Raw genomic sequence first — 107,230 nt, forward strand, 5'->3', positions numbered from 1 at the left:
CTATAAATTATCTCTTGCCCTAGGGACCCAGATGGCGCTGTGGTTAAACCACTGAGCCTAGGGCTTGCTGATCAGAAGGTCGGCAGTTCGAATCCCTGTGACGGGGTGAGCTCCTGTTGCTTGGTCCCAGCTCCTGCCAACCTAGCAGTTCGAAAGCATGTCAAAATGCAAGTAGATAACTGGTAAATAGGAACCGCTACAGCGGGAAGGTAAACGGCGTTTCCATGTGCTCCTCTGGTTTGCCAGAAGTGGCTTTGTCATGCTGGCCACATGACCTGGAAGCTATATGCCGGCTCCCTCGGCCAATAATGCGAGATGAGCGCGCAACCCCAGAGCCGGTCACGACTGGACCTAATGCTCAGGAGTCCCTTTACCTTTACCTTATCTCTTGCCCTAAACTTTGTACTGCAATGGTTGCTGAGTTGTCCACTTTACAAATCCACATATTGACACACAAATCCTCATCCTGCCTGGCACAGAGGAAAACAGATGGATAAGAGAAAAACTAGCACTGAGCTAGTTATGGGCTTGGGGACAGAGTAACAAAGAGGGAGCAAATTAAGTTGCAATGCTTTGGAAGTTGCCTGGGCGAATCAGCTGCAATACAAATGCTAGCTTTGTTTTTCATGTGAATATAGCATAACCAGTTTGCCCTAGTTAACAACAGTAGGACAGCAGAGAGCTCGTAGTATCTTGCAACACAACATTACACCCTTGCCTTGCCATGCTAGGTAGGTTTTTAAAGAAATAGTGAAACAACCCATGAATGCAAGAGGAAGTGTTAAGAACTTTCACCTTGAAGTTCATATTTATTAATGAAGTCTCCAAAATGGCCTTTCTCTTAAATATATCTGAAATCACAGATGAAGGTGAATTATATCTTACTGGAATCTGTCACAGAAGGACTGCTGGCCCTCATGCACGATTAAGCAACTGAACAAGCACTTCTGCTATTTTTCTGAAGTCTCCACAGAGGCACAGAGAGATGATCCATTGCTTGACATGTCTTGAATCAAGATGGGGATGAGACTAAAATCAGGGTGAAAATTCCTGTTTTTCTGCCAGTTCTCAGATCGTCATATGCACTCATACATACAGTACTTGGGTTTTTAGTTTTCTTCCAGACAGTTGTAACGTATCGTTTTAGGTAATTACTTTACTGCTGGAGTTTCATATATCATAGCTTTTTTTTTCTTTCTAGCAGGGAAATTCCTTATAATTTAACTAAATGGTGAAAAGAAATGTATCTACACGTAATTTGTTGCAGGGTGGTTGCAGGTTAGGGTGTGTGTTGTTTTTTGCTCTTTGAAATTTTTTTAAAAATTCAAATCTTTATTCAGTTGTTTTTTAAAAAAACATACATAACAAAGAAATAAACAAAAAATATATACTACAAATCATAGAGAATGAATCAGAAAAATACAAAGTAAAATTTAAAGAACAAAGGAATACAATAACAAAAAACAAATCAGGATAAAAAGAAAAGGACAAAAAAAATCACTTCCTGTTATTTACAGTACGCGTTCCTTTGCTCGTTCTCTCTTTCTCGCTGTTCCTCTTACTCCACTCCATTTCAACTTTTCTCTTTAGCTTTTTGTTTTGTTTTCTCCTTTTAAATTTCTATTCTAAGCATTTCGCTAAATTAACTTCTATGTCTTCTTTTTCCAAGTAGTCTTGGACATATTTCCATTCGCCTATTATCTTTTGCTTCGGAACGTGCCTAATTATTGCCGTTAATTTTGCCAAATGGCAAAATGGCAAAATTGTTTTTTGCTCTTTGAACATACCCTTTTGATTAAAGAACAGAAATGCAAAGCCTCCGTAAGCAACATTGCAAATATGGCCATATGTGCATCACTTATCTCTTTTTTTCCCTCAAGGAGGGTATTTCCAGGAAAGGACGGGTGGTGTGGGAAAAACCTGGCTTTTCTAGTTGTTTATAACAAAGTTAAAAACACTTTGCATGATAGGTGATGGACTTATTTGTCTGAAATTTGGCAGATTTCATACCCAGGGACATCTTCCTCTTGACCCCAGTTTTTAAACTGATTGCACCACTAGAGGAGGGGGTATTATTTTTATTTTTTCTTGCAGGGGAAGCACTGCACCCATCTTTGGGAATTTTAGCAGGTTTCATCTCCCCAGAAGGGGCAAGCATACCTGCAGTTTCCAACCAAATCTGGCAGAAGATAAAAAAAGTTAGAGAATATATACAGTATATATATATATATATATATATATATATAAACTTTAAAGGTTACCTACACAAAAACCTTTGTACAGATCTGCCTGAAATTTCTCAGGTTTAATTCACTCCAGGGGTAGGGTGGCTCTTTTTTCTGCAAATTATGTTCACTTATGTGAGAAAAAAAAAATTAGTACAGTGGTACCTTGGTTTATGAACACAATTGGTTCCGGAAGTCTGTTCATAAACTGAAGCGTTCATAGACTGAAGTGAACTTTCCCATTGAAAGTAATGGAAAGTGGATTAATCTGTTCCAGACGGTCCGCGGAGTACTTAAACTGAAGCGTTCATAAACTGAAGCGAACTTTCCCATTGAAAGTAATGGAAAGTGGATTAATCCGTTCCAGACGGGTCCGCGGAGTACTCAACCTGAAGTGTACTTAACCCGAAGCATGGGTGTAATTGCTTCCGGAAGTCTGTTCATAAACTGATGTGTTCATAAGCTGAAGCGAACTTTCCCATTGAAAGTAATGGAAAGTGAATTAATCCATTCCAGATGGGTCCGCGGCGTTCATAAACCGAAAATTCGTAAACCGAGGTGTTCATAAACCGAGGTTCCACTGTATAGCCATTTTTTGAGGGGTGTGTGTTAAAATAAAACTTCAGACTTAACAGATCAGTTTTATACCTGAATAACAAGTTGAAACAGAACAGCGCAGAGCAGATCCGAAATGGATCGGGTTGTTTCAAAACACTGTGGACACAGATACAAGGCAAATATTGTGACTGTACACCCCTACCGCATCTTTACTATTTTGCAAATTATGGGATGCTATTACAGATCCCTTAAGATAATTTGGAATATCATTTCATTGATCATGGTTATTCTAGAGGTGGGAACCTGTGTTCGTGGTAGTTCACACATATTTTTATGCAATCAGGAATTTGAAAACATAGCAGTCCATTTTGTTATTATTGTTATTTACGAGTGAAATACCCAGCATTATACTATGGGTCAAGTATGACTCTGTATATCATAAAGACCTCTGAGGTGGATTCCATGCATTTCTTTGCACTCTGTACATACATAAACTTTGCAGCATCAGCGTCATACCCTGCTCAACAGAAGCCTGGCTGTCCAGTGGACCAGTAGTGAATGGTTTTGTGTCCTTGGAATCATTACTTCCAAATGAAGAGCTTTATTTTCCCAAAGGACAGATTATTAGTACAGTTTGAGGTACCTCAAACTCGGAAGTGAGTGTTCCAGTTTGCAAACATTCTTTGGAACCTGAACATCCAATGGGGCTTCCGCGGCTTTTGATTGGCTGCAGGAGCTTCCTGCAGCCAATCAGAGGTTGCACTTTGATTTCTGAACGTTTTGGAAGTCAAACTGACTTCCAGAATGGATTCTGTTTGACTTCCAAGGTACGACTGTAATTCAGTAATGTGGAGATGGGAAAGGAATACAGGCAACTACCCATTTGCATGGGAGTTGTGTTTTGACGAACCACATGCATCGGTTTGGTGTGTGTAAGCCCACTCCATTTCGGGGTCCAAAACAGTGGACATGCCAGTAGTTTTGCATGTGCTGAGCACACACAAATAAAGAGTTGCCTGTACAGTAAGAGGCTAAATCTGTTCTTTGTCCCAAGGATTCTCAGTTTCAAGATGACAGCCAGTCTTTTGCAAAACTCTAAACACTGACACTAATCATGTTAGGTCCCACATGACTGGCTATTCTTCCATAATAAAAATAGAAAACGAGAATACTTCGCATATTCTATATGTGTTCATGAGGGTCTGAACTGGTATCGAGTGACCAGGAATGAGACCTTGGGGGTCAGAGTGAATTGCTCAAAGGTGTGCAGTGGAAAGGGGATTGGAAAGGAAGCTGCCAATATCATAGTGCCATCATACAAATTGGCTGTGTGACCACACTTGGAGTACTGTGTACAGTTCTTGTTGCCTCACCTCAGAAAGGATATTGTAGAGCTGGAGAAGATTCCCCCAAAGGACAACCAAAATGATGGAGGGGTTGAAGCAACTCTTCTATGGGGAAAGTTTAGAGAAAGGTTTAGTGAAAATGTGAGTAAAAGGGCTCATGCGAGAAGGGTATAAAAATTAGGAGTGGTGTGGAGAAAGTGAATAGAGAAACGTTTCTCTAATAATGCAAGAACACGGACATCCAATGAAGCTGATTGTTGGAAGATTGGGGACAGACAAGAGTCAGTATTTACACATTCCAGAGTAGAACTGTGGAATTTGCTCCCACAAAATATAGTGATGGCTACCAACAGTGTCAAATCAGGATTAGGTAAATTTATGGAGGGTAAGGCTATCAATGGTTACTTAATCACAATAGCTATGTAACCTCCAGCACCAGAGACAGTCTGCCTCTCTGGGAATTATTACTATTATTATTTAATTGCTATACCACTTACCGTAATATATAAAAATATATATCTAAGAGGTGTACAAAAAACTGAAGCAACAATGGACAACAAAAAAAACCAAATACAAATACACAATTACATATACAAATTACACTAATGCAATGTTACTAATCGATATAAATCAATATCATTTTTTCTTTTTTTCTGATTCATTATAAATCATTTCCCAATATTTTTTTACTACTCTGCATTCCCACCACATATGGTAAAAAGTCCCTTCTTTTTCTTTACATTTCCAAAAATGTTTAAAATGACTTTTGTTAAAAATCCGGAGGCATTCTTTTTAGGGATTTTAGGTCAAGATCTGCCAAAGAAGATAAAGAACTTATTTATGTACGCCACAACTGCGACAAGAGTTTTGCTAGCACAAAGATTGAAGAAGGAAGAAATACCAACAATGGAACAGTGGCAAGAAAAAATGATGAACTATGCGGAACTGGCAAAAAAAAAAAGGACAATCGGGACTTTAAGGAAGAATGGGAATTATTTACAAACTATTTGATAAGACAGCAAAGAGACTTAGATTCATTGGCAGGTTTTGAATAAACATACACAACTTTTTATTAGTAGAATATGAATTATAGGGAATTGATAGAGGAGGGGGGAAGAGGGAAATGTAATTGGTTGTAGTGTTGACAAATTTTACTGATTTAAACTTCTCTTAATAAAAAATTATTTAAAAAAGAAAGATATAAATCAATATCACTTTCCTTCTGACCTACCCTCTCCACCTCCAGGATCTTTCTCCAGGCTCCAAACAAACTCTCAGCTCACCCATAAAAGTCTCACAACAAGAAGAGTTCCTCAAAACATCACCCTGTTCTCTCACTCTAGACTTGCTTTGTATGGTTTCTCTCCCGTATGGATTTTTTTTGTACATGAAGTCAGACTGGTCTTATGATTGAAGCTTGTTCCACATTCTAAGCATTCAAATGGTTTTTCAACCCTGTGTGAATTATTTCATGTGGGGTGAGATGTGCCTTGCTAATGAAGCTCTTTCCACAATCCGAGCTCTGATATGATTTCTCCCCTGCCTGAGCAGATCATGAAGCCTGGACTGAAACTGAACCATATGTGGGGCGAGTGTTGTTGCTCTGAGGTCCACCTTGCAGGCTTACCACAGACATCTAGTTGGCTCCTGTGAGAAGATGCTACTGGACTAGTTGAGCTGTTGGTCTCACCTAGGGTGCTTACATTCTAAGGAAACTTTCTCTGTTTCAAGGGGAGACTGACCTCTAGCGGCTGATACTGAGGACAGAAAATGAAGATGGAAGGAAAGGTTCACTGGCCCAGCTGAAATCTCCTTAAGGGCTGTGCTCCTCAAACAATTAAGCTCGAAAGGCTCTCTGTGTGTACTACCTGGGCTTGGAATCAGCTTCTACTCACCACAGAACAGAAGGGGCTTCAATCTGCTGGAGATTTTGGCAACCGGATTTGGAGGAAGAAGACTATTTTAGTCAATTCCCTCATTCCTATAAAATCCTCCGTTCCAACTCCCCTAGCCCTGCTGAGCAGATTTTTAGGTGGCTGCCACAAGAAAGGGAAACATGTGAAAATCACCTCTCCATTTCGTTTGTGCCCTCCCCAATGATAGATATTTACAGACAAACAGAAGTGTGTGATTTTATTCCATTTTACTGTTCAGAGTTTCCTTAGGTCATGATTCTTCATCGTTCGGTGGTGGACAATTGTGGTTGTCATTGTTTCTTGGCTTATTTGTACAATACCTTCACCCCTTGGCCAGGCATATAAGCAAGCAGAGATTGATGAATGAGGCAGGTCAAGGGTAGAAAGCTGTGGAAACACCTGGAGGACCTGGCTGAAAGGAAATGCTTCCCCTTTCAGTTTGAGGATGGTTATTTGCTTGAGCACATCATATTAGATAAAGTGTTGCTTGGCAACATGAAACATCAGAGAGACACTCAGCTCATATTTGGTAATATATTTCAATCACTTAATCTGCATAGGAGAGTCAAGTGCTGGTGAAAAGAATGGATGATAAAAATAGGTGTAAAGATGCTCTGCTTCCACCCCACTCTTAAATTATCTCCCTCAAGCGAGCTCCACTTATTCCAGATAGCAAGGCCTAAGGCAGGTAGGATTTCTTTTTCAAACAGCACAGAAATGAAAAATGCCACTGTAAGAATAACTGGGGTGAGCATTCACCATGAATTCAGATTATACAGCACCTAGCTATACTACATGAAAAACAGGTCACAAACCTGTCCATTCAACTTGTTGATAACTTTATAAATGTGATCAGATAGTAGGTGGAGATGGGATACAATGTACAGAAGACCTTACCTTGAGAAAGGGAATCTTGCAAAAATGGAATGGGACAGATCATTCACATTTAAAGTTAATCCTACAAGAATCAAAGCCACCATCGGGTGCTGCTGTTGAAATTTAGAAAAACTTTAAATGAAAGAGCAGTATCTAGCAATGAAATCTGGAGTGCTGTGCTGTTGCTTGATGTACAATAAATACACAGCAACTGAAGCCCCAAATGAATTACCGGTAGATCTCTAGTTATGGGTCATATTGATAATTTTCCTGATATCTGAGAGGATCGGGCAATTCTTTTCCTAGTTCCAAATATCAGTGGCAAGTTTCTTTGTTTCCCATTGCTGGACACTGGCTTATTCTAAAATATGTGATCATAGCAGTTACCCTGTGTTTTCTATAGTCAATTGTCTATTAAACATTCCAAAGGGAAACTTGTCGTTTCTATAAGTTTGGAGACTGGTTCGAACACAGTGTTTTTTCCACCATGAGAATGATTTACTGGCCTTCTGCATTGATGGAGGCAGCTCCCATGACAGCGGGAGATCGTTGGTGAAGGAAAAACAAGGATGATTGAGGGTAATTATCCTTGCAAATTCCTCCTAGGGACAGTTTGCCTTGGTACCTGGCTCTCACTCTGGCATGGAATAGGGGCAGGAAGCACTGAGTGCAAAAGCACTTTGCCTGCAGAAAACCCTCCTACAATGCCATTAAGAAGCAGATATTCTCCTGTTAATTAGAGCTTAATTGGACTAAAGTACAAGTGCAAACAAGGGACACGGGTGGCACTGTGGGTTAAACCTAGGACTAGAGCCTAGGGCTTGCCAATCAGAAGATCGGCAGTTTAAATCCCCATGACGGGGTGAGCTCCCGTTGCTCGGTCCCAGCTCCTGCCAACCTAGCAATTAGAAAGCATGTCAAAATGCAAGTAGATAAATAGGTACCACTACCTTTACCTTACAAGTGCATACTAGAAAAGATGAGATCACGAACTGCGGAACAGAACCAACTGCAAGGTCGTTAAGGTTTGAACTTCAAAGAAGACTTCATTCGGTGTAAAAGACGGTGGGGGGAGGGGAGCCTATGGTTTCTTTATATAAAGTTTTCTTCTCTACATTTATGATTCGGCAACCCTCCTCTGAATGTTAGTTCAAATTACAGTCATACCTCGGTTTAAGTACGCTTCGGTTTGAGTACTTTCAGTGTAAGTACTCCGTGGACCTGTCTGGAATGGATTAATCCACTTTCCATTACTTTCAATGGGAAAGTTCGCTTCAGGTTAAGTACGCTTCAGGTTAAGTATGGACTTCCAGAACCAATTACACTCATACTTCAGGTTAAGTACGCTTCAGGTTGAGTACTCCGCGGACCCGTCTGGAACGGATTAATCCACTTTCCATTACTTTCAATTGGAAAGTTCGCTTCAGGTTAAGTACAGACTTTTGGAACCAATTGTGTACTTACTTAAACCGAGGTACCACTGTATATCTGTACAAGTGAGGACAGAAGAAGAAGGATTATAGATATGGAATATAACATTAAACAGAACTATCTGTGTAAAAAAAAATGGAAAAGGGGAGGGAAGCTCTTTTTTGTAAAAGATTTATGATGGAAACTTTGAGCTCTGTTATTTACAGAGTGAACTGAATAACGCTAAAAGGACTTGGAATTTAATTTAATTGGAAGTATAATTGTTCATTAATCTTCAGTTGGACGGAAGGATGAAAGGAGTCTGTGAATTTGCTAAGGAACTGATAAGGTTCATTACTGAGTCATCTGCAGTTCGACAGACCACTCTTCTTCCCTGCCTGAGAGTAAAAATGGCGAAAACAGGTTATTTATTGGGACAGAGTGACTTTTGCAGCTGTTGTTAAAGTTGCAAAACAATGAAGCATGGAACAGAGTGAGGGAGAAATTTCTGGAACAACAAGGCATGATGGATAACTGCACCAACCGGGGAAAAGATAAACACAATATTTTACAAGGATAGGAAGAAACACCATGGACAGAATAATTGCCACACACAGGAAGAACAAGGTTATAGTTTGAGTGCCTCACTTGTAGCTTTATAAATCATTTAATGTGTCAACACAAATAGAAGAATAGAAGTTATTAATATTGCAGTTGTTGTATAATAGGATTATTATTATGACCAGAATTTAATTGAAATTAGTATGATTTTGGAACGCAGAAATACAGTCATACCTCGGTTTACGTCTGCTGTGGTTTGAGTACTTTCGGTCTGAGTACTCCACGGACCCGGAAGTGTTTATTCTGGGTTTGCAGCGCGCGCATGTGCAGAAGTGATCTGCATGGTCCATGCATGCGCAGAAGAGCTGTATTGGCACTGCGCACACGGAAGCGCCACTCGGTTTAAGTACTTTTCAGGGAGCAAATGGCTCCCTGGAACCAATTGAGTACTTAAACCGAGGTGCCACTGTAAAGAAAACCATCAACCATCAACTCTAGCATGCGGGGGGGGGGCACTTTATCTAAATTATATAATTCGGTAGTTGAACGATTGGCATTAGTAATTGTATTATAAATTGGTATTGTTATAATGAGGCTATTATTGGATTGTATTTGAAAACTAATTAAAAATATTAAAAAATAAGAAAGAGAATGATGTTCTGTGGCAGAATATACATTAAAATATATCAAAATGAAAATTCACTTAGATCCTGAGTAGTATTCTCATTTTCTCATTCTCTCTCTCTGTCTCTCTCTCGTGTGTGTGTTTGTGTATTCCTACAAACCTATAAATATTTTCTGCCAAATCCACATCAATTTTAAATCTGACATAACCATAGAAAGTTGGTGGAACAAACATGGTGTGTTTAGAATGTGGTTTTCACGTTATAGATGAGGAATGAGGAAATAATGTTAGACCTTGGATTAGCCTCTACTCATCACCATTTATGAATGCTTTTCTGGGCTGTGTATACTTTTAAAGAATATTCAAAGCACGTTCTTTCCCTCAAAGAATTCTGGGCACTGTAGTTTCCACTCATAGAGTTCCAATTCCCAGCAACACTTAACAAACTACAGTGCCCAGAATTCTTTGAGGGGGGAATGCACTTTAAATGTGCTCATTCCCTGTCACCTGCAGACCAATCGAATAGACTCTGGAGTAGGGCTGTAGCTCACTGATAAAGTCCCTGCTTTGCATTCAGAAGGTCCCAAGTTCAAACTCAGGTACAGTATCTCTAGGGAGGGCTAGGAAAGCCCCCTGTCTTCAGGGCACTTCCAGACTGTCACTTTTTTGCATGGGGTTCAGTCACACACCGGCAAATTCAGATTGTGAGATTATAGTCGATTGAGATGTTTTGCGTAACAAACCTGTTTCCCCCAAAAGCTGGACTTTTTGCAATAAAGGAAATGCCAGGAAAATGCACTGGAAATGCATTGTGGGGTGACACCTGCTTTGATGCAACATCATCTAACATCCCCACAAACAAATCAGAATGAACACTCATCAAAGAGCCAGTGTTACTTAAGTGCCCTGCAAATCAATCAGGATGAATGCTCATGAAACAGGTTATCTGGTAGTGCCCTAAAGCAACTGCTAGTTGGTGTCAGCATTGCTGAACTAGATGCACCAGTGGTCTGATTTGGTAGGCTCCTACCGTAGTTCAGCACATACGTTAACAATGAAAATGCCAGATCAATCTCCCTAAAGAGGGATTTCCCAGAGACAGGGTGCCACCACAGGGACTTCCTGTTCTCTAGCAGACAGGAGACCAGAGAACCCAGAGAAGGGAACTGTGATTGAATCTTACAGCAAAGTTTTGTTTTAAAAATGAAAAGAATAATTAAATGAAGAGAAATCAATTGAGTAAAGGTCCTTGAGCTTCTGCATTTGGTCCTTACTCAGTTTGCTGAAGTAGTTCTGAGTGATATTGTTGTCGGTCCGTTTCTCTGTACCGTACTCCTTAAAATCTGGATACTGGAGATCGTCTGGTGCTCCAATTCTCCTGAGAACATGGTCAGCGTCTTCTCCCAGTGTCTCGTACTTCCCCAAAATGTCATAATGAATGTTGCAAGGATCACAGAGCATAAACATTGGCTTCCAGTGTATGTCCATATCCTTGGGGGCCTGTGTCAAAACAAATTTTACAAATTCCTGGAAAGTCACTTGCTCGGTGGAATTTGGGTTTCCCCTGAACAAGGTCTTGATCTTTTTTGCCACAAAGACGTAATAAGGCTCGAAGTGCAAGAGCTTGTCTCTGTAAGCAGAAACCAATCTCTCCAGAGGATGCCTGGTGAACATCACTTTAATGCTGCTGTTCAGAAGTTTCTCTTGCTGATCAGAAGGGTAAGAACTCAACCTCCTTAAGAGATGTGTTGTGTGGACTCTACCATGATCTACTTCTAAGGAATCCCTGCTCAGGTTGAGTGTGAGGAGGAGAATAATTTTTTTCCAGTTGGAACAGCCCACCTTTGGCACTTCACAGTAGATAAAGTTGTGACTCTCGTCCACAAAGAGCTGCTCCATAACTTGAGGGTTTGGTTTTCCTTTTGAGAAAGTATCTTTCAGGCAGATGGAGTCCAAAGAGGCTTTGCGATCTCGATGCCTTCTCAGCCAATCTTTTTCAGGATCTATATAATGGAAATGTGACCTTTGACACCATGACCAGGAAGTGAAAATCAGTAATTCAAGGAGGGCCTCAAGGAAGTTAAACTGGCCTCAACCAGGGCCAAGGTCTTTTCGGCTTTGGCCCCAGCCTGGTGGAAATTCCAAGAGACCAGGGCCCTGCAGGACTTGACATCCTTACGCAGGGCCTGCAAGATGGAGCTGTTCCACCTGGCCTTTGGTCTGGGCCCAGTTTGAGCTCCCCTCTATGAGACCCTGTAAGTTACCTCTGTGGCCATTTTATTGGCTCATGCGGGACCAACATGGACAGCTGGCCCTGATGAATACTTGAGGTTCCCAACCCCTATGGTTGTAATTCTTGAGCAGTCATTAAATTTTATCCTGAGTCTAATTTTTAAGCTGTATTTTAATCAATTGTTTGATTGTGTTTTAATGTATTTGATATCTGATGTTAGCTGCACTGAGCCCGGTTTTGGCTGGGGAGAGCGGGATATAAATAAAAATTTACTTACTCACTTACTTATTTCCTTACCGGTACTTACTTAAAGGTAAAGGGACCCCTGACCATTAGGACCAATCGTGACCGACTCTGGCGTTGCGGCACTCATCTCGCATTATTGGCTGAGGGAGCCAGCGTACAGCTTCCAGGTCATGTGGCCAGCATGACAAAGCCATTTCTGGCGAACCAGAGCAGCACACGGAAACGCCGTTTACCTTCCCCTATTTATCTACTGCCACTTTGACGTGCTTTTGAACTGCTAGGTTGGCAGGAGCTGGGACCGAGCAACGGGAGCTCACCCCGTCGCAGGGATTCGAACCGCCAACCTTCTGATCAGCAAGCCCTTGGCTCTGTGATTTAACCCACAGCGCCGCCTGCGTCCCTTACTTACTTACTATTAAGAGTTTTGATCCATTTTCAACATTGTTATCCTGCCTTTCTATAGGAAAATTTAAACCATGTAATAGAAAATCAGAACAACAAAGCTAAGCATAACCATCCAATATTCTGCTGTTTAAATATCTGGCAATCCTCACTCTTACCTCTTATTTCTGTCTGCCAACTATGGAACGGCTGAAGAAGAAAAGCACAAAGCAGACTACTGAGGAAGAGAATGAACAACTTTTCAAGTAGGTTCTTCATAATGTTTTCCCAACAAGCCAACGGCTGTAGCCTTTATGATGAACTCTAGGCAAACATAAATAGCAAACATTGTTACCGTTCGTTGAACCAAGAAATTAGCAACTGTTATAAAACACTTGCATTTTCCTACATTAACCAAGGTTCGTCCCTAAGAGATACTGCTGTATCTTTAGAGCAGGCATCCCCAAACTCGGCCCTCCAGATGTTTTGGGACTACAATTCCCACCATCCCTGACCACTGGTCCTGTTAGCTTGGAAATTGTAGTCCCCAAACATCTGGAGGGCTGAGTTTGGGGGTGCCTGCTTTAGAGGGTCTAGGCTGCGGACGATACAACCAAGGAGTTTGCTTCAACTTTGGGTCCTCAGATGTTGTTGGACTACAATTCCCATCATCCTTGACCATTGGCTAACCTGCCTTATGACCGAGCCATAGAATCAGCCAGTTGAAAGGGATTCCAAGGATCATCTAGTGCAACTCCCTGTAATTCAGGAATCTTTTTTCCTCAGCTTGAGGCTCGAACCCATGAACCTGAGTTCATGGCAGATGGCTCTGCCGACTCGAACTATCCCAGCCAGACCTGGCAGGGAATGATGGGAGTTGTTGTGTGACATCTGGGAGTGCAAGGTTGACAAACACTGGTTTACAGCTTACTTCTTTACAGGAGATCAGGGATGTAAGATTCAGCCATCCCTTAGGGCCACTACCTTGCCCATATCAACAGAGAATTTTGGTTGGAAATTTGCAAGTTATATTTGCCCCGAGCAGGCAAGCTTCTCTGTTATCTTACCTTCCTAGGCAAAACATAACCTTTTGGAGCCAAAGTGCATGGAAGCACATGAAATGGTGATAGAACTTTCCTCTCTGGCAACAGGGGTTGAGTGCAATCTGTGCATTCTTACTTTCCCCTTCATGCATTTGGGACCTTGAAGAAATGCTCCCTTCTCCAGGAGACATAGATGACCACAGTGTTGATAGGGTTCTGCCACTAGGTGAAAACTTGTTTTCTCCAGGAGCTTATCCACACTTCCATTTGCCTCACTACTTTCCTCTGGGAAAACCTGCTTGATTGGAACAAATGGCAATTGGGTTTCCATGGATTGTCATTTGTTCCAATTTAGCACTTAAGAGCAGACTTTATGGGGGGGGGGCAGCAGTGCGGCAAGGGTAAAACTGATAAACAATGGAACCAGAGAAGGGAGTAGGGGGAAGCCAGCTCTACTTTTTCTATGTTTGAATATGTATTGTTGCTTTTATTGTTTGTTGTTTTTGGAAAATTAATAAAATAGCATTAAAAAAAGAGAGATTGTGTTAATAATATTGCTGAAATAAGCACCATCTCAGCCAGAAATTAATTAATCCTGAATTAATATAAGAACTTGCAGTGAGACATAGCAGGGCTGGAACATTAATGGCCTGATACAGTGCTTTTTTCTGGGGGTACGCAGGGGTACGCATACCCCTAAACATTTTGTGAATCTTTGTACTTTTGTCCATTTACTGTATTTATTTTTCCTGATTTGAACTATAAAATGGTGAATTTCTTGAGTCAAAAAGAGAGTACCCCTAAACATTATTTTAGAAAAAAAAGCAAGCTCTGGCCTGATACTACCGGTATGCATGTTTACTTGGAAGTAGGTTTGTACCACCAATTCTGCATTGTCAGTGATTACTGTACATAGGAGTGCTATGGTAGCGCAGGTAGGAAAACTTTGACCTGAGTCCTTGTCTTTTGCTATTCCTTGACTGTTCCTGTGTCACTTCTAGAGGGCTGTTCCCAAGAGTATCCTGTAGGCTACGCAGAATATATTCAAATGCTTTCTAATTTATACCAGTAACTCTTTATAAAAAAGAGGTAACTTTACAGCTGCCATCCTGTATCTCCTTACAATAGCCACATTATATTACCTGCAATGTTTTTAATGTGCAACAAACGAGAAAAAAAGTTTGTAATAAGTGTATACAAATCAAAAGCACAAAATTTGTTTGCCTGGAATACAGAATATAACACATAAGACAGTTCCAGGTCCCTGCCGGTCTCTGACTCCATCTCCACCACTACTCACCTTGCCCAGTTAAAGAACAAGCTCCTTCCTTTCATCAGATCCTCCACTCAGCTTTCTGTAACATCAGTCAAACAGGCACCAAGGTCTCAGAGGGTTTCTTATTCCAGCTCACTTGGGGACAAGTCGCCACAAGCTCTTCCAGAACAACACAGAGCAAATGAATTTATTGTATGCTGTCGTTCTATGGTTCTTCAGTTGCTACAAATATTGCACAAGACGTTCCTTCCTACAAAAGGAGGGCCACTTAAATGCGGCACTGTATGCAATGTTTTTCTGTCTCTCTCTCTCATACCCACACCCAGTGCAAAGACCTGAAGCTCCACGCCTCTTGCTGAATTTTCGAGTTTGTAGGGCTTCAGTGCTACTCTCTGACAGGTTCATATTTACACAAGAGCGGTGTCCCTAGCATGATGGAACTTGAGGTGTGGAAGTCTTTTTAACCCCCCCCCCCAAAAAAATCAGCATCTCTTGCTACGAACAAAAACAGCAACCAAGTCCCAAGCAACAGAAGCGACTGAAAGAAGTAGCACACAGTAAAGGGTAATTCAATATATTATTGCATTGCCCAGCCACAAAGGTAATATTCAGGCTACCTTAGGAGGAGAAAAGCATGCAATAGCCCCAAAGAATTAATATAGTCAGTGTTTGGTTAGTGCAATTGTGATTGGAGAAGAAGGTACTGAAAAGCACTGCCGCAGTGCCGCATGGACCTATGATACACCTGAGGTCCAACATAGAAGATCCGCAGCTCAGGCCCCTCTGGGCCACCCTCAAACAATGCCCTCTGACAAGGAGGAGAAAATATAGAGAGCAAAGTTAATGCATAGACTGCAGAGTGAATATCCACGTGGATATTTGTCTAATCCTCTTGTAAAGCCATCTAGCCGCCCATAGTGGCTGGGGCGATCATCATAATTTAGGTTGGTGATCATCACTGCCTCCTGTGGAAGCAAATTCAATACTTCAACTATGTGTGAAGAAGGACTTTCTTTTATCCATTCTGATTACATTCAACTTCATTGGATGTCCATGAGTTCCAGTGTTAGGAGGCAGGGGAGATTCCCCCCCCTCTATCCGCTTTCGGCCCAATTGGCCTCCCAATCCGGCCCGCGACGACCCCTGCCGCCCGCTGCCGCCGCCCGCTCTTACAGCGCGCGGCGCGGCGACGATCTTCAAAATCTGCAAAAAATTGCCGAAAATCCTTTGTGCGCATGCGTATGGGCTTCTCCCGACCCAGAAGAGGTCATTTCCGATGCACTTCCGGGTCGGGGGAGGCCCATACGCATGCGCACAAGCGATTTTCGGCGATTTTTTCCCGACCGTGTGCGTGTGCGCATGGGCACGGGCGCGCACTCCCCCGCCCTCCGGCCCGCTGCGCGGTAAGTCTGGGGACCCCTGCTCTACACCATGAATAGTTTTATAAACTTGCATCATTTACATCTTACTCACTTTTTTTCTAAATTAAAAAAGTCCCAAATCCTGTAACCTTTCATCAGAGGGGAATTGCGCCATCCTCTTGATCAGGGCTTTTGTTCAGCTGGAACCTGCCAGAACTCTCAGGTGGGGGCCATTGCCATTCTAAGAGAACAAGGGAGGTGCTCACAGTGAGTTCCAGCACCCTTTTCTCCCCTAGAAAAATAGCACTGCCCTTTTCATTGCCCTTTTCTGGATCTTTTCCAGCTGTACAATATCTATTTCGAGGTGAGGCAACCAGAACTGTACCTAATCTTTGAAATGTGGTTGCACCATAGATTTGTATACATATTATGATATCGGCAGTTTTCGGTTTCCTTCATTATGGTTCGCAACATGGAATTTCCCCCTTTTTTATAGCTGCCACACAATGGGTCAACATCTTCATCAAGCTATCTACTATGACCCCAAGCAGGGCCGGACTTTAGTCTTTCAAATTTCAGCATTGCCCTGTCCAAGGCCAATTTCTTTTGCCCCCCTGCCAGTTGCCTCCCGTTCCGCTCAATTCACTACGTCATGGTTGCAATGCCCTGCGGAACCCCCTTGGCTTAGAGTCCAGTGCAGCGGAAACCGGTTAAAGGTAAAGGTAAAGGGAAAGGGACCCCTGACCATTAGGTCCAGTCACGGACAACTCTGGAGTTGCAGTGCTCATCTTGCTTTATTGGCCCAGGGAGCCGGTGTACAGCTTCTGGGTCATGTGGCGAACCAGAGCAGCGCATGGAAACACCGTTTACCTTCCCGCCGGAGCAGTACCTATTTATCTACTTGCACTTTGATGTGTGTCACAGTGGCCGGAGTAGGCTACTTCAGAGTAACGACGCTACGCAGCTCTGCATTTTATTCTTTTATTGGTGCTGCGTATTTACAGTGCTGAAGTCATTGCTATTTACACGGAGTGATGTGGTCAGTCGGTATCAGAACCTCCGAATGACTTTTGGCGCGTCTTTCCCCAACACAAAAGCCTTGGAAGCCCCATCCTCTTTCCCCTCCTCTTTCTGCGTAATTCCGGAGTTGGGGGGATGGGTCTTCCCCCCTTACTTGCCCCTTCCTGTCCCACCTGGGACCCTGGCTCCGCTACCTTGCCTGAGCCTCGGACCCGACTTCCTGCTTCCCCACTGGAATCGGAGCTCCCTCTGCTTTCCCCTGTGGTCGGTGATGGGCTTGAACTCAGGAGGGGAGGGACTTCGCGATATCCCCTGTCCCTCACATCCACCCCCCTCCCAAGCTCCCCTTCTCCCCTCCTCAGGTCCCCCCCCCCCGTTGTCGGTGACGACTGGAAGCCTAAGAACTCAGTGCTTTCCGAGCCCGTTGGTGTGAACACCTCCCCCCAGTCCTTCGAGCCCCCCCCCTTCCGCCTGGGAGGACTGGAATCCCAAAAAGTCCGTGGCGTCCGAGCTGGTGGGGGTAAAGATGTGCTGCCAATCTGCTTCTGCCTCTGACTGGGTGGATCTCGGTGACACCCATACCTCGTCTCCCAATTCCTCAAACTCCGCTTCCCAGCGCCATGGGGAGCTGCTCTCCTGTGCCTCCTCCTCCTCCCCCTCCCTTTCCATGTGCCAGGGCTTGGGTCTGTGGGGAAAGAGGGCGTGAAATTCTTCCACCAAGAATTCCTCCTGTATCTGAGTGGCTGGGACCCATTCATTCTGGGACGGTGGAGCGTCCTCCCATGCCATGAGGTACTCCAGGCCCCCCACCCCTCTCCGTGAATCAAGGATGGCCGTGGCTTCATTTAGTTGCTCCCTGCCTCCCCTCTCCCCCCCTCCCTCGGGGGTTTGTTTGCTGTCTCGGAGCCTGCTGCTTTCCCTGTACGGCGACAGCAGCGATCTATGAAACACTGGATGCACCCTCATGTCCTCTGGCAGTGCCAGCCTGTATGCCACCGGGTTGACCTGTTGCGTGACCGTGAAGGGGCCCAGCCGTCTGGGTGCCAGCTTTTTGCACCTCCCTCTGGTGGGAAGGCCCTCCGAGGACAACCAAACCTTGTCCCCCACCCTGATGACCTCCCCTTGTCGCCTGTGGCGATCTGCCCCCTTTTTGTACGCTTCCTTGGCCCTCTCCAAGTGTTCTCTGAGCTGCTGGTGCACCGTCTCCAGTTCCTCTGCCCAATCCTCAGCCTGTGGGCCCTCCTCCTCCTCCTCCCCCTCCCTCTCTGGGAAAGATCTGAGGTCGCGCCCGTAATTGGCCTTAAAGGGCGACACCCCTGTGGAGACGTGCACCGCATTGTTGTAGGCAAATTCTGCCAGTGGCAGGCGATCCACCCAGTCTGTTTGCCGCTGGCTGACGTAGCATCTCAGGTACTGCTGCAGAATGGCGTTGACCCTCTCCGCCTGTCCGTTGGTCTGCGGGTGTCTAGCCGTCGACAAGCTGACCTCCACCTGCAGGAGGTTCATGAGCCGCCGCCAGAACCTGGAAACAAATTGGCGGCCACGATCCGAAATAACCCTTAAAGGTAATCCATGCAGTCGGAATACGTGGTCAACAAACAGTTTGGCTGTCTCTTCTGCCGAGACCGCCCTGGCACACGGTATAAAGTGGCACATTTTGGACATGAGGTCCACCACCACCAACACTGCGGTCTTGCCCCTGGAAGAAGGCAGATCTGTGATGAAGTCCATGGACACCACTTCCCATGGCCTGTGTGGTGTGGCTAAGGGCTCCAGCAATCCTGGTGGCGCTGCTCTGACCACCTTTGCCCGCTGGCAGGTGTCACAGCCCCGTACATAGTCTCGAACATCTTCCCGCACCCCTGGCCACCAGAAGTGTCTCATGACTAGGTGAGCGGTTTTGTCCCTTCCAAAATGACCCGCCGTTGGGTTGTCGTGCATCTGCTTGAGGACCGTACGTCTAAGCTGGGTGGTGGGCAGGTACAGTGCACCCTTGTAGAAAAGCAGCCCCCTGCGTTCTGCAAAGTCTTTTGCCTGCTCCCTCCCCCCTCTCAGTTCTCTGAAGATGCGGTTGGCAAATTCATCCGCTGCCGTCAGTGCTGTGAGTTCTGCCTCGCTCACCACTGCTGCTCCGCAGGACCATGCTGACGGGGGGAAAATGTGCCTGGGTGCTGGTGGCGCCTCCTCCTCCATGTACTCTGGCTTGCGGGAGAGGGCATCCGCCCTGACATTCTGCTCTCCCGGGATGTAGTGGATGGAGAAGTTGAAGTTCGAGAAGAACTCTGCCCACCGTATCTGCCGCTGGTTTAGCACCCTGGCAGTTCTCCAGAACTCCAGGTTCTTGTGGTCTGTGCACACCTGGATGGGGTGCTTGGCGCCCACCAGGAAGTGTCTCCAATGCTTGAACGCCGCGTGGATCGCAAGAAGTTCTTTATCAAACACTGTGTATTTGCGTTCTGGCTGGGTCAACTTCCTGGAGAAGAAGGCACAGGGTCTCCACTCCCTGTTGGTGTCCAGTTGCAACAAAATGGCGCCCACAGCTTTTTCAGAAGCATCTGTCTCAACGCGTAGGGGCGCGTCCTGAACCACGTGGAACAGGTTCTGGTCTGAGGCGAACACCCTCTTGAGGCTTTCGAACGCTGCTTGTGCCTCTGGTGTCCACCTGAACTTCTGCTTGCCTCTCAGGCAGTCAGTGATGGGAGCCGTAACGCGAGAGAAATTCTTGATGAACTTCCTGTAGAAGTTGGCGAAGCCTAGTAGGCGTTGGGCATCTTTGCTCGTCCTGGGGCTGTGCCAGTCCAGGATGGCCTGCACCTTGTCCTTGTCCATCGCCAGCCCCTTGTCTGACAGCTTGTAGCCCAGGAAGTCCACCTCTTTGGTGTGAAACTTGCACTTCTCCAGCTTCACATACAGGTGGTTCTCCTTCAGGCGCTGCAACACCTCCCTGACATCTTTCACATGCTGCACAGGGTCATTGGAATAGATAAGGATGTCATCCAGGAAGACCAAGCATTTCCTGAAGAGGAGGGACCCCAGGACGTGGTGCATGAAGGCCTGGAAGCATGCTGAGCCCCCTTGCAACCCGAAGGGCATCACCAGATATTCAAAAGAGCCCAGAGGCGTGAACATCGTGGTTTTCCATTCATCGCCTTCCCGGATCCTGATCAAGTTGTACGCCCCCCGTAGGTCCAGCTTGGTGAAAATCTTGCCCCTGCGTGCCGCTGTCAGGAGATCGTCCACTCTGGGCATGGGGAAAGCCACGGGCTCTGTCACTGAATTCAGCCGTCTAAAATCCACCACAAGACGGCGCTGTTGCGTGTCTTTCTTGTCCACCCAGAAGACCGGGCTGCCCCCTGCTGCCTTGCTTTCTCTGATGAACCCCCTCTTGAGGTTCTTGTCGATGAAAGCGCGCAGATCCTCCAGTTCCTGGTCTGACATGGCGTACAGCTTGGCTGGGGGTATAGTTGCCCCTGGCACCAGGTTGATCTGGCAGTCAAAAGGCCTGTGCGGGGGTAGGTGGTCGGACTCCGCTTCGCTGAAGACCTCCTGCAGGTCCCAGTACGGCTTGGGTATCGCCTCACCCCCTTTGACATGCATGGTGGCCACTGTGGCTATCGGAGGCCCCTCCCCTGGTTGGTGCTGCATGCAATGTTCCAGACAAAAGTCCGACCCAAACGTGATGCATCTCTGGTGCCAACTGATGGAGGGGTCGTGGCGCGCCAGCCAGCTCATGCCCAAGACGATGGGGGGGTCTGAGATGGTGGTGACGTTGAACGCCAGCGTCTCTGAGTGCCTTCCCACCGTCATTCTCATGGGGGGGGGGTTGATGTGTGATGGCCCCTCCCAGCAACTCTCTGCCGTCAATGGTTGCCACGTGCAGAGGAAAATCCAGCTGCAGAAGCTGGATCTGGTGCTCTTCTGCAAAGTTTCTCGAGAAGAAGTTGGCTGAGGCACCACTGTCAATTAAGGCGAGGACCGTCAGGGGATAGCCATTTGGGAGCGTTAGCGTGACTTCTAGAACCACTCCTGCTCTGGGAGGGGTGGGCTGGCTCTGCTCCTCTCTGTGCGGGTGGGCGGGCTGGGGCTGTTGTCTGCTGACTGTGCCTGGCTGCTGCCCCTTGTCTCCTGCAGCCAGGCTTTCCCGTTTCCCTGCTGTGGTGCTGCGTCAGTGGGGGAGGGCACCACCGTTCCCGCCTTTCCTTGCCACTCCCTGCGATGTGGGCAGTCTCTGACGAGATGCTGGGGGGAGTTGCAGAGAAAGCAATTCCCGCCCCTTCCCTCCTTGCGTCTTGGCGCCGCTGGGGTTTGAAAAGCCCGCGCGCGCGCGCTATCAATCTGCATGGGCTCCTGGTCCTGGCTGGCCCCAGGCGTGGCTTGAAAGGGTTGTTGGGGGAGTGGCTTCTCCTGCGACCGTGGGAACCAAGCCCGCTTTGCGCGCGTTGCTTGCTTGTCGCTCCACCGGGATTCCTGTCTCACCCCCACCGCCAGAGCCGCTTTGCTCAGCTGATCCATAGTACTGGGCTTTGGACCTCTCGAGAGCTCATCCTTCACCTCCTCGTGCAAACCCAAGTAGAACGCAGCTTGCATAGGAGGCGACTCAAGTTCCCACCCCAGTCTGTGCACCAGCATGGTGAATTTCGCCCAATATGCGCGAACTGTCATATTTCCTTGGCGTAAATTATGAAGTTCCTCCTTAGTCTGGTCCATATGACTATCGGACGAATACATCGTTTTCAAACCTTCTAGAAATTGTTTGACATTTTTCATGCAAGGATTCTTGGTTGCGATTAACGGTCTTAGCCACTCCCTGGCTGCCCCGGTAAGGTGCTCCACAATAAACGCTACCCTGTGCTCATCATCGGGGAACTCATTATGGTGCAGCTCAAGAGCATACACGATCTCAGTCTCAAAGCCATGATATTCCCTCGGGTCTCCATTGAACTTGCTTACTAGGGTCCCGGCTCTCCTTCCTGGCAGCACTTGGACTTGGGGGGCCCCTCCCGCCTTGTCTTTCTCTGCATCCAGCTTGCTTTGGAGGTCTACCGCCACCGCCCTTAATTGCTGCTCTCTTTCCTGAAGCGCTCTCACCTGTTCCGCAAGTTGTAGCCGGTCGTCCTGGACCTTCTTAGTCTCTTCTTTAGCTGCCTTTAATTCCCCCTGCGCCTGCAGCGACAGCTTCTGCAGCTCTTCCTGGGCTTGCTCCGCGATCTGCCGCCATCTCTCCGCCTCTGACACGCTCATCCCGGCAACTCCAAAGTAGCCCAAAAAAAGATTCGGAGGTTGCTGTCACAGTGGCCGGAGTAGGCTACTTCAGAGTAACGACGCTACGCAGCTCTGCATTTTATTCTTTTATTGGTGCTGCGTATTTACAGTGCTGAAGTCATTGCTATTTACACGGAGTGATGTGGTCAGTCGGTATCAGAACCTCCGAATGACTTTTGGCGCGTCTTTCCCCAACACAAAAGCCTTGGAAGCCCCATCCTCTTTCCCCTCCTCTTTCTGCGTAATTCCGGAGTTGGGGGGATGGGTCTTCCCCCCTTACTTGCCCCTTCCTGTCCCACCTGGGACCCTGGCTCCGCTACCTTGCCTGAGCCTCGGACCCGACTTCCTGCTTCCCCACTGGAATCGGAGCTCCCTCTGCTTTCCCCTGTGGTCGGTGATGGGCTTGAACTCAGGAGGGGAGGGACTTCGCGATATCCCCTGTCCCTCACAATGTGCTTTCGAACTGCTTGGTTGGCAGTTCAAAACTTTGATTAACAGCATTTATCAAGCACCTTTTCTCAGAATCAATGGTCTATATCATCAAAATCTGAAATATAAAGGGGCACTAGACACGGGTGCCCTCTGTCTCTTTACTAAATTTCAAAATGGAACCATTCTTAGCTACAGTAAGAAACCACAATACAATAAAAAGTTTCAAGATGGGCCCCAGAGATTAAAGTATGTGGAGATACAAATAATGTTGCATTACTTGATGTGGGACCAGAGGAAAATGTAAAAGAATTTTTGAGGCTGAATTAGGATTTTGATACCATGACAGGATACTGAATTAATGCAGGCAAATCAGAGTTATTAAATTTTCCAATGCCAAAATGGAACAGAGTACCAAAAGGGTTGTATTGCTCCTTATATATTCAGCCAATCACTTCAGGAGAGATCTGTGGCAAATCCCATGTCATCAGGAAACTGGCTCCGTATTGGACTGTTGGATATTCTCTGTGTGTGAGAGAATCATTTGTTCCAGAAACAGAGAAGTTTCAAGAAGCAGCAGAAGGCTGAGATTGTTTTGTCTATGCAATCTTTGGACATGCACAGTGTGACAGGAAGTACAGATAAATTGGGTCTTCCCTCAAAGAGGGCATGTGTTGCGGTGAGACCTGGAGACCGACACCCTGTGTTGTGGGTGGGTAATATTGGTCAGCCACAACACCCGTTTGGAAGGTCCCTCGATGTGGGGTTCAATCTGGCCAATGGGGCGCAGTCCAAACGGATCGAGGGACCTATATATGCCCATGCACGTGACCCAGAGCTACCTCTTTCGCTGCATGCAATCGGAACACCCGCCCACCTCTCCCTACTTTTATGGCTTTGTTGCGCTTGACCTTGCTATGCCGTTGTGTGTCACGGGCACGGGAGGAATTTTCCCCACTTGGCTGATTGGCTGGTGCCATTTGGGTTTCGCCTGCCATGCAGCAAATCATCACAACTTGTAAGGTTGCAGATAGGCACTGGTTCAGGTGATAGGGATGGGAGAACATTCTCGCCATCCCTATGTAAAAGGGTATTCCGTTAAAGGGACTCAAATGGTTTGGTCAACCCCTGTGAGGGGGTTGTGTCTGTGCCTGAGTCCAGGGGGACATCTGGGTGATGGACATAGCCTGTTCCCGGCTTTCCATCTATCCAGGTGTTCACCCTTGGCTGACCTATGCTGGTGCCCTGGGTCAGCGCTACCTGCAAGGGTGCAGGGAGCTAGTTGAACCAGAGCCTATGTGACCACTCACTTTCTGTAATCAATAAAGTTGTGGCCTAAATTCTGCCAAAAACCAAAACTAAAATTTGAGTCAAATGTGTTTTTATTAAGGGGGGGTGTGTGTCTCTGGGTCTGAACACGCAATAACTGATGCAGGTGGATACTGGACACAATAATGGAGAATAGGTCTATTAAGTACCGTATCTAAATTCCAGAAGTCTATATTGGACTTGAGATGGTTTTTATATATCTTTTTTACTGTCATATCACTTTAGGATGTTCTGTGGGAAGTGATTGAAATAAATAATAAACAATAATAAAGGCGAGCCGCATGAACATGCCTATCAGTCAGCAGATCCACTCCCTCACAACAAATCTCTAGAAAAAAAGGGCATATTGTATTGTCCCCACGGCTTTGGTTTCAATGTCTCGGTCTCCTCACTGCAGCTTGTACTGCTTCCTCTTCTTCTCTCCCCCTGCCCTTCCCCTCACACACAGAGAGACTTGTTCACCACCACCCACCCCTTAGCTTTGGAGGAAAAGGGTGCATAGCCTTTCCCCAAGCTCCACTGAGGTGTTCTTCCCAAGCCTTCCAGAGAGACCGCGGCATTAATATACCGCATTCTGCCAATTAGTTCTCATAAAAGACTTACCCCTTGGACATCCTGAACCATTAAGAAATACTGTATGTTCTTTTGTTGATTCCCAGACTGGGATCAACCTTGCTGAACCCGTGGTAATAGTAGGGGAAAGTGGAGCACATTGAGCCATTTTTTACTTTAAGCTCTACATACCTCAAAATAATGCACATAAAGGAAACTTTTGAATTTAACATTTATTAGGTACTATTCTAAACAAAATTAAAGGGTTAATGTTTCACATTTGATGGAATAAAATGACAAAAAAATCACATTTAATTTTTCCAAAATAATGGATCAATGTGCCCCAGTAGTGGGGCACATTGATCCTTCATTTGGGGCACATTGAGCCATTCCAATTTAAGAGCAAAGAAGGCATTTTTACTACACAGAATAAACTTCCAAAAGAGTTTCAAAAATATCTCAAAGTTCTTAAGAGTCAGCATCACTTCAACTTGTACTCATTAAGTAAACATGGAAATGTTACCATCTTAGAAGCACAAGCAGTTCCTCCAAAGCAGAGTGGTTTAGGCAATAATTTTACAATATCCTCAAAGCTTCTGGTTCAGAAGAGGGAGTGAACTTCGGCCGCTCATTAACTTTGGACAGAACACGTTTTAGAAATTTTACAATGAAGTCCCCATATTCATCAGTTTCGGTAACTTCAGCAACATAATGGGAAATTGTGGTTTTTCCTAAAATCTTCACGAGTTTCCCTCTTTCACATCAGTCTTGTTGAATTCTATATTTTCCTCTTCCTCCAGTTCAGGCATCCCCAAACTGCGGCCCTCCAGATGTTTTGGCCTACAACTCCCATGATCCCTAGCTAACAGGACCAGTGGTCAGGGATGATGGGAATTGTAGTCCAAAACATCTGGAGGGCCGAAGTTTGGGGATGCCTGTGTCTAGTTCATCTTTAAAAAATGTTTCAAAATCAGTCGAGTCACTTTCAAACAGCTGGTTCGCATTCAACTTTTCTTTCATAATTTTTGACACAGCCTGCCATGCCATATTTTCCATGGGGTACATTGATCCATGCTCAATGTACCCAATTTCCAATTGGATCAATGTGCCCCACATCACCATTTAAGACATAAATCTATTTTAAGCAAAACAGGCAGCCATGACAGATATTTTAGAACATACTACAGCTATATTAACTATGATCACATAAATGAAAAGATATTTCAGCTACCTTTACAACTTTTAGAGCTACATGGTTGACAATACAAATATTTTTTTTTTACTATAGCTTACCTAATGTAACAAATCTGGATTTTTGTTTAAACTTCTTTGAAAACCCAAACCTAAACACAATGACAGTATGTAGTATCACTGTTGTTGTAGTAGTGTTGCCACAAACTTTGTATAAAAGCTAAAGTACGGTTTTAAAATGGAAAGGATCAATGTGCCCCATGGCTCAACGTGCCCCACTTTCCCCTACCACCCATAGTATTCTCACAACTGTAATCTCACAACAGTAGAAAACATGAGTATCCCTTACGTTTTTTTCTTCTCACTGGATCCTCCACGAGTCCCAAGCAGCACCGTTTATCTCTAATATCTGGAGAACTTTGCATGCTTCCAGGACTACAACTGCACTGAAACCAAGGTCCATGGGTGTGTACAAACGTACATAAAAACAGGATTTGAGGTTATTATTCCTCCTGCTGACAAAGCCCAGCGCCTTCTAGTTTCTGACTCACATGCTTCCCAACAATTCCACCACAGATTCAGTCACCATTTTACCTCCCGCTCAGGTTTCAAGGTGGGCTTTCTGCATTTTTTAAATAAAAGTGCTTCTTGTATATCTGAGCAATGGAAAACTCATTTTGAAAATGCACAAAACTACCAGAATCATGGAGGGATTCATTATGCCAGAAAGCAGCTGCCTATCTGAGCTGTGTATAACTGACTCCTGCTGTAAACCAGCATATCTAGTTTTCCCCAGCCTCATCTGTAGAGAGGAAACTAATACCTAGAGAAAATATTTATTTCTAGACACCTGAGAAAAAGACTTCTTCAATGGCCAGCTTAATCCTTTGATTTGCTTACAAATGTTATTACATCTCAAATGAGAAGGGGAAATCGCCCCACCCAAACGTCCTTCTCATCCAACTGATTTAATTGTGAAGGTTTATTATTATTACGTATTATTTTGGACTTTGCAACTCTCATGGCACAAAGAGAGCGCTTTGCACATTATCTCCTCTTGAAAGGCATGTGGGGGTGGGGAGACAAAATCAGGAAAACATACTAAAAATCTGAAATATATCATTGCTCTCTCTACTTCCCTAAAAGACGATGAATTTTAAACAACAGTAGACAAAATGCAAAACCACAGGGTTGATTCCAACGTAGCGCTACATGAATAATCCTTCAGCGCAATGACTTTACCTCTCCTCTGCTCACATGCCCTCTCAATTTGTTCTAGGGGTTCTTCCCCCCCCTCCAATCCTCTGGAGAACATTTGGGGAGAGTGTGAGGTGTGGAAATAGAAGAAAGTCCCATTGCACAAGCAGAAATACTTGCATTGACACCCACACACTAACTGAAGTTGTGATTGTGGAAAGGGGAAAGTAATGATTTCTCCTGTCTGGATGTTCAGAACACAATGCTTCTCAACCAGTCGATGCTCAAATGAGACACTCCTTAGCGTACACCTGCAACAGCTTAATTCGTTCCTGGAGGGGCTCAGAGATGCCTTGGCACCGCTCTGGTCGAGGGTCAGCGGATGAGGGGCGCCGCCCCAGCCAGGCGCCGCCCCAGCCAGCAAGAGGGGAGACCTCTCCTTCTGGTGCCCGAATTGAGGCGCGCGTCCACACATAGGGCGAAGGGGCAGCGTTTTGGGGTGCCCAGGCTTTTATGCTGGCCGAAAAGCAGATGGCGGCCATTGCCGGGTTCTGAATCGGACTAGGCGGTCATGTTTTCTGCTATCTCTGCACTGTAAATAGTATGCACAATAAAACTCTTAAAGACAGCGTGGACTGGAGTGTCTTTACTCGAGAGTAGCCGCAACAACCCCCCTGACAACATTGGAAGTCAGAACAGGCCCATTGGCAGAACAACTCTGTGTTACAAAGATGTCTGAAATCCAGACATGATGGCTGGCAACAACAACCCCGCCATGTGGGAATCCCTTGCATGCAACCGCAGTGCCTGGAGACAGACAGTCAGTTTGGGCATCTGCAGCAGTGGCCAGAGGAAGAATGACCGCTGGGAGGAGCACAGAGAGAAGAGACGCCACAGAGAGAAGCACAACTGGATGCCTTCATCTGCCTCACCTGCAATAAAACATGTCTTTCCTGTATCAGTCATTACAGCCACAGTGGGCTCTGCAAGTCTCCAACAGTTTGACTTCACCCCCCAAAGATGCACTCCTCCATCGTCTCCCAAGATGGATGGATGGCAACAGTCCATCTACCTCAGTATTGTCTGTGCTAACTAGCAGCAGCTCTCCAGTTTTTCAGACAGGGCTTTCTTCCAGCCCTACCTGGAGATATTGGGGGTCTGGGGATACCAGGGAGTTTGGGACCTTCTGCATGTAAAGCAGGTGTTTTACCACTGAGGTACGGTTCTTCTCTTGAACAGCATCCGGTCCACCAAGAACAATGCACTGACAAGCAGCAATGCTCCAGGATTTCAGACAGGGGACTCTCCCAGCCCAACCAGGAGATGCTGTGGATTGGGACTGACTGCATTCAAAGATTCTCTCTCCAGTGTAGCAGCACCAATTAACCCAGCCTGTCCACACAAGGATTTATGCTTGAGATAGCTCAGTTGGTAGAGCATGAGACTGCTAATATCAGGGTTGTGGGGGGTTCAAGCCCAACGTTAGGCAACAGATTCCTGCATCGCAGGGTGTTGGACTAGAATTAGATGATCCTTGTGGTCCCTTCCAACCCTACAATTCTATTATTCTTCCTCACTCTCCCCTTGAATATGCCTTCCCCCACTGCCCTGAAATCTGTTCCAGTGGGTTGGGGGATGCCCTAAGACAGAAGGGGAAATAGGGGTGGGTGGAGCCCCATTGTGCAAGCATAAATTTTTGTGCTGATGGGATGGTTATTACATTGCATAAATGCCCAACTCTTTAAACCAGGCATGGGAAACCTATTTATGTTGAAGTCTCCATTCCCTGAGGGATCATCTGTTGTGAGCTGCTGCTGGAGGCAGGAAAGGCATCCCTTTTATCTTTTCCTTTCTGCCTTTTTCTTTTCTTACTCACTTTCTGCCAACCCTTTCTTCCGACTTTCCCCTCCTTAGCCTGCACATAAAATTGGGCCAAGGGCCAGGTTGCTCCCTCCCAATTTAACATAACAGCTCCCCATACTCAAAGTCATGTTGACCAGCTATATAAAGTCTGGCCTGCTTAAAACACAAGATCCTGATAACTGGCAATTACACATTGTATTGACATTGACTTACAGTGACACAATTACCGGTAAGACGCTCAGAAAAGTCAAGATATGTATTCACGTTGTCTTTGTATTTCAGAATACGAGCCCAAAAAATGTTCAGCTGCAGGAAGTTTTCAGCTGGATGGTAGGATTCCATTCTCTTTCTCACCTGTTTCAATAATCCTTCAAACGGTGCAAATATAGTGTTTGCTTTAGCAGTGGAACTATTTAACCTTTTAAGCAGCCTCTTTTTATATCAGGAAGCAAATTCATTAAAATCCAATCACTAAAAAAACAAATAAGTTGCTCTGCTCTCACGCATTGACATAGGGTTCATTTGCACTTCCGCTTGTCCGGCTGCTTCCCCCCGGGAAAGCCAATTCTATTCTGCTGAAAAGAGGGTTTCTCACAGGTTGCTGTTTGCTCCAATTCAGCAGTAAAGAGCAGGTTTTTCTGGGGAACGTGGTGGGGCAAATTGAGAACTGCTCTGACCCCTGCCTAGAAAACACATTGTAAGTGGGAAACGTATTGGACCCAGGGGAGTAGCTAGCTGCTCCGGCACCCGGAGTGGCGGGGGCAGGGCCATCTGCCCATGGGAGTGCCGTGGTGCTCCGCGCACGATGACACCACAGTGATCTGCCCAGGGGGGTAGTGCAGCGAACTGCCCACGGAGTCCCTCTGGTGGACGCAAGCTCCATGCTGCCGTTTTGGACAGTGCGGGACCCCGAGCTACCATGTCACTCTCAGGAGAGACACGTGGCTTGGGCTTGCTGCAGGTGCGTGCCACCCCCCGTGGTCTGCCATTTTGTCACCCCCCAAGGATGACACCTGGGGCAGGCTGCATCCCCTTCCTACGCCCCTGCTTGGACCCATGCTTTCTAGACATACAAAGCATGGATGAGCACATACGGTAGAATCATAGAAATGTATAGTTGGAAGGGACCTCAAGGCCCATCTAGTTCAACTACCTGCAATGCAATGCAGGAATGCAATGCCCGAAGAGAGCAACAGGTGGGTGGGACGGCTGCTTGGAGGGCAAGGGCAGTGGCGGCACGGTGTGTGAGGGAAAGGCCTCTCCTGCGCCTCCTCACCTTGGCTTTCCCACGCCCCGGCTCCAGGGCTTGTGCGGCCCCATGTCTGGCCCCACAGGCATAAATCAGGGGACATTAATTAAAATCTGGGGATATTCCGGGGATGGATTTTGTACGGGGACAGATTGGTGATCCGGGGGCTGTCCCCGGGAACCAGGGACGTCTGGTAAGCCTACCCTAGGTTAAATAAAAGCACATACACCTTGCATATTCTACGCAGTTGTGTGGAAACCCACTTAAGATTTAGGTTATAAAAGGTTTACCCACCAACTTCAGAGGAAATCCATGGCTGAGCAAGCACCAGACATTACAGCTCGTTGTAATGATCAGAAAGTTTAACTGAGGCAGACCACACCCCAGTTCAATTCCTACGTTCTCACATCTCATTGGAACCTGAGGGCAGTATCTAAATTTTATGAAACCAACCAACCAACCATAACCCCATTCCTGATATCGTCCCTTGGCAACGTTATCTTCACACCAATAAAAATGGAATTGCATTAAAGAGAGTAACTGGAACCAATTCAGTAATAATTACAGAGGAGATTGTCACTTCTTTCACCAGAGGATATTTGAATAATGCTTGCAGGCATTTGTTGTACAGATGTGGTGGGGAGACCAAGGAGACAACACAGGAATTGTGGTATGAACTTCAGTAGGAATTATTGGGTAGGATGTGACTACGCAGGTAACAGGCTGTGAGACATCAATATTTGGCCATACAGGTTTAGGATGTGTAATACATCAAAATGTTGGACTTAACTTTCATGATCTACAGCAGGGGTGAGGGACATAGGAAGCTGCCTTATACAGAGTCAGGCCATTGGCACATTTTCCACACTGACTGGCAGTAGCTTTTTAAAAAAAAGGTATTTCCCCACCTTACCTGGAGATGCCAGGTTGAACCTGAAATATTTTGTATGCAAAGCAAATGCTCTACCACTGGGTTACATCCTTGGATGTCCAGGTAGCTCAGCTGGTAGAGCATGAGGCTCACAGTCTCAGGGTCATGGGTTTAAGCCCCACATTGGGCAAGTTTCATGCATTGCAGGGGGTGGACTAGATGACCCTTGGGGTCCCGCCCAACTCTACAATTCTATTATTTTACCACTGAGTTATGCCCCTCCCAGGGCCCTTCAGATGTTGCTGGACTCCAACTCCAATCAGACCCCATCAGCATGACCAATGGTCAGGGATGAGCCACACTATCTTCCAAATTTTACCACAGTGCGCCTATTCAATCTAAGAAACGAGCAGTTCAAACTTTAGTTTCTAAAAATTGGGTGGGTGAGGGCACATGCAAAGAAATTAATCAGTTAAGGGAGCTTTTCCTCGCTGGCATGGTGCCCAGACAATAAAGGGGAGGGATACAATGTTCTCCAGTAAAGGTGTGGAGAGAGGTTTGCCAATTGTATTATTGAGCTAAATCTGATCATATAGTTGCATTGTATAATTATGATTTGCCTCTCTCTGTGTGCCAAAGTGGAACAGCAAAAGGAACAGGATGCCCAGCTTGCTATCAAGGACGAATACCGGTAGTTGGCCTTGTCTGGAGGGCAGAACAAGAGGCAGAGAGGGGCTTATTATCAGCAATGATGCACTTCCAGCCTGACGCTGGAAGTTGCTAGCTTGATGCGTAAACTAACCTTACTGAAGGCTTACTGAAGGCTGAAGGCTTTGTTGAGTCAGCATGTGTTTATGCACAGGACCGGATACGGATCTTCCTTATATGGATATGTATTTGTGACCCCCTTGCGTGCGCACATTTACAGAGGAGGGGGAGGAGCCCAAGAAGTGTATAATAATGTTTGCAAATTTGTGTTTCTTTACTCTTGTCATGAAGCTTGACCACCAAGAGTCCCTTAAATTTAAGGATTAAATTCTTTCTCTGGATTCAACCCCCGGTGTCATTATTGGCTATCTCTGTCCTGCCTGGGCGCAACTTAAGGACCCTTAGTAGCTGATAAGGCTACAAAGGGAGGAAAGCCCCAATTGCTCCAGAGGACCTTAGCTGTGCCATTAAGCAATGGAGAGAAGGGGCCTCGCTTCTTGTGACTGGAATAATGGAGAAGAAAATGCCAGCACTGCCTTCTAAGTTGTCTTTCTCGATATAGTAAGAACCATGTTTAGATGTTTGAGCAATTCCACCCCATAAACATACACAACCATAGCAAATAATTAAAGTATGTACAGTGGTACCTCTAATTACGAATAACTCTACTTACGAATGTTTCTACTTACAAATGGAGCTCCGTCCGCCATCTTGGATGCGGTTTAGATAGGATTTTTTCCACTTACGAATTTTTAGATAGGGTTGCTTCGACTTACGAATTTTTTCTCCCAATGCATTCCTATGGGATTCGACTTACAATTTTTTTCGACTTACGAATGTGTGTTCGGAACGCATTAAATTCGAAAGTAGAGGTACCACTGTATATGTACAATTTCCTGAGGAACTCAGTTTTAGGAAGGGTGGTTTCCAACTAGCATATCCTTTCAGCACCCGAATTTCTGCCTGTGCAATGGAATTCACCCTCCTCTCATGGGCCCCCTAGATCAGTTCTAGGGATTCCTACAACTTTCCAGAGCAAATCCGGGGAGGGCACGAGGCACATGCAGGGGTAGGAGGGGGAAGTTTCACTGCACAAGTATAAATCCTTGCACTGACAGAACACATTGGTTGAGTCCTTCCCTATGTCCTTGGTAGAAAAGGCAGTTTCACTCTGGTGCCCATCAGAAGACCAGCCACAATATCTTCCTCTTAATTCTTTTTCTCTTACAGATGTAAATAGTCCAGGAAGCATATCTGCTTACACAGAGCTGAAGATACCCAAGCAAGGACCTGAACTTGCGTAACTACCATGTCCCAGGTATCAGACCATTCCAATCCTATCACTGCTCTTCAAGCAGTGATTCTTTACAGCAGATTCTTAGACACATTGACACAATTTGTAATTTAATGTTCTGGGGCAGAAGGGCAAGCAAGCAAATCTGTGCAGAGACTTGCTTTTTCATTTGAGCATAAATTGTGTATGGTATGTAAATTGAGCAATTTCCAGTTCATTTCAAGGAAATGGCGTGTGTGTGTTTTAACCTAATAATTCTGAATAAAGTATCCAATAAATAAGAGATAGTCTGCTTGTATGGTGTTCAAGACATGGTCTCTGCTCCATGTGGTTCCCTTCCACCTGGCCTGGAAGGACAGCCCCCCCCCCCCACTGACGGCAGCTACCAAGGCTGCTGCTGAAAATATGACAACAGTCCCATTTGAGGTGTGCTGAGAAGCTGCAGTAGAGAGTGACACTAATATGCCTATTTTTCACAGGCCCAGTATAATGCTGCCGCTGCTGCTTTGCTAGGACTTTGAATTTAACTTGTTTTACTTGTTGCACTGATATTTTTGTATCAAGTGATTGTAAGGTACTTGCCTTAGCTGTTCTTTACAAATTGCGTCAATACACTGGCATGCCACAGCAATGTGACAAGTGAACCATTAGCAATCCTGAAAGATTTTTACAGGATACAAGTTTTTGAATGAATGAATGAATGAACACCACAGCTTACAAGGCCAGCATTCAGAGAGAAATGTAAGGCCCACCCAGGGATTTACTTTAACTGCATTTTAATCTTGCCCTTCCTTCAACAGGAATTCCATCTGTTTGTGCTTCTGAAACAGAACTGAACTTCAAGCAAGCGTTTCCATCTAATCTTAATCGCTCTCTGTCAAAATAACCTTAGAAATAGTACAATGATTTCTTTTATACTCAACCAGAGACAAAGCTCAAAGTGGATTTGAAAAGCTTTGTGGCAACTATATGACGAGTAGTCTGGACTCCCGAGTTGTGTTGCTCGAGGTCTGCCGAGCACCTTACAGCAAAGGATGAAACATGAGCAGCTTTATTAAAACCAACCAAAGTTTATTTATAGAAGTCTATACATTTGTAACGAATGCTGCCGAGACAATGAATTAAAGCAAATAAACCCATCCCTCCCAATGAGCCTGTGTTGTCGCCACTCACTGTCACATGCACTTAAAAGAGAAAACATTACACCTTCATACACAATTAGTTCCATAGCTATCCCAGAAAAAATATTACTCCCTCAATGCATTATTCTCAAGTGAAAAAAAACACAAGGTGACAAGGAATCGTCCATTACCTGTGTGAAAGGAGAACCTCTTCTAAGTTTGGTAAGGAGGGGATACATGAGGATGGCGACCTCATTCACTTGTGTCCTAAGAATTCCACAGTGTTTTATTTGATCAACTCCTGTAACCCAATTGGAAAGGATAAACTGATACATTATTTACAACTTAGGGAGGCCTTCCGTACTCTGATTATGAAGCCCAACGTCAGGAAGTGCATTTCTGCTGCAGACTGCCATGATAATTAGGAGGGATCATAAGAACGTTAGTTTAACATTTGCCGGCTCTTTCCTTGCTCCTATGCCATAGCTTTCCAAATATTGGTGGGCAATCAGAACTCTGTTAAAGAGTTTTGGACCTTACTATCTCTCTACATCAGAAATGTTGGTATTAGGGAGACTGGCTACTACGGATAATGTTGTTGACAAAGAAAAACGAGTGATAGAGATGCATATCTACATAGCATATCATGATGGCTCCCCAAACATACATTGGCAGATTCTAGAAATCCACTTTAAAAAAAAGTTAGAAGCATGTATGTCAATATAAAAGTCCACAAGCGCTGGAGAAAAGTAGCTAGAAAAAAGGCAGAAAAACAAAATGATTACATATTTACACAATAGTCTGTGAAGCTATGGAGTATGTAGTAAATAAAGTCACAAAGTTTACACAACTTGACGAGAACCACTTTGGGAGGAGGACTGTGTGTTCCTCCTCTTCATTTCATCAGGTTTTACACAGGTGTGTGTCTCCCTAATCTTAAATAAGGAATCAAGGAAGAAATAGATTAAAGCATCAATAAGGATCCCCCAGATCACAGCCACAAGACTCAAACTTCTATTCTGATGTGAGCAAACGTATTCTGGGCCTGCTTAAGAACGCTTCACGTGTGTTTGGATTTCTCCCTTTAATCCAGCGTCAGGAAAGCATCCTTATTTAGGGCACTTTTCCAGCACAGGCACTGGCATGATCCGACAGATCACTAACGTTCATCAATGTATGCACAGTCCTAGTATAATCCATGGTAGTTCATTTTGAAGAGCTCTTTGATAAAATGTCATTTATTTACACTTCGATCTTTACACCTGAGTGATTATCAAGCAGTCATCTTTTTCCTATTCAGACATTCCATACATACAATCCTTGTGCTGGAGTTCAGCTGCACACGTTGTACCAGTTACATATAGGTCAAATTAACTGCCCTCTTATATTTCAATTTTTTTTACTGTACGCTTTCCATTCTGCAGAACAAGATTAAAATAAAAAAATAAACGGGAGGCAGATAAAAAAAAAGAATTTCTGGCTAGAAAAGGCAATTTGGTAAGGGTGCAAAATGAAAGATCAAAAGGTTACATGGTTTGTTGTGGGATTTTTGGGGTGGGTGGGGAAGAGATCCAAGTAGTGGACAGGAATGATAAAACTGCCCCACCTACCTGTAGCAGGAAATTCAAGGGCACAAATACTACTGCTTTACAAAGACAGTGACTGGGGGGAAGACGAGGGATGGGGTTTTTCTAAGTCTGTGTGAAGGAACAGTGTCAAGTTACACAGCTATTGTCAGCCAGGATCCCTGTTCGTAAAAAATAAAATAAAATAATAAAATAAAATCACATTTATTAAATTGCCCCTGCTGTTTTGGATGCTCAAATATAGCTGGTAGAAATTCAAGACAGATTTAAAGAACCATGACAGATACAAATTTACTGCAGGTGAAAATCGATTTTTAAAAAAACTATCTGAAAAAAATTCACACAACCCACCCACCCCCACAAAAATGTACACTTTCAACCTAAACCAGTTCGTAAATATACCCTTCTCCACAGCTAGGAGCAAAGGGAGAGAAGACGAGGAAAAAAGTGCAGGCGACCTTCACAAGAGGTCTTGTGCCACGGTTTAATTTTCCTTGCTTGTGGTGGTTGAGACAGCCAAGTGCCAACACTGCTTCTGCCACCAATAGATTCCTGCAGAAATCCAGACTCCAGGTTAACACTGAATACATACAGCCAATTCCAAATAGCTGTATTAATAAACAAAACTAAAAATAGCATGGATCCATATTTGTGGGTGGCAGAAAAGGGCAAGAAATGGAGGTCTATACAGTAAAGAGTCAATGATTTATATTACAGATGGCTGGCAATTTTAAAGAGTCTCTTCCCAGCTCTGTTGCTGCTCCAACCCCGAAGGGCAAACTGAAGAGGGAGGGAAGAAAATAAAGGGCGGGATATCATGTAGCATGCAGGATCAGAAGCAGCAGAGAGTGGGGTTTGCTCAAATAAGCCCCCGCCTTTTCTTGTAGTCCTCCAGGTTCAGTGATCGCCGGGGGGCGCCATCTTTTGCTGGGGGAGCCTTGGAGGTGATAGCCAGTGTTTTGGACTCTGTTGGGAAATAAGGCACACATACTAGGTGTGTAACTCAGCAAGGTGCATGGCTCTCTTCAAACAATCAGGCTCAAGGTAGTGCATTAACTCTGCAAGCTTTCTACAGAGGATAGCCATGATTATTAATGTGGTGCCAGCAGTGCAACGTAAGCAAAAGAAAGAGTTCTGCCTGCCCCCGAGACACTGAGCAGAAGACAGACCTAAGAAACTTCCAGTTCCTACAGTACAGCAGAGCCCTCCTCAGATGCAGTGGCAATGGTGGCTTCTCTCAACTTTAAACCAGCTCCCCAGTGGAAATAGAAGCTGCACTTTTTGAAGTTTCTGGTTCTTTAAGCTACATTAACCAGAATAAGAACAGCTCTACAAACAGAAGTTCACCTTTTCAAAGTTATGGCTGCTTGTAGTTTCTGCCGGGATGCACAAAGTTTGAGTATTTTCCATTCGCATGCTTTGGATTTTTTGGAAAACCACCCTATTTTTTTAATTTTTAATTTTTTTTGCAAGGTGGCACCTAAAACTCTTTTCCTTTTCTACCACCTTTACCTTTCATTCCCTGAGGGACAGGCACACCTACCTGAGCTGGGAACCTGGAGATCAATCTTCACATCAAAATCATGCACTTTGAAGAGATCCTCTGAGAGGTCACTGGCAGTTTTTGAATTCATATCTTTGTCTTTTCCCTGACTCTGAAACAAGAGACATCTTTTAATATCAAGTAACACAGAAGGTTACCCAACCATGCTTTATTGGCTATAGTGTCTGAAAGGTTCCATTGTAGACCACAGTCTATTCTTAGACACAGCTTGAGGTTTAAAATGTGACTATTTCACATGGTAGCAATTCCAAAGGTAAGGATTACATGATAGAAGCATATGCAACAGCAAAACATTGAGGGAACTTGCCTTGCTCATGTCCTTTGGAGCATCTGGCAATGCACCTGATCCGTATTTTGCATTAAGTTGGGCAAGAATAGCAGCTTGGACAGCAGGATCTCTAGACTGTGACAAAGGAAGAAATTTAATGTCAGGTTGAACAATGGACTTGACCATTTACAAGCTAACATTTCTCTCTTCATGCAGGAACAAGTATGCATATAAAGGGAGGTATTAAAGGTAATACTCTTCTAATCAGCACAAGTATTTTAGCTTGCCAATTGGAACAAACCTCATTCCTCAACACTGTTATGGGTTTTTTTTCCTGACCTCCCAAAACCAATTTCAGGGGTGGAGTGTGCAGAAAGGGAGGGGGAAACCCCATTGTACAAGTGGAAGTCCCTGAGTGGAGCTTCCACTGAGAGGACTCATTAGCTGAATCCGAACCCTTAATATATCCCATGTACACAACACAGGTGGCGCTGTGGTGTAAACAAATCCCCGTGACGGGGTGAGCTCCCGTTGCTCGGTCCCAGCTCCTGCCAACCTAGCAGTTCGAAAGCATGTCAAAGTGCAAGTAGATAAGTAGGTTATCTGGCGGGAAGGTTAACGGTGTTTCCGTGCTCTGCTCTGGTTTCGGCAGAAGCTGCTTAGTCATGCTGGCCACATGTCCCGGAAAAACTGTCTGCAGACAAACGTCAGCTCCCTTGACCAGTAAAGCGAGATGAGCGCCACAACCCCAGAGTCATTCGCGACTGGACTTAACTGTCAGGGGTCCTTTACCTTTACCTATCCATATCCCACAACTCAATAAACGTATAGTTAGAAACGTATACACTATCTTTCCAAATGGTTTTAGCGATTTTCCATGCATTACAGAAATACTCTGCTTCAGCTATAAAAATGGGATTTGCACACCAATACAGCACTCTGCTGAAACAGGAAATGAATATACTGTTCTCCTGTGGTGGGCAATAGACTACAGTGCTGCCTTCTTCTAGATACATTTTCAGTGATCCACACCTTACATTGCAGCATCTAGATAACTCTCTCTCTCTCTAACACCTCCATATGTGAATAGCTTGCCCTGCTCTCGATTGCTGTCCATTCTCTGCATTTTACTTACGTTGGAGACTATTGTGGGCTTACACTGCCGTCGAGTAAAGGGATCCATCTGTTGGTTTTTCATACTGTGGCTTTCAGCCTGCAGAGAAAAATATGAAACATGCAGTCCTGTTTTGTCTTATGCTTTCCTCAGCATATCTCCAAATGCAGCGCCTTGGAAACAAGGAGAGAGCTATTGTACCTGTGTCCTGCTTGCATGTTTTGGGCTGCTAGAAAACAGGATACTGGACTAGGTGGGCCTTTAGTCAGATCCAGCAGGGCTTCTCTTAGGTTCATAGTGAGAACAATTTGTCCACCCCACAACTTATCAGAAAGCTAAAGCAGGACTGCAGGTGCCAATACTGCTTGAGCAATTCACAAATGGAAGCTTTAAAAACAAGTTGAAGACACCTTCCATGTGTAGGAGTCCCAAGTGAGTATGTTGGGAAAAAACATTATCTTCCTCGTTTATCATACATACATACATACATATGCAAGACAGGATTGGGAAGGGTGAGAAAACATGCCTATGGAGGGTGCAACTACAAACTAGAGTGCTAAACATTTCCCTTGTCTTCTATCAATAGGTTTTCCCCTACCCTAGGCTCTTAACAATCATAAAGCTTTCCTGGCTGAGACAGTTTCAAACCACAGTTATATAGTGCCACTAAAAGCCAATGGCCACTGTAGCCCTTTCATCATCCCGGACAGGAAAATTTGTTTGACAGGGGAAGTCAGCCTCCAGCAAATGCTATTTTTCTCCTGCTCCTGCTTTTGTAAATGGACTGGACCTTTTCAGCAGGCAGGTTTTAAGTTACTTTATCCCAACAGTGCCACTCAAGTATAGTTGCATGTTATTGCTTGATACGAGTGCCCGGCATGCTGTGGTCCATGGGGTCAAAAAGAGTCGGACACGACTAAATGACTAAACAGCAACAACAAATGGCAATATGGTATGGCTGTCCATAAAATTATATGTCATCATAAAAAGCAGCAGAGAGTTCAGAGAGCCATCTTTCTTTCCCATGACAATATATTTTGCCTTCTTTGCACTATCAACATCACTCACCACTAGAGCCTTTTCAGATTCCACAATGTTCCATTCTCTATTCCTCTGATTGATGTAACTGCAAAACAAAAGAAAAAGAAAAGAAAAGGTGCATGTATTTCATTACCTCACATATTAGAAAGGAACTCTGAAATTCAGGGTCTCAACAAGCTGTATTTCTAGAAGTCACTTTCTCTTTCTTTTTGAAATGGCAGAAATGAGAGATAAATTCTGAACCCTGAAAAGTGGCAGATTCTGTCCAGATGGAAAATTAACAAGATCACTCTGAGATAACAGCAGTGATCAATACTGGTCACAAAAACAGTATTGCTGGTTTTCTGTTCCCTTGACAATTATTAAATACTAGTTGACCCTTCCACGCGTTGCTGTGAGTTATCCCTGTGGCTGCCCCCACCCTGTGATGATCCATGACGCGTTGCTGTGCCTGCCTCAGGGTCATAGCTGTCAAGTTCTCCCCTTTTTTAAGGGAAATTCCCTTATGCTGAATAGGCTTCCTCGCGAGAAAAGGGAAAACTTGACAGCTATGCCCAGGAAAGGGGGAGGATGTGTCCGTTTTGCCCTGGATTACGTGTTTTTTCCTCCCCCCCCCCCCGTGGTTGTGTCTCATCCCTGTGTTTACTCCCATCCGGCCCCTCACCACCACCCCACACCCAGGGCTCCATTCGGGATAGTATTTAAAGGGCTGTAGAGCTGAGACCTAGTCTGTAAAGTAGAGGCAAGGCATAGTCTGTGAAGTAGAGTCGAGGCCTAATCTGTAGGCTGTAAATTAGAGCTGAGGCCTAGTATGTGGGCTGTAAAGCAGAGCCGAGGCCTAGTTTGTAAAGTAGAGCAGAGCCCTAGTTTGTAGGCTTTAAAGTAGAGACGAGGCCTAGTCTGTCGGCCTTGGCTTAAATGCGAGCTGAGGCCTCCGCCCTCTATCTCCATTCCTTGGCCCCGACACCAGTTGTCTGGTAATGGCCACCTTGGTGGTTTCAGTTGCTCGGTTGATGACATCATTATTTGGCGCCGCCCTTCAGAGCTTTTGCTGGTGACAGTGTGCAATCTGCCTTTCTATTGGATGCTGCTGGAGTCTTCAAAGCTTCTGCTGGTGATGTATAATTTGCGCGCCACTTTTTGTGTTTAATCATTATTTTAGGTATGAAAGGTGTGCTTTTTTTGGAGGGGGGGAATTATGCCAGATCCCTCCCTGATGGGCAAGGTATGCTTTGTCCTAATTTGATGCAATTTGGTTCAGCGGTTATGGAGGAAGGGTGTTACATCCGCGCACGCAGTGGGAACATTTTAATATATATAGATGAGGTACGAACCTGATGGCTGAAATATTTTTCGTTCGCTGGCGATCCAAGGCCTCTGCTCTCTCTTCTAACTCATTAAGCTGGTCTTGAATCTGTTTTGCTCTGTCCTGATCTCCCATGTCTTCTGCCATGGCCTTTAATAAAAATAATTATTTGTTAGGAATGAACCATTGTCGTAGCATCATCTATGTGAATTGATTAAAAACTATGAGGTTATTATGTTGTTAGTTCAATTGGTTATGTGCTTTCTTTCTTAAGAATATATTATACCTCAGGATCAATAGGGATCTGACTCAAGGCAAGAGAAGCAACAGTTAGTGCACTTATCAAATTTGAACAAGTTGTGTCAATCTTTATAAAGGATTCTCAGCAATAAAGGGGATACTGGTTTTTCCCCCCTCAGGAAACAAGCTAAGCAATATTACTGAAACATATATTGAAAAGATCAGCACTCAAGGTGGCCTTAATCTTGCAAGAAATTATTTTAGGAGCCATTTCCCAGTGTCACCATATTTTACCTTCTCTTTTAGTAGCTGTGTTTTCTTCATGGCATAATTTGGTGGTGCTTTCCGGAACCTTTCTTTCTCTTTTACAATCTACAAAGGCACAATGGGGACATTATGAAAGGCAGGCTAACTGATGGTTAGTTATGAAAAAGCTGCTCTGGCTCACTCTATTCAAGCCTTGACAAGCTGGGCTAAGGTCCTATATCACTCACTTTTTGGCCTGCTGAAATTTTTGTTCCTAGCCTGTATTTACATGGTACAAGAATAGTAAAGAAGCATTTTAAAATTTATTCCATCATGTTAACACACTGACTGCATGTCCACTAGCCCACAATAATCTATCAAGAGTAACTGCAGTCTATCTTTGTTGTTACATGATTACGTGTGGCAAGCACTGCAGAGCACAACTAATTTCTCCTGTGGGCAGATGCTAAAAAACAGTAACCCACCTCTCCTCCTCCCCTACAAACCTAGTCTTTAGTTCCTTACTCACAACAGAATACAAGTCCTACTTGTGCTGTGATCTAACTTTTGCAAATCTGAACTAAGTAGAGTAACTGTGATATGCAAACAACACTAAAATAGGATAAGAACCAGAGATAGGGAATCCATATACCTCCAAACATTTTTGGGCTACAACTCTCATCATCCTTGACCACTGGTGCTGCCGCTTTGGGCTGATGTGAGTCCAACAAAATCTGGGCGGCCACAGGTTTCCCATTCCCAATATAAACAGTCTTTTCCAATACGATGTCTTTCCCAACCCAAACAGGAAGTCTAACCCATCTTATCTTTACAAAATTAGAATCTTGCATCTGAGAACATCTAAGAGCTCACCTACCTTTCCATTGTGAACCTTCAATTGTATGGGTTCAGCTCAAAAGTACATTTTCTTCATTTACCTCCTCAATGTCCTGGTCATTGAATTTATAGTTGAGGGCTTCTTTGATAGACACGTCCTTCTTGTTTATCTCATCTAGTGTGGGTAGCTGCATCCCGGCAGAAAACATCTAGATGTTAAGAAGAGAAATAGCGTCAGAGTACAGTGGTGCCTCGCTAGACGAATTTAATTCGTTCCGACGGTCAATTCGTCCAACGAAAAATTCTTCTTGTGAGGCACCGTTTCCCATAGGAACGCATTAAAAGTTAATTAATGCGTTCCTATGGGCTCCAGGGACTGGCGGCAGTGGCGGCGCTTGTTCGCTTGGCTCCCTGGAAGGCAGCTCTCCTTGCTGTCTGCGGTGAGGGGAGAGGAACGAACGGGGAGAAAGCAGCCCTTTCTCCTCCTTCGTTACTCTCCTCCCGCCGCCCGACAGATCCAGCCTTTGGCGGATCCTCCGTTCTTCCCTCCCCCCGCCCGACGGAGCCAAAGGCCGGATCTGTCGGGCTGCGGGAGGGAAGAATGGAGGACCCATAGGATCCTCCGTTCCTCCCTCCCCCCCCTGACAGATCCGAAGTGCGGCGGCAAAAAGCCCGTGGTTGTGCGGGGGCTTTCGCATTGCCGTGCTTCGGCTCCGTCCCCTGGAGCCGAAGCCAGGGGGTGTGAAAGCGAAAAGCCCCCGCACCGCTGCACTTAGGCTCTGGGGGACGGAGCCGAAGTGTGGCAGTGCGGGGGCTGCTTTTCCCCAGCTGCCTGGCACACAGCCTTCGCAGCCCCTGCACCGCTGCTCTTCGGCTCTGAACCCTGGAGCCGAAGTGCGGCGGTGTGGGGGTGTTTTGCCGCCTGCCTTCCCCAAGTCAAGGGGAAGGCAGGCGGCAAAAAGCCCTGGCAATTTTTCGCTGCACGCTGGACTTTGCAGTCGGAGGTTTGTTTTTCTATGGCCACGCTTCGCAAGACGAAGCGGCAGCCATAGAAAACCTCGTCGTCTTGTGAGGCAACCTCCGATCGCAAAATCCATTTGTCTAGCGAAAAATTCGTCAACACTCCCGTTTGGAAAAATGGAAATACTTACAGCTTCCTTCCACTTCATGAACTCGCTCTCTGTGAATTCTTGATTGGAGACAAATTCTAAGCGGAACACACGCTGGTCACTGCCATGCCTGCACAGAGAAGGAAAAAAGGAGCCATCGTTCTACAGCACCTTCCCAAGGACAGGGCAGCAGGAGACAGATATAAAGTGCATTTATACCTGACTACTAACTATATCTCTGTATAGTGAGTATGTTACGCCAATTCTGTCTTTGCTACAGGAAGACACATTATAAATTTGATAGCAATGGTGAAGGGGGAAACGTTGGTATACATTCACTCAGTTTCACTCAAATGTTTGTTTGGACGCTCCATTTTTTCCATATCTCTAATACTGGAGGCCTGAAATCCAGCAGAAGGTCCTGATGGAGAAAGCAATTTTCACAGATTTCCCTTTTGCTCCTCAAGCCACCTCTTTGAGGGTCTCTGAAGTCTCTGGAAAAGTATTTCAAAGAGCACAAGGGAAAAAAGGAATAGGCAAAAATTGCCTCCCCTCCATCCTTCAGTGAGAGCGTCCTGTGAATTCTGTTGCACAAGAGGAAGTCCTTGTGCAAATGGAACAACTTCGTTGGATAAACCCCCCTGTGCTCAATCTCCTGACAGCAATTTATCAGCTTCCTACTACTTAAGGATAGAAGTATTCTGGCATTCACCTCTCATATACCACACTCTCAAAATAATGGAGTAGGTCTTACCTTAACTGCAACCCTTTGTTTGTCCTGGTACCTCCAAGCTGATAAACCTTTGCAGTTTCTACAACACCTGTTATTTCTGCCACCTATATAAATGAATATAAAGTGAAAAAGGATGAATACTTCCATACATACTTTTTCTTTTTCTAATGGAGGGGGAAAGGAGTCAAGAGGACGCAGACTTAAGGAGCATCTAGATGGAGCTGGAACAAAATGCCATGCCTACTGGCACATCTGCAATGGTGTTCTTCGTTTCTGAAGCAATTAGGCCTTATCTCACAAACAAAGTATAATGGCAACATTTAAATTACAATGGCTTGGATCAAGAATTGTTCCTAGTGGTGCGTGTATTCCCTTAGAAGTTCTGCTCAAAAGATTCTCCCACCAATGGAAAGGAGATGAGGACTTTTGCTGAATCCCCCTTCCCTCTGCAGGTCGGAGGACGCTCCAGAGCACTGGGGGTATGCAAAAATACTCATTTTCATTGTTATCAGCTGCATTCCTCTGCGGAATCAAAAACCTTCTGTTGGCAGATGGTTAAATTTGGACCCAATGTAACAGGTGCAAGCTAATTTCACAGTAAAGGTAAAGGTAAAGGGACCCCTGACCGTTAGGTCCAGTCGCGGACAACTCTGGGGTTGCGGCGCTCATCTCGCTTTACTGGCCGAGGGAGCCGGCGTACAGCTTCGGGGTCATGTGGCCAGCATGACTAAGCCGCTTCTGGCGAACCAAAGCAGCGCACAGAAATGCCGTTTACCTTCCCGCCGGAGTGGTACCTATTTATCTACTTGCACTATGACGCGCTTTCGAACTGCTAGGTTGGCAGGAGAAATTCCCCTTCCTCTCCTCACTGCTGTACTCCTTTGGTTCGCCCCCCCCCTGCTCCGGAGGGTCTCCCAACCTTTTGAAACAGATTCTGGGGTGCACAGGGAACTGCATCAGGGAATGCATTCTGACAGTATTGTCCATTCCACTTGTTAAACAAGGGATTCTATAGATCTTGGTATTTATAAAGAAAAAGAGGACAGCATGGTGGGATAAGTAAAAGGGTTTCATAACTAATATTGTGTTGTGTAATTACCCGCTTTCCCTTCACCATATATTTGTACAGTGTCTTGCTGTTTCTGGTGTCAACAGGAATTAGGTTTGATCAAGGATATACTCACTCTGTAAACTGGCTTGCTATTGTGGTTTCCTATGCCGATGCGCACAAAGCAGCCAGTGACAGTTTTGGCAAAGAAAGGCATGTGACACCATCGCTCTAGTTTGTGTCGAGATAATCGAACCCGATTCAGTTCTTCAGGCAAGGACACTGGCTGTGATTTTGGAGGGATTTCTTCTTTCCTAGCATGACACAGGAGGAAATATTCAAACAGAACAAGAATGTCACACTCAGCAAAATCCACATATTAACACAGTGGTTCTCAATTTATTTTTGCGTTGGTGGAACCCTTCACTTTAAACAAAACTTCAGCAAAACCCTTGCAGTAAAATATTTTAAATGGTTCTTTAAAAACGGATGGGGGGAGTTTTTATTGGGAAAGCAAGCAAGTGAAAGCCAGTTATCTCACCTTTATGCTAACGTGTTCAAGGTGGTCCAAATGGTTCTCCTGTCTTCCATTTGATCCCCACAATGATCTTGTGAGGTAGATTGGACTGACAGGTAGTGAATGGCCAAAGGTTACCCAGTGTGCCTGAAATATCAAAAGTGGGCTTCCCCAGTCCTAGACAGGCATTCTAACTACAGTACTACAGCACACTGGCTCTCATAAGATGAAAACAAGCATAGCCCACACAGAATACTATGAAAGGTATACAGCTTTATTCACTGCCCTCAAGCATTATTTCAGTACTTACTCTTCCTCCTCATCCGAAGATGAAGATCTGGATGAACGATCAGTTTTCTCACTAGATTTATCGTCTTCTTCTTCCTCTTCATCATCTGAGTAAACTTCACTCGTTTTTAATGGCTGCTTCTTTAAAAGCAACTCAGCTACAAAAGAAAAATGACATAATTCTTTTCTGTTCAGTTTCCTCGACCAGTGACTCCTTTAGTTAAAATAAGTAAGGGTCTAACCAGGTATTACCTCAAGGGAGCACATGCTGTGAGCCCTATTCACAATTTTTTCCCCTTCCAAGCTGAGTTCCAGGGCTAAGCATGGCTAAATTCTTTTTGGCTCAAATTAAGCTTTACTGATTACTGCATTTGAGTAAAGGAGATTGCTATTCATCTACCACATCTTACTTCAGTATGTATCTTGAATATACAGTGGAACCTCGGTTTACGAACGCGATCTGTTCCATGGAGGTGTTCATAAACGGAGGCGTTCGCTCCCTAAAGGCACGCTTCTGCGCATGCGCGAGCTGCACAAATCGCGTCTGTGCATCCGATGCCGCGGAACCCGGATGTAAACACTTCCGGGTCCACGGCGGTCGTAAACAGAGGCGTTCGTAAATGGGACTGTTTGTAAGCCGAGGTACCACTGTAAACCTTAGAAATAAATTACATGTTAGATTTACATGGGCAGCTCTTCAACACAATCATACAAAAATTAGTACATATGCACTGGCAATTTGCTTGTCTCCTTATATGAATTCTGAATTAGTAAAATGTGTACACACTCTGAACTCTGGTGGATTCCAGAGACAGATGCTAGATATATTGCCATCTGTGCACCTTCTGATGAGACACTATTAAGGAGCTGTTATTAGGACATACTGCTGTTCAAAGCAACACAGGTGTATTATGTTCACTTGTGAATGCTAATTTACTGATGTCCATTAAATCTGAAGAACTGCCCACATATGATTGCTCTGGCATTAGCTGCAAGACAAAACATCAACAAAGAACATTTACTAGTTTTGTACCCATTGCCTTTTAAAAACTTAGCTGCTAGGGACAAAACACAGCATGAACAACACTGATTTTTATGTAATTGATGTTTTGTAACTATGCAATATATCCTACTCTGGGATCCATGGATGAAGGGTGTGAGCCAGACAGATATCCCAATACAAGATGGATAACAGTTTTCATTTGTATTTACATTTACATCATGGTTATTAGATGAAGTTATAAGAGGAAATAAAATAAAAACAAGGTTTTCCCTAAATGTTAACATCAGAAGTCTGCAAATCTATAGCACATACAAATAATTCCAAGTAATGTGCTTTGAAAAGAGTAGCCTGATTAACTGTCAAATAGTCTACTTCCACTGTGTGTGTCACTGATGCATAAAACCCCCAACATCTTGGTTGTTAGTTAAGGGGAAAGGAGTGCAGCAATATGTGAAGGGCTATAGCCATGTTAAAGAATGAACATTGCTTCCTTTTTGGGATATCGTTTTCAAGTGCAGGAAGCTCACAAAATCAGATGCTCTAATGTAGGCACCCCCAGACTTTGGCCCTCCATATGTTTTAGACTACAATTCTCATCTTCCCTGACCACTGGTCCTCTTAGCTAGGGATCATGGGAGTTGTAGGCCAAAACATTTGGAGGGCTGCAATTTGGGGATGCCTGCTCTAATCCAAGAGTGGGCAGAAGATTGATCTCTGGAAGATTTCCTGACCATCCTGTCATATCCGGAAAAACACAAATTAAATCTTAACAGAAATATCAGTATCACCAGCCAATGACATTCAGGAAAGAATAAAACTTTTGCGTAGTTTGTGCCTAGTCCCTATATGATCAGGGTGCTTTGGTAATGAGCATTGGAGAAACCTTTTAGTTCAAATTGAGCAGGCATAGGCATCAATCCTCCAAATTTTTTGGGATTACAACTCCCACTATCCCTGACCACTGGTCCTGTTAGCTAGGGATGATGGGAGTTGTAGTCCCAAAACATCTGGAGGGCCAAATTTGCCTATGCCTGATATTTAGGGCATAAGTCTATCACTTACTATGAACATACGAATTAACGGCATGTAAAGTCACTGAATAAAAAGTAATCAGGAAATTTGTGGGAATATGGTAGCAATGCACTGTGCCTCCCTCCACAGTTAAACCAAATCAAGGCTCTGTAAAGAGTGTTGTCCCTGGGCATCAAAAAACACCCACATTCTTTAACCGGAAATGTACTCCACAATAGATCCTTTTCATAGGCTTTTGAACTAACCTGTTCTGTTCTTCCTTTTCTCCCTTTCTGCTTTCAGTTCTTCCATGGCTTGGGATTTCTTATCCAATTTTTCATCTCGCTTTGACCGTCGCTCTTTATTGTGTGACATTACCTATGGAAACACATAGCCACCTCTTTAATAGCTACTAGAGTTTATGCCCCAAAATAACTGCACCTCAGATTTATTGATTATAAATCTGTTAGCCTTTATAATGCCATATGAGCCTTCTTTTTGCTACAACATTACAACACAGGTACTGCCTAGAAATGGTTTACCAAAGGACTGCTACCTAAATAAGGAATAATGGAAGACAAGACCAAAATACACTGCTCCTGTTCAGTTTTCATTGAGACCATTATTTAATCTGGTTTGGTTACGATGAAGGTGCATAATGAACTAGAATCTGAGTGATTTCAAATCACAGAAACCTGGTTTTAGGTATTTGTTATCACCTGGTAAAGTGAGTTCGCTATGTTCTTACCTGGGATTCTTGGATCTGGGTGAGTTTTTTCTTCTCCTGTTCTTCCTCTTGCTTCTTCTTTTTCTCTTTCTTTTCTTTCTTTTTTGCTGTCTTTAATTTCTTTTTTATTTCAAACCTGGGCTCAAAACAAGGGAAAAATGAGTAAGAGCCTGCAGTCACTTCCACACATCATTAGAAGTCAAGGGAGGATGAAATATTATAATAGATTAAAAAAACTCTTAAAGCAGGGGTGGTAAGCCATTTTTGTATGCCAACAATTCCATTTCCTGGGGGACAGCAGCATAGATTGTGTGTGTGTGTGTGTGTGTGTGTGTGAGTGGGGCTAGAGATGGCAGTTACTAAAGCCCAAAAGTGGGTGAGGCAGGAGCTGGATGCAGAGAGACATATATTTTGTCTCTTTCAACAGCCTTTTTTTTTTACCATCACCACTTCTCTCCCAGCTCTAGTTATGGGATGAATCTGAATAGTGGCTTCCCATCACTGCTCTAAAGCAAGAGAATTATAAGCAGGAATAGACTGTAATAATAGTTACACTAAAGGTGGGTGAAAAACATGTCCACTCATTACTGTCACAGACTAGGCAAATTACTGGCAAAATTAGGCGACTTGTTGCTCAGTTTCAAAGCAAAATATCAGATCTAGAAGCTGGCAGGTAAGCCTAAGTGTTTGAGTTGATGGGATTGATCATTTTAAAGCATGACTACTCTAGTACAGTGGGAAGAGTTCAGACAGATGTACAGAGGCGTCCACCAAACTAACAACCAAGTTAAGTTCAGGACCTACTGAATTTGAAATGTATACATCAGAAGCTCAGTCCTGCAGTCAGATTTAGCACGGTGAGAACAAAAGTTGTTTGGTTATGCCTAGAAACTGCAAGCTTTATCTGACCAGGATTTTGCTTGAAACTGAAATCCGAACAGCTGCAAATGAAATTCTGCAAATGAGTTGCATTGCATGCTGCAACTGAAACTCTCCATGCTGCTCGGTTCCATACTAGACTGTAAGAACAGCCTGGGGGGCAGGACCTATGCTGTGCAAACTACAGAAAGTGACCATTTGATTTTTCCTAGGAGTTGGAAAGTCAGAAGTTGGGCCTGAAACAGGTAGAATTCATTTTTTACTTTTCCTAGCAAAAGCAGATCATCTTTAAATGCATTTAAATATAATTATTTTAAATAGAATTGAAAACCACTTTTATTGAGGGCAGTGTAATTTTTTCTATAATCTTCCTGTATTTAATTTTCAGTAGGTTGGAGATTTGGTGGTATGACACTATTTGTTTTTGTTTTTATATGTATATGCATATGTGTGTGTAGTGTGTATCTATATCTAATATAGGTAGGAAACAAAAACAACACATTCTGACAATTTCTTGCACCCTGCAAAGGATAATTTTGTAATCTGCATTAACTCCATTTCTGTCCTTTAAAAAAAACAAACAAACCAAAAGGCAGCTGGGAAATGATTTGCAGGTATCCAACCAATACTGAGCACAAGTAGGCATTGACCATAATGAAAACTAGCACACTTACTAGAAATACGGACATGAGGGTGTGTGTTGCATATGTAGAGAGCACTGAAATTGTTATTTAAGTTAGCCTTTAATCATAAACCTCACCTCCTCTTTAGAACCTCTCTCTTCTCTATCCGATTAAACAACTCCTGCTCCCTCTCCTTTTCTGTCATCTGTTCTAGCCGAGCTCTGTCCTCTTCATCACCCATGAGGTCCTCCCCATAGCCATCAGTGAACTCATCTTCTGAAGATGAATCAGAGTCTGAGCTGGAACAAGAGCTATTGCTTTCAGAGTCAGATACTTCACCTGAAACAAAACAGAAAGAATCCACTCTGCTGAGTCAACTGCAGAACTCCAGATAAAGACCAAGGACATTTGCCTGCATACATTCCTTGTTACTTCTGCTTCCCCTTCTCCCCATTACCATCTAACTTTGTATTCTAAGCTCCTCAGGCAGGTACCTGTCTTTTCCTTTACTACTTTGGAGCATGCCATGTACACATACCTGTGAGAAAGTAGCAAGTATCACTAACAAACCTTGACTATGCAAGGAGAAAATACATACACATTATTACATCTTTTGTTACTCCTTAATAAAGTAAAATTAATAGAGTATGTGGGCCTCTGCATAGGATGGAGTTGCAAGATTGTAAAAGAAAGTTTCTTTTAGGCAAAAAGTACAGGTACAGCCCAAAGGTCTAAGAATGTCAGAAAGATTACATACTGAGAATCCCAAAGCCACATTCAGATGTATTATTTGTTCTACTCTAAGGGTTCAAAGTAGGTTACAGCAATGGTAAATGAAACACATTCCTTAAGGGAAAGAAAAACTTGTCAACTCTGACCATTAATCATGCTGTTTGGGGATAATGGGAGTCCAACAAGACCTGAAGGACCACAGATTTCTCACCTCCAGTGCACAGAATAAAGGAGCGGTCTCATAGACAATAGCAAGCGGCTGATTACTATAGAATGGTCCAAGACACTAGGGGAGGAATTAAATATTGCCCCCCTCTGCACACTGTTCTGAAGGTTCTCCCAATTCTTGCACAGAAGATTGGGAGACTCTAATAAGATCTAATGAGATTCGTTATATCAGGCATAGGCAAACTCAGCCCTCCAGATGTTTTGGGACTACAACTCCCATCATCCCTAGCTAACAGGACCAGTGGCCAGGGATGATGGGGGTTGTAGTCCCAAAACATCTGGAGGGCTGAGTTTGCCTATGCCTGCATTAGATGAATCCCACACCAGATTTCTAGAGGGAGGAATAAATTATTAGAACAGACCAGGAGAATAAAATTACTGGTATCTTATTACGGAAGGCTAAAACCATTGTCCCTTTCTTGCCCTTTATGTCTAAATATGTAGAGTGACAGGAAACATTAAACAAGCAAATCAGTGTTTTAGATATGCTTTTAGTACTTCAGCATAGCCTACTGCAAATATAAAAATAATCTGACCTGGAAAATCAATCTAAGCCCAACAGAAAATGAGTGCCTAAAGAAAACCACCCACATTACTGACATGGTCTTACCTTCTTCAGGTGCTGAGCTCTCCGCTGAGCTTTCTTTATCAGAGCTGCCTGATGAGGCTGCTTTGTTCATCTGTTTCTTCATGGCTCCTTTTTTCTCTGCTTTCCCAGTTTTCACTTTCTTTTTGTTTTTAGAACCTCCGACTGTCCACTGTATCACAGGAGAAATGAAGAGAATCATGTGGCAAGGCTGAGGATTTCCCAAACAATCACAAGCGTAACAAGTTAATTTTACAGGAGATAGGACAAACTATAAGAGAAGCCCAGATTATAATACATATTTATATTGCAGAATCCACACTGATTTGATGCAATCCACTTATTCTTGTAGAAAAGCTTACCTCCACATCGCTGTCTGAAGTCTCAGAATCTGAAGATGCTGTAGGCTTACTAGCAGGTGCTTCTTTTTCCTCAGAGTCACCACGTTTCCGTTTGGCAAGTGATAGGAGCTCCTGGTAGAAGAATAAATATACTGTTACTTTTAAAATGAAAAGACTCTAACCCTATTAGAGACACAATTTTCACCATAATTTTCTCCATCAACCTCATCGATTTTAATATGCTGTCCCTTAAAGTACCAATATTATCACACAGTGTAATCCGCTGTAAAAGGTAAAGGGACCCCTGACCATTAGGTCCAGTCGTGACCGACTCTGGGGTTGCGCGCTCATCTCGCATTATTGGCCGAGGGAGCCGGCGTATAGCTTCCAGGTCATGTGGCCAGCATGACAAAGCCGCTTCTGGCAAACCAGAGCAGCACATGGAAACGCCGTTTACCTTCCCACTGTAGCGGTTCCTATTTATCTACTTGCATTTTGACGTGCTTTCAAACTGCTAGGTTGGCAGGAGCTGGGACCAAGCCACGGGAGCTCACCCCGTCACAGGGATTCGAACCGCCGACCTTCTGATCAGCAAGCCCTAGGCTCAGTGGTTTAACCACAGCGCCACCTGGGTCCCTTTTGTAATCCGCTGTACAAACCATTAAAAAACAAATTTCGCATGCATACAAGCAGGGCTTTCTCTCTTGTGACCCAGCTCCTCTGAACTCCTTCCTAAGTAAAGTCCATGGGTGCCTGACCGTACAAACTACTAGGAAATGTGTAAAAATGTTATTTCAGAAAAGTGTTAAAGAATCACATGCTTCTTACGCTGTGCTCCATTTGTGGCTCTGGGTTATTTGGTGAATTTAAGTGTACGCATTTGTCAATTTGACAGAATTGTTGCAGTCCACTTTTAATACTGTACATAAAAAGTCAATATAATAAATGCAAACAGGTGGACCCATTATAAAATATATTACACATGAATCCATGTCCTTAGACCAGGGTGGTCCAACTTCATACCAAGTGGGCTACTAGAATACTTCTACACGGAACCCGCACACCACACTCTGCCTTGTCACAAGGGCGCCAGGCTTTGGGAAGGAAGTGCAAGGATCTGGCAGGGTCCTAGAGCCCTTTCCAAAGCTGGGAAAGTGCTAACAAGGTTTTGGAAAGGAGGACGGAGGACTCTAGGACCCTGTCAGAGTCCTCACACTTCTTTCCCCAAACCCAGCTTACCTGGCTTTGGAAAGGCAGTGTGAGGGCTTTGGGGGGCATAAAGTGTTGCCAAAGGCTACCTAAAAAGGCATCAGGGGCCACATTCAGTCCTCAGACAGTGAGGACACCCATGAGTCACATTAGAACATTTGCTTATTGGAGTGCTCCCCTAAGTAACAACTTACTACATGGGAGGGCTTCATACATGTAACTTCAACAGTCAAACAGCTATACAGATCTCTACAGAATTCTACATATCCCAATGGCCTAGTTCACATAGGTGTTTGGCTCTAGGAGATGATACAGGCAGCTTTGCTCCTTCCTGGTCATTCTGATGCTGTGCTGAGCTAAGCCCTGGTTTGGTTCAGTGTGTCATCCAAACCTAGACTCATGGTTTAGCTCTCTACAGGCTAACTATGAGCCGTCCTGTGGTTAATTGATAGGGTTTTTTGGGGAGAGGGGAAAAAAGTATGCCTGACAACATGCTCTGCCAAATCGCAACTTAATTCAGCTGCAGGAAAGCAAAGCAGCTGCAATCTCTGCTCCAAGGCCCACCACTAAGCTGTGGTGTGGCTTAGTGTGACATGCTAACTAGGCCATTGGCTGGCACAGGAGGCCAGAGGTGTAAAGTAAACCTTCCAGCCATCCCAATTTCAACCACTGGGAGCACTCCAGTGAACAAGGCACACTACAGGGAAGATGGATTTATAAGTATCAGTGAGTTTGCTATTTAAAAAAACAGGAAGTGAAAAACATGCATTGAATTTTCAGTAGAACCTGCTACCTAAAAGATGTGTTTTAATTATCAAAGAGGCTTGGTTCAGATGCCATGCTATGTGATCAACAAACTTTGTTTGGTGATCAGAAGTGCCTTGCAGGCTTGCTTCTCCCCCTTTCCTGGGCTCATACACTTTCTTCCACCTCCCTTTCCTGGTTAGTTTTCTGTGACCTCTGAACTACAGTCACCATTAACTATTAATTGCTCTCAAACAAATTATTCCGGGCAAACCATTGTAAACACTTATGAGGGTGTGAGGAAGAATGTAGGTGGGAGTGGGCAATTAAGTCTGCAATGCTGTGGTGTGCTCCCAATTGCTAAACCATGGTCTGAAAAAGCAGGTAGCAAAATATCTTAACTGGACCACTGTCTTAGCAAGACTGTACCAATATGCAAGAAGGAAAATCCTTTGTAAGGATTTGACATTTCCCCTGCTAAGGAAAGATGCTTCACATTTTCTTCTGGCTAATAATGGTCTATCTATTACTCACTCTGTTTGTGCCAACTTCTACCATATGAATTATACTGTGAATTCTTAATAGTTTAGAAAGACCCACAGTTTTCAAGCAACTATAGAAGTGAGCAAAATGGAAGTGAGATAATATTGGAGTTTCATTACCCACAAAGTTCTAGCACTTGATAGTAAAATCAGAATTTCTCTTTTAAATGCTAGATGTAAGCTACAAGCAGTACCTAACCCCAAAATATGATACGTTGGCTTATATTAATGAAGCGCTTGGAAGGTTAACATCACAATCCTTTATTTGCATACACATTTTCCCAAACATAAACAGCACAGTGATAATTTTGGCATGGAGAAGAGAGCTTCTCAATGAATAAATAAAATATCTTCCTTTCCTCTGAAAGAAAATCAGAAGCACGTGGTGTTGCATGCTGTTGTTTTCAAAGTAACAGCTGTCAGACTACATATTGATGCCAATGGCAGCTTCCCACCAGATGTAAACAGCAGCCAGAGAAGGGGGATTTTCAGCAGGATTGCACCACAGGAATATGTTGAAAAATATACCCCAACACCACTACAACCCCAATCCACCCCCACAATTGCTATTTAAATTAGAATAAAAAGCACCCAAACTATATGCTTAATGCCATGTAGGGCTTGGTGCACAAAAGAGCAATCACTGGATAGCAAAATGCTTAAGCACTATTTTATATAACAAAAATCCTAAAAAGCAGTACTGCTACTGCCTATACAGAAAAACAGATAAGCCCAAAAATGTTGATTACCAAAATCAAGCAATATTTATTGGGTGTTTGATATTTCTCACCAAATTCTGGGGTTTTCTTATATCAAATGTTTCCTCACTATCTACAGCTTCCTAGAGATGTTAAAATCAGTATATTGGATGCACAACATTCCTTCCATAAATAGAAGGGCTCCTCCTGTTTATGGAAGGGACTGAGAGCCACCAGACAATTCCAGTGGAGAAGAGGAAGGGGAGATGCTCCAACCCCCTGGAACAGTTTTTCAGGGACAGTTTTTCACAGAAGGAGGAATTGATGAAAAATCTGCTCACAGGTATCAGGTTCAAAATCAGTCTCTATGCAAAACAAAATTGTATTATTATTATTAGTAATACAGTGGTACCTCGACATCTGAACGACTCGACTTCCGAAGTCGACAAACCTGGAAGTATTTACGCCGTGCGTGCACTCTGCGCCTGTGCAGAAGTGTGAAATCGCGCCTCGCGCAGAACAGCCGCTTCAACAACCGAAGACTTCGACTTATGAAGACGGCCGCGGAACGGATCGTCTTCGTAAGTCGAGGTACCACTGTAGTAGCTTTCAGTCAACTAGGTTCTCCTCTCCTACTTCCAGATATCCAATATTTGCCTCCTCTCCATTTTCTCACCTTAGCTCTCTCCACTGCCACCAGCTATTCCTTTCCATGGCCAATCAGATGACTGCATTACACACAGACAACAACATCTGTGCAGTTTTGCTTACAAATTGGCATAAGGCACCCAAATGTATTTCCAAATGTGCATCTCTATTAAAAACTATGTGTTTCAACTTTACACCTTCACCAGCAAACATGATATTAACATTTACAGCACAATAAAGACCACATTTTCGTTAAGAAATGTACATTGATTTCTACCTTTCCAGCTTCTTAAGCCACCTATAATCCTAATATTAACTATCTGGGTTTAAGCAAAGAGCTTAAGTGTATACACCTAGGGTACGTTTCCAATGAATTCAAGGATGAGTGCTTTACATTGTGTTACTTCAGATGTCCTTGGCCTTATCTGTTCAAGTAGGCTGCGAGTTCAAGTAGGCTGTACTCATTACATAATGACTCAAAATTTAAATAAATATAGAAAGGTAGAAAATTTCTCATTACAAGTCTTCAGACAACCCTGCTAGTGATGTTAATTGCTTACAATAATCTTTCTAATATTGTATAAATTTACTCCAGTCCTTTTGGAATACTTGATCATGCTGGTTTCAGATTTTTCCTGTCAGCTTCGCCATTTCTGCAAAATCCATCATCTTCATCTGCCTCAAAGTGCTGGTTTTCATCTATAAAGCCTTATACGGCTCAGGACTGCAATACCTCAAGACCACCTCTTGTCATATGAACTGATTCGGACCCTGCACTCATAATCTGAGGCTCTTCTTCATGTGGCTCCTCCATGAGAGGTCTGGAAGGCGGCAACACAAGAACGGGCTTGTGATCAACTGGAACACAGATGATCAACTGGTTGACAGAAGATTGAGGCTGACTAGGGGTAACTCCTTACACATATTCTGCCGAGAGTGAGAAACTACTGTTGCATCTAAGTGTGAAATAGGGCATGAGACTAAGTCAAAGGGAGCAATCATGGAAGCCTGTAGCTGGACAAGGAGCATGAGAGGCAACAATCTCCTAGTCAGGATCACCCATTTGGAAGTGTAAATCTTATCTGACCACTTCTGCATCAGAAAAACTGGTGTTTGTTGGGACCTTCAGATGAAGCATTTATTGTTCTCCTCCAGGAATGAAATTGTGATGGCTACATCTCTTTTGGTCTGAAGTATCAAAGGAGATATGATCAACAGTTTTTTTAGATCTAGGTAGACATGAACCCCACTGCTCCAGAGATTAGGAAATGCAGACAGGTTTCCATGATATTAACTAATGCCATGAAAATCCTTGCTTGAATTTCTTTCACAATTAACCTCAGCATCTATAGTCTGACCTTCCTGCATGTGGCAGGAATTGGAGGTCCAGAATAATTTGCTATTCCTTGTTCTTCTGGGACGCCATAAGGAATAGAAAAGAATATATTCTGAGCGACAAGACTAATTCTACGGCTCCGACCTGAGTGCGGGTCACGAAACGATCTTTCCAAGCAGGGGCTCAAGAGCAACAGAACACCTCTTTTGTTTATTATTATCTTAATAGAAGATAGAAACAAAAGGACTGGGTGTGTCCTCCTCTTCTGTACCCTGTTCAATTTTTGGTCTGCCTTTTACAGAAAATGGAATTTTCAGCTTTGCTGCTGAAACCACTGCCCTACTTGACCAAGAAATGAAGTTGTATTGGTGTGCTTGTTTTTCACAATCCATGCACTTTGCATACACCAAGACACATAGAAAAGAGACATTAAATGTTTAGATTCCAGAAACCTCTAGAGAGGAAGACAGACCCCTGCACTCTAAACCAAGCAGAAAGGATTCCACCCTGCAAAAAGCCAGAGAAAATGGATATTATGTTTATTAGCAGAGCTGAAGTATGGGGGGGGGGCTAGTAAAATGATGAGACACACAAAGGAGAGAATCTGGCAAAAGGGATCTTGCTGTGGAAGCCTGAACATGAAACACAGAAGACTGTGAAGCTTGGAAAGTTAAGAGAGACCTTATGCAGAATTCTCCATCTGCCTGGCTGCATGTCAGAAATAAACCACTCACTCTGGGAACCTCGGACATTGCAGAGGGAGACTTTTCTCAGTGACAGGAAACAGGAACTAAGATGGATTTGTTGCAAGAGGTTCAGAAACCAGTAGGCTACCTATTCCCCATCCCTCAAAACATCAAGCACCATTGAGTTACAAAGGAGTCCTATTCAGGTGAGAGTCCTATTTAGTAGGGGGTGACTAGCCAATGGCTAGTCCAGATGATGCTGGACTAAAACCCTCACTGCCCCTGACCGCTGGCTGGGGCTGACGGGAATTCAGCAACACCGGGGGGACCACAGGCTAGCCGCCCCCGAGCTACAGGCACTGACTATATGCATCGTTGTCTGCCCATCCCACCACCTGGGGTCCGTCCCGTCACCAACGAGGAAAACAACAACAACAAAACCCCTTACCCTTAAGATATTATTTCCTCCTCCAGGGCACCTCAGCGAACTGCCTGCTTCCGAGGGAGCCCTGCACCTACCCGCTCCACGCCCCCCTTGCGCCTCCTCCTCACCCACGTTTGGTGCCCAGAGCCCTCCCGCCATCGCCCCCACACGCGAGCCCCGCTCTGCCCCTCCCCGAGGTGCCGAAGCCGTCGCTCCCGCAGACGCTGAGGGACGGAGACCCGAAAGCTCCCCTCAGCCACCCACGGAGAACGAGCCCGGCGGCGGCGGCGGGCGCGGAGAGAAGCCCTGGGCCCAGCACGGCTCGGCTCACCCACCTGGTCCAGGTTCTCCTCGCTGCCGCTGTCCTCGGTGTCGGAGTCAACGACGACCCGGCCTTTCCGCCTCTTCACCATGGCGGCGCTGGCGGCGCTCTGCTGCTGCTGCCGCTGCTCCTCACGGCGGGCCCCGCAGGCGCAAGCGGCAAGACACTCGGAGCGGCCGGGCCTTTGCAGAGCCAGCCGCTCGCCCGCCAGCTAGCGAGCCTGGGACACAAAGGGCACCGAGCATGCGCCATGCGACGCTCCGCCTTCCGGGGCGGGGCTAAGGGCCTGGCGCCGAATGGGGGCGGAGTCAGGGAGCGGCGGGCCAGTGGCCAGTCGGAACGGGGAGGGAGGGGGCGGGCGTTGTGGTGGAACAAAGAGGCGGTCCCGCGTCAGTTGGGTCCGGCCCTTGGCCCCTAGAAGATGGCGCTGCGAGGAAGCAGCGCGCGGGCGAGAGGGGGGCGGGGGATGGCAGGGAGTGCGATGGGTCTTGTTTCCCTTGAAGAAATGAAAGCAGCATTTTGGGAATAAACGAGCCCTCAGTCGTACTGTATAAGCATTGTGTGAGCCGGGCTCTCCTTAAACGGCCGTTTCAAGGTTTTGGCCTACTGGGACTTCCTGAAGCCTGTTGTACTTCGTAGGCCTACATGAGACTGATTTGCGACTGTTCCTTACTGCGAAGTGAGGAGGGTAACGCAACAGTGTCCCTCGTCCTTCTCAGGGGGCCGATAACGTCTCTAGGAGAATTCTTAGCCGAAGGAGGGAGAGCTTTTGTTCTGGGGGCGCTTGGCCAGGAACTCTCCAGTGTGCAGCGCGGAACCTTGAGTGTGAGGCTCTTGTTTCCTTGTAGAGCGGAGCCAGCTGCACTCGGTCTCTGGGGTCTTACGGACGGCTTTCGGCGGCGGACTCGCGGAGGCATCGCAGGTGAGGGCGGCGCGCGCTAGGGTCTTGCTGTGAGAGTGAAGCGGGGATGTGAGAGGTGACTGGCCGTTGTTGCCTGCATGCAAGAACTGGGACCTGTCGGCCCGCGTGTCTTTAACCACGTGGGCTTCCTTGCTAAATGCCCCGCTAGATTTCCCGGGTGGTTTAGCTCTGGAAACTCCAGGTCTAGCAAACGAAAGGGCATCCGTTTCGCGTAGCCTTATGCCCTGGCGCCTCTCATTTTAGAAACAGGGCACAACTATTCAGCTAAACCAGTCAGCATCAAAACCTTAGGTTAGGGTAAAGGTAAAGGGACCCCTGACCATTAGGTCCAGTCGTGGCCGACTCTGGGGTTGCGGCGCTTATCTCGCATTATTGGCCGAGGGAGCCGGCGTATAGCTTCCAGGTCATGTGGCCAGCATGACAAAGCCGCATCTGGCGAACCAGAGCAGCACATGGAAACGCCGTTTACCTTCCCGCTGTAGCGGCACCTATTTATCTACTTGTTCTAAGAGCGTTAGCGTCCGTTGCCGTCTGCTGGTTATTAATATGCACGGAAACTGTCGACGTGAGGAAGAATTCTCAATACCGTTGATAGTCTGGATATAGCTGCATAGTGATAGCGCTGTACTTAACTTTTGCCTGTTCTTTTATGTAAATTCATTTCATGCCACGTCTAGTGTGTTATTTATTCACAGTTTCAGAAGACTTACTGATTGACTTTTGTTCTGAATTTGTAAATGTGAATGATGTTCTTGGGTGAACATTCCATAGTTTTACATTTGGTATTTCCAATTAGAACTAAGTTGTTTCCTCATATTCAAGTTTCCCTAAAGTTGTCATTTATTTAAAACATTTCTAGTCTGCTCTTTATTGCTAAAAGTAATCCTAGATCTATTACAATGAAATACATTTAAACTTACAACATACAATGAAAACACCAACAATAAATAATGGACTTGGTGACTAGATGGTGCAGAAGCTAAAACTGTTCTGTCAAAATGTTATGATTATAAACTAATTTTCCATATTAGGATTTAGTAGTGATACCTTTTGAGATTTCAAAGTACTTCATGTATGCTATTTCAGCACCCCCTACAACAACCATGGAAAATAGGTTAATATTTTCATATTGCACATGGGAGATGAGCTGTTAATGGCTATCTTAGGGACGCGGGTGGCGCTGTGGGTTAAACCACTGAGCCTAGGGCTTGCTGATCAGAAGGTCTGCGGTTGGAATCCCCACGATGGGGTGAACTCCCGTTGCTCAGTCCCAGCTCCTGCCAACATAGCAGTTCAAAAGCACGTCAAAGTGCAAGTACAGTGGTACCTCTACTTACAAATAACTCTACTTACAAATTTTTCTACTTACAAATGGAGCTCCGTCCGCCATCTTGGATGCGGTTTAGATAGGATTTTTTCTACTTACGAATTTTTAGATAGGGTTGCTTCGACTTACGAATTTTTTCTCCCAATGCATTCCTATGGGATTCGACTTACAAATTTTTTCGACTTACAAATGTGTGTTCGGAACACATTAAATTCGTAAGTAGAGGTACTACTGTAGATAAATAGTTACCACTCCAGCAGGAAGGTAAACGGTGCTTCCGTGCACTGCTCTGATTCACCAGAAGCGGCTCGGTCATGCTGGCCACATGACCCCGAAGCTGTATGCCGGCTCCCTCGGCCAGTAAAGCGAGATGAGTGCCGCAACCCCAGAATCGTCCTTGACTGGACCTAACAGTCAGGGATCCTTTACCTTTTTAAGGCCATCAAAAGATCTTATTCCTAAACCAATAGTTTTTGTTGAATGGGCATGACTGCCATTGTCATCTCTCCTTTTTAGTCAGCTCTGGAGTATATTTCAAAAAAGGTGAAGAGTATGCATGTGCAGATGGGTGTGCACTCCCTATTTGCATTTAAAGAGAAAAACAATCTGCTTCTAATTGAATACAATATACTTATTGCACTAAAATTTTAAAAATACGGTAATAATATTGAACTAGGACAATGTGATACCTGTTTCTTAGTAGGTTCTGGAAAATAAATTAAGCCAGCATGTATGCTCAAAAAATATTTCATTTCCTTTTGTTACAGATAGAAGCAAACAACATTAATCAGGGATTGAAAGCACTATTTTTTAATTTAAATAAAAGTTTGTTGGAAAGCAAAAGATTCTAATTTTCTACTAATATTATTATGGCTTCATCCCTCAAGATTTTGGATGCTGCCTGTCTTCTAAAGAAATGTCACTGGCAAAATGGCTTATGTCCCTTGCTTAGACCTCTTGTTGATAGTTACAATCTAACATGGTACAGTAGCTACAGGAGACCAGGGACACCTCCTGACAGAACCCCGCCTTGGAAGAAAATAAACTTCAGCTTTCAGAAAGGAGTGGAAGGCATCAAGACACATTTTGGACGATTAGTGAAAGAAGTAACTGATCATGTGAAAGGGCCTGAGGGACGTCCATTAAAGCAATACATGATGGAACAGACAAGAGTGGCTTGGGAGTTTCGTGGTCAAGAAGACTTGGATAAATGGGTAATCTCGTCTGATGCTGAAATTGGAGGGAAAAGTGAAATCTATTTGCAGCTGGGCAAGAATAACCAGTCTGCTCTGTTGTATGGGAACATTAATACTACAGTACCTCGTGATGGTGAGACCAGGTACAGTGGTTACTGCTCCATGAGATCTAAACCTCGACTGGTGAGTATATACTATATTATAGTAATAGTCATTTTGCTTCAAACTGGGAGCACAATTAAGCAGGAGTGGAATTAGTTTTTAGTGATGAAAACACACACACTATATATATATTGTGTGTGTGTGTGTGTGTTACAAAAGTACATACATTCTCTCTATTTTCAGATCATAAAGTCCTGTCTACAGATCAGTTATATTTGATGTGAAACATTACTGTTGTATACAGTACAGTTGTACCTTGGGTCCCAAACACTTTGTGAGGTGTACATTTTGGCTCCAGAATGCCACAAATCCAGAAGTGAGTGTTCTGGTTTGCGAACATTCTTTGGAACCCGAACATCCGACACGGCTTCCGTGGCTTCCGAATGGTTGCAGGAGGTTCCTGGAGCCAATCGGAAGCCGCACCTTGGTTTCTGAACATTTTGGAAGTCGGAATGGACTTCTAAGGTACAACTGTATTAGTGGAGGAGGGTATGAATCTGAGATACATTTGTTGCTGGCCTGTGTGCAGCAGTGTTTCCTTAATGTACAGGTATATTAAAATTGTACTGACCTTGATTTATAGAGCATGCTCAGCATTGTGTAGTCCAGTTTTTCTCAACCTTTTTTGGGCAAAGGCACACTTGTTTCATGAAAAAAATCACGAGGCACACCACCATTAGAAAATGTTAAAAAAATTAACTCTGTTCCTATATTGACTATATATAAAGTAATTCTCCCACGGCACACCAGGCAACATCTCGCGGCACACTAGTGTGCCACGGAACAGTGGTTGAGAAACACTGGTGTAGTCGACCAAACACTCTTCCTGCTGCCACAACTGTGAGAATATGAATACTGTATTAAAAATGCCATTTTAAAGAGATGTCTTTTGAGTTCTATAATGTGTTAGGACATGCAACTCAGTTTTTGACCAAGTTCTACTCCAGCTTATTTTTTATCACTTTTTGAAAAAGAATAGTATGTTTAAGGCATGTTATTCAGTCACGCAAATTACATGTATAGTGAGTAGAAAGGCATAAAGCATGATTTCCTCAGCCTTTACCTACTAGTTACAGGTAGGTAGCCGTGTTAGTCTTACGTAGTCGAAACAAAATTAAAAAATTCCTTCCAGTAGCTGGAAATGGGTTAGTTTAACCTCCAGTTTGCTAGTAAAACTGAATGATGCATGTCTGAAAAATGTGTCATCAACATGAAAAGTTTGGAAAGCTCTGGCTTAGAGCAATATCTTGTATTTTGGTAGGTGACTTTTGATCGAAAGAAGCCTTATGATTGGTCAAATTTCAATACCCTGGTCCTGCGTGTTCGTGGTGATGGTAGACCTTGGATGATAAACATCTATACAGACCCATACTTCTCTCATCAGAAGGATGACATATATAATTACTTCATGTTCACACGTGGGGGCCCGTATTGGGAGGAAATCAAGGTAATACAATGAGTATTTCCATAAGGGTGTAAAAATGTATTACTTGTCATGTGCAAAATAAGCAACTGAAGGACCTCTGGCTTACCAGTAATAGTTGTCAAAAATTCAATAAACATGGGCTGTTATTATTTAAAACATTTTATCCCACTATTCAGAAAAAAAAAAGGTTCCCAGAGTGAGTTACAGGTATGCTCACAATCCAAGAGACAACACAAAAGGAAAAGGAATAAAAAGCAAGAAAGCAAGTTGAGGCTATAGAGTTCTTGTAGGGATCAGCTGGAATGGAAAGATGTAAAGAGGAAAAGCCAAAAGTTCCAGCTTTTTCACCAAAACCTATGGAAACAATCCTGCAGTTCCATCTTTCCAACTTACATTGTCTGATAGAATGGTTGTAAATAGTGATAGTTGAGGAGCTGGTCTCTCAGCGGACCTGATAAAGAGGCCCTACAGTCCCATCTGTCCCTCTTCTGTAGTTTAAAGGAAATGTAAGCTGACAAACTATTTATTTAAATCAAATAATATGTAGGGCACAGAAAATAAGTCCAAATGGATGTCTATAAGGCTCTAAAAGTGAAAAACAGAACGATTTTATAGATACCTCCCCACCGGTTTCAGGCTTAAAAGTTTTTAAGAGTTTGAGAGATAAGTGGAAAACCATAGAAGGCTGCTGAAGGTAAATAGAGGCAGTTTCTAGATAAATAAACCCATAGTTGTGGGGGCGGCTAGTCAAGGTGCTGAGCTAGTGCCTGGATTTGGTAGTCGGCTGGATGAGGGCCAGTAAATGAGGCGGAATCCTGACAAGATGGTAGCTGGTTTGTGTCCAGGAATTAGTTGTATATTTTATACATGAGGTTGCACTCACCCTGAAAGAACTGGTTTTCTGTAGTTTCCATTCATTTTTGCAGGTCTATTATCTATTTAGCTAGGTATTTTAATGTTGGCATTTTGTTGTTGTTGTTTAGTTGTGTCCGACTCTTCGTGACCCCATGGACCAGAGCACGCCAGGCATTTTAGTCTTCTCTTATTGTTTTTGGTTACCTCTTATTTTACAATGTTTGCTGGTTTTTCTGGTTTTGTGGTATGCTTAAGTTTGTTTATACCTATTTGTATCATGCCCTAGTACCCGTATGGATTAAGGGCAGTCTACAAATTTTTAAAATAATAGGTAATTAAGCATATAGATAGCCTGTACACAACTGTATCATCTTTGCAGACTTCAGCAAACTACTGACAAGGCTATTTTGGGAGATAGGTATTTGGCACAGGAGTGACTGTGGTCACATGGAGTTGTATTTTCAAAATTATTGCTTAGGATGAAATTGCAGTGACACTTTCAGTTATTTCTCTCCTGATTTGCAGGCCAAGCATTGTGAAACTATAACAGCTCTTGCATAGTTAATAGTAATGTGGTTTTAAAAATGAAGCTGTATTGAAAAGTATTCTGCTACTACTGAACACCAATCACGAATGCAGCATTATTCTGTTGAGTTTATATAGTGTTGAGAATACCAAGTGTTAATATGTGTCTTTGTCATGCAGATTTCCATTTGCCTGTGGTAATTCCTCCTAGACAGATAGCTTGACCAATCCTTCATTCTAGCTGCCCCATAACTTATTTTGTTCTTTTAAAGATCTTCTTGTTCTTGTACATAACTGTGCTTTCAGTTCTAATCAGTTGAGAGAATGCTGCATTATCCACAAGCGACAGGGATTATAAATAGTAATGGGTACGAAAAAACTTACCTACATAGCCATCTCAGTGTGAGTACACACACACACACACACACACACACACACAAACCTGCTTTGTATTCAAAGCCAGCACTATGAAAATCACAATATGAAATTATGAGCTACATGAAGACACTTGCTACCAGTTACCTAAAATATGCTTGCTTCTGACTAAAGGGGGAGGTTATTGTTGTTTTTTTAATTATTTACTTGTGTTTTTATCTTGTATTTTATTCTGTGAAGAGCCCTGAGATCTTGTGATGGGCAGTATATAATTTAATAAATAATCATAACAAATAATTTCTTATTGGCAGGTTCCATTTTCTAAGTTCTTTTTTGCAAGCCGGGGGAGAATCCAGGATAACCAACATGCACTCTGGTTAGATAAGGTAAATATTCTTACACTTAAATCTGCTACTTGAAAGTGCAAGATTTCAACTACCGTGTTTCTCATATTATAAGACATGTCTTATATTTATTTTTTCCTCAAAAAAACACAACATGGCTTATTTTCAAGGGATGTCTTATTTTTTAATAAAGTGCACGCGGGCGCTGTTTGCCGGGCTTGTCAAGCCCAGCAAACAGCGCCCGCCGATCTTCGGTGACAGGCGGGGGTGGGGGGAGAGCGGAGAACGATCTCCGCTTTCCCCACCCCCCACCCCGCCCGTCACACAGCACAGGGCCGAAGATCGGCGGGCGCTGTTTGCCGGGCTTGTCAAGCCCAGCAAGGAGCGCCCGCCGATCTTCGGTGACAGGCGGGGGTGGGGGGAGAGCGGAGAACGATCTCCACTTTCCCCCCCACCCCGCCCGTCACACAGCACAGGGCCGAAGATCGGCGGGCGCTGTTTGCCGGGCTTGTCAAGCCCAGCAAACAGCGCCCGCCGATCTTCGGTGACAGGCGGGGGTGGGGGGAGAGCGGAGAACGATCTCCGCTTCCCCCCCCCACCCCGCCCGTCACACAGCACAGGGCCGAAGATCGGCAGGCGCTGTTTGCCGGGCTTGTCAAGCCCAGCAAGGAGCGCCCGCCGATCTTCGGTAACAGGCGGGGGTGGGGGGAGAGCGGAGAACGATCTCCGCTTTCCCCCCCACCCCGCCCGTCACACAGCACAGGGCCGAAGATCGGCGGGCGCTGTTTGCCGGGCTTGTCAAGCCCAGCAAGGAGCGCCCGCCGATCTTCGGTGACAGGCGGGGGTGGGGGGAGAGCGGAGAACGATCTCCGCTTCCCCCCCCACCCCCGCCTGTCACACAGCACAGGTCCGAAGATCGGCGGGCGCTGTTTCCCGGGCTTGTCAAGCCCAGCAAGGAGCGCCCGCCGATCTTCGGCTCTGTCCCCCGATGCGCTACGGCTCGGGGAAGCAGGCAGGGAGCTCCTGCTGGGTCCCGCGGCTTCGCCTCTCGCTCGGTCGGGGCTTTGCGATAGTGCTTATTTTCGGGGTATGTCTTATTTTTCACCAACCCTTTGAAATCCTGTCATGGCTTATTTTTGGGGGATGCCTTAAAATATGAGAAACACGGTATACTGTATGGTCCAATGAAACAAGTCCGCAAATTGTATGCTGATGGTGCTCTTTTGAAATTTCCCTCCATACCCCATCCTCTTTGTACTAATTGTGAACTGCAAAGAACTTTTGAACTGCAGAACACCCCTGCTCTACAGAGACAAATGACAGATGCTTTCAGTGCTTTATACAGATTCCATGATTGAAACCTGCACTTAGCTCTTGGCTAACTTGTTGAGTTGCCCTGTTGCTCTCCAAGAAAAAGTGCAGGGAGCTTATCTGCTCACCAGTTCCAAGTCCTTTAAGTACCTTCCCATTGAAGGCCTATAGCAGAACCAGAGAGATTGAAAAGTCCCAGGAGGGCTGTACCTGAACTAGAGTGAGGAGAGGAACTCTTCTTATATGGGTCCTTCTTTCCTGTTGGAACCTCTGCTGTAACATCAGAAGAGAAGGCAAAGCTGGAGGACCAAGCATAGGGTTTGGCTTGGAGTTTGTGTTGTAGTTTTAGTGACTGTTGATGTGTGCAATGAAGCAATACCAGTCTGTATTGAAATTGCCCTGTTTCTAACCTATGTGTTAGCTTATCAGCCAAGGCTATTTGCCATATATTTGTATACCTTCTAGTTACCAATAAACCAAGACCAGTTTTCTGATGTGTTTATAAGCTGACAATCAGCGACCATTAAAAAATATGAATGGCTTTTTGTAGAGAAGTGTTCTGGCCTCCACAAGTCTATGTTAATTCAAGGAATAATTTGGAAAATGCTGTTACAAATTATGCAATGTTGTTGTTTTTAAACAGATCAGTACCTTAGGACTCACCATAGCTGACCAAGTAAATGGTCCATTTCAGCTGGAGATTGACTTCATTGGATTGTTCTGTGATGCAGCCCATACAGAGGAAACTGCCTATGAGCTATATGAAAGAAATCCCAAGAATCCCAAGAAGTAGAACTTACTGAACATTTGGAGGACTGCTATTCATCTGAAATTGGAAACTTCCACCACCACCACCCCCTTACACAAAATTTGCAAACAGCAGGGGGAGGGAGGAAACCTCAGCCTACTAAAATAGCATGTGGAAAGACAGTAGTAGCTGTAAGTTAGTGGCTTTCAAGGTTAGGCGACTGGATGCATTCTAATGGTTTACTAACTTGGAGTAAAGTCAACAGGCTAAAGGTCTAAAATTACATTGAAATATCCATTTCACTTGAAGAGTAAGAGGCAAGTATTTTGTGGGAAACAAATAGCTAGCTAATGAGTGGCATAGAAGGCTTGGGGGGCTTGTGTGTTGGGCTACCTGATAAATTTCTCCCCTAAACTCATTTCTGGCCACTGCATTATTTTTGAATGTTTTTTTTTTGTAGCTACCAGCCATCATGGGTAGGATGAGCTAATTTGCAGACATGCCAAAGCTTGTTAGAAATGGATCCCAATGAGTGATATCAAAAATGCAATCCATGCTGTGACCAAAGCCACTAGTGTACAGAGATTAGTTGCAATTCCATTTGGAGGGAGTACTAGATTCCGTTCTGACCTTAGTCTGTCCCATTTAGAAGCCCTTCATTGGAAGAGACTTGCAAAACAAGCTACACTCTTCCATTCAGTTTAGGTGGGAAGAAACTTTGTTATCAGAACTCTCCATAGGGAAGTGTGTACCTGCTATCAATCAGATGGAAGGACAATACCACTAGGGGAAAAAATGTTACATCCTCTTTAAGAGTTTTCTGTGCTATTCCTTCAATCCTCGTCTCTACTACGTCCTGCCTGTGATTAAAGCTTTTTTGGTCATATCATGATGAGTTCTAGATGACTGGGCCTCTGAGTAAGGCTTTCTTGGTGGTGGTACCCCATAGAAGGAACACACTTCCCTGCAGGCTGGTACCAACATTAATTTTGGAGCAAGGTGAAAATGTTTTTCTGCAATTTTTGAAGATCGGCCTTGACTGAAGACGTTTAGGACAGGTGGAAGAACATGTTTTAGTTTTAAGTACAGTCATACTTCGGTTTAAGTACACCTCTGTTTGAGTATTTTCAGTTTAAGTCCTCCGCGGACCTGTCTGGAACAGATTAATCCACTTTCCATTACTTTCAATGGGAAAGTTCGCTTCAGGTTAAGTACTCTTCAGGTTAAGTACAGACTTCCGGAACCAATTGTGTTTGTAAACCGAGGTACCACTGTATTTTATATATATATATTTAATGCAATGTATGTTCTGATCCTTCCTGGGTGCCGTTTTGCAGTGAATGGGATCTAAAATAAATATGTATTGTGTCTGCTCATCCTCCATAGTGTCCTTGATTAAAACTATAGTATACACTTGAAGGGGATGGGGACAGACTTGGTGATGAAATGAATTCCCACTCCTAACTGATCACTAGCCAGGGGGTAGACTTTGTGGTCTTGATCAGGCACCAGTACAATAGTACTTTTCATGTAGAAGGTCAGAAAATTCCCAATTCATTATTTAAGAATTCCTGTATTCAATTGAAAAAGTGACATTGGATCTCCCATGATAGATGGAGTGGATCCTCAGATGGGTTGTCCTTCCAATTTGCTCCACAGGCAAAATATGTGAATTAGACAAGGTAATCCAACTCAGAAGAAAAGATAATGTTAATCTCGGAGAAAAGGACTGCAGCTCATAGACACAACATGCCAGCTGACAAAGTGCAAAACAAGACTTGAAGATCATCATCCAGGATAAAACCAGTACAAAATTGAACTGAACTAGTGTACTCAAATTTGAGAGAATACTAAAAAATATATGAACAAATTTGTCCAACCTACAGCCAATGACCCAAACCAACCTAGGGCAGATAGGGTCCCCCTACCCCTGCAGGAAGGACCTTTATAGGAGGTCCAATGTCATTTTGCTGCAGAGGTGAGGGGATCCTTGGATGGGATATATCAGAGCTACTCAGATGGGTGGGACCAGCTGTGGACCCTACTCTTACTGGCCCCTGCTGTACTGTCCTACCAAAAGAAGCTGCAGCAGTTGAATAGGCATTAATTCTGCCCTACAAATATCCCCCCAAGGTGCTGAGGTACCAACGGCAGGGAAGCAGAAACATTCCAAGTGAGTAGTGACCCCAGGCTGGCAGGCAGAACCATAAACCTCACAGCACTTGGAAATGCATCCTCGGCCATCTGAAAAGTGTAGCATTTGAAACCTTTTCCATGGTCTGCAGTTGGAAGATAAACCGAGTCAGAGAAGCAGACTCAAAAATTCAAAGATGCTCATGGACCTGAAAAGGTTTGCAACTTTTGCTGTAGAGAATATACACCTAACTACCACATGAACCATTATTGTTGCTAACTGAGGTTCAGAGCACCTAGAGCAGTAGAGAACAGCTCTGGTGGCAGAGCTGTGTAAGTGTGCACTGATTTAAAATTAACTTATCCAAGTTGGACAACATACTGTCAGCAATATTGCTTTAATGAAATCGGTAAAACAAAGGTATATAAAAGCACTCTATTAAATGCATCTAAAACTTAATTTTGTTCCTTTAATCTTACACAATACACTTAAATGTTTTGCATTAAAATGCTATTCACAAAATATTTTTTGAGTTAGCCTTAAACAACAGTTAATCCTCTCCGGGATCTAAGCACTTCGTCTTTTCTCTGTTGTCTTCCCTGGACATGCCTTTCCCTCCTCTCTTCTCTGTAAGCAAAACATACCATATTATATTAACTCATGCACCAGTGCTAACAAGTACACAAAGGCAATAAAGACAAACTCTTCAGTGTTCTTTTGTTGCTGCATCCATTTTTACATGTGTGTGTGGGGGGAACCATACTCGACTATAAATTAAAGTTGCATAGTTGAATTCCAGTCATAAATGAAATAAAATAAGTATGACCCCATCCATAAGATAGTCAAATAAGAAATTGCTGTAATTACTTCTCTGCAGAGCAAGTGGGAAGATGCTTTCCATATCTACTTGCTAGCTTTCCGTATCTACTTGCTAGCTAGAAGCAAAGTATTTGTATTTCTGAATGACTGCTCTAAGAATACTGGATATAATGGAGAAAGCTTTCAATCCAGATTGGGGTTTAAATTGCGTAAACTATATACTGTACAAGAATTTTAATAATATTGGTAAGTAGCTTCAGCTGCCACTTAGATTATTTGTAGCATAGTGGGAGGCTTGAAAACTGAAGTTTATCTCTTTAAAGGGCCAGTACTAAGGGGCATGCAAGGACAGAGGTCCTTGGCCTTCCTTCATCCCTAAAGCAAGTTTAAAATGAGAGTATATTATTATTTATTTATTCATTTATTCATTTATTTATTTATACCCCACCCATCTGGCTGAGTTTCCCCAGCTATTCTGGGCGGCTCCCAACAGAGTATTAAACATAAAGCATTGAATATTAAAAACTTCCCTAAAGAGGGCTGCCTTCAGATGTCTTTTAAAAATAGGATAGTTGCTTATTTCATTGACATCTGATGGGAGGGCGTTCCACAGGGCGGGCTCCCCACCATTAACACACCTTATGGTTTATTTTAAACCTTCCTATCCCCAAGCTGTACTGCTGGTCCCAAACCTCATGCTGCAGAATGACAGTAGTATTGAGGGGGAGGAATGTTTCGGCTCTCAACCCAAGAGTACACTTCACGGGGGAACCCTTACTTAATGGGGGGGCCACTTTTCATTATTAGTATCTCCAACCTAAGGGTGCCCGAGGACCTGTCGCTGTCTTTTATGCTTTGCACAATTAAAACTTAAAGATAATCACCTATTTTCATGCCCCTCTCTTAAATCAAGTTCTTCTCTTTGCTTTTGTCAGGGCTTTCAATGCTTTCTATCAGGAGGTGGCTTCAGATGAGCTTCCTCATAAGTTGAAAGCCTATGAAAGGGGGCCAGACCTCCCTCCCTGCATATTTTGTGAGGATGAGAAGACATGCACCCCAATGTATGCGAAGAGCTCATCCATGGGAGGAGATCTCGAGTGGCTCATGGGCAGAATTTCTACACATACCGTATGTTAGTAGTTTCACGTTCCTAAGATTTGTTCTAGCCAAAGGCCAAGACAAACTTATATTAGGCAATGTTTTAAATAAAGTAATAAACAACATCCACCCACAATATAAAAATACTTTATATAAAGACTTTGCCAAATGTTAGTTTATACACAGAACCCTTCTCACTTGCCATGTATGCAGATATGACACTGTTTGCTTGATCACTTCTATACACAGCAGTCTTACTGCAGAACTATCAAATCCTTACTTTGTCTGTAGGAGACCTCATGGGATGGCATGGGGCCATCAATATTGCTACTGGTACTAGACGGTAGGTAAGGTGGCCCATACTAGGATTGGAACCACTGTTTGAGCTCTTTTATGATTTCCAAAGCATACACATGTGAGTGAAGTGAGGTAAAGTTATGAGAATGGTCACATCATCTGAAAACAGCTTATGGTAGACTGTATGGCAGCCTTAAGTCATATACTTGCCTGGTCTGAAGAAGTGGCTGTTTATAATTTCTTTTTTTGTGTGAACATGGAGTCTGGAGGTTCTCCTTTGATTTGCCCCAAGGTTTCAGTTTTCCTATATTTACATAGAAGGAAAATATGCCAAGATTTAGCCTTTGTATATAGCACAAATTGTTTGAGTGAACTTGAAGATAAGTACATTTCAGTCTGCACGTTAGCATTTACTACTTGCAGTGTATTATTACTCTGGAAAGGCAAAATTCATTTACAAATCAGTGCTGACCTACTTAAGCTTGATCACATGAAATTTTATGATCAAAGAATGATTAGATCAGGTAACTTTTTTCAAGCCTACCAGTAGTGGGTTTTACTCACACAACTACTGTATGTCTTCTGTGAGAAACTAGTGAACTGTACTAATACAGTAAAGCATAATTGTTATAGGAATTCATGAAAAGCTGTAAGTTGGGTTATTTCACTTGCTATCATTTGCAGTTAACAGAATTAGACAGAAATGCACTTTCCCTACCTCTGTAGGCAACAGGCAAAAAACCCTAGGAGTGGTAGTGCTTTCTTTTTTGTCTAAAGGTCTGTGTCGTGGTCTTCATAGACCAAGAATGAACTCGTTTCAATATGATTTAGAAAAGACAAATTCAATAAGATTTCTAAATGATGTACAGTACATAAAATTCATCAATCCAAGTGGTATGATAAATGGGAAGACAGCTCAGTCGGTAGAACACAAGGCTCTTAATCTCAGGGATGTAGGTTCAAGGCCCATGTTTGGCAAAAGATTCCTGCATTGCAGGGGTTGGACTAGATGACCCCTGTGGCCTCTTTCAACTCTACAAATGTATGACTCTATGTGCACTGAAAGTTGGTGTCATATTAGGAAAACAACCATTTTGCAACTATATTGCCATGCTAATTTTCAATACCTTTATGTGGCTGATAGCCAAGAGGTCTTGACAGACTTGCTTGTAGATCAAATACTGGTTTCTTTGCGCTGGTGGCTTCAAACTTGAAAGGGGTAACAGCTATCAAAAGAAGACCGCACATGAACACCAGTGACAGGCAGGTAAAACTTAGCAAATGATACCAGCTAAACTGTTTGCTGCTTGAAAGTGTTATGTATAGAAGCTTGACTGAGCTGTAAATCTGATGAAAAACCAATTACCCTTACACTTCCATTTGGATTCTAGTAGTAATTAGACTTAATACTGAACTCCCTAGAGCAAAAGCAAAAGGTTAAAGAGATGGTGTTGCTCTTTCTTAAACTGAAAAGTAGGCTTGAGTTTTTCGTAGTCATCTAATGTACTGAACAAATAAATTACAAATATAGTTACACCATAAAACTGCCATTATTCCAAAGGAGCATGAACGCCTTCCAATTAGACAAGTGTTTATTGAAGGAAAGAAAATTTCCATCAAAAATATGGGTCGCAGGGGGTGAAGTGGAAGAGTGATGAGACAGGACACCACATGGAACTTCAAGAGACAAATCAAGGAAGGAATGAGGAAAGACCTCTTAAGTCTCCAGAGACACGTTTACTTATAACACACTGGACTGCATATTGGAGGGCAATGCTGTTCCAGCTTTTCATGCTGAATTAATTTTTCCCTTCTTGTAGCCCACCCCACCAGTGTAGTTATTTCAGTGCCTTAAAACACTGAGGAGAACCAAATCCTGACTATGCAACAATAGCCCACAGATTCTGCACCAGATGCCTACACTGCAAGAATTGCCTCTCCCTTGTAGAAAAAAGTACTGTATAGACAATTGCCATTGTGTTTATTTGCAAATTCAGTTCATCAGTTACCAGAGTTTGTTGAGGTTTCTGCTGATGGATGTTTTGTTGCACTTCCTTTGAAATTTGTCATAGTTATTGACTTATTGCTCTTCTGGCTGGCTGGGGTATCAACTTTCAGGAAAGGAGTTTTTCTAGATGGCGTCTTGGTAAGGGAGCGCTTGTGCTCGTTATCCTTTGTAGATGTAGAGAATCTGAGCAAAACAGTTATTTTCAGTATTTAATAGTCCATTTTCAGCTATTCCTTAAATCCATTTTCTTCCAAATAAACACTGAAAACATGCAACAGAGCCCGAACTACTAGCCCCCCGCAATCTTTTAAAGTACTGTAGTGTTTATTTATTTTTTATTTATTAAATGTGTTTATCACCCTTCATCCATTGTTGTAATTAAATATACACATGCTTCAACTGTGTAGCATTATATAAATGTCACAATCTCATAATACTAACATTATTTTATTAGTTGTTGCTACTCAAAGTGTCTTTACCTGACATTCATCTTGGTATTAGAGAGGCTGGTTGAGCTGAATATTGATTTTTGAGATAAGATGCTTTTGTTTGCAGTGCCAGAAGAATTGCATGGTGAGTATTGCAAGTTTACAGGAGTACACACAGCAGACTGCTTATTCCTTTGAGGATAAGGGCTTAATAAAAACCCTCTGGAACTGGAACGCTTCTGCAAATATGAGGGATATTAGCATATTTTAAAATCTGCACTGTGATTTGGAGTAAATCAGGGATTATTAAAGTTTTAAGGTAAGCTGAAAACCAATAATTTATTCTCACCTTGGAATTACTGTTTTGAGTGTGTTTCTGAGATGTCTTCTGAGACAGCATCTGCCAACATTTGAAGATAAACTGTATCATTTCACTGTATCTGAAGAAGTGTGCATGCACATGAAAGCTCATACCAAAATAAAAACTTAGTTGGTCTTTAAGGTGCTACTGAAGGATTATTTTTTTATTTTATTTCTATGGGTGTTATTCAAGTTCCCCAAGATGAACACATTGCCAAATTAAAAGCAAATATGGCTTGCTTTAGCCAAAATAGGAGCCACAGACATTCTGAACAAGATATCCCATAAAAATTGATGTAAGCACAGCCTGCCTATTGCTGTCTGTCTGAGCCCTATGGAGGCATTAGGAAAGCTACTATACCAGATGAAAAACTGCTGAAATCAGTATATGAGCCTCAAAATGACTGCTTTGAAGTTTAATTTGCCAATACTTCTGTGCACTTTCAGTCCATTAGGATATTTTAGTGGTTTACTAAGTTAAACCAAGTGATAAACGCAAAACCAAACTCCAAAACCAGGATGTATCTAGTGCCCTACGCCATAGCTGCCAAGTCCGGATCGTAAAGATCCGGGATCGGCAGCGCGCGCACGACCGGAAGTTGTGTGACGCGACTTCCGGTGGCGCTTCGCCCTTCTATGGGCATCAGAAAATGGCGGCGCCAGCGCCGGAAGTCGCTTCCGCGCATGACCGGAAACACGTAAAAGCGACTTCCGCCGCCGCCATTTTCTGATGCCCATAGAAGGGCGAAGCGCCACTGGAAGTCGCGTCACGCAACTTCCGGTCATGCGCGGAAGCGACTTCCGGCGCAGGCGCCGCCATTTTCTGGTGCCCATAGAAGGGCAAAGCGGCACCAGAAAAATGGCCGCCAGGAAGAATCGAATTTAAGGGACAATGCCGGGATTCTCTGCCAAACGGGAGACCGCTGGGAAACGGTGAGAAAAAAGGGGTTTTCCCGGCGGATACGGGATACTTGGCAGCTATGCCCTACGCTAAAGAGCCACATTGTCATTGCCTGCTGAAAAGCAGAGATGACACAGGTCTCAATTGGAATGTTATCTGAAGCTGTTAGCTTATCACACTGCCTATAATGCCTAGCAAACTTTCACATCTAAATTATATTTGCACTAGCCCCCACTGTGCTGTTTTCATGGGCTGATTCCTAACTTTCTAAAGCAGGGGCAGGAGGAGGAAGAGGGAGAAGACACTGTTGTAAATGACTTGGTGGGGAAGGGGGAGTCTTTCTGTGTGTGAGGTGGGGAAGAAAAGAGGAAGGGGCAGGTGGGATTGGGTTGGGGTAAATGTGGCATTTGGAGGAATGAGGGGAATAGAAAGAAAGGTAACTGTGAGAGAAACACCATTTTAGGGCTGTAGTGGCGGGGGAGAGAGAGGCTGGAGAGGAGGAATTGGGGAGTAGATGGAAGTGGATGGATTTAAAGGGGGGCATTTGCAGTGCTATGGAGGAAGGAGCACTGAGGGAAATGAAAGGGAATCTGTCAGTGTCCCTTGCTTCATGGTGTAATCAAACTTCCTAATATGAGAAAGATAGAGGATGGATGTGGAGCCCTCAAATATTGCATAGTACCTTCATGCAATGTTGTTGAAGCATGGTCTGTGTGCAAGCGAAAGTTGAGAAAAGGAAAGGAAAGGGGAGCAGGGAAGGTAAAGGGTGATGGTAAAACTGGTGGAAAAGGGGCTGCAAAAAGTAGGCGTACAAAAGGGGCTGCTGAATAGGAGGGGATGGTGGCGTCATAATTTGGCAGATGACAAGAGTGATTAGTAGTTGCAATGTTCGAAGAATGTAGGTGGGTCTGTGTGCAGGGAGGGTGCATAAAAAAGGAGGTAGACTTTTTTCTATTAAAAAAAAGGAGGGAAGAGGCAGCATGGACGTGGGGGTGAATGCAAAAACGGGTGCAAAGCAGGGTTTCAGAATAGAAGTGGCTTCTATCCTGAATGGGTTTGGAAATATGAAAAGCGAGCTTTTTCACTGCATGAGGTGGGAAGGAGCTCTAGGGTGTTGATGCTGCTGAGGTGATTATGGGGTTGGTGAGGGAAGTAGGGGCACAGAATACTTTAATAGTCCAGCAGTCATAATGCAGAAATACCTGGTGATTATAAAATACAAATGTTTAAAGGGTCAATCTCCACAAGACTTATGGGGACAAGTTGGTTTCAACCCTGGCAAGTATGCCCCCTGAAGATTAAGGAGGGTCTAACAAAAAACAGGGACCCAGGTGGTGCTGTGGTTAAACCACTGAGCCTAGGGCTTGCTGATCAGATGGTCAGCAGTTCGAATCCCTGTGATGGGGTGAGCTCCCGTTGCTTGGTCCCAGCTCCTGCCAACCTAGCAGTTCAAAAGCACGTCAAAATGCAAGTAGATAAATAGGAACCGCTACAGCGGGAAGGTAAACGGCGTTTCCGTGCGCTGCTCTGGTTTGCCAGAAGCGGCTTTGTCATGCTGGCCACATGACCTGGAAGCTATACGCCGGCTCCCTCAGCCAATAATGTGAGATGAGCGTCCAACCCCAGAGTCGGTCACGACTGGACCTAATGGTCAGGGGTCCCTTTACCTAACAAAAAACAACAAGAGAAAATTGGAAAAAGCAAAAGAAAGGTATGGAGAATACAGGGCAATTAGGACTGGGCCAAGCTACTTTGTGGGTCAGAATACATTGTATGAAAGAACTTCACAGTACCCAGGGACTGAAAGACCTATGTCATTGGTGAGATGGTGTTTGGAAGAAAGGAGGGCTAAATTTATGACATGCACCCTTGCTGGTAATTACTATGAGTGAATGCAGGTTTCATTCTAAATACTCTGCATATAGGGTGGCGTGGAGAAAGTTAATCCTTACCTTCACCTCATTAACTGAATTGCTGAAGTTGCGAATCATTTTATTTTTCCTTTCAATGTATTGATCAATAGATTGCATTTTCTTGAACTGAGCCTCGTGAATTTTCTTAAAGTCTTCAGAATTAAAAAGAACATTGTTACCAATATTTTTCTTTAAAAGTACACATACCAATGTAATTGCTAGTTTGCAGCCCCCTATAAATCAACAAGAATCATGCAGGTGAGTGTGCTAGAAGAGAAATGGAGCACTCAGTTTCCTTATCTGCACCCAGCAGAGAAATGCAGCAGACTGCTGTAGTCAGGAGGCAGAGATTGTTATTCTATTTGCACCTAGTAACTTTACAAGGTTGTGTCCAACATTGCTGTTCCATTTGCACAGTAACTTCCTTTTCTCCTCCCCATGCAGCCCCACCCCATACCCAGAACATCTGCTACAGAGAAGATTCTGGGGATAAACAGAGGAGGAGGAGGAAGGGGAAATATCACTGTGCGAGTTCAACTCCACTTGTGCAGCACTGGATACAAATATGCATAACAAGATTTACTGCTTAAGTTCTACAGTGGATTAAATACATGAACAGACATTTGTTTTAAATAGGTGCTTTGTTGCTCCTATAATAAAGTTGCCATTTAAAAAATTTTAAGTGACAGCTATCTTCCTCCTAGTTATTTAGCACTGTGTTAATTATCTGTGATTGTACCCTTATTAAATTTATTCTCCCATTTTTAGTTGTAAAGTCTCTTTCCTTCAGTACTTGCACAAACCATTCCTGCTTCTGTTATCGGCCAAGGTCTTGACATCTATTTTTTAGCTTCATGAATGTTAGTAAAAATATCAGATTCATGAGATCTTCCTTGTTGTTATTCTTGCTGATAAATCAGACTAATATAAGAACAAGTCCACCACAAATGCCGAAGAGTTTGATTTCTCATTTATGTTTGCAGCATAGAATATCATTCGTGCCTCTAACTTTTGTTACAGTATACAACATACTGTAGCTTAAGAGAACTGTAACTGGGTATGTAAAAATGTAATCTCCAAATGTTTTCAGATGTCAAAACTTGAATTTTGCTTTTTCACAGCAATGTTCTAGACGTATGAGTCTGACAGTTTTACCACATTTCCCTCTCTAAAATGCCAGTAACTACAGGCTATTTGCATGTAATGCCATGGAGGCATGTATTAATCAGTTGGATTTGTACCAGATATTAGTGTCTTCATGGACTTGTGAGCATGGGGAAATTTTGAAATATTTGCACATTTATTACAGCTATATCAGAGTAAGAAAGCATGGTTATTTTAAGACACAAGCACACGTAGCAGATGCAACTCAAGAAAATGAGGTGGTACATATGAAATATAATCAACATATTAGTACATCAAAAAGAAAAGTTTATTATTATTGCTGTACACTCATTAGTATGAAGCTTTAAATTTACTTCCAAGTCTCCCCATGCTCCTCTACATATCAGCCTTCAAATGCCCTTCTAAATGTTTTGTTCTGGTTAAAGTCCATTGCACAAAGAAATCCCACGTACATGGAATTGTGTGAGATCCATCTGAACTGTTAACACAGAAGGCAAAACAGAAATAGCAAGCATCAAGGTGTCATATAAGATACTTTTCAGTCGTCAAGACAGGGAATTCAACTGCAAGCTGAGGATAGTTGCTGGTTACCATATCAGTGGCTCTGAAGATTTGCTGCAAAATTCTTCCATAAAAATCTTTCCCACATATTTTTTTAAAATAAGCACGTTAGTGTGATTGAACAGCCAAACAAATGACAAAGCAAAGGAAAAAAACAACACCTGTGCATTTAAACATTTAGATTCATGTATAGTGGTACCTCTGGTTAAGAACTTAATTCATTCTGGAGGTCCGTTCTTAACCTGAAACTGTTCTTAACCCGAGGTACCACTTTAGCTAATGGGGCCTCCCGCTGTCACCGGAGCACGATTTCTGTTCTCATCCTGAAGCAAAGTTCTTAACCCGAGGTACTATTTCTGGGTTAGCGGAGTCTGTAACCTGAGGTACCACTGTACAAATAGGTTAATATTTTATCCTGCTATGGCAGGTCAGCTGTATTAATGCTACTTACTTGGAGTGGTAGAAACAAATCTTGTTCTCTCAGGTTTCTTTTCAGAGACAGGATCCACAAGACTCCTACCTGATGGAAACAGATATGGGAGAAAACTTGAAAATTATTGGGCAAGACTAGTGATACAATTTTAAACTGTTCTTAATATTTTTAAATTTCTTAAGTTAAGCAGGACAAATTTAGCTATTCAAGTTTCCATCAGATGATCTTTCATATGATTGCAATGTTTGCTAAGGCTTTCTACTAATGGCTTTGTGCAATGGCGATTTTGTTAGTCTTGAGTGTGCTGATGACAAAGAGGAAAATAAAAGTGGTACATTAAAGCTCCTCTCACATTAGACTCTTCACGAGACTACTAGCCAGAGCAACACCGCACACTGCTGCCCCTGAATCTTACTGCCTACAAACTATTGTTCAGCTCATAGCTGCCAAGTATCCCGTATCCGCCGGGAAAACCCCTTTTTTCTCACCGTTTCCCGGCGGTCTCCCGTTTGGCAGAAAATCCCGGCATTGTCCCTTAAATTCGATTCTTCCCGGCGGCCATTTTTCTGGTGCCGCTTTGCCCTTCTATGGGCACCAGAAAATGGCGGCGCCGGAAGTCGCTTCCGCGCATGACCGGAAGTTGCGTGACGCGACTTCCGGTGGCGCTTCGCCCTTCTATGGGCATCAGAAAATGGTGGCGCCGGAAGTCGCTTTTACGTGTTTCCGGTCATGCGCGGAAGCGACTTCCGGCGCCGCCATTTTCTGCTGCCCATAGAAGGGCGAAGCGCCACCGGAAGTTGCGTCACGCAACTTCTGGTCGTGCGCGCGCTGCCGATCCCGGATCTTTACGATCCGGACTTGGCAGCTATGGTTCAGCTCCCAAGAATCCCAGATTTTACTGAGTGTGAAAATATAGACAACAGATTGCCCCCCACACTGTACTGAACTAGCACAAAACAAGCATTTTACTTAAAAGTGCAAGTTACTTTCACCTCCTTTTCTTCTGGTTTTTCTGTCCTTTTGTTGACATTCATTATCCGAGTTATCTGCTAAATTTTCTACAATTCCACTGTTCAACAGACACTTGTTTTGGCTGGTCTTCAGCGTCTTTCTAGACTCAACATCCTGAGCCTCTTCATATTCTGTCACCTCTGTCAGAATCTGCAGTTCAAAAAAAAAGAGTTGTAAATAAGCATTTTGCTTTTCTGCTACAGTAGAACAGTAAAAGAAAGCCTTAGGGCTTCAATGCATGCTTGTAAATATACAGGCAAAAGATAGGGAGATCAGAGCATGGATTTCAAAAGCTGGAGAGTGCCCTGACTAGTTCTTTGCACCCAATGACTAACAATGTTACAAAGTAAATTATGCATAACTTAATTTATACAGGGTTCAGGATCAGACATTTCTTGATACCTTTTTGAAGGACATAGTACACACAACTCGTAAATGTTGTTACCTTTTGATTGTTGCATAAAGCACTATAGCCTTTTCATATAAAATGCTTTTCAAAAGCATAAAATACCAACAAAAAATTCCAAAAGCAGCAGGTAAATATTTACAATAAGAAGACCGAATGATACATAAAGTCACCTCTTTCTCTGAAAGTTCTGTTTTTCCTTCTGGGTTTCCCTGTGCATCATCATTTTTCTGTTTTCTACGCCTTTTAGTCACCATGGAATCATTTTCAAGACTTTGACTGCTGTTCACCTCATCTGTATCTGTAGATAAGCCTCTTTTGTTTACCTGTACCAAGTAAATTGGACCACATCATTCTTATATCCAAATTATTTGTAAACACTGAGGAAGCAACATGGGGAGATTTTCCCACCCCGCTGAAACTCAATCACTTATTTGTGGTGATTTCAGAAAATGGCTTAGTTTATACCCCAAGAATAATTGTGATAAAAATCAGGTGAGAATCACTTCTGTGTCAGCATATGCATAACTAACAAGTGAGCAGGGTGTTTTAAAGGCAATGAAAAACACAGAAATTGATAGGCAAAATATATTTTGTGCTTACCATACTTCCATTTTCCTTTACTGGTACAAGGAAGTGCTGCTTCAACAAATGTAACAACTTGTCTGCCTACAAAATAGTTACAGCATAATGTGAGATCATTGTACACAAGGTTTCATTTCTCCAGGTTTTTTCATATAAAAATATCAAGAATACACCATTATAAGTCACTTTAAATTAAATAGACAAAAGTCATGATAGAGAAAAGGTTTAAGCTTGTTTTGAATTTGTAATGCGGTATATTATATTGAGTAATAAGAATGTGCAGTCTTTTCAAGTTGGTACAACATTAGGTAACGAAATAGATTACATAGCCTTTCACTGCTTTATGGTTCAGCTAACAGAATTGGGGAACCCTGTATTTGAGAAAGAGGAACATACTGGGTGCTCCTAGGAAGGGATATTTAATATCACAAAGAAGTCATTCAGACCAGATTTTTCTGTATCTTTGGCACATTAGCTTCCATACACTCTGTTTTTGTAGTCATAACATTCACTGCTGTTCCACCACTTGCTGTCTACACCAGCAGGCAGAACTTGATAGAAAGTATGAGGGCTATCCACCATGGACTCAGGGCACTTGAAGTCTCTTGGGGAGTTGGACAGCAAAAGCCAACCCCCAATTTGTATATAAAGGGGTGCAGCAGGCAAGCCCTGATCCCACAATAAAGCCATCTAGAAGCACCCACTACAAAGCTGGTGCCAGTTAGTGTTTGTTTGCGGGCAGTTAAATGCACCACAGGAAAGCAATCTAGAAAAGATAGCCCTCCGGCATAATTTTGTTTTGTTTTGAGTAGGGCGGCGGTTTCAACTTGACTAGGCAACTTGAGCGGGCACAGTTCATATGGACTAGCACCTCTGACGTACTTGGACCTTCTCTCCCTGCCCATTGCTGCAGGATGAAGGGCAGATCCCTCACACTGCCCCACACCACACAAACATGGCTCACGAAGACAAGTGACCGCGATAACTACTAGTGACCAAAATTGTGGAAACCTTTTGGGAAAAGTGTATTTCCAAGGTTTGATGGCTCATAGCACTTTTTTTTTTAGTAATACTATAAAATTACATATCAATGGAAATATAATTTAATGAACATAATGCAACAAAGTTTGTTCAATTATCTGTATTCTAACAAAAGTTATAGTCAAATAACCAGAAAAGACACAACTTGCTTGGGTTCATATGCAGTAGCTGATAGAATTGTATTGATAGAATACAGATACCTGAACTTTGTTGCATTATATTCTTCATTAAATTATCTTTCCATTGATACATAATTTTATGGTATTGCCAAAAAAAAAAGTGGTGTTATGAGCCATCAAACCTTGCAAATACACTTTCCCCAAAAGGTTTCCACAATTTTGGCCACTAGTGTGTGCAGGGCCGGATTTAGGTTTGATGCGGCCCTAGGCAACTGAAGGTAATGGGGCCCTTTATATGTCCAGCTGTCCTTTGTCAACAACAAATTGTCGCTGTTTTTTGTGTTGAATATATGCTATATGGTAATTTATGGACCACACAAACACAAAACACTGTTGCTGTATGTAGGTTTTATTTTGGAAATGTTTTTTCCTTTACTTTTTTTTGGGCCCCCCAAGAGAGTGGGGCCCTAAGCTATAGCTAGCGACAGGTTAATTAGCTGGGACGAACGTCCTGGGCGCGCGAGCTCCTCTGAGGCTCACCTGGCAATCCACCTGGATATGGAACAGCGGCCATATTTCCCGCCAGACGGAGCTTCCTCCCAGGCAGAAAACCCAACTGACTGTTGTTATGAAGCCAGATAACAAAAATAATAGAGAGCCAGTGACCGACCTGTGGCTGAGGACCGAAAACGACTCTCGCTCCTAAAAACACCCTCTCACGTTTCGCCTCGCCCCGCACCCAGTCGCCCCTCCCCAGCCAGCCAAGGTCGCGGCCCCAACGCCGCTTCACTGCGCGCAGCACCCGCACCTTGAGGTTGGCTTTCAGCCCCGCACTCTTGGCCAGGCGCCTCAGCTCGCCGTACTTGAGCGCCTCCAGCTGCTGCGCGGAAGGAGCCTCCATGCTCGCCTCCTCCAACCGACCGCTCCAACCGCCGCACTTCAAACCAGCCCGCTCAGCACTCGCCGTCTTTCCTCCCCGCCGAGCTGGCTTCGAAATCACCTCTCGCGCCGTCTCTCATTGGTCGAGCCGCAAGCGAAAGTGGATGGTGCTCGAAGGAGGCTCCTAGCCAATAGGAACTCTGGATAAATAAATAATATTTTTTAAAAACAACAACCCACCCACGGTTTCGTTTCCTTGTTTCGAAAAGGCGCGAAGGCTTCTCTGGCTTTCCACCCGCGCCTAGGTAAAACAAAAGCGCCCTTTGGGTGGAGAACGCGATTGGTTGGGAAAGCTTGAGGAGCAAGAGTGGGACCCAATCGGAGGGGGAATGCCTGCTAGCGTCACGAGGGACTTCCCGAATAGGCGCCCCAGGGGGTGGGGACTAGGTTTGAAAAGTTGGCGGGGAGTAACATGGCAGTGCGGCGGCAGCTGCAGCTTTTGTTCCAGGAGCCCCGTCTGGAAGGCGTGATCAAGGTGGATCGGGCGGAACCCGGGACGAAGAGCTGCCGCCATGGTCAGCAAAGCCCAAAGCTTCCGGAGAAACCCGGGGAGCGGGTTCCGGGTTCCCGGAGTCTCAGGCTAGAGGACTGCGTGCTCTACCAGTGCCGCAGTTGTCGTTCGGTGCTGGGCGACTCGCTTCATCTCTGCGCCCAGGAGGAGAAGCTCCGCCTTCTCGTTTGCTTCAGTGAGTGGATCACTCTTTTGAGTGTTGGGTTGGCAGCCTCAGAGCGAAAAGGAAAATGCGGTTTCTTTTCTTTAGAAAAAGAAAAAGCGCGAACTTTCGAGCTACACTGGGCTTTTCATCAATCAGGCTGCACAGATGTTCAAATAAATATACGCAGGATTGTTGTCGCACGTGACAATGTACACGGGTTATCATTACACCTGTTACATTTGTGTTGGGGTCGTGCGAAGCTCAAAACATGGAATTTAAAAGATTTGAACCCGTGGTCCCAAAACTCCCCCCCCCCCCGCGCAGGCCACTTGAAAAATGTTGGTGGTCGTGACGGACTGCTCATGGTTTTTATGCCTTTTTTACCAACTGTGATGTCTTCTGCCAGGTGCTGTATGATTTTTATTTGTATTTTTATTGCTTTCATTTCTTATGTTGTATTTTATTGTAATTCAAACTGATATGTAATGCAGAAGAAATAAAAGCAATAAAAATACATTTAAAAAACAAAAATGATGTATCCCCATGAGACCCTGCCAGTATTGGCAGCAGTAGATATATATACAGGAGATATATACAGTAGATATATATATATATTGGCCAAGCATGAATGTGGACCTCAGGCCATATATGACACTCCACTTGCCCTTATTCCCATAACCATTCTGAGGCTGGAAAGGCCACATTCACACACTAAACCAATTTAGTGTGATGTGAATAAACTGGAGAGCCTTCTGTTGGGGTGATTTCCACCTCTTCTCCTCATGTGGCATAGTCATGAGGAGTTCAGAAGCTTAACTGGTTAATCTTAACTGATGTTAAATAAATCAACATCAAACCATTATCTAAATAAAGAATGGTGTGAATTCCAAATTACAGCATTAATTTCTATCATAACAGGAATCCACTTTTGCAATCTTCAGTGAGAGAGTGAGTCCCTTTTCTACTATGATTTCTGAAAGCGACATTTTTAATTTAGATCTTGGCTTGTGTAAAATGCTTCAAGTAATTTAAATATGCCTGTAATAATATATATTAAACCTAAAGTGCATGTTACAGTGATTCTAGCACTAGCAGTAGATGTCTCTTATTTTTCAAGCATGAAGATAAATAGTCTTGTTGCTATGAGATCCATCTGAATAATTTACAGGTGTCTTTAACAGGTCCCTGGATAAATATTAAATGAAATAAAGTGTTTGAATGTAATGCATTGAGGAATTCTTATCTTTATTCAATCTGCAAAATCTGCTTCTCTTTTCAGAAGTTACAAATGATGTTGTAGTGGAAGATAAATTGATGGTCTGCATTGAGGGAGACCTAAATGGATGGTGAGTTGTTGTTTTTAATGAAAATTTACTACATCGGAAGCTTAGAAGAGCAAGATTATCTTGGAACCCTATGCCACCTTTTTGTTTTATTTGCATGTGACTTGGGGAAGGTGGCTAATGAAATAAATAATATTTTATTTGCCATACTTGTTTTTTCAAAATAAAATGCCTGGCTTAAGTAAATATTTCATTCCCAGTGAGCATCCTTTGTCTCTGAGAAATTGCTCCTTTTTGCAGATGTGCAAACAGCAGAGGGAATCTCTTCTTTCCTTTGTTTCCTGGGGTGGGTATCCTGGGGTCCTAGAAGAGTATAGATAAAGATCTGGGCAGAGAAGAGTTTCTGCCTTCTCTTGCTTTCTGACTGTGGAAACAATAAGATGTTATGGGAACCAGTGAAAGAAATTCGGAAACATCCTCCCTGTTCCCCACCCCAATTTTCTGCCCTATCAGCTAAGCAGAGCTTTCGATTTGGTTTTTCATCCACCTTGGATTCTCCCACCGCTGCCCCCGTAGCACTTCTTTGTAAATATTTTGGATGAATGCAGCATCTTTTGTTTAAGGATGCATATTCTGTAGTAAGGAAACCATGCTGCATTCTTATCACTAGGAATATGTTCATACAGGCTTTTGCAACACCCCTTTCCCCTGTAAACCTGGAAGCTATATACTAATGGAAAGATGCATACTTCTGAACAGTTACTCTAAATTTGGTTTTTATAACTGAATAATTCTGGATTTTCTAGGGCAAATTCAAAAAATGTTGCTTATGGTGGCTGAAGCCCCTAGAGTTTGGTAATAAAGTAGATTATGGAATGCTGACTTCACAACTGGTCTTTTTCCCCCAGCACCTACAACATGCTGTACTGTCGAGAATGTAAAGCGGGAATAGGTTTCAGACTCTATTGTTCAAAACCTCTGGCTTACCTGCGAGGCTTCTTTTGCCTTTTGAAGGACAACATCATATGGTTAGTGTCCAGATGCATATTGAACAGATCAGATGGTTAAGTCATGCGGATAAACTCCAGTAAAATGAAGGGTAACAAACTGACACATACAAGACATCCTGTATAAGTTTTTTTATGAAGGTTTGTTTTTGTTTTTTTTAAAAAAAGGCATGCAAAGGATTTTAAAAGGCTTTTCCAAAAGAGATACTGGCTGATGGCATCATTTGTAGACACTATGCTGTGGTAGTTACAGCAGCACAATATGTAGCTAACGCTTGGGTAGAAGCAGGCGTTTATACAACTGAAAATAACTATACCAATAGTAACACCATGGTGTTATGAGAGCTGATCTAAAACTAACTTTCCAGTGGGAATACAAGCTTAGGAGATTTATTCAATTAGTCACTAGAAAGTACCATTCATATTTTCTTGACCTTAAGGGTGATTTCCCTTAATTGTGTCCCCCCCCCACCTTTTTATCCCATCACCTCTACAAAGAGCTCAGGGGACTGCTTCCCTTCCAGTTTAGATTCCCAACAGTCCAGTAATATATGGTTAGTGGGAAGTACAGGTCCAAAGTCACCCAGTGAGCTTCATGGCCAACCTGGGATTAGAATAGCCTTGCTATTACACTAAACAATGATCATGCAGTCTTGTGTTTTGACTTGTGAATGACAAACAGTAATGTCACAGCTCAAGACGGTGCTTTTCGGTGCAATACATTTACTTGTTGATTGGCAGCTTAAGTATTACTTCATTGATAAGGCATTGACACACATATATGCTGTGTGAAAGGGCTTAAAACTGGCTATAAAACAGAAGTGATCTATGACCACAAAAGTTTAGCCTACTTGAGGAAGGGACAGGGAAGGTGAGAAGTTATTTTCTTGAAAATAAAATAAGTGTTTTATATTGAATAATTAGGTCCTTCAAAATAGATTGTTATGAATCTGAAATGTACTGCAGTATGAGATTGTGGAAACCTATTAATTTCAGGAAATTATATCTCAAGTTAGGATATAATCACTGAAATCAGGATGTTGGTAAAATACTATAACATGGTTATTATTCATAATTTTCACTTTTGAATATTTAGACTTCGCTTGCTGGAGTAGACATAAAATGTTGAAAAAATGAACACAATATTCTGAAAAAGTGCAATATAGATTGTTTATCTTCTCCTTTATTCATACATTCCTATGACTGATCAGCTAATTTCAAAATGTATTGTCTTTTAACCTATTTTTCAGTTACTTGTTAAAAACTAAAACCACAATTGAAGCATCAAAGATGACCTGTCCTCCTTTGAGCCTAAAGGAACAAGTAGAGAAAGTAAGTGTTCTTCTGTTTTTGTGTTTGTTAACTACTGTTTTCCCCTTCTCACAGGAGAACTGGGCAGATAAAAATGTGACTAAATGTACAAAAAGATTTGCAACCCTTGCAACAGAGAGCTTCTAGTGAACTTTTGTTAGGCAGCTATCCTAACCCCATTCACCTGGCATGTGTGCGGAAGCGCCGCTCAGGCTGTGTACTGTTCGGGGTGCGAATGGCACCCCAAAACGGATTGAGTACGCAACCCGAAGTACCACTGTACTTATGAGCAGACATAGATAGAATTGTGCTGATAGTCTTTGACAGGGCAGAATTTGAACCTGGATTTCTCTTATAGACTGTTGCACAATATACTGGACTTTGAGGTTTAAAAGGAGTAGTCAGAGCAGTCTTTCAGACATTTATGGAACATAGAAACATAATAATGGGCACAAACTGTTTTGAGGCTTGGCAAATCAAAGGCAACCCCCAATTTTGAGAAATAGAAGAAATAGCTCCCAGACACACTTAGCTAATGATGGTTGTTCTTTCAAGCACATGGTTGTATGAAAATAGGATGCTGTAGTTACTGGTAAATATTAACATTTACCTTCTCGCTGTAGCTCATCTCGCTTTACTGGCTGAGGGAGCCGGCATACAGCTTCCAGGTCATGTCGGCAGCATGACAAAGCTGCTTCTGGCGAACCAGAGCAGCGCACGGAAACATCGTTTACCTTCCTGCCGGAGCGGTACCTATTTATCTACTTGCACTTTGACGTGCTTTCAAACTGCTAGGTTGGCAGGAGCTGGGACCGAACAATGGGAGCTCACCCCATTGCGGGGATTTGAACCGCCGACCTTCTGATCAGCAAGTCCTAGGCTCTGTGGTTTAACCCACAGCGCCACCCGCTTCCCTATAGGGGACCTACCTGAGTTTAAATCTTCCCAAGTATGCTTAAGTGTCAGACTACACAGCTGACAGTACTGACATTCATCTGAAGCCAGTGAGGTAGACTAAAAGGTGAGGAGCAAGTGGAACCCTATTTGCACATGACAAACTGTCTTACACAATCCTTGAAGGATTGGTTGTCAACATGCTGGGTTCATGCCAATCAAGTTTGGAGAGCTATCATGAAGGAGTGCTCAGCTGCCCTAGTCTATTTCCCAAGATACATGAAAGATATCCTGTGAAAACCCTGAACAAGGACTTCTGCTTGTGCACTGGGGCTCCCCCCCCTCCTTCCCCTGTGCCCTCTATAATTGGGTCAAGGGGGTGTTCGGTTGAGAGAGCACCCAAAACCGGTAAAGGGGATTGATCCATATAGCAAGCCAAAATGCTTGACCTGACAGAATAGCCTTAGTGCAGACATCCCCAAACTGCGGCCCTCCAGATGTTTTGGCCTACAACTCCCATGATCCCTAGCTAACAGGACCAGTGGTCGGGGAAGATGGGAATTGTAGTCCAAAACATCTGGAGGGCCGAAGTTTGGGGATGCCTGCCTTAGTGCAATGTTGATTTTCTCCCATACCTTTAAAAGAGATGCCTCTCAAATGCAGAGTTACAAGGTGTATTGGCCATTTTTTTGTTCTCACTGACAAAGATTTGGCTGATATAATTGGTTTTCTGCATCACTTCATTTTATCTAAGCTTGGTGATTTATTTTTTGTAGTTAAAGGAGAGCCTTGTTTTAGCGCACATGCGGATAGAATGGTTGGTTGAGAAACTCGAAGAAAGAAACCAGCAGAATTTGGTGTCTGAAAAGCAGGTCTACAAAGCAAGACTACATGGCCAAGCATCTGGGGGAACAAGGAAGAAGTTGAACTACTAACTGGTAGAATTTCTGCAGTCACATATCTGCATTTGGCTGTGATGAACATGAGGTTGTACTGTACAGTATTTGAAAATGGTAGTGTGATTTGGACTGTCAAATGGATTACACAAAGCTGTTTCCTTCATAGAAAACTCAAGTCCATTTGCTGCATATGAACTGCTATATTTTAATATGTGCACACATAGTTCTGCCTGAATTTTTTTTGGAATTGTTGCATCTGTTGTTAATACTACCCTAAACTATTCAGTGAATGCATGTGCAGCCTCTCTTTAGAGGAAATGTACAGCTTGTACAGTTTTGTTGGTGGCTTCAGTTCAGTATTTTATTTTAAATTTGGCTTGAGACAGTTCAGTCCACCCAGTAACCTGTTGTGTAAACTAAGTGTCAATTTAAAAGCTATTAAAATCTCATCAAACTTAAACTCTAACTGTAACACCAGTTGAATTCTATGCTAACTACAGGGTTTAATGCTGCCTAAACTACCAAAGGTGGAGCATAGGTTAGGAAAGGAAACTTTACACATGTGAGGCAGCCTACATAAAGGATTTTCTGTATCTCTCTTATTAACTTTATGAATTGCTTCCTATGAAACATCTCAAAGCAATTTAACAATAAAAACAATTTCAAGCCCAATGCAAGAATGTGAATTCCAGTGCTGTTTAAATGGTGTAGACACAAATTTGAATTTCTGAGAGACGCAAAATGTCTTTTTCACTACCCTATTTTGAAAAGTTGTTGCGGACAGAATGGACGGACTGGTTAGCTGCTTTGGTAGTGCTGCTTTCCTATACATTTCACCACCTGATAAGTTTTCTGAAAAAAACAATGCAGTTAACTTAAAGCTGAGTACTGGGAATAGGAGGGAGAAGAGGCACTGCAAAACACATGACAACCAATCCCATAATGGTTGAGAAATACATGAGAGTATGAAGTGGCTCAGATGTGCTAAAAAGCTTCTGGGGTTTCACAGCAATCATAGCTTGCAACGATTAAACATCTTTCTCCTGCTCCATAATGAAGGCAAACTTTGAAATATGTGAACCTAGATTTCTATCATTTCAACAGTTTGTCCTAGAAGAAATGACACAATGGCATTTTAAGTGCATTCTCAGCCCATGCTGCTTTATTGCTAAAAAATTGTATACAGGTGCAGAGTTTCCAGGTTCAGTTTTGAACAATTATTGTTTACAGTGTCAAAAGAAGTTTTAACACCCTCTTTCCCTCCCCAAAAGATGCATAGATATAAAAGCAAGCTGCCTTTTGGAAATCTTCAAATATATACAGGGGTAGATTTGTGGTATTTGTTACATAATTGTGCAATGGGAGTAAATAGTTTGCAGTGGCATATAACTTCCTTGTCTGTTTTGCTTGTTCAAGTGAGTTAACAAAATGTAAGCTTACTTCTAAAATTTATACAATGTTTCTGTACATTTTCCCAGACTCTAGTTTTCACAATCCCTTTATTATGATCAGTTATCCTCCTATGCATTTGCAAAGACAATCATTTCTTTGCTCTGAAAGAAGAAATTAATTAGCAGAGACCTAAATCACAACCTACAAGAGGGGCAGAGTTTCGGGAAAACAATTCAATGATAAAATACTATGGAGTCTTTTCTATTTTTTCACCTGTTAACATGAAATCAGAGGGGCAGTCAAACAGATGTCATTACAAGCCTTCACTCATGTCTCCAATATTCATACATCTATTTGGCAGCTACTAATTACTGAGACTGGCAATCTAAAAAAAATGGCCTCTATAACAAGCTTAAAATAAATGATTGGGAAAATAATCACTAACATAAAATGCAGATTTGCCGTAACATATTCTTTTTCAGATATATGAGAAAGCAAACTTTGATATGAAGAAGTGTTTGTAACTTGCTCTGCAGAAACTAGTATAGCCATAATCTAGTTAAGGAACTTTAAACTCAGTGTCTATTTTAAGCAGCACCTTCACACTAGGAAAATAATTTTCTAGTCCAGGTTTAGATACAAGGACTATGTTTCTACTATCCTCTACTTAATATTTAATATGTATTCGGCATATATATTCTACCATTAAATGCACCCACTTTTTACTTTTTTTGTAACTAAACCAATAAATTTTTATGGGGTTGTCTTTAACTCTTGAATCTAGTTAGCAAGCTCCACTCCTACTTAGCAAGCTTTAACTTGCTTTGTGTCTAAAGCAAAACTTTGCCATTTTCAGATTAGTTATTGTAAGGTATATTAATGCTGGTCTGAAACCAGTTCATCTTGCTATAGCTGCCTTACAGGGTGAGAGATACCTGGCGGGGAGAACCTGTCATTTAAACTCAATACCTGAAGAGTATGGACTGCTTAATGATTTCATCCACCTAAATTCTCATTTATCTGCAGCCAGCAGGCTGTGATCCAGGTTCCTTCCTTCTTGTTACCTGAAAAATCCTACTACATACAACATTTTGCTATTGCCCTGTTTGGGCTTCATCTAGTGCCTTCTCTGTACTCTGAAACTCTGCACCTTTTTATTTGTACAATTGCAGCAGCCAAGAAACCCATCTTACCACCAACCATGCTCATATTATGTAGGCTCAAGTGACCACAATGAGCCTGGTAAGAGGTCAAAAGGGCTCGTTCTGCTGATTCTTCTTTCAAATACACAGTTTTGGTGTCATGCTTCTCTTATTTGTACATTCTGCCTCCTTTAAAGAGACAGAATGTTCTCTAAAATCAAAATCTGAGAATCAAAGCAGTAAGTTCAAGCTATTGGTATATTAGTTTCTATTGCTTCATTATGTATAAATGCATATATCAATTTACTGGTAATAACTATAACACTAGACATCTTAATCATGCATAATTAGGATACTACCTCTATAAAAGACTTGGTTTGTGAGCCTATGTGCTTGTGCCATTGTCAATTTTCCCGTGTATGTTTTCCATACTTGAGTTTCACAACCTCATCTGCCTTCCAAGGGTTTGTCAAAGATGGCAGAGGACAGATAAGTTGCAACTATTTAAATGCTAAACTCTGTGGAATGTTCATTGTGCTGTAATTAGGAAAAGTTAACAATTCCACCTAAAACCAACTAGCAAGTGATCAAACTCATCCTGCCCCCCCCTCCAGATAGAATGGAAGTCAATTTCCAGCTCTAAACCTGCTTCCTTTTCATCTAGTTATGTAGGAAATATTCACCTTGGGACATTCTCCCCTGCCCCATCACATGACATATTTTCATTCTCTAGTATTTTGTTTTCCACATTCCTGTCATAAGACTCCTTTCATACAAATGAGTTCTTTGTCCCACTGTTCAGCAGAGACCCTACTAAGCTTTTGTTCCTGCCGTCTTTGGGGAGCACCACTTAGCTGACCATTTCTCTACATTTCAGGGCAGGGAGAACTCATTGCCTCTCTGTGTACAGGGTGAGGGCATAAACTCCTTGTCCTTCCTCCACCCCCACCCTCACCCTCAATCTTCAAGTACTTAATAAAGCATGGTACAAAAATTCAATTCAGCTTAGGCCTCCAAATGCTGTTGCAAAGACCCAACACTACCACTTGCAAACTTACCCTCTTCATCCCAGAAGCCTGTTTGGAAATTACATTTATTGGCACCCATGTATTGTGCTTGGACTTCTACTGCTCAATATTTACTGTTCTTCAAAGTGCAAAGCAAGAATAAAAGGAGTCTAAAAGGGAGATTTTATCATAAAAACTAGTGCACATGTAGAATAGAGACAGACTATGAAAAAAGCCCTCTGCAACCAATCATAAAGAATGGTACTAATATACTTAGAATGAGATCCTGTTCTCCACTGATAGAATAAAGGCTGTTAGGAGAATAAATGGAAGGCGAGTGGGGGGGGGGAAACGGAACCACACGTATACCCGAAGTGCTGCTTACATGCCATGAAGAGCCACTTCATAGAAAGATACACCACCACCCCCATTAGCTGCTTACGGAAACAAATTTCAGTGCTAAACCTTTAGGAGTTTAAATACCACAGCTACTAAGGTGCAAATTGCTTAAGTGCAATTTGTTCAAGCCGCCTCTGACAGGTGTGCTGCTGGGGTTGATGGGACCTGCAGCACAAAGCTTCTGGAGGGCACCAGGTTGGCAAAGGCTGCTCTGGAGAGTAACAGAACCCCTAATTTCTATAGATCTAGGCACCAAAGCTCTCAATTATGAGGCTATGCAAGATAGCCAAGCATCTTCAAACAAACTGTTAACCACATCCTAAATGTTTCTGACTAAGCACCACAACAGCAAATCCTGCATGTACGAAGCTCGCACACTCATCCAGATACCAAGCTAAAAAGTTCATTATTTATTAAATTGGGTAGCAGCAGCACTATGTCAGTCAAGCACCAGTTTTGCTAATTGAAAAATATCTGCAAACCAGCAATTCAAAATAAATTTAGAGCAAAGCAAGTCCTATTGGTGGCATATCCTTTCAGATTCTGCCAGTTTGCTCAGAATGCTTAACAAAGTGCAAATTTCCTTAGCCCTAGAATTATGTTTGTTTGAACAGTAAAAAGTGCCTTGTATATTTTGTGATGTGAACAAAACAGTTACAGGTTTTTGTTGACTATTTTTTCACATATCAAGGACAGTGTCCTTGATTCAGATTTCAAATGTTATTTTGGAAACCATTAGTAAAGTTCATACTGCAGTATGAATATATAGGGGTCGCTCTGTACAGAATATATATCAATTCTACTTTTAAAATATGGGCTTCTTCCATCCACTTGAACAGGTGGCTGTGTTAATCAGACTGATGATAGACACTGGCTACCCTTTGGCCATATTCTGCTTATGGAAGGCTCTTTAGTACAGTGGAAAAAGGGTTGAGGCACTCTTCAGTGATTCCTCCTTCCCACTCAAATCTGACCTGGAGAATTGGTGGGCCCTTTGGAACAGGTGGCTGTTGAGGGGAGGGGAACTACCCAAAATAGCCTTGCTCCCTTTTCAAAAGCCTTCTATTGTCAGGCACACACCAGCTGGGATATAACTCCTTGCAATTAAGGAAAACAATAAAGGTAAAGCCTTCAAGTATACATCCCAACCTTGTAGATGAATCTGTTCTACTTCAGCTGAATCCTGTTTAAGGCAGAGTTACATATTAGGCTTACAGTTTACATGGTCTTCAGTATGTACATGCATACTAGGTTAGTGCAAGCTGCATTTTAAAGAGGTATGAACTGCACTCTATAGAGTGGTGAGGGTAGAAGATTACCAGGCATACCCATCTAGAATAGAAGCTTCCAAACTCAAAAGTAGCTTTTATAATTAAGAGTGAAACCACATAACAGGCTTACAAGTTTTCAAAAGGTTTTTTAAAGAGAAAAAGAACATTTTCAGGAGACACAACACTTGCCAGGTGTTAGGATGCTTTTTACCTTGCCAACATTCCTCAAAAATTTGACACATCTAACCAGCTTTAGGTAATGGCAACAAGTTTCCACAATCAAATCTAAATTGCATGTGTAGGTTGAACCTGGCCCTGTCCACAGTCTCTGAAGAGTTCCTTTTCACACCAGAAGTTCAACTACATGCTATCTATTGACAAGGAGGACAGGGGTTCATCCACTTCCTCATGCACACTGCACCTTTAGCCCATTTCTGCTCTAGTTGCATCAATTCTGAAAAAATAATAATAGCTATGCAGGAGTTTTAAACAGGCTCCTCATTAAAGCATTCAAGTGCCAACTTCCTTTGAGTAATTTCCTAACATTTTAAAGAGAAACTGTCATCATGTCAGGCAACTCCCTGCAACACAGAGCACCACAAACCTATTTGGTTAGTACCATTTATTCTACTATACAATACTTGCTAATGCAAGTAGTTCCTATTACATGCAAACAGTTATTGCTACTAAAGTTCTATTAATTAAGTCATCTTATGGCTTTATTTGCATCAGGGATTCTTTCCCCCTACATACTGTGCTATTTTGCATTCCAGTTTCAGAGGTATTTTTCCATCAATTGATTCTCCCAAGCACTAAAAACTATTTCATTCAATGGGACAAATACATTTCTTTCCAACAGAACCTTGGCTGAGCTCAGGTCCTCACTGCTCATTTGTAAACAACCCACCTCCCCAAATTTCAAGGGAGAATAGGCAGAGACCTTTAAACATAGATCTCTCGTTTTGTGGTTAATTAAATGTTTCCTATGAATTTTTAGCCAATGGTAAACCAAAACCAGAAATATTTTTTTCCTCACCAAGGTGGCCATTTACAGACAAGACCAAGAAAAAGATGCAGTATCCTCTTTAAGCTACAAGTAGTTGTTTTCTAAAAACAGAACCAGAGCAGTCCAGACTACAGGATCTGAAAAGAAAAATCAGATGCATGACTTGCTGATCTGATTTATTTGAACTAAAAGCAAACTGATTAAGCAGGGAGACATCTTAGTGACCCAAATAGTTGTACTGCAATGATTTAACAAAATTTAAAACAGCAAACTCCTTCAGGTGTTCTATGGAAGTAGAAAAATGAGAATCATTTGCTTTCAAAAATAAATACTACCGATCTTGAATAGCAGTAAAGGTAAAGGGACCCCTGACCATTAGGTCCAGTCATGACTGACTCTGGGGTTGCGGCGCTCATCTCACGTTATTGGCTGAGGGAGCCAGCATACAGCTTCCAGGTCATGTGGCCAGCATGACAAAGCCACTTCTGGCGAACCAGAGCAGCACACGGAAACACTGTTTACCTTCCCGCTGTAGCAGTACCTATTTATCTACTTGCACTTTGACGTGCTTTCGAACTGCTAGGTTGGCAGGAGCTGGGACCGAGCAACGGGAGTTCACCCCGTCGCGGGGATTCGAACCGCCAACCTTTTGATTGGCAAGCCCTAGGCTCTGTGGTTTAACCCACAGCGCCACCCACTGAGTAAAACCTTACAAGGTCTTCTGAATGGAGAACAGTCATATATGAAGGGACATTTTACGAGAACATGTTGTGGGAAAGATTAGCCTTATGTACACTTAAATCTGTGAAACGTCTTAGTCCAAGAGATCAGTGAATTTTCCCATTGCAGCAAAATATTATTTGCTCACAAAAGCACTGTTTCAATTGTGGTTTCTTTGAGGTACACTTCTACCTGCTTACAGATTCAAGATCCATGCACTCCTCATGCTACTGATTTTATTCAGCACTGTATGCTATCATTGCCTAGAAAGGACACTGCATCTTTAGCCCATGACCATAATCTTGTCAGTTTCTTATGAATTACACCATCAGCCTTGTTAATTTGTCACTCTGAAATTGTAAAAAAAGTACTACTAGGCTCATGCACTGATCCTAACATGGCACTACAGTTTTGCTACAAAGCACTAATGCTTATGGAACTATACACATCTCAAAATGGAAGACATTGGTGATTTTGTTGTTCTCAAACAACTTGTAACATTTTGTCCACAAGTATTAAAATATATTTATATGTATATATTATACTATTGCACGTGCCCGGTATTTGTTTTTCATAAGGAAAGATTTCCTGCCAACATGGACAAACAGATGCAGATCAAAACAGAAAATAAAAAGATTAAGGCAGTATTGCCTTGACACAGTACTTTTAAGATGCTACAGGAGAAGTACTACAAATGGGATTCTTGGGCCATGTACAGCACTCGTTTCTCCAAGATTTTAAACTGCGTCCTCATGTAGTCAGGGGAGCTAGAGGGAAAGGGGATGGGGGAGTTGTTCTTTGCTGGAATTTTGTGCAGCTGATATGGCCACTTTTATATCTATCCTGACAATTTAGGGAAACTAAACATTTTCACTCTGTGCCAGCATATTCTTTTACAAATTTAATCTGAGAGAAGTACGTAGCGAAGACAACATAAAGTCTACCGACATAGAAGCAAATCATCACTACACTTGATGTCTTCTGAATTTTCAGTTCCAGAATGAGAGACTGTTTCACTAAGAAGCCTAACCCTGTATCTAAAATCCCAATAAATTAAACAGGAATTCCTGTTCAGAAGAACCTAGAAGGAAATCCAACTACTTTTATTTCTGGGCTTCAATTTGAATTAGGAATTAAGTATACTTCAAAGCCAAACTAAATGACAACCATTACAATTTCCCCCCAGCAAGCTGACCCAAGTCATAAATCTGATTATGTTCAGCAGTTATAAATATTTACCTGTTTGATAATCTTCTATTAAATATTCTATTTTAAAAAAAACTTATTTGAATTAAGGAAAGCAGCTGAATAAACTTACCTAAGTATTTATGTGAATCTTTTATTAGACTGTATAAAAGGAACATAAGATTAAGTGATGAGCAAATACCAGTGTTTGGCTTGGGGTGCTCCTTTCAAAACTATCAAATACCCCAAACAGCCGCTGTTTTCCATCATAGGAAATATTGCCCTTGCTACCTCACACCAGATATTAAGTAGCACTGAAAACATTGATAACCAAGACTGACCATTATAACATGCACTCCCATTTTTTACCCAGATTGAAAATATTTTGAAGCCATTGGCAGATTTTAAACTCACATTTTCAGTAAGACTGAAGGTGCAATGCTGAGGGCTTCAGCATAAGGAAGTGGGGGAGACTTTTCTAAAACCAGGAATCAATCTACCCTCACAAGGTGTGGCTAATAATCAGCTATTATTCCATGCTAAAGAAAATGTCCTATATGAATCATGTGCAATTGAGACAAAACATCTTTTGTAAACATGTTAGAAACAGAATTTCCACCTTAACTTTCAGTAACCCACAAAATTAGTGAAGAAGCCCTTTCTGAGCATGCGTTGTCTTTGTTCATCCAACTGGTGGGAAATTTCACATATATTTTACACTATCAGTTGGTGCCTTTGGACAAAAGCTTGGAGAAAGGTATTATTCCTTTTGTTGCTGAATTCCCTAGGAAGACTGAGGATACCATGTAAAACCCACTGCTCCTGGGTTTGGTTTCAAGATTTCAACCCCTTGGGAAGGATCTTGCTAGAAAAGCAGCAACACACAGCATCACCTCTCCTTTCCAGCAATTATGTAAATTTATATATGTTTTGTTTTTTAATAGTCTACTCAAAACAGTGAACAAAATTACTCTGTGCTACTGTGCTTCAACTGCTTCACATAATAGCATCAAGATGGACACCTATAAATTGGCTCCTTTTAAAAGGAGAAAAATTCCAACAGGGTAATTTCGCAAGCTGTTTTTTTTTTTAAGAAGTTATTCCTCATTTTAAGTACACCTGTATATCCTTTTATTTCTGCACAATATTTTCTTTAATGGTTTGTGTAACAAGTTCCAAGGATATATCAATTTGCTCGCTTCTCTAAATGCTATGTTGAGAATAGGCAGTTATCTTACCAAGGTAGTTTGAAAGGGGGGAAATGCCAATCAAATTAGGGTTATGCCTCCATCTATATGCAAAATCATCTAAGGAGTGCAAAAACTCTGAACAAAAAGTCTGCATGTTTCAGTGAAATGTCAACCATTAATTTCAGTTGCTCCGCAAGGACAGTAATATTTTTTCTATAATACAGGCTTTACATCTCCAATTCATGTTAAGGAGTGGAGCAGAAAATGAGCAGTGCTTCTTCATTTTCCGTCATGGAGATAAAGGAAGGAGTTTTCTTCACCAGAAGTAGTCAAAGCTCCTTTAGCAGCCTGTGTGGGGTCGACAGGAAAGGACCTGGAAACATACACACACAAATTGACTAATTAAAAGAGAAAGTAATTTCACTCTAAATTAAGTTGAAACTGACTTCACATATACATTTTATGGGAACCATGGAACTTTTAAAGATTAGGAGGAATTGTTTTACAGGTGAATTACAGTGCTTTTGACCCCCTCCCTCCCCCATGGTATTCCAAGCAGTTCTTATTCTGGGGCCCCTCAGGTTTCACACACTAAGAACAGATCCTGATTACTGTGGCCAATGCTATATACATTATGAGTAGTGCTAGAAGTCTACCTGGTACACCATTCAAGATGTATAAAATAAGCCTATTTCAGGGATAAATGCTAATTAATTCAAATATTGCAATGGAATAAAAAGATTGCCAGAGGAAGAAAACTTCAGAGAATAAACAGAAACTGTGAGCAGCTGGTGAGTGTTTCATCATTTCAATACAGCACACTTAGACTACGAGTCGGTTTCATGTCATGAGGGGAAATGGGAGACCCAGCTTCCTTCCCCCCTTGTCGGATGACTCCAGAGAGGGTTGGCAGACTCATCCCCCTGGACAAAGGGGGAGCACAGAAAGGCAGGCTGATGGAAGAAAAAAGAAAATCTGGGTTGTCATTCTCCCATGCGTTCATTTAGTGAGAGAGTGTGATGACTGTCCACCTGCAGTCGAGCTGGCAGGAAGTGAATTTGGAGAGATGTTGCTGAGCCCACTTGGGTAACCAAGCAGGGCAGTGTAAACGCATCCAATACTCCACTTCTCTGCTGGAAAAAAGCTTTCAAGTGGGTAGTGGAACTTCCAACACCCATATACTTTTATCCAACTTTATACATTTCTATCCAAGGACCTGAAATAATTTCTGTCAATTCAGCTTAACACCACCTTTCCATATTTACTTACTGTTGCATAAGACTACTGTAATTTTCTGACTCCTGATTCTTTGACTACAACCACAAGAATGTTTTCCCCTGCGTAAGAAAAGATTAAGAGCTTTTAAAAATCATACATCAGGTCAAGCAATATCATAAAAAGCTAACTTTCATGGGTGGTTGTCTTTATTCTGGTAAGGGTTATTTATAGTTATTGGTTTTAGAACTGCATGAGAAGGGAGTTAAGTTGTCAGCAAAACTACTAAGTTTCTTAGTAAAAACTCCAAATGGTATGCTCTCATCTGAACCAAGAACAGTAAGCCCGCAACTTACCTGGGGGTTATGTTCCAGGAATTGTGCCTAAAGCCAAAACCATGTATAGTCAAAACACATTGGGTGCAATTGCCAATGTCTTTTTTCCTGGATGTGCACCTCCTTTTACTTATTTTTATTATTTTGCCTAGTGGTAAAGCTTAATGCGCACTAGTTAAATGTGTGTAAGTTGCAGGCTTAATGTATAACACAAACATTATTCCTAGGAGGCTAGGCAGCCAACAGCTTTCATATTATCCAAAGAAGGGTTAAACCGACACTTACCTGTTGCTTTATGGCTGCAGAAACTATCACCAGGAACTCTTGCCTTTAGCTTTCTGATAATTTTCTTATTCTGACTGCCAATCAAGATGGTGCATGCACGGACCTGGGCACACTACAGGAAACAAACTCAAGTTCAGGTCACAGGAAAAAATGTATCACATATTGCTCTTCTTATCCTAATTACAGGTAGGTAGCCGTGTTGGTCTGACGTAGTCGAAACAAAATAAAGCTCATACCAATTACAAACTTAGTTGGTCTCTAAGGTGCTACTGGAAGGAATTTTTTAATGTTGTTTCTTATCCTAAGATACTGGGTTTCCTAGTATTGAAAAAAGTCTCCACCCAGGGCTTTTCTTCTAGGAAAAGAGGTGCTCCGGAACTTGTTAAGCTTTTCTTAGGGGAATGCCCAGCCAAATTTGGTGACCATGGGGGGGGGCGCTCTCTTCTTTGCCCGCTCACCCCACTGCCGCTGCCCTGCACCAGAGACTGTTCCACTCACAACCTCAGTTGCTCAACACGAGGTGCAGTACCACCCGCAACCTCTGGCACGCAGCTCTGAGTGATGTGCCCCCATGCTGCAATGCTACAGAGGTGCCAGAATGCACCAAAGGGGTGCTGGAACCCATATAAATCATGATGACAATGCACAGCCTGCTAATATAACAGACAATGTCCTTTCAAGCTGAGGCATAAATTATCTCATAAGTTTTGTCTTAAGGAATAAATAGAAATGCTCATTGTAATCAATGGGACTATGTAGATGCAATGCTAACTATGCCACAAGAAGCTGACTTGCACACTTCTGTTCTCATCCTGCCCCTGGCAAATGTGACACAACTAGGAGCTTCTAACCACAATCAGTGGCAAACCATGATTTACAACAGTCTCTAAAACCCAACAAGCTATGCACACCACTTCTGAAATGTACAGCATCTGAAAGGTACAGGTGAATCCCAAACGCTTGGGAACATGTGCACAGGAGCTACCAATTGATTTTGCCTTCCTGGTACCTTTCCACTGTTTGCTTGGAGTTACAATTCCTTCTTTGGACCTTGTCTTTATTGCTCCATACAGTGGTAGCAGGCTGTGTAAAGCATGAAACAGCTCTTATCTTCAAGCCAATGCATTTAACATCAGGGTATGATTCATCAAGATCATATTTGCCTAGCCTTCAGTGAACAGTCAGAAATGCAATATTCAAATGAATGCATTTTTTATTCAGAGCCTCTGCATTTCTTCAGCAGCTTGTAACAGTGCAGTCATAACTAAAGAAGCACAAAGGGTTACATTTCCCTCCAATTACTATCTAATCAAGTAATATGAAATTCTCGGGGTAAGAATGGAGTGTTTCAAATAGAGAAAATCAGAAAATCTGCAGTTTCTAATTAAATTTCAAAGTGAAGGACTACACTTGGGTCTCAAGAATGCAAAGCTGACAAGTCTAGACTGATGGATCACCTGTGAGCAGGGGTGCTCATCATACAATTAAACACACACATATACCTGGAACACACAAACAGTACCGTAGCATTCTGGTGCTTAGTCACTTTCTGCAATACACAATATTTTTAAAGGCAAAGAAGCGTGAGCACCCTTAGAAATTTCTAGCTACTTAAGATGTTCTTTAAATTCTCATAGCATCTTGCACTCTGAAATTTCATTTTAAAAATCAAACCGCATTACCTACTCAAGAAATTTTTTAAGCATGCTGACGTATTTAAATTCTCTGACAATTCTCATGATAAATTATAGTAACTAAAATACTGAGCTACTTAACTAATAAGAAAGTAAGAAGGGGAGAGTGGGAGAACTTGGCTGCTATACGTACTACTTTCGGTTCTAGTCACCTCTCCACATATCTGAGAGTGAGTTTTTTCATAACAAAATAATGCATGATTTTCCAGTGACATGATGAAATTATACCCAACTCACATAAAAAACCGTGGAAGGTGAAGATGCAAGTCAAGGTATTGAAACTGTAATGCAAGATTTAAAAATAGGTTTGTATTTTTGAAACCACTGCTACATTCACAAAGCAGGTTGTCTACTCACCCAATTAATAATATAGTCCCCTTCACCCTGAACAGCAACACTGAAATATTTAATGTATTACAGTAATACAATAATTATCATGATGCTAACATGGCATTATGTAAAGCAGGCATCCCCAAACTGCGGCCCTCCAGATGTTTTGGCCTACAACTCCCATGATCCCTAGCTAACAGGACTAGTGGTTAGGGAAGATGGGAATTGTAATCCAAAACATCTGGAGGGCCGAAGTTTGGGGATGCCTAATGTAAAGCTTGGAGGAGGGCTGCCCAGGACTATTTTGTGATGCAAATCAATTTCCCAGAACAGTGGTTCTTAATTTGCAGAATTTTGACATCAATAAGACTAAGACCAAAAAAGAATCTGAAGCTCTATCTCCCTACTCCATTCAGCGAAATAAAAACTGGAGGCTGTTTTAAAATAACCACTTTGCACTGAACAGAGATGGGGAATAGGACACAGTTTAGTCAGCAGCTATAATGAATGAAGGAGAATGATTCTAGTACCAAGCAGTTTTATTCTGCTTTCTTTTAAAATAGTAAATAAAACCAATGAAGTGAATGATAGTAAAATGTAATTACTTATAACAGGTACTTTGGCAGTACACAACAGTAAAGGGCTGTTATAGGAATTGAAATTTCTGTACTTCATCTAATTTAAACCAAGATCTAATAATGGCACAGCACCGCTGAGACTCAAGTGCTGCAATATCAGTATAACATAATATCCCATTCTTCTAGATTCAGGTAGGTAGCTGTGTTGGTCTGACCCAGTCAAAATACAGTAGTACCTTGGGTTAAGAACTTAATTTGTTCCGGGGGTCCGTTCTTAACCTGAAACTGTTCTTAACCTGAGGTACCACTTTAGCTAATGGGGCCTCCCGCTGCTGCCACCATGCGATTTCTGTTCTCATCCTGAAGCAAAGTTCTTAACCTGAGGTACTATTTCTGGGTTAGTGGAGTCTGTAACCTGAAGCGTCTGTAACCCGAGGTACCAGCGTGTGTGTGTGTGTGTGTGTGTGTGTGTGTGTGTGTGTGTGTGTGTGTGTATATATATATATATATAGTCCAGCAGCACCTTAGAGACCAACTAAGTTTGTTTTTGGTATAAGCTTTCGTGTGCATGCACACTTCTTCAGATACCTGTTCAAAGATTGTATTTTCCTCAGAAAGTATGTGGTGTCACATCAGGAGCACTGATGGCATACAGTTTCAGAACAGAGTTCATATATCCAGAAGTGTGCATGTACATGAAAGCTTATACCAAGAACAAACTTGGTCTCTAAGGTCTCTAAGGTGCTACTGGACTAAGGTGGTCTCTAAGGTGCTACTGGCTCACCCTGCCCCCCTATGCAAGGCGCCCACATGGCAAGCTAAGCCACTGGCCTGAAGGCACTTGGGGGACCTTCAAACAGTGGCACTCAACTGATTACTTTCCCTATCCACCCTTCTCTTGGGAAAGGCAGGTGGGGTATGTTGTGCACCACTGTTTGAAAGGCTTGCATGCCTTGGCCACATTACCCTCAGGCCCTTCCCTTGGGAGGGTGCTTGACTTGTTACTTGAAGATTTGGGACATTTTCAAGCAGTGACAGCAACCTGGCATTCTTTCCACTAGTTCTTCCCTTGGGAAAGCCTTGAAAGGGGCTTGGCTCACAGAGAAGAGGGCTGGCAACTACAGTTTTTGACCCTGGCAGTAACACTCGCCAAAAATGATAGATCCTTACTTGGGGCAGTTTGAATTAGACCTCCATTTCTTCACATCTGTCTCTTTTCCATTCAAAGACATTTTGGCAGCTGTATAAATAAAATCTCCTAAGTATGCAATTAAAAAATAATATTTCTGCAGTATCTACTTCAATAAGATGCAGCTGCTCTTTGTCTATATAGCAATGGATACAATGCATACAAATTAATGCATTCAGAATGCACTCCAGCCATCTGCTGAAGCTCACCAGCAATTCTGAGATCTGCCAGCTTGTTCCCCAGTATATGTTTCAATGTTTTTTTCCAAAGCTAGTCATAATTTATTACTTCATTGCAGATGGGCTCCTATTTCCTAACTTCTTTAAGAAAACAGCTGATCTGTCACTCTTGCTTCTATGTGTTACTTATTAAATACAGAATTGTAAGAAGCAAATAAGACCCAGGGTTGTTTTACTTTACAAAAAAGCAAAATTCACGGAAAAAGTAAATAGTAATGGAAAGAAATATGTCCACTTTTACGAGTATGGAAACAGGACAGCTGAAGCCTCCCTGATCCCCACAAAAACATATGGCTTGTTCCATTTCTGATACACACAAGCACATGAAAGCTATGAAGTGCAAGACAAGAGAAAATGGGAGCTGAATCAACAAGATATACAGCTCTCACAGGAGCCAACTCCTGGGGGTCGTGGGGGCTTCGGACCCCACAATAAAATCTTTGAGGGGGGTGGCCCCACAAAGTTGATGGGCATCGCCATTCAAATAGCGTGTGGGAAATGCGTCATGTGGTCGATTATGTGGGGCGGGGCTTACCTGGTCCCCCACGATATTTTATTCAAGTTGGCACCCCTGTCAGCTCAAGAAAGAAAGAAGGAAGGAAGACTAGAGGCCGGGCTAGTCTGCTATAGGCACGACGAACTCCAGCCTTCTCTCGAAAATCACGGGAGCTACAGAGGACCCCCCTGGAAAATGCGCACCGACCCCCAACCCACTTCTCAACACTGGAAAGGCAGGAGATGGTTTCGCCACTGGGACTCCCAGTGAGGCCCAAGTACCCGCAGCACTTCGTCAACCCCACCAGCAATAACTCACCAACCTCACCTGATCTCTCTCTTTTTTTGGCTGCTGCACAGCCCCGGGTGCCTGGAGCACCTCGCCCGTGCAGGGCCTCACCAGCAAGCCCTCGCTCACTGTCAGCTTTGGGGAGGTAGGAGAAAGGGATAAGGGGAAAGGACGGGATTGCCCTGACTTGGCCACCAAGGCCAGGCAGCGATTCTCGACCCCCTTGTTCCAGGCGTAGCCCGCTTACAAGTTTGCGGCTCTGGAGGCAGAGAAAAGCGAGCTGCTTCCACCTTCACAAACCCGGGAAGAGGAGGAGGAGGAGGGAGGCCCCTAATGAGGTAAAAGGCCAGAACTGAGGTAATAAGAATAAGCTCCGGACACCAGAACTTGTCTCTCTCCAGCGGCATAGAACCGGGACAGTCACGTAGAAGAGAGCGGGTTTCGGCCGGCTCAACGGACGGGCTTTGCCAAGTGAGCTCCAGGCTCAATGTTGGTTTTTTTCTATGCAGCGGGCCCTCGTGGCTACGAACCTTCCCCACGGAAGCCCCTGAGCCCGCCATGTCTTACCTCAGTTAAGGCCCCAGGGCCGCAGCCCACGGCGCTCTCTTTCCTTCCCCCTCACTCCGCCATCTTCCCCTCCTTACTTCGAGCGCCCAATTGGAGGCCGGCGCAGGGCAACGCAAAGGCCGTTCTACAGAAAGCGGGTCCCACCGAGTGGGCCGCTCACTTGTCACTCACTTCTTCGCTTTGGGTTGCCATTGGGTAGCCTTCCCCCAAACGGCTTGACACGGAGAGGCGATTGGCTAACCGCGATGTGGTATACGCCTTCCTGCTCGTGAGTCCTATCGCCGCGTTGAAGAAGTGGGACGGACGGGAGGCGGGTATTAGGCGTTCGGTGTACTCAGTCGTTCAGGTCGCCTCCTAAAGGAAGGAAGGGAATGTGCGTGGTGGCGGGAATGCGCAAATTAGAAATTGTACTTTGGCTTGTTCTGTTACATTTCCCCCCGCAGCTGCTCTTCCTCCTCCTCCTCCTCTTCGCTCAGTAGGATGCTCGTGCCCACTGCCACTAAT

The 107,230-nt window shown here is 43.3% G+C and overlaps 5 protein-coding genes and 1 long non-coding RNA gene across 7 annotated transcripts; 2 read left to right on the top strand and 4 right to left on the bottom strand.

Moving 5' to 3' along the window:
- Window positions 1-8,954: 8,954 nt before the first annotated feature.
- On the bottom strand, window positions 8,955-15,661 carry LOC118075418 (carbohydrate sulfotransferase 8-like). Its single transcript, XM_035097385.3, has 3 exons — window positions 14,721-15,661; window positions 12,557-12,701; window positions 8,955-11,520 (listed from the first exon to the last, which is right to left on the bottom strand). Exons 2-3 carry the CDS (start codon window positions 12,654-12,656, stop codon window positions 10,715-10,717), a joined length of 906 nt encoding a protein of 301 aa, XP_034953276.2. The 5' UTR covers window positions 12,657-12,701; window positions 14,721-15,661; the 3' UTR covers window positions 8,955-10,714.
- Window positions 15,662-34,072: 18,411 nt separating this feature from the next.
- Window positions 34,073-59,008, bottom strand: RTF1 (RTF1 homolog, Paf1/RNA polymerase II complex component). Its single transcript, XM_035111703.3, has 18 exons — window positions 58,793-59,008; window positions 52,192-52,302; window positions 51,854-52,001; window positions 50,421-50,622; window positions 48,803-48,917; window positions 48,321-48,432; window positions 46,063-46,198; window positions 45,372-45,549; window positions 44,209-44,291; window positions 43,497-43,584; window positions 42,447-42,554; window positions 41,557-41,634; window positions 41,051-41,172; window positions 39,744-39,801; window positions 38,697-38,774; window positions 37,601-37,696; window positions 37,273-37,384; window positions 34,073-36,695 (listed from the first exon to the last, which is right to left on the bottom strand). The coding sequence occupies exons 1-18, from the start codon at window positions 58,868-58,870 to the stop codon at window positions 36,589-36,591; spliced, it is 2,010 nt and encodes a 669-aa protein (XP_034967594.2). The 5' UTR covers window positions 58,871-59,008; the 3' UTR covers window positions 34,073-36,588.
- A 163-nt stretch (window positions 59,009-59,171) lies between these two features.
- Window positions 59,172-69,346, top strand: NDUFAF1 (NADH:ubiquinone oxidoreductase complex assembly factor 1). The gene is made up of 5 exons (XM_035111689.3): window positions 59,172-59,701; window positions 61,796-62,407; window positions 63,648-63,833; window positions 65,879-65,953; window positions 67,866-69,346. The coding sequence occupies exons 2-5, from the start codon at window positions 61,898-61,900 to the stop codon at window positions 68,013-68,015; spliced, it is 921 nt and encodes a 306-aa protein (XP_034967580.1). The 5' UTR covers window positions 59,172-59,701; window positions 61,796-61,897; the 3' UTR covers window positions 68,016-69,346.
- A 1,139-nt stretch (window positions 69,347-70,485) lies between these two features.
- NUSAP1 (nucleolar and spindle associated protein 1) lies at window positions 70,486-84,155 on the bottom strand. Of its 2 annotated transcripts, XM_035111677.3 has the most exons (12): window positions 84,018-84,155; window positions 82,068-82,133; window positions 81,638-81,790; window positions 81,040-81,208; window positions 80,066-80,134; window positions 77,968-78,080; window positions 75,104-75,154; window positions 74,806-74,993; window positions 74,328-74,509; window positions 73,446-73,544; window positions 72,529-72,622; window positions 70,486-70,731 (listed from the first exon to the last, which is right to left on the bottom strand). In XM_035111677.3, exons 1-12 carry the CDS (start codon window positions 84,108-84,110, stop codon window positions 70,644-70,646), a joined length of 1,365 nt encoding a protein of 454 aa, XP_034967568.1. In that variant the 5' UTR covers window positions 84,111-84,155; the 3' UTR covers window positions 70,486-70,643. The 2 variants fall into 2 exon arrangements, with proteins under 2 accessions (XP_034967568.1, XP_088526752.1); XM_088670626.1 differs by lacking the exon at window positions 75,104-75,154.
- Window positions 84,156-84,391: 236 nt separating this feature from the next.
- Window positions 84,392-90,870, top strand: OIP5 (Opa interacting protein 5). The gene is made up of 5 exons (XM_035111656.3): window positions 84,392-84,834; window positions 86,084-86,150; window positions 86,996-87,115; window positions 88,345-88,426; window positions 90,076-90,870. Exons 1-5 carry the CDS (start codon window positions 84,561-84,563, stop codon window positions 90,232-90,234), a joined length of 702 nt encoding a protein of 233 aa, XP_034967547.1. The 5' UTR covers window positions 84,392-84,560; the 3' UTR covers window positions 90,235-90,870.
- Window positions 90,871-91,331: 461 nt separating this feature from the next.
- LOC118083352 (uncharacterized) lies at window positions 91,332-106,806 on the bottom strand. Its single transcript, XR_004692378.3, has 4 exons — window positions 106,727-106,806; window positions 101,346-101,448; window positions 100,780-100,847; window positions 91,332-99,883 (listed from the first exon to the last, which is right to left on the bottom strand). It is a non-coding gene; the product is annotated as an uncharacterized LOC118083352 (long non-coding RNA).
- Between the last annotated feature and the right edge of the window lie 424 nt (window positions 106,807-107,230).

The sequence above is a fragment of the Zootoca vivipara genome, chromosome 1, assembly GCF_965207765.1.
Source record: "Zootoca vivipara chromosome 1, rZooViv2.hap1.1, whole genome shotgun sequence".
In the NCBI taxonomy this organism is placed as follows: domain Eukaryota; kingdom Metazoa; phylum Chordata; class Lepidosauria; order Squamata; family Lacertidae; genus Zootoca; species Zootoca vivipara.

Excerpts from the sequence above, each read along its gene's own strand:
- LOC118075418 (XM_035097385.3), bottom strand. The coding sequence starts at position 12,656 with ATGAAGAACCTACTTGAAAAGTTGTTCATTCTCTTCCTCAGTAGTCTG. Across the intron at positions 11,521-12,556 it reads TTGGCAGACAGAAATAAGAG|ATCCTGAAAAAGATTGGCTG; the intron begins GTAAGAGTGAGG and ends TCCATTATATAG.
- RTF1 (XM_035111703.3), bottom strand. The coding sequence starts at position 58,870 with ATGGTGAAGAGGCGGAAAGGCCGGGTCGTCGTTGACTCCGACACCGAG. Across the intron at positions 52,303-58,792 it reads GCGAGGAGAACCTGGACCAG|GAGCTCCTATCACTTGCCAA; the intron begins GTGGGTGAGCCG and ends TTCTTCTACCAG. Across the intron at positions 41,635-42,446 it reads ATGACCAGGACATTGAGGAG|ATTGTAAAAGAGAAAGAAAG; the intron begins GTAAATGAAGAA and ends GTGCCTTTGTAG.
- NDUFAF1 (XM_035111689.3), top strand. The coding sequence starts at position 61,898 with ATGGCTTCATCCCTCAAGATTTTGGATGCTGCCTGTCTTCTAAAGAAA. Across the intron at positions 62,408-63,647 it reads TGAGATCTAAACCTCGACTG|GTGACTTTTGATCGAAAGAA; the intron begins GTGAGTATATAC and ends GTATTTTGGTAG. Across the intron at positions 65,954-67,865 it reads ATGCACTCTGGTTAGATAAG|ATCAGTACCTTAGGACTCAC; the intron begins GTAAATATTCTT and ends GTTTTTAAACAG.
- NUSAP1 (XM_035111677.3), bottom strand. The coding sequence starts at position 84,110 with ATGGAGGCTCCTTCCGCGCAGCAGCTGGAGGCGCTCAAGTACGGCGAG. Across the intron at positions 80,135-81,039 it reads AAAAACCAGAAGAAAAGGAG|GTAGGAGTCTTGTGGATCCT; the intron begins GTGAAAGTAACT and ends TGTTTCCATCAG. Across the intron at positions 73,545-74,327 it reads AGAAACCTCAACAAACTCTG|CTGTTACCCCTTTCAAGTTT; the intron begins GTAACTGATGAA and ends TTCTTTTGATAG.
- OIP5 (XM_035111656.3), top strand. The coding sequence starts at position 84,561 with ATGGCAGTGCGGCGGCAGCTGCAGCTTTTGTTCCAGGAGCCCCGTCTG. Across the intron at positions 84,835-86,083 it reads CCGCCTTCTCGTTTGCTTCA|AAGTTACAAATGATGTTGTA; the intron begins GTGAGTGGATCA and ends TTCTCTTTTCAG. Across the intron at positions 86,151-86,995 it reads GAGGGAGACCTAAATGGATG|CACCTACAACATGCTGTACT; the intron begins GTGAGTTGTTGT and ends TTTTTCCCCCAG.